Here is a 133,079-nt window from a genome sequence, read left to right on the forward strand (position 1 = left end):
GCCTTTCCAGCCTCGTGCAGGTCTCCTGTCGTACAACAGGAACACAGCGAGGATCCCACTCGCCTGAATCACGCCTGAATCACGCCAGATCGTATCGCATCGGAACGCCCGGACAGGCATTGTTCTCCCTTGGGGCGCGTTGAGATATCGCGAGTGTGCGAGCTTGGAATTTCGACATCGTGTCCAAGTCTGCGATTCGAAGAGGCCATTGTCGTTGAGCGATCAGAAATTCCGGAAGCACAATGTGATGGGCGCTCGGGCGGGGGCTCCTGGAGGAAGTGAGGCCAGCAGGACTGTGTCAGCCCGTGACATGAGGATGCGCTCTCCCATCTCTCACTCGTTCTGCACGCCCGCGATATGTGCTCGGATGCTGGAGGATAACTAGGAAGAAGCGTTATCTCCAAGCGGCGTCTGGACCGGCCAATTGCACGCAGGCCCGTTCCTTCCCTGGCGATCGGCGGCGCCAAGTTCGCGCTAAAATGTCGCGTGGCCAACGAATGGGCAGAAGGGCAACTTGCGGTTGCACGACATATCACAGCAGCACAGCCGACAGCCACTGGAAGAGGGAGTCGCAACAGATGCGCGCTCGCTGAGATCCTTGCGCGCCCCAGGCCTGACTCGCTGCTGGTGGCAGCGGCGCCGAACAGACGACGACCACTGCACTCTCCCCCGTCACCCGTCCATGGACCTCAGCGGCCACTCTTCACGCCAACTCTAATTTGGCGACATCGACCGCCCGCCATTCAACTGCTCGCCGTCTACATATACCTGCGCGCGCTCGTTCTGCCGTGCCTGGTCGCACACACTCTCCGCTACATATCAGAAGCAGCTACTCGACGCTGTGTGCGGTGTTGCGTGCAGGACAACGACATTCGCCGCCAGGGTCCACAGCGGCGTTGTCTCATTCTCCGGTCTGAGCTGCACTTCTTTGTTGGACTTCTCGACACAAACGACGGGACCTCGCTCCGTGGAGCGTCACGCTCTCTTGGATTTCTTGCCACTTCAAGCTAGTCGCGATACAGCTTCACCATGGACCGGCACGAGGAGAAGCAAATGAAGATGGAATACTCGCCCTCGGAGGATTCGCCAGGCCTACCAGAATATGGCGAGCACATGAAACACCGACCCAAATGGACAGAAAGGTTCGTCGAAAGTTTCAAGCGCGATCCGAATGCACATGCCACTCCAAGAGGGACAATCGGCGCCGATGGGCGGGTGTTCGACGTTGAGGGAGCAGCGGCAGGCACAGCGACTTCACCACTGCAGCGAAGTTTGAAGGGTCGTCACTTGCAAATGATCGCAATTGGAGGTTCGATTGGTACTGGTCTCTTCGTGGGTTCGGGCTCTTCCCTGGCAACGGGCGGTCCGGCTTCACTTCTGGTATCATTCTCACTTGTCGGAATCATGATGTACTGCACAGTTCATGCTCTGGGCGAAATGGCCGTGCTTTTCCCGGTGTCTGGTTCCTTCTCTGCGTATTCGACTCGCTTCATCGACCCTGCCTGGGGGTTTGCGATGGGTTGGAAGTGAGTTGAACTTGGTTGGAACACCACAAGCTGCTTGCTAATATCATTTGCAGCTACGCCATGCAATGGCTCGTCGTTTTGCCATTGGAGATTGTGGCTGCTACCATCACCATTGAATACTGGAGCGATGGCAGCATCAGCAACAATGCCTGGGTCTCGATCTTCCTGGTCATGATTGTCGTGATCAATCTTTTCGGCGTAAAAGGCTATGGCGAAGCAGAGTTCGTTTTCGCCATCATCAAAGTCATTGCCATTGTGGGATATATTCTCTTGGGAATCATCTTGAATTGCGGTGGCGGCCCTGGCGGACCAGAAGCGGAAGCCCTGCTCCAATACTCTGATGCATACGCATTCGTGAACGAAGGAGGCTATATTGGCGGCACATTCTGGCACCATCCCGGACCCTTCAAGAATGGCTTCAAGGGGCTTTGCTCTGTCTTCGTCACCGCGGCTTTCGCTTTCGCTGGTACGGAACTTGTCGGTTTGGCGGCTGCTGAAACGGAGAATCCTAGGAAGTCCCTGCCAACGGCCGTCAAACAAGTCTTTTGGAGAATTGCTCTTTTCTACCTGGTATCATTGACGATTGTTGGACTCTTGGTACCCTACGATGACAGACGACTTGTTAATGGCAGTTCGAGTTACGATGCGAAGGCTTCGCCCTTTGTCATCTCCATCGTCAACGCGGGCATCAGCGGCTTGCCCTCTGTGTTCAACGTGGTCATCATGATTGCTGTCCTCTCTGTTGGCAACTCTTCAATATATGGATCTTCGCGCACACTCGCTGCTTTGGCCGATCAAAATCAAGCCCCGAAGATTCTTGGCTATATCGACCGCAAAGGCCGCCCCATCGTGGCCATTGGACTTGCCAGCGTTCTCGGTCTCCTCGCCTTCTTTGCAGGTTCTGACAAGCAGACCGAAGCTTTCAACTGGATGTTGGCATTATCAGGCCTTTCCTCCATCTTCACTTGGGGTAGTATCTGTTTCGCCCACATTCGGTTCCGCGCTGGTTGGAAACGCCAGGGCCACAGCCTCTCGGAGCTCGCTTTTACATCACAGCCAGGTGTTGTCGGGTCATGGATCGGTTTCCTGTTCAATGTACTGGTGCTCGCCACACAGTTCTGGACCGCAGCTTGGCCCGTCAAATTCGGTGGCCAGACTACCAGTCAACGAGTCCAAGGCTTCTTCCTGTCCTACTTGGCTGCTCCTGTTGTCATCATCACCTACCTTGTCTACAAAATATGGATGAGGACACCGATAATTCGGAGTCATAACATGGATTTGCATAGTAAGTTTCCTCATCATCGGCCTAAATTTTGACACCTACTGACTTATTACCTAGCCGGCATCCGCGACCTCAACATTGCCGAACTCATCGACGAGGAAAGAGCCGAACGCGCAACATGGCCGACTTGGAAACGAGTCTACAAGATCTTTTGCTAAAGTTCACCAGCACAGACTTGGGCGTCTTGGAGGCATTGTATCATAATATTTTGCGCATCATGGTTGTCCGGCGCATAGGATTTGTCTCGGTCTTTGCATGAGTCAGAGGCTGGATATGCCTTTTGGGACAAGGTCTGGCACATGAAAGGTTTTCCATACAGGACGGGAATTGAATGAGAAAAGAAGCGAGACAGATGCATGGAGGCAAAGACCAGAGATGGCATGCGCGATGGAGCGATGATAGATTACGAGAGCGATGAGCTGGAATGACGTGTGATACCCATAGCATTAGCTTGCGTGAATTGATTGTTTTTACTTACTTCATCTCACCCTACTCTTCATGTCATGTTGTTTGACTAGCCTGGCATCAAGGTGAAGAGCTGGATTTTTACATGGAATCTCACGATCTTTGCTTACTGGATCGTTTTGGCAGAGGCTCAAGCTGAAAGGTGGAACATTATAAAAACTCGTCACGCCGAAGGCGGATGTAGTCACAATGCAGGAAACTTGGACTTTCGTAGAAGGGGATGAGAGAAGATACGTCGTTCGAGGTAACAGCGTTGAGGTTTTTCTATCTAGTTCGCATGACCAGACTGACTGGCTCAGCTACTTCCTCTTGTGTCAATGCTCTTCGTGTGCCCATCGTGTGGCATCAAAGCATCTCGTGTCTTTCATTCAGCGCCTTATCTCCCAGGTAATCATGGCTCTGGTAAACGTACCATACTCACCAGTCATGCTAAGACAACAAGTTGGGCCAAAATGGTCAGTTCTTCCAGAAGGCACGCCCTATCTTCTCAAAGTAGATCCTTCTTCCATTGGTCGCGGGTCTTCGATGCGTGCTTGCGGACATGAGCACGAACCTCTTCTGCGAAGTCGACTTGATCGTGGTGGTAATCGAGAGCGATGGTAGTGTTGATTGGATCACTGACTTCTGCCTGCATGAGAAGGCCGAAGATGGTGTCGAGCAGCATGGTCATGCTGATGTCGGAGGTCCAGTCGCGCGACAGCAGAGCGTGGCAGATGCGACCATGAGCGTTGACATTCGGGTGCATCATGCGGGTGACGAAACGGGCCTCTGGTGCGAAGGTAGGGTATGTGTCACCAGCGTGCAAGTACAGCAAGAATGTGCCGTGCTCATAGGGGCTGCCTTCTGGACCTGACATGACCACTTTCCAGAAGGACATGTCGCTCTCAGATACGTAGACATCATAAGAGCGTTGCTCGTAGCCAGATGCGATGGCTCTCATCTCATTCATGAGTCGAGTGGTACGGAAGTTGCTGCGGCCGGAGCTCTGGCTCGTCAGCATTGGACGCATAGATGCTGCTGCCAGTTCGATGAAGTCATCTTCGAGGTTGGCGTGGGCCTTTCTGGCTGGGTAATTATCGCCTGTGACAGTCGCCGTGCGCACCCGGTACATACTGTACGCATCAAAGAAGCCTTTGAAAGCGGGAAGGAAAATAGGAGCACCTGTCGGAATGGCATAAGCAGATTCCGGGCGCTCGAGCAATGACAGGAAAGGCTCCATTTCCACCATCGACAGTGCATTCACCAGTGAAGTCGGCTTGAAGCGATATCCGCCGGTGAGTTGCGACAGTGTGCGCAAATCCCCACTGTCTGCATTGCCCAGAGAAACGGAGTCAACGACAACTTTGTCTTCACGCAGGTTGAAGGTCAGCGCAGCTGGATTGTTGAAGACTGACTTGGTATCGTCGCCATCACTTATGACGACAATGCGTTTCTTAGCTTGTGGGTACTTCTCAGCATATTCGTTGAGTTGGTCGTGGCACAGTGCCACTGCCTCCCACAGCGCGGTGTCTCCCTCCGCCTCCATGTTCGAGATTGCGTTCCGGAAGTTCTCGATAACATGGGTCAGCGAGGTCTTTACCGCGGCGGTTGTGTTAAAAGTGACAAGTCCCATGTGCACCTTGTACCCGTATGCGATCGAACGATTGATGTAAGCCTCGAACATCTGCTTGAGAACATCGAGGCGGCTCAGGTCGGCTGCTTCCCTGCTCGATGTCTTGCGAATGGCCTGGACGTCGACTTTTATGACTAGCGGCTTCGTGTTATCACTCGCTTGACCATTCTGCGCCGTAGCTTCTTCGCCACAAAGCGGTTCATCTTCGAGCCTGCCATTGTACAAACCGCGTTTGAGGTACCAGGACATAGGATCAGTATGGTCGCGAGGCATACCAGTCATCAGGCCATCCCCGTTGCTGTATAGACCAGTCCAAATCTGGACCTCTCGAAGGCCAAGCCAACCCACAGTCTCATACTGGTAGCGCCAGTACTTCCAGATGATGGATTGCGTTGTACCAGAAGTCGAGCGTGGCACCCAGAACGAGAAATTGACTTGGTCATTACGATAGACCTTTATTAGAGCGTGGCCCTCTGCCTGACCACTTCCAGAGGCTGAGTGAGAAGATTCTCCGCTCCTGGTTGAGTTCTCGTCTGCGATTCGTATGAAGATCTGGTCGCCATCATGGATGTTGTGCGAGTGTGCTAGGGAAGAAGATGGGTCGAGAGGGGTAGAATCGTGCAGCGCAAGCTGGAATACCATGAAACGGGCTTTCATTCCACGAAACGCCAGCTGGTATAGGTCGGCCACAGTTGTTTCAGGGGTAATCTCCCGGTCGAAGGCGCCATCCTTACTGAGAAAAGTGATTTTAGCATGCTGTTCTGGCAGACTTAGGCGAGCCTTCTTGGCTGGGGGCTGCGAGGCCTCTTGCATATCGGCTCCACGGATCCACGAAACGACAGCGGAAGCCAGCTCATCATTGGCAACCAATGCCTGAGATTGCAGAGGTAGACCCGTCATTGGAGAGGATGTCCGAACGCCAAACCATTGTTCAATTGCTGAGCGCGAATACGTGAATCCATCGACGGCTTGTACAGGATCTTCCAAAAGGGCATAGGAGATGGGGCATCGAAGTTCGTGCGGCACACTCGCCAAATCCTCCGAAAGAGTTGGAAGGCGAGTTGGAGGCGCGCGGGCTGGAACATCGCTTCCTACACTCCAATACCACTCAACGTTGATATCGGCAGAGCTGTTCGCACGATAGATCAAGAAGTCTTGAAGAGCTTCGTGGTGTGTCTGGCAGCCTGCCCATTGAGCCTTCAGTCCGTTCAGTGTCGATTCAGCGTCGATGATGGCTTGACGGGCAAAATAACTTCGCGCATTGTCTCGGTCCTTCATCATGCGTTCGTGCTTTGCGACGATCTCTTGACCGAGAAGCATACGGTACATATCGATGATTTCAGAGGCAAGCCCGCGCTGCTTTTTGCTGTCATTCTCAGAAACAAGAATACCCAACATGTCTTTGAAGGCTTCGTATTTGCTCAGACAGTCTTTCATCGTGTCAAACGTCACGGTGGCATAGACCTCAGCATCGACAATGTCCTGTACACAGAGATCCGGCTCGACATCTGGGTGCTGCTCGTTCACTTCGCGGAAGTCACTGGACGTTCGCATCGAAGCGCTCGTGTCGACGCAAAAGAACAGCAGCTCGTCTGGCGCCTGCAGGAGCCTCAGCACGGCGCCTCCGAAGGAGTCAAACACGGCAGAGCCGTCCGATTCGTACTGCTTAATTATTGGAGCGATGAGCTGCTCTACGACAGTGCTGTTCATGGTGCTCTCGCCCAGCGACGGCCGGAAGACAAGATTCGATTCTCCAGGGGCACCGCATGCCTGTTGTCCAGTGTAGACGGCGAGGTGAGCATTGCGATCGAACGTAAGGCATGGCGCCACCGCCGAAGCCAGTTGCGTGGGTTTGTGAACAGAAAGCTGATTACGAGCAGCCACTTCTGCCAAGTGGCTCAGTTGAGACAGCTCGCCTTCGTCGAAAGCGCCCTGCGGGTGACCCGCATCAGGATAGCGGTAATCTGCTACCAGGCGGCTGACATTGAAGATCAATACTGTAGGACTCGCGCCGCCAGCTAGCAGCGCGTGACGCCCAACAGCAGAAGGAGTCTCAATCTGTGCAAGACGCGGCTGTAGATGACTGTGTGCAAGCACGCCGCCTTCGTCGAAAGCTGAAAATAGAGAGCGTTCCAGAAGCCCGGACTTTGTCTGGACGGGATGAAGCACAGCCTCGCCTGTCTTCAAATCCCTCACATTGAGCGATTCGAGGGATGCGAGATAGGGCAAATCATCTTCAGCAGCTGTGGAAGAGGAGAGCTTCGTCGTTCTAGCCTTCTCGAGAATAAACCCAAAGAGCAAGCGAGAGCCTTCGAAGACCCTGGTAGTGTCTGAACCGATTATTCCAGTGGGTATGAGGGCGCTATGAAGCGCCTCATAGACAGCGTGGGCAATCGCTGCGCTCTCCGGGGGCGAGATGGTCTTTCCATCAATGAGAAGCAGCAAAGCGCGGACGCACGGAGGGAAGTTCGAGATCAGATCCATCAGATGTAGAATAGCGTCTTTGTTTCGCCTATCGGAATCTGCGGCAGAGACCAAAGAGGTGAACACGCGCAATGAAGAGAGGAACATGGCGACCCCTCGCGGACTCTGTGAGATGGACGGTTCCCAGTGCGGTCGAGCGCGGAAGATGGCACTACGTCCAATCGTGGTAGATGCTGTCCCAGCGGTTGTGCGGTTGACAACGAATATGTCTATCACGCCGTCCTTCGCTAGATGCGACAATCCCGTCTCGTGAAGCTCGCAGCTCATAATAGAGGCAGACATTGGCTGCTCTGAAGTGTGTAGATCAACAACGTGGTGCTTGAGATCATCTTCACTAGCGGTATCCTCGTCATCGACGCGAGCATGAAGTGGTATGTGCCGAGACTTGGAGCAGATGGCGACCACTGGCGGGCGCGAATAGCGTCCGAGGTGAAGCTCACCTCCGTGTCGAACAATCTTCCTCTCTGCGGAGCCTACGCCCTTGGTGACCGCTTCGATTGCGATGTCGACTGCAGCTTCGGATGAGTCCTGATGGTCCAAGTGCTCGACTATGCTCTTGCCATGAACGATGAATATTTTGTTTGCCGGGCCTGAAACCTCGGAGATCTGCTTGGCAAGATTACAGTTACACTCGTTGGTGATTTTTCCCTTGGCGAAGACAGTCGATAGACCCAACTGATGGGCAGCAAGCTCATGTAGTTCTTTGACAGTGGCTGACTTGGAAATGGTGACTGTTGGCAACGAAAGTCTACTCTTCTTCGCCAGATTCGGCGTGATGAAGCGAATGACCAGGCCATTGTCACCATTTACTAGTCGGCTAGTTTCGAGTTGGTGACGAACGCCCTCAGTGTCAGAGCCAGAGCGCGGCGCCCCTTGTCTGGTAAAGACGGCAAAAAGCTTGTCATTTCTGCTGTCCGTGACCACGTCGGAGAGGAGGTCTCCGGGATCGATGATGGCGCCTGTGAGCTGTCAGTCATGGATGTGCGTGACTGGCTACGACTGCAAGGGAAATACTGACCAGTCTCGCTATCAAGATGGAGCGCGGCGATGTGAGTGTCTGGGGCCAGCTCCAGGCCCTGCTTTGCGGCGCGTCTGAAAAGCTCTTCAATGAAGGCGGACACCGGCGCACTTGGGTCGAATGGCACAGCAAGTGTTAGAGCCGTGCCAGGTGTCGTGGAGTCGACGATGGCGACGGTGAACCGCTGCATGGCGGCGGTGGGTGATGGAGGTCGTCCAGCAATGGTCGACTTTGGGGAGGTCGAGTTGTGCGCGGGTGGAAGATCCGCTGGCGTGTGAACGCGATGCCTCTCGCGTGTGTGGAGTCAGTGGTAGTCGGAACAGGCAGGCTGAGGCTGTGATGTGAGTGTGTCGCCGTGTTGGTCGACTGAGGCAGCCAGCCAGCCAGCCGTTTGACTTCGCCTTTAGATACGGCAGGCGACGCGTTCAATCAGCGCAGCAAACAACGCCCTGCATTCTCGCTGGAACCGGACCTCGCGAGTGCGATCAGTGATAGCAAAGCATTCTTGTCCGTTCGAATGCCGGAGGCCCCTCTTTCGCATGTGTCGCAGAGAACGGTGCGAGACTAACATCCTCTAGAAACTGCCACAGTGATCACGCTCGGAGTGTTCTCGTCGCATCGAGGCTTCTGGCTCTGCGTGAGGCGCTTCGACATAGTGCATCAAAGGTCTTGCTCCAGCATAAGAAGGACTCGCCCCTAAGCACCAGCAGATTCCATAGTGCCCTACCGAAGGTTCGCGTAGGTGCCATCGGCTGGGGAAAGGTCAGATGCAGGCCTGAAAAATTCGTGACTTACTGTCCACGGCACGACGCATTACAGAATTTAATGCCATGCACAAGTTCACTGCTCGCAGTACGGTTTCCAAGGCTGTGAGATTGGACATATTCGCAAGCTTGCATCGGATCCACGAGCGTCAGCCAGTGCTCGTCAAGAGCATCAGATTCTTGACATTGTGCGAAGTTTGTCTGCCAGATTGCAGCAATGCATCAGTGCTAAGTTCGCTGACGACTGTTGTTTCCGTTCGACATGCAGCAGCGTTGGCAGTTTGCAGTCTGGTGATCCTCCTGCGCTGCAGTTCTGATCGAACCTTCTGCATGCAAGGTCTGCAGGGCGTGACAGTCCCCTGCATATCGCATCGCAGAAAAGCATTGCCCGCCCTTCGTGCTGTTGAGAACAACCTGGCAGATCTACTGTAGGTGCAGTCAGTGCTGCTGCTTGATGCTAACGCCCGAGCTTACGCTATCCGCCCTTTGAGGTTGCACAGCCACAGCCTTCGCACAATACCGCTCACGCCGCTGTCAGATGCGGCTCACTAATCCTATTCCTCCGCTAGAGACAGCCCTAAGCGAGCAGTCTGGCCAGGCCCATCATGCCATCAGCACAGCATAGAGCTTTATCGAAAGAATTGTAGCCACATGTTCCGAGCCAGACCAGAGCTGATTACTGCAATCGTCGTTGGCGGTGAGGTGGGCACAAGTCAGGTCCGCCTCGTCACCGCCCATGATGCGCGTCCGGTCCACATTGCTCGCTCCGACGTCAGACCATTCCTATGGCCGATGGCAACGGGCTAGTGAAACGGACAGCGGCACAAACGAGCAGCTTGTGAACACGAGGCACGAGGACAACAGCGTTGCTGCGGTGGCCAAAACACTGGCGAAAAAATGGCTTGGCAGCAGCGTGACGGCCCACCAATGCTATTAATGGACGCAGGTACCGGGCTAGTGGCAGGTGGCGCGTATCCGCTGGGAACGGCACGAAAGAAAGCTGCTGGTTGCGTAGCCAGCGACTAGACGAGCAGACAGCATGGGAGAAAATAGATGCAGTGTCAAAGAATAGATCGGACGACGTCGTCGCTGATACCCGCAGAATAGGGGCGTCAGCAGTGTTGAGGCTGATGATGAGCTGCGTGGAAGTTTAAGTAAAACCCGCGTTTCGAACTCAAGCTCCGTACATATAACAATACATCATTGGGCAAACAGGGCAGCAGCAGCTCGTCTCGTCCTGTCCCACTCCCAAACACCACTCTTCGCTCTTTCTTTACCGCTCTTCTCCCTCCTACACACCCACACATCGGCCTTGGGGAGCACTTGTCATCACGCCGCACGACTCTGCTTGCATTCTTTGAGCTGCACCCGCAACCATGTGGTGAGTGCGAGATGCTATTGTCCTGCGCCCACCGGATCGCCGAGCTGACCTCCTGACAGCGGAATCTTTGGGTACATCAACTACCTGGTCGAGAAGGACCGCAAGTTCATCCTCGACACACTCGTCAATGGTGAGTGTAGCAGCACCCCCGTCCTCCGTCGCCTTGAAAGCGCTGATCGCTGACCACGTGGTGTTTCAGGTCTCGCTCGTCTCGAATACAGAGGATACGACTCCGCCGGTCTCGCCATCGATGGCGACAAGCGCAATGAGGTGTTCGCATTCAAAGAGGTGGGAAAGGTCGCCAAGCTGAAGCAGTTGATCGAGGCAGAGAAGCCAGACCTGACCAAGGTCTTTGACAACCACGCTGGTATTGCACACACCCGATGGGCCACCCACGGTCCTCCCAGCAGAGTCAACTGCCATCCTCACCGATCAGACCCCAAGTGGGAGTTCGCTATTGTGCACAATGGCATAATCACAAACTACAAGGAGCTCAAAACTCTGCTCGAGGGCAAGGGCTTCAAGTTCGAGACCGAGACAGACACAGAGGCCATTGCGAAATTGGCCAAATACATCTACGACCAGCACCCGACCATTGACTTCACCACTCTTTGCAAGGCGGTGATCAAGGAGCTGCAAGGTGCTTTCGGTCTGCTCATGAAGAGTGTGCGCTACCCTGGCGAGGTCGTTGCTGCCCGCAAGGGTTCGCCGCTCGTGGTTGGTGTCAAGACGCAGAAGAAGATGAAGGTCGACTTTGTCGATGTTGAGTTCGGTGACAGCGGTGATGTTCTCCCAGCAGAGCAAGCGAGCCAGAACGTGGCTGTTAGGAAGAGCCCTGGCATGCTCGGCGCCGGCCTCCTCGCACCGCCAGACAAATCCCTCCTCCACCGCTCCCAATCGCGAGCTTTCCTCTCGGACGATGGCGTTCCTCAGCCAACCGAGTTCTTCCTCTCCTCCGACCCAGCCGCCATTGTCGAGCACACCAAGAAGGTGCTGTACCTCGAAGACGACGATATCGCACACATTCACGAGGGCCAGCTCAACATCCACCGCTTGTCCAAGACCGATGGCACTAGCAATGTCCGCGCTATCCAGACTTTGGAGATTGAGCTCCAAGAGATCATGAAGGGCCGATTCGACCATTTCATGCAGAAAGAGATTTTCGAGCAGCCAGAATCCGTCGTCAACGCCATGCGTGGTCGTTTGAACTTGGAGGACAAGACTGTCACACTTGGTGGCCTGAAGCAATACATCAGCACCATCCGTCGCTGCAGACGTCTCATATTCATCGCGTGTGGTACCTCGTTCCACTCCTGCATGGCGGTGCGTGGAGCTTTCGAGGAGCTGACTGAGATCCCGATCTCAGTCGAGCTTGCCTCTGATTTCTTGGATCGACAAGCACCAGTCTTCCGTGACGACACTTGCGTGTTTGTCTCGCAATCCGGTGAGACTGCAGATTCGCTCATGGCTCTTCGCTACTGCCTTGAGCGTGGTGCTCTCACTGTGGGTATTGTCAACGTCGTTGGATCTAGCATTTCCCTCATGACACACTGCGGTGTACACATCAACGCCGGCCCAGAGATTGGTGTTGCCTCCACCAAGGCCTACACATCTCAATTCGTGTGCATGATCATGTTTGCACTGCTGCTGTCCGAAGACCGCGCGAGCAAGGTCCAGAGGCGTTTGGAGATCATGGAGGGTCTTGGCAAGATCTCTGAGCAGTTCAGAGAGATTTTGAAGATGGACCAGCAGATCAAGGAGCTGTGCATGAAGTTTAAGGACCAGAAGTCTTTGCTTCTGCTTGGTCGTGGTGCTCAGCACGCCACAGCACTCGAGGGCGAGTTCCCCAGTTTTTCAGAACGTCTTCAACAACAATACTGACTGTCAAAACAGGTGCTCTCAAGATCAAGGAAATCTCCTACCTTCACTGCGAAGCCGTCATGTCTGGTGAGCTGAAGCACGGTGTTCTGGCGCTCGTGGACGAGAACCTGCCAATCGTGATGATCCTCACTCGCGACCCAATCTTCGCCAAGTCGCTTAACGCCTACCAGCAAGTCATTGCCCGCAAGGGTCGTCCTATCGTCATTTGCAACACTGGCGACAAGGAGTTCCCAGGCGAGAAGACCGACAAGATCGAGGTTCCACAAACCATCGATGTGTTGCAAGGTCTGCTCAACGTTATCCCACTTCAACTCATGTCCTACTGGCTCGCAGTTGCTGAGGGTCTTAACGTGGACTTCCCTCGCAACTTGGCCAAGTCGGTGACTGTGGAGTAAACGATTTCACGCAGCGTAAAATGGGAGTTGGATGCCGGAATGGCAGGATACAGCGAGCTTTGGAAGAAACGATACCTTGACAGAACCTCAGCTGGAACTGTGCGTCGCGAGGATATGTACGATGAATGAGACAGACCAGCTTATGAAGACCAAGACTCGACAGCAAGTGATGAATAGGTCGATACAGAATAAATTGAAAGCGAGTAAACGGGCTCTTTGGCGTTGTGACAGATTCACGTTTCAGTTTCGTCACCTTCCCTAGTAATTCTGTTAGGTCGAGTAACAGCTTCCTGCCATGCTGCCACGTTCGCGATGTCCTTCCACATTTGTTGTGTGAGCTTGTGTGACGAATCAGGGTCCAGCATGCGACCCCCGATTCGGCGCTCCAGTCATCACAATGCTTGGCCAAAAAGTCCAGGTTGACTCTTTGCCATTGGATTTAATAGCGCCCAAAGTCGCGACTTCACACATTCAACGTCACATCATAACAAGAAATCTCTCACTAAAACATCAAAATGTCTGACACTGTCCTACACGTGCGCGCTGAAACGAAGCCTCTGGAGCATCGTTCGGCGGTCACACCGACTGTGGCTAAGAAGCTCGTCGAAGCTGGCTACACTGTCAATGTCGAGCGCTCACCATTGAGCATTTTCCCTGATAAAGAATACGAGGGAACTGGTGCCACTCTCGTACCCACTGGGTCTTGGACTGAAGCACCCAAGGAGCACATCATTGTTGGTCTCAAGGAATTACCAGAGGAGGATTTTCCATTGAAGCATACAGTAAGCTGGAAACGGGTGCACTCGAATCATGTTCAGTACTGACAAGTGTCACAGCATGTTCAATTTGCGCATTGCTACAAGGGACAAGGCGGTTGGGACAAGGTGCTCGGCAGATTCCCGAGAGGAAAGGGTACCTTACTTGATCTGGAGTTCCTGGAAGATGAGAACGGAAGACGTGTTGCTGCTTTTGGCTACGTGCGTTGTTCCAGCCTCTCATGAATGCTTTTTGCTGACTGTAACATAGCACGCTGGATTCGCAGGAGCTGCTCTCGCCCTCATGACATGGGCACACCAACTCGTACACGGCAAAGATTCCCCTCTGCCTGGCGTTACGCCTTACGAGAATGAAGGCCTGTTGATTGATGATGTCAAGAAGCACATCGAAGCCGGCAAGGCCAAAGCCGGTCGTCTGCCACGCGTGCTCGTGATCGGCGCCCTTGGCCGATGTGGACGTGGAGCAGTGGACCTCGCGGTCAAGGCTGGCGTCGAGGATATCATCAAGTGGGATATCGACGAGACCAAGGCCAAGCCAGGACCATACCAGGAGATCATCGAGTCGGACGTGTTCGTCAACTGCATCTACCTCTCGGCCAAGATCCCACCATTCATCGACCAAGCTTCGCTCGCCTCGCCCAGCCGCAAGCTCAGTGTCGTCTGCGATGTGTCTTGCGACACCACGAACCCAAACAACCCAATTCCGATCTACGACATCAACACCACATTTGATCGTCCAACAGTACCAGTCAAGCTCTCAGCAGAGGCCAATGACCTGCCATTGAGCGTGATCAGCATCGACCATCTGCCTTCGCTCCTTCCGCGAGAAGCCTCCGAAGCTTTCAGCTCGGCTCTCCTGCCCAGTCTTCTCCAGCTGAACGACTGGAAGAACGCCCGGGTCTGGAAGCAAGCTGACAAGCTCTTCAAGGACAAGTGCGCCACTCTGCCGGATGGGGCTGTCGATGGTCAAGCTGAGCTCTTAGCTTCTCAGTCGTAAAACTCGAGCGACAGTCGCGTTGATATGATATAGTTAGATCGCACCTGTTTTAGGTACCGAATACCACGAGATGTCATGATAGCTGCCACCTTGCGCCACATTTCGACTGGCCATCTCTTTCCCGCAAACTGCAGCTCATCAATTGACATCCACTAACCAGCCCCACGAACATAGCTTATTGCCGCTGCATGCAATGAGGCTGGTGTAGTCAGCTCCGTGACTCCTTTAGCGACAGGCTCAGCAGCCATACATGCTCGAAAGTACGCTGTAAGCAGCTCCTTCCAATCGCAAAACGCCCCCTGCTGCGACAACACCGTACTCGGCAACTTCACAAATTGCATCTCACAAGTTCGAGGGTTCCCGTTCCGCAACTGCACCCTCCACTGCGTCTCGGCACCCAATCCTGTATTGGCAATCCGGTTCCATTTTTCCATAGCCCGGTCGTGGAAAGGTTCGGGCTGAACGGTCATGTTGTCGAAGAGAGCATATTGCGGATTATGTTTGTCGATTGCGTTGAAGGATAAGTATACGCTTGTTCGGACGTCGTACCTGATTTGGTCAACCTATTGCACGAAGGAATGGAACGGGGTTGTTGTCTAGCACACCAGTGATGAGTTGTGCCAGATCCAAGGGTATAATTTATCCCTATGACAAATTTCGGAAGCGCATCGATCTTGATATGTGATTCGATGATGCGATTGAAGGATTTTGAGACCAAGCGAGTGGAGAGCCAGAGGTCTTGTGGTTCAACGAATGTGAAGATGTGGAGATATAGTTCTTCTGGTAGAGATGGAAGAGGCATAGTATCGAGCCTGATGCTTCGTGCTATTTTACTCAATTTTTCAAGAATCTAAAAAATCTAAAAATTGGGACAACAGATGAGTCCAGTCTCTCCAATACGGAGAAGGTATATGTCTTTCTCTAGAAAGTAGATACGTGAAGATGTGTTGGTCATTGAGAATGTAGAGCAGCCTCGGCACGGAGGTCCGAGCTCCAAGCTCGACAGCTCCTTCCGTTTCTGCGAGACGTGAATGAGCTTCATGATCAGCAGTCGCCATGCGCTCTCGTCTCAATGCTGCCGCGCAGCAATTGACACCGCTCCAGTCCCTGATAGCCCGAAGATGGCGGCCACAATGGGCTTGTCAGCACCATCTGGCTTCACAACAGCCATGGATCCGCAACCTCGCGACCTCGAGCTCGATCGGCAAGCAGGATGAAAAACCATACTATGTCACCACGCCGATATTCTACGTCAATGCCGCTCCTCATGTCGGACACATGTACACCATGATACTAGCGGACGTTCTAAAGAGATGGCAAGTGTTGAAAGGCAGGAAAGCTATCCTGCTGACGGGGACGGACGAGCATGGCATGAAGCTTCAGCGCGCAGCACAGAAAGCTGGCATGGAGCCTCAAGAGTTCGTGGATAAGGGAGCTGAAGTGTTCAAAACTCTTGCTGGGCAGGTGGGCATCAGCAATGACATTTTCATCAGGACTACGGACAAGGAGCACAAGGAGGGCGTGGAGTATGCTTGGCAGATGCTGGAGGAACGAGGGCATGTGTACGAGAGCAGGCACGAAGGCTGGTATAGTGTGTCTGATGAGACATTCTATCCTGCTAGTCAGGTACATCTCATTGTGGAGCCAGAGACAGGGAGGAAGATTATGGCAAGCATTGAGACTGGGAAAGAGGTCGAATGGACAAGTGAAGCAAACTACCATTTTCGATTGGGTGATTTTCGTGAGAAGCTGTTGCGCTTCTACGAAGAGAACCCGGACTACATTGTGCCGAAGTCTAGGATGGACGACGTTGTGCATCAGGTCAAAGCTGGACTTGAAGATCTCTCTATCTCACGCCCTGCAGAGAGGCTGACGTGGGGTGTGAGAGTGCCTACAGACGAGTCGCAGACGATCTACGTGTGGCTCGATGCTTTACTCAATTACGCGACAGCGGTGGGCTACCCATTCACACCCGGCAAAGAACCTGCTACTGGCTTTCCGCCGGACGTGCAGGTCGTGGGCAAGGACATTGTACGGTTCCACTGCATATATTGGCCTGCCTTCCTCATGGCGCTAGATCTACCAATTCACAAACAAGTCCTTACGCATGCACACTGGACCCTTGGCAAGAAGAAGATGGCCAAGAGCAGCGGTAATGGAGTCAATCCCTTCTTTGCTCTTGAACGCTTCGGCATCGATCCATTGCGCTGGTACCTCATCCACGAAGGCGGCATAGCAGACGATGCGGATTATGACAATGCCTTCATTATCGAAAAGTACAAGAAGGGACTTCAAGGCGGACTTGGAAATCTCCTGGCGCGGATCATGCGAGGTAAAGGATGGGATGTCGAACGCGCAGTCAAGCGCTTTGCACACCCGGAGGCGTCCACCGAGCCTCTCCTGTTGAAAGAGGGTGATACTTCCACAGCCAAATTTTACACCAAGTTACAGGCTGTGCCATCACGAGTCGACGAGTCCATGGTTCGCCTCTTGCCAAACAAGGCCTTACAGGAGATCATGAGACTCGTCTACGACACAAACAATGTGCTGCAGCACCAATCGCCTTGGACCCGCGTCACCCAGCTCCGCTCAGCAATGGCCGACACCACAGGCCAAGAGCTCGATGATCTTCGACAAGCGGGCACATCCATCGAAGAGCTAGAAGCAGACATCGACAGGAGCATCTACTTGGCCGCCGAGGCTCTGCGGCTCGTCGGCATCATGCTTCAACCCTTCATGCCCACAGCCTCAAAACGTCAACTCGACATGCTAGGCGTGGCAGAAGATCGGAGAAGCTGGGAATGGTGTCAAGTCGGAAAAGACGACAACTTCGGTGTCCCATTTCATCAAATCGGCAAAGGCGAGAAGGGACTTTTGTTCCCGCCACTGACCAGCGATTTCTAGCTGTCCGCATCAACGCAAAGACGAAGGCAAGAACCTGTAGCATAGCCCTGCACCAAAGAAATCCTCTCAGGTACAGATAACACAGTAACAGTACTTTGTACACGCGACACCAAATTCTCTACCTTTTGCCATTTCAGTTCGTCTCTGTGTATCAATATCCTGTCTCTCATGTCTGCGCCGCAATCCTTGTCCGAGACCCTACCTGTGTCACCTCATCCTTCGCCAAAGTGTAAGAGCGTCGGAACAATACGCGGTGCGGCGGCCGCGAAAGCGGCCTCACCGGCGAATCTGATGACCCGAACAGCACCTGCAGCTGCAGGCACCAATCCACGGCGGCCTCAAATCCGGGCGACTTCACTTGCTGGAAGCACAACCCCTGTCGTCATCTCTCGACCCGCCGCCCTCTCTCACTGCTCAGTGCAAGTTCAACAGTAGTTTGCAACTTGTGGACTAGTTGGTGCGAGCGCACAGCAGCACTGGTGGCGAACGACAAGAGACTGGAAGTGCGAGTTTCGAAGGATTATGCTTTCGCGGTTGGCGGCCGCATGGTGTGCTTGTGACTGATTTGACCACTGACTGTCCCTGCAGGATTGCAGATCGAGTCATCTCGTACTGCTGCTGCTGCTGCTGCTGTTGGCGGCGCAGCATCGACTTCAGTATGCTAGAATGCTCTTTCTGTGACTCAGTACCAAAGTTGTGAATGTGAAGATCGGAAAATTGCAGTAGAAACGCTCGATTTCGTGTCGTGTGAACGATCATGCAGATAACTAATAATCTATTTCAGAAAGCACAGTCATGAAATCCTTCGGTGAATGGCCGATGAGCCACCTGCCATTGTGTTTCCCCCTCAGCACTTGATGTGAGAATTGGCCTGTCTATTCTCAAAACTCCTTCGTAATGCAGCGGACTAAAAATGGTCCTCACTCAGTAATGATCCCTCTGCAGGTTTGCCATAACGCTTGAAACATTGCAGTCAAGTCCAAAATTTCCCAGCGCTATGCCTTCAAACCAATAATGTCGATGAGTCGTGAGACAATCCTGTGTTCCAACGCCGCCTTGAATGCCGTGTGTTGTGAATGAGTAACGAAGTCCTGCCAGAGGACTTCAGAGTTGCATCTGCGTAGTGAAATGCCGACGCTCGGTAGAATGATGAGTCTTCCCGCCACCGGAGAGGATTTGAGCCACGAGAGCCTTCCTCTCAGCGACCGGTGATGTGTTTAATTGGTGTCGGACGCCTAATTTGGTCATCTGCAACAACCAGGCAGCCGTCTGGTCCACCATATAAGAGGTGTCGAGAGTGCTTTCCAGCGGTCCAGCCGTCACTCTCAGCAGCACTAACTTGCTGCTCAGCGACGGCTATTTGGTGGATCGCGAGGTTGAGGTGCTCCTCGTCCACGTTGCTTAATGATCCCCCGCCGGCTGTTTGGAGGGTCTCGCGGTTGAGGATCTCTTCGTCCGCCAGCGGATCGGTTTGCTCGGCTCTGGGACGCCATTGTGTAGAAGCTGGCGCTGTCTCGACGGAACTGAGTCTCAAATCCGGCGAAGCGGTTGCTGTTCGGAGGGTCTCGAGGGTTCGGGTCTACAACCATAAAGCTGTTCGGTAGGTTGAAGATTGTTCGCTCTGTGTCCAGGTTGTACATGATATTGATGTCAATCTGGATGCTGCTGAAGGTGTGCCAGTCTTGATGGGTTGTCGTGGGTGGCACTCGGAGTTGTTCTTGTCTGTAGACTGAGATATATCGGCGTTGAAGTGAAGTTGGCTTGGTTGTGGTGTGCTATGATAGTAATTTCGAGGTGAGATGGGAAGTCAGCAGGCATTGGAGAGATCAATATACTTTGAGGACTGAGAAGAGAGTGTCCCATTGGCCAATGTGCTCTTCTGCCTTAGCAGGCAGTGCTCTGACTCCGTGCCCCCAGCGGCCTCAGTAGGGCGCCAGTAGCAATGGGCGGAGCACCGAGTCACAGGTCTGAAGAAAGACATGCTGCCTTCCTACTTGTGGAGCCAACGACAGTCACACAGGGCAGGACATCCAAATGTCTCTCATCGTTACGATGACCTTATGCTTCATTTGTTGGTGGCCGTGGTGGCAAAGACCCAGACATGCCAGACCTAGCCGGAAGGGATGTAGTGAAGGATTCCGTAGGCATCGAAGTGGAAGAACGGGCGGCACAGCACAGGCCGCTAGCAAGTGGGTGAATGACCAGTAGCTAGGTTCAGACACCGAGTGTCATCTGGAGCAGGCCAGTCAGCGGCGCGGAAGGGACCAAGCGTCCAAGTGAATATGGGCGGCGAGGATAAGGCAGCAGCCCAGGCAGAAAGGGTGCCTGGGAATGGGTACGGCGAGGATCGGGGAGGTCGTCGTGCAGGCCGATTGTGCAGTCATGCCGCACGCGTGATCGTGCGCTCCGCTGCACGCTGCCGCAATGCCGCTCGAGCGCAATGCGCAGCAGAGAGACGTGTAGACATGTAGCAGCATGAAAGGACGATGACTGTTTCGTGGCCTTCCAGTGCGCATAAGGAAGAAGGATGGCGCTCGGACTTTTGCTGACCTCACCTCGCAGAGCCGATTGCCGAAGCTGAACACCACCTCTCCGCCCGTACCTGCGCCATCTCAGCTCGCATTATTGGATACACGCTGGCCCAGCTGCTGTCGGCAATGCATGAGGCGGAAGATCCAACAGACCAGTTGGCTCGATGTTGCTCGAGCATTGACGGGAATAAAGCGATACGAGAACGCAGCATGAACTCCAACATCCGCTTGTCTGCGATAGTTCACCAAGTGGGGACTCCAGATGAGGCGCAGGGCCATGACTGCCACTAATTTGCATCTCCAAGATGGCAATGTGAGCAATGCTCTAGCATCATACCTCGAATAAGATCCTCAGGAAGTGGCCGTGCCCGGGCCTGATTCTTCCAGGTGAAATCACATTGCCCTGTCTCTTTGTCTGGGCACGCGAAAGCGCCCATGCAGACATTTGTGAACCAATCGATGAGATGGCACTACTGTCGCCATATATCCGCTAAGCCCTGGAGACCAGCACGAGGTAGCCGCAATTCCTCTGGCCAGCACAAGAGGAGCCGAATACGCCTCAACAGGCCACCTCCTTCAGGATCGTGACTTCCGAAGCTGTGGCTCACCATACTGCGACTGTGCGCTCCAAGTCCTGGCGGGACCAAATTGCATTCGAAACCGCACACGAACCGAAATAGACCTCTGTGCCATTGATTGCAATCTGGAGAAACAACCAACACGAGCCCACGTCCCACATCAATCTCGAAATCGGACACCGGCGTCGCTCAATTTAGCGAGACCACAGCATCGGGTCGCGCAGAGAGTGCACCAGGTCACAAGATCCTGCCACGCTTGCCTCACACGTCCTGTCCCCCGTCTTGCGCCGAGCCACGGGCATGCAATGTACTCACAACCTGCTTCCTCTTGTCGTGAGTAGTCAGAAGTACAAAGTCGCGCAAAGTACCAAACACTCTAACAATGCACTCACGTAGCGAACCCACCATTCTGACCACTTTCCCCATTCCATCCAAACTCCGCGTATCACAAACACTATGCAAATCACATGCACGAAATCCAAAGGTTGCGCCACAGTGCACTGGTAGACTGGTACCTGCGACCTGTAACCTGTCAGCCCGTCTAGCTTGGAGACTTGCGCTGTAGGGCTGAAGCGTGCGGGTCGCACGGCAAGCACTGCATCATGCAGGTAGCATCCTTCCCAAATCGGCGCGGCCTACTTTCTGGCCTCACATGTTCGGAGTGACCGCGCAATCCACACTTTTCGATATGAGACAATTTACGACATGTGTTATTGTTGTATTTCTTGTTGGCAATTAAATGGCGAGGTACCCTTTGCTTGATTGCCTTTCTGTCACTGGCATGCGGCAAATTGGCTATGTAACTCGAACGTACGTGGCCGGACGCGCAATCAATAATCCTATGGAGAGTGGACTTGCAGTTGGGACCATATTACACGTGGACCTTGTAGTAGCCTAGTGTTGGACTCACATTGGCGCTACATTGCATGTAGCCACGTGTGTTCATCGTTCGTGCAGCGATGAGCGCTCACCTAGCCGCTAGTAATTGAGTATAGACATGCTCCCCATTTCATACAGGCAGACACGATTTCGTTCTGGACGCGAGTGCCTTATCGTAAGCGCAACCTGTCCGCCCAGCAAGAGAAACACACAGTGCTCATGATCTCTGTTTCTCATCAGTCGTCGCCTTCTTCGCTTTCGTCGTCGTCATCTTCATCATCGTCATCATCCTCGTCCTCGTCGTCGTCGTCATCATCGCCCTCAGGAGCTTCAAGTCCGTAGTCGTCCTCAAAGAATGACAACTCCTTCACCTGAACCTGGAATCCGGCCTTCGAGAAATTTTCCTCCATCTTCTCCTTCATACTTGTCGCGCAAGTAACAACCATATTCGCAGTCTTGGGATCGAAAAGTGGCAGCAACCATTTCCGGATCGACTCTCGCACTTCTTCCACGGACACCGCTTGGATCTTCTTCAGCATGTCTTTCGACCACGTCTTCGACACGCCTCTCAGAACCTGTCCAGAGAAGCTCTCGTCAGCAGCCACGCCCATAGTTGGTGCCTCTTCTGCCATTTCATAGACAATCTCCCCAACCGCGCTTTCGATAGCAAGCTTCTTGAGCTCTTTGGTGCCGTTTGCATAGCCTTCGATTTCATCTTTGCCAGCGACGAAAGCTTTATAGCAATCAGGTGAGCGATCGATCCAGAAATAGAGCTTGCCGAGTTCGATGGTACGGCGGATAGTGGCACCGTATGCAAGACCTGTACCGCGGATGGAGGTCCAAAGAGGGCCTTCGACTGCGCGTAGGAAAGCAATGGCGACCATCAGTGCTGGGAGATCCGGTTCGGAATAGGTTGAAGGGCCTTTGGATGTGAGCACAATGTACGAGCTATCGATTGCTGCAATCGAAACGATATATGCTGCTGATCCAGGATTCTTGCTGACTTCGGAGAGCGTCTTGGACGAATCGTCAAGGGGCTCGAGAGGTTTTGATGTGTCGAGGCCATCTGTGAGCGCTTTCCATGCCGTGACAGGGTTCTCAAGTTTATTCAAGTCCGCAGCCACGTACACGCGGAAGTTCTCTGGTCTGTGAAGTGCCGAGCAGAGCTGTTCGAGCTTGGCAATGACTGCTTTCTCGTCGGTCTTTAGCAGCTTCCTCAAGCGCTTGAGGTACAATGTCTTGGTGAGCGCCGATGTAGCACGTCGATTCGCAGACCGATTGGAGTGGATCATACTGTTCACTGCCCAAGCCATGCTATCGCCAGCACGCTTTTCGCTAGGTAGATCGGCCAAGAGCTTCGTCAAAGTCGCGTGAAGTCGCACTGGGTCGTGGATGGCATCGAAGAAGACAGTCCGTATACGAGAGATGGCCTGCTGATAAGTCGCCGGTTCTGTCATCATCGTGAGGCCAAGCATCTGCTGTCTCCCGCTTGAGCTGGAATCCATCCAGTAAGCTGTGGTGAACTTCTCCAGGTCCGAAACTAGATCCTCAAACTCGATTCGTTTGCCGTCTATTGTGACCGGAGTGGTGAAGAAGTTCGTGATGTAGAGGCTCAGTATGGGTCGGAGCTCGTCTGGCACACTTGCTGTGCCGAAATACACCTTGATTCGAACGAAATTCGAAGGAATGTGCTCAAAATGAATGAATGTTGACGACCCATCATCAGCGCGATCAATGATTGCTTGTGCATCCTTGTCGCCAGACCCCATCTGACGAGCGAGACCGGAACGGGCAGTTCCAGTGCTGATGAAGTTGACAGATTCTGCGCTCGGCTGCGGGAACTGCTCGAGCATAGAATCGGGAATGGATTTGCCATTCTCAGCTTTGGCCTGCTCAAGCTTCTCGGCCAGCTGCTTGAGTCCCTCCTCTCCAAGCTTCTCTTGCTGTGCCTTCACTCGAGCTTTTTCTCCATCCGCTAGCTGCTTTTGAAGCTCGTGAGAAGGTTGTCCGAGCACACAAACATGATGCGCGTCCACGAAGTACTTCTTGAGGAAGTCTCTCCACTGCTTTTCCGACCACTTGGCAATCTCGTCAAGCTCATTCATGTTCTCCAAATCCTTCAGGAATCGCCCATCCCGCGCGCTGAAACAGTGGTCCTCAATGATTGGCTGAGTAAAGAAGTCTTCAGCATTCTCGGCCTGTTCAGTGATGCGCCTTCGCTCCCGCTTCAAGCAGTCTTGTAGATATGTCATGTCTAGCGGCTTCGCTACTGTCTCCTTTATGACCTCGACGAAGCGCTGATATACTTCGCGTAGTCGTCCGGTTTCCACTGAGGTCAAATCGAACCAAATTACAACATCAGGCCTTGTCTCCACTTCGAAGTAGACACCACTGCACAATTGCTCGCGCTCCACGAGAGTATTCTCGAGCACACTGATCGGGGAGTTGGCGAGATATGTCATCAGCACGGAGAGGGCTGCATTCGCAACAGCGTCATCACAGCTCGGTCCCAGGTAACCTATAGTGATTTCACCCATCGACTCGTCTTCCTCAGGAAACTTGATAGTATCCACCTTGGTTTCGGTCAATTTTGGAGTTGGCTTAGAATCAACCCAAGGTCTGCGGAACGGAGCGTCAAGTGTGGGAACATCGTCCACGATCGATGTCTCAAAGTCGTCCAAGATCTGCAGCAACTCATCGTGATCGATGTCGCCTGTTATAATCACCCTCAGGTTCTTGGGCTGGTACATCTCCTTATGGTATGCTCGTATGCGGTCGGCTGTGAGACGTCGTAATTCCGGCGTTGTGCCACCCGTCTCCGAACGGAAGCCATTACCTTCTGGATAGAGGAGCCGTCTTCGCTGAAGCTCCATCAGATCATATGAGGTGTTTTCACGAGCTTGCATTTCAGAGTAGACGACACCGGCGTCGTGGCCTGTGCCGTCGATGTGATGCACTTCGGTGTAGCATCCTGCATCAGTCAACGTAGGCACGATCAAGTGCTCGAGATACACAGGCAGAATCTGTGCAAAACCTCCCCAGCCAGCCGTCTTGAGGGAATAGGATGTGTAGTCTGTAGCGGTGCCCGCGTTCGTGGTGGAAAAGGCTCTTGACGACAATCGGTCAAGCAGGCCCGTATACTTGTACGTCTTGGAGCCCATGAACACCAAGTGTTCAAGGGTATGCGGTGAGCCCGAGTCATCATTGATCTCGGTGGCAAGAGCGAATTCACCTTCGACCTTGGGCCCAGCTCGATCCACAACAGCTATTCGCATGCCCGTTCGGGGGGATTCATACTGTGTGATGCTGACGGGAGCATAGTCAAGACTGAACTTCTGGATCGTCTTGAAGCGCGGCTCCATCTTCTTGGAGGCCGGCATGGCTGTCGAGGGCCTGAAGCGGCCAAGATTGTGCTTGCCGTGGACGAAGCAGCCCCAGAGGAGGTGAATGTTCTGGGGAGGCTTCCGGGAGCAGATTTGCCTCACGCAGCCAGCTCGCAGGAGTGTAGTCACCGGGAGCAGTATGGTTGCACGGCTGGCGAGCTGCGATGATCTGTGACGCGCGAGCGAAGTGATTGGAGTGCAAATTCCCACACTCGCATGCTTGTCTCACAGCTCAGGCCGCCGGCGCCAAGCTCGTCCGCCAATGGTTTGCAGGTGCGTCACTCTGGTCACCTCCACCTCCAACCAGCAGCTCAGTGCATGATCAAGTCAAGTGAAGACAACGCATTGCGGGATCAGTTGGTGCGCCAAGAGTGTCAGCAGACTGCCGACGTATTGGTGTAGCAGCAGAGACCGAGAAATGGGTGGTGATGCGGACAGTATATTGGCTGGCGTTTGTCGCATCGGAACGGGAAGTGTATAGACTTTGTACAGCTGGGCAGCTTTCGGTAGCAGCGGACGAGGCTTGCTCGCTGTGCTTGCTGCTGCGTGCTCGAGCTACGGATCATCGCCCAATTCGCTCGCTCCCTGCCCCCATCACCAATTCATTCTCGCGCGCGCATGCTCACCCTCTCCACCAACACTCCGTCGCCAACATCTGATCGAGCACGATGATACAGCACACTCGAGTGCGGCCGCATGCGATACCGTAGCTGCCGTATCAGCCTTTTGCGCCTGTGTCAGCACCTGAAACCACCGACCACCGCCCGCCATGGATCTGTCCAGCATCATGGCGCCGCAGGAGCCTGATCCAGAGCCAAAGCCTGCTGCTGCCACTGCTCCCTCCGCTCCCACAGCAGCGACAACAGCTCCTCCCATACAACCTCCGCTGCCTCTCCCTCCGCCGACAGAGACAGCGGCCGCGTCAACGCCCATGCCAGCCAAGCGCAAGGCAGACCAGCTCGACGATGACGACCCCGTCGCAACGCCCAAAGACACCGGCGCCCATCATGGCGACAACGATAAGGACGAGCCCATGTACACGTCGACTACCACGTCCGTACGACACAACAAGAGCGGCGCTACGAGTTCTGTGTACAGCGGGAACAAGATACGCCACCTGAAGAAGGAAGATGGAATCCCACTGTGGCGGAAGGACATTCAGTACGACTTTCTCAAGCTGGTCTTCGACGACAAGACGCCATGCTTCACCAAATACAGCGATGGCTCGAAAGGTCACACCTTTGCCGACATCTACATCGATGCCATGGCCAAGAGCAGCAAGTGCAGCAAGATTCTCAAGGAGAAGCTGTTGCAGGATCAAGCAGGCGCGATCAGCATGGCCATGGTGTGTTTGTTGGTCAACGTGGGACGCATGAACACCACATTGAATTGTAGGCCGGGACCAGCATATTACTTGGAATACTTCAGCTAACCCGTGACAGTCTTCCCAGAAATGCGCGCTCAACTCCGTACATATCACTCAATCCCGGCGCTGCAAGCTGACCAGGACCCGAATGCCTACAAGCAGCTCCAAGATGCGCCGCGACTGAAATCGATCCTTAAAGGCGCTACAGAGGACGAGCCACAACCGAGCACAATGGATGAGATCAAGAACGCGTCCATCCCCCGAACGAATCCCGTCAATCTTATCTTCGTGATGAGCCAGTACGCCCCCAAGATCAGCGAAGTCCACTTTCCTCCTCCGCGAGATTTCTTCGACCTCGTCATGCGGCCGACTTTGAGCAGCGAAAGCAGAGCAAAGGCCTTTCTGTGGCTGGTTTGGTGGTACCTCGAGAGCGATTTCAGTATTGAGGCTACCCGCAACAACCCATTTGGCCAAGGTACATACGGCGAGGGCGAGGAAGGAACAGATGCTTTACCTCTGAAGGTGCCTACTTTGGTCGGCTTGACAGATGAGCAAGCGGAACAAGAAAATGTCGATACGGAAAGTGAGAAACACTTTGGTGAGGTCAAGCGGAAAGAGCGCATCGCAATACTGGCCAGCGAGCCTAGTCCGGCCATGACGGCACTTAAGCGTGCTCGCAAGGAGAAGGGTTTGACTACTGGACACAATCCGGCGCCCAGCGATGACGAGGGATCTGATGCTGGCTTCCACCGGATGGCAGGAGGTGAGTCCACCATTGTGCAATACCTAGATGCGGCGAGCTAACGTGTCGATAGCTACATCAGTCGGACGATCTGCTTTGCACCACGAGACGGCTAGCGACTACACTAGGTCTCCTTCGCCGGCTGCTCGTGGGTTCCAAGCAGTCAACAAACCGTTGAGTGGCATGGGTATCGGAAACCTCCTCAATAGTGATGATGTTGGCCCCGATCCATCGCCTTCCCATCCTCCGGCTGCGGCACCCGTCAAGAAGGGACCTGGCAGGGGCAACTGGAGAAGAAATAAAGCTGGCAAAGATGCTAACGCAACAGCTGCTGGCGCCGCTTCTGGCCAACATGTGCCACTACTGCCAAACACAGGAGGCCAAGTGCAGTTCGTCAACAATGGCCCAAATGGTCCCGTACAAGCACACGGCGGATCTTTCGCATACGCGAATTCGAGTAAGGCGGGAATGTCCCCTGGAGGGCAGACACTATCATTTACCAATCCGAACACCCATATTCCAACACCTTCATACCAGGCGCAAAAACGACATAGAGGTATTACGCAACACCAATCCGCTGTCATCAATCACAGGAAGATGCAGATAGACTACACTCTAGACCGGCGAATACGAAAAGCTCACGAGAGAGCGCGGGACAAGCGAGAAGCAGAGAGTCCAATCATACGTGCTTGGAAACGCCTAAAATACTTGCCACCCGACTACGACTCCGAAGAAGAGGCAATCAAGATCCGCAAGGCCAGAGATCGAGCAGAGAAGAACGACGACTGGCATCGTGGGGCGACAATCGATGATCCCTTCGGCGACGTTGATTCCTGGCGACGCCCTAGAGTCTTATACGCCGGATTCGTCAAGATCCCGCACCAAGAGCCTGCTGATGTTGGAGAGGAGACCAAGTCGCTCGCTTCTAGTCTCAGGAAGTGTAGTAGACGACTTGATCGCTGGGAGCAAGCTCTTCCGGGTGCTTCGATGGCAAAGAGGCTTGAGCGCGAGAAGAATGGGACAGCGCAGTATCGACGGCCTGCGGCACCGAGTCGGCAGAATAGTACTTCTGTCAGTAATGGAGTGCATCGTACCAACGAGACTGGATCAAGACCGCCAAGACCTTCGATCAAACGAGAAAAGTCTGAGACCGGGAGGAGGAGATCTGCTGGTGTGAGGAGAGATGGTAGCACGCATGGTCAGAAAATGGACATCGATCCTGAGCCTGATGATGAAGATGGCGGAGCGGAGCTCGATGAAGAGGAGAGGGACCTCTTGGCCGAAGTTGATGCTGATGAAGATGGGAGCGAGGATGAGGACGAGGAGATGGAGGATTGAAGTTGATTGATCCTGCCTCGCTGGTTTTCTTGTCTGCTTTTGCTTTTGAGAGTTCAGTTCCTTCACCATATGCTGCAGGGTATCTTCGATGGATGCGGCATAAAAGTATAGAGAGCTTCTTTCACAGAGCGGGCTTCGCCAGCGACAGTTTGCGCGGAGCTTGCCGGAGGTAGTTTGGATCAAGAGGGATACGTTACCCTTTTTCTTGTTCCGTGATAGAAAAGATATCTGTTGCACTTCTATGTTTTCGTTGCCCAAGAATTATCCCAAGAAGGCATCAGCAATGAGAGTCCGACGAGATTGGAAACAGTGTTCGCAAATCAGGGCATGAAAATCGTAAAACTTTTTGCGCGAGTCTATGTTGTATCTACCACACTGCCCAAACGCAATCAACACGCTTTCAGTCCAGCAGGAAACATGTGACCAGTTCGATGAGTATGTGATCTACAAGTCGAAAAGCTTCTTGAGCTCAGCAGCGGTCTCATCGGGGTTCTTGACGCTGTGTCCCACAGTTCTTGGATCCTCGTAAATTTCGTAGTCGTTGCCGCCCTGGTACGTCTTGTCGCCGAAGAAGTGGATGGTGGAGTACTCAACACCACCGGGCAAGTTCTTCTCATTCTCGACGTGCTGCAGACAGTAGGTCTTGTCCCAGCCCTTGGGGAAGACATCGAAAGAGATTTGGCCGCCGATGGAGTAGCTGGAATTCGTGTCAGTTGTGTGAAGCTCACGCTGAGAGGGATTGTAGGTGAACTCACGTCAATCCAAGATCTGGGAATTCCTTCTTGAGACTCTCGACAAATGTCTTTCTGATTCCATGCTCCAAATCAAACTTCTCATAATCATTTCGCTCTTGCACGCTCGCGTTTCTGCCCACTGGGCTGACGTTGATCATGCCATTACGGAACTCGATGAAAGTACCTCTCTTGACTGGAATGTCCAAGTCTGCGATGTAGTGCAGAATGTATCTGACGAGCTTCTTGTACTGTTCCTCTCCAATCCACTTGATGAAGCTGTGCGAGGCGAGGGGCTGGCCCATGCGGTAGGCAGTCAAGCCGTTCTCAGCGAAGCAAAAGTCGAACAGTGAGGTGACGGGGATCGACGCTGTGCCGAGCTGCTCTTGCTGTTTGGCGAGATCGGAGCCTCCGACGAAGCCAATTGCTACTTTGTGACGGAGTGCGGAGAGGAGCTGGAGCATCTCTGGGGAGACGGTCTGTTTAGCAGAAAATTAGCTTGTGTATCTGGCGTCGCTGAGTACAAGCTGTGCGCTTGACTTGTCCATTCTCGCAGTAGTTATGAGAAGAGATGTTCACGTTCACGTACGCGACGGGCTGGAGTGAGGGTGCCATCGACATCGAACAAACAAATGGTGTTCTTGATGGGCCTCTGGTCCAATGCTGGCACAACTGATGCCGCTGCTGCTGCCATGATGTCTTCTGTGTGTCTTGACTCGCTCTGCCTGTCTGAACTCCTTCAAGTCTCTTTGCGGCCTTCAATGGCTCTTTTCTACGCTGCCCCTCGGCTTAAAGAATTCGTGTCCGAAGTGGTATTCGTGTCCCGATCGCGAACTGTGACTCGCGGGCTCGGATGTGGGTTCGAAGTGGTCTTTTCAGGGCACAATCTTCTCGAATAAATCGGCCAATACTAGGCAATGGTTCGCAGACTTGTCAACTGGTGTGCAGGTGTCAATTCGTGTCATGAAATGCAAAACCGTCGGTGTGGTAGCGCAACTATTTAGCTTTAAGGTTGGAGCTAATCTCGCATCGGAAAGAACACCCCGCGGTCTCGCCTTGCCCCGCCATCTTCACATGCAAGCACGACAGCGACACATTCACTCAAGAATGATCGAGCTAGGGCCGTGCAATTTCATGAACATGTCAAGGCCAGTCTCCGCCCCTCTCTCTCCCCTGAATCTACCGTTCCAACCAGGTAAAGCAACGATAACAAGCTGTGTTTGACTTCGTGTTCATTCTCTATCATCTGTCTCCAGGCGCTCACGCCCAATTCATGTCCCTGCCCCATGCAGTCATTTTGAACACCGATTGAACGCTCCAAAAGCACAGCTTGTCGTATCGCAACAGAAGATGCCCCGGCATTACTCCGCCTCCATTGTCAGAATAGGCTTAAGCACTCTGAGGGTCCAGCGTGTCTCCGTTCAGGATTGTTGCCCAACCGATCAACCGCCAATGCTTTTCAATACGTCTCGACAGCGCCACCTTCTCGTTGATGGCTGTGCAGCATGGTGATGTGAGTTGTAGCTTGGCTACATCGTTCTTCACTGCAACGACCTTAGCGCCAGTAGCGGTAGATCCCACATTCACCATCAGCACTTCATTCTTTGTGAGCTTGGCCACCTTGGCTTGCTTTCCGTCCGCAGTCTTGACACCAAGCAGGCGGCGGAGCAAGAAGTAGTTGACCTCCAACTCTGTGAAGATCTTTGGGAGTTTGCCTTTCAGTCCAAGCACGAAACCGACGAGACGATCGGCACGGCAGAGTGTAGGGTCGATGCGTGTTCCAACACCAATCAGGCCACCTGGAACGGCAAACTTGAGACTGTTCTGCTCGGCTTGCAGCGCCATGACGCGAGAGAAGATTGGCTTGCACTGAATCTTGCCGGCCTCGTCCCTCGACACGATACCTGGCCTAATCTCGATCTCGTCTCCGAGCTTCAAGATACCAGTCAAGATAGAACCACCAGCAACACCTCCTTGCAGCTCGTCAATTTCCGAACCGGGCTTGTTGACGTCGAAGGATCGAATGACAATGAGGTGAGGGTCGTCCTGGAAGTTTCGGATGGGCACAGGAATTCGAGACACCAGCATCTCGTTGATGGCGTCGATGTTGAACTTCAGCTGGGCAGAGATCGGGATGATGGGCGAGTCATCTGCTACTGTGCCGCGGATGAACTTCTTGATCGACTCGTAGTGCTGGGATGCTGCCTCTTCGCGCATCAAATCGACCTTGTTTTGCAAGATGATGATGTGCTGCAATTTCATGATTTCGATCGCAGCAAGATGCTCTGATGTTTGGGGCTGTGGGCAGGTTTCGTTTCCTGCAATCAGCAGAAGTGCAGCGTCCATGACTGCGGCGCCTGACAACATGGTGCTCATCAGAATATCGTGCCCAGGGCAATCGACGAATCTGCAAGAGTCAGTATCCCACTACCTTCATCGAAACGTATGACTTACGAAACGTGTCGTAGTAATCTGTATGTGCCATCACATCCAGACCTCTCGCAAGGCGGATCAACCTCCTTCTCGCTCTTGTAACTTCTGTAGCAGGTGGGTCGCGGGCACTCCTCGTTGTCGCACTTGTAGATTTTGGCATTTGCGTATCCCAACTTGATTGTGATATTTCGCTCCAGCTCATTCTTGAATCGCACAGTCTGCACACCAGATATCGCCTTCACCACCGTACTCTTTCCGTGAGCCACATGCCCAATTGTGCCGATGTTGATAGTCGCCTGTCGTGCGATGATCTCTGGCGACAAAGGTGTGAGTGATGAAACATCAAGGTCTTTCGGATCTGGCTGCTCGGGCAGTGGTGGTCGTGCTGCTGCCGCCGCTGCGGCTTGATTTGTCTTCTTCAGAGCAGATCTAGGAGCCGCTGCAGGACCTTTTGGCCTCACAGCCTCGACATCGCCATTATCACCAGTGTCCTGTGGCTTTTGTGCGGGTGATTGCGGCGGAGACTCGTCGTCTGAGGGGTAATCGCCGTTCGTCGCCATTTTCGCGTTTCCCGAGTCGAATGAGCGTAGTCGCAGATGTTCTTTGTGAAAGAATGGCGTTGCGGAGCTGGAAGTATTGTTCGTGCACCAGCAACTTAGACGCCGCCAAAGAGTCACAGCGACGGCGAGTGTGATGCAAAATGTAGCCGGGACGGCGGACCGCAAAAACTTAACCCCGACAGGCAAGTGCAGATGCCACTGTCACTGTGTCGTGTGCTCCTTAATTATCGGACACATACAACGAAGGACGTGAGGATACTTGCACAATGACACGACTTATCTTTGGATGCCACGAGGATTGGTCGTTAAATAATAAGCAGTTGTTCAAAGTCGGTGCTTGGCAAGTGTTTCCAAACATCGAATTTCAGTGGCCACCATCATTGAAGTAGCGAGGAAATCACCAGGCTGTTGATCACCAATCTCATGTATCTGGAGTTCATCAGACACAGAATCGAGCGATCGCTGCGAGCTGGAGCTTCTTGGTCTGTAATGCCATCATATTCAGAATCTCTCTCCAATGCTCATAACATTCTGCAACCCAGCCACGTGTGCTCACTAAGTTTCGTAGATACTCATTTCTGCATCATGTTTCCATAATTGACCTCCGTCCCCCTCGAAGCAACATTGTACGCAACACCATCCTTGATCGCCGGAGCACCAGGCCTTATACTGATAGCGATGTTCGTCGTGTTCGCTGGTCGACTCTCGCGAACACTCGGTGGTCTCATACCTTTCGTAAAGATGCCATCTCGCACGGCACCGAGCCATTTTAGCAAATTCCAGTGCCCATGCTCCAAGCAGTAGAAAGCCGCTGTACGCAAAGGCAAGAAGATCCCAATTTGTCCAGTCGAAGAACTCGTTGGCTCGCAAAAGAAGGGGAAACATCGCATCATATTCATCACGTATTCCATCAATTCATCTTGTGTGACTGCTTCCTCTGCTGAAGGGAACCAGTCCGGCTTTGCCTGGTATCGAGCATGATGCATTGCCTTGATCGTCGTACGCAGGAAGTGCATCACATCCCAGTAAACCGATGCCAGATACGCGACCATGAAGCTCGAAAATAAGAAGGCCTTGTCCAAAGTTCGATCGCTGATAAGCTTGCAGAAAGGTTGGAATTCCTCAATATGGGTCAGAGTATAGAGAGACCTCCCGGAGCTTTTAGCTTGAAGTCGAAAATCTTCGAACCATAATCGCAGCCCTCGTTCCAGCACACTGGCCTCAGCCAAGAACGCATCGAGCGCCTCAACACTCTTTTCAGCGACCTGGGCGTAGTCGTCCCACCTTTCCAGTAGACCTGGGACTTGCAGTGCATACTCATAGAAAGGAGTACTTGCGTCGCAGATCTCGTCTCTCCAGGCAATTGCTCTCCATTCTGGTTGGCCTAGGAACGTGCCTTTCCTCGCGATCAATGCATGGCTGAGCCCTCCGTGCCGCATGTTACTGTACAGCATCAGACTCATTTTAGTCTTGATACTCATCGCTCCGCGGGCCTTGAGCAGCTGTTGCGCGCCTCGAAGATGTTTGGTCCATCCTTCGCCCATTTGTGAGATCTCGTCGAAAAACTCGCACGAAGCCAACAGTGTCACTGTGGCTAGTACATAGTCATCCGTCACGAACGTAGAAGTATCACTGTTGCCGAGAGTCCGGACAAGGCCTGCCAGTGCTTTGGCGTACATTCGTACCGACTGCTTCAGCAGTGTTTGGTCGTGGTAGATACTGCCTACTTGTACCAAACACAAAGCATCCAGTGCCTGGCTGACCTCGGGCCGTAATCCAGGACTTGTGATGAGATGTTCGAGGAAAGAGAAGTGAGCATCACGCTCGGGTCTGTGCTTTGGCATGTATGTGTCGACAAAAGTGCTGTAGATCATGGCTTTCTCTGCTGCGGCCGAGGGCATATATTGCGGAAGTGCGTAGAGTGACATGGCTGTGGCGATGTCAAGTGACGTCTCCTTTCGAACAAGACCATATTCAAGATCAGCTTCTGGTGTGCACGGTATCGTGGAGGGAGAGAGCGATACGCCGAAACCTGAAGATCTTCCGAGATCATTGAGCTCGACACAACCCCTCTTGGTGGTAGAGTATGGCGATAAGACGGCATCCACGGCTTGCACGAGGAACTCATGTTGAGTCTTGTTGCTCAGGCATAACTCAACGCTGTCATCCGCCAGCCTATTATTGTCCGACTTGAATGGGGGCGTGCTCGAGATCTCGAATGTCGTAGAGCTTGTAGAGCCTTTCTTCGCCTTCGTGGCTCTTCGCACTACATCACCGGTCTCATCAGCAAACGTAATCTGGCCAGGCATAGGCTCTCGGTATCCAGGGCAGGCAACGCCATGAGTCTTGCACCGATCGCAACCGGGTCGCCGTAGATCACATCTGATTTTGCGTTTGCGGCACTGATAGCAGCCTACAGATCTCGCTGGCATGGTCTTCTTGCGAGCCGGATATGTGAAGGTGGCATGGATTGACGCGCCTACAACAGCAGCAATACGCGAAACACGCGATGAAGTTGCCAGGAGCCATCAACGGAAGGATTCTTTGATGACGCACACCGCGTCGCCCAGCACCGAGCAACAGCGTTGACGATTTCAGTATGGGCGACCTTGAGATACTTTTCTTGACATCTTCAATTGAGGCTGAGAAGCGCGCCACAATGTCCGTGTGATCATTTGGTCCTGGAGATGTAAATCGCAAGACTATAGTGTGGCCGGTTCGGGAAGTAGACCAAACGCCTCGGCAAGTGCCAAGCCAGGAGCAGATCACAACTGGATGACAGGAAAGAGAGAGAGTAGAGAGCATGTTGCAATCAATTGTCAACAGTAATGGCTGCCTCTCTCTGATTGACCGCATATTAGCCGTCGTCTGCTACCTCGCCTGGAGGTGCACAGAACTTCGGCATATGAACGAGTGTCGAGGCTGTATGCCAATAGCAAGCCGTCCCGTTCTGTCCCATTTCTGTCGTTAAGCATCACACATTACCATCGGTACATGGGTTCCCTTAGCAATGCTGCATCTTGCCGAAACTGCATCCAAAGGTCATGTCCGAATCCTCCACCACACTGAACGCATGTGCCGCCTTCCCCATTATGCAGCCATTTTTCTGTGAATGTCACCCCTTTTCCGTGAGACCAATGGCAGCACCTCGCCCCAAACTTTGTGAGTGATTGCCGTGGAGGCGCCGTGAAGTGCTGAGAGCAAGAGGATGTCGTGAAAGTTCTGTGATACACTGTCAGCTCTGCTTTTCCCCAGCTCCTGCAAATGCAGCCTCAACTCACAGGATCTTTTTGGAGACTCCACGGCAAGACCATTGGTGAAGGAGCCGAGTCGTGTGTCTTGAGGTTCGAGTCGTGATGAGGAGGGCAATCATGTCTCAGTGCTCACTCGCTGCGGAGAGGGTGCCCTCTTCGTCCTCGACTGCCGGCTTGACGTCTGACAGAAAGAGTGCATTGTTTGGAAGGGCTTCTCCTGTTCGGCGAGCACGACATGATTAGTGTTTGTCCGAGTGGATGTGAGGCAAGGCTGACCAGCTTACCGCCAACACCAAAACCGAGATCGGCGTCACCCACAATACTATCGACTGGATCCGTAACGCTATTGAAGATGTCCCACAAATCACCAGTAGAAGTCTGGAAGAGTGTATTAGTATTGTTGGGCATGGTTGGTCCAGCTCCAAAGTTGTGGGCGAAGGCGCCGGAGGAGTGGCCACTGGCGGCAGAGGCAGAGGCAATGGCACTGACGTTGGCGTTGGCGCTGGAGGCAACTGGTGGCTGGCTGAACATTCCGCCGAAGGTGGAGTATGCCTGTTGGTGAGGATTAGTGAGTCCATTCGAGGATGGACGAAATGGGACGTGAGATTGACCCCACGAAAATTCGCGGTTGTGGGACCGTGGCATCAGAGGGTTTTCAAGCGCATGAGAACGCTGGAACAGACCAGTGGAAGCACTGCCGTGGAGCGGAGCGTAGCCAGCGGTGAGGTAGTTCAGCGAATTTGGCTGGTTGAAAGTGATCTCTGGGCCGGTATTGTCGCGATGAATGCTCAGACCGGTGCGCTGCTTTGGACGGGCTCTGTAGGTCAGCTCATCGTCCTTGTCCAGGCCGTCGAAGTATGTCGCTTTGGTGGTGCGAGTGAACAGCGGAGCGGCTTGCTTGCGTCCCCGAGTGACTCGACCCGTGTTGGGTTCCTTCTTTACCAAAGCCTGGCGTCCGTTGCGGCGGGGACGCTTCTTCTCTTGCTCTTCTGGTTCCGGCTCGGACTCGCCCTCAATCAGGTCATCTTCGGAAGGGGGCAGGCCGGTGATATCGCGCTCACGGCGGAGCTCTCCAGCGGTGTCGTACACGCACTCGGTGGGTTCAACAATCTCGCTCGTGGCTTGCAGTGCTCTGAGAACACGAGCATCCTTCTTCTGATTGCGTCGACGCTTCATGTCAGGCGTGGCGGAATCGAAGATGGACATGCCTGGCCAGATGACGCCCTTGAGCTTGGTGTTGTCGTTGACGATGTCCTCACCGAAGTCAGATATCTCGTCCATCTGAGAGAAGACGGAGATGCTGTTGTTGGCGCGGCGGCGCGAGTTGCGTCCTGCCAGTGGCTCGTAGACGTCGTCTTCCTCGTCATCGAAACTGCTGACGCTCTCTTGCTTGATGGTACTAGGGGAATTGCTCAGGTAGGAGGCTTGACCCCAAGCGGGCTGCATGGCGCCGAACGAGCGATGGAAGTTGACCGGGTCGAACAGCGAGAGTGGTGTTGCCGAACGTGATGATGTCGACGCACCTCTACGGTTGAGCTGCGGGTCGAGCAGAGTCTGCTCACGGAGGCTTCGCGTTGCGCGACGAGCAGCTGATGGAGCGGGGGTGCTGCGTGCGGAGTTTGTGGCCGCTGCGATCTGTGAGCAAAGAACATGTATGTAGTGAAGACGCACGTACTGGTAGATCTACGCGAGGCGGAACCACTGCCGGCTTTCTTCTTGTCTTTCTGGCTCATGCGCTCACGCATCAGCTCCTCCAGTCCGTAGTCAGCGTACCACTCGTCGAAGTCGTCAATGGTGCGCTGAGCTGCAGGGTCGGAGGTGCCCTTGACTTTGAGCTTGTAATAGGCGGAAAGATGGCCCTTGCTCTGGATGTGGGTGAGAAGATGGCTCACGTCCGAAAAATCGGGCCGCCGTGGACAGACATTGCAGCTGAGTGGGATGTTGCTCGTTACATCTCCTTGTAGCAAGTTCATGCGAGGCAACGGTCAACGTTCGTGATCGACAGCTCCGCCGTTTGCGAGTGAATGTGGCGTTATGCAGGCGTGCTGCAGCGTTTTTTTCACGCGAGATGCGGTGCAGCTGTTACTGCTGCCGCCGGTTGCGAGGGAGTGACGCCGGTGAAGTGCCGTGGTCAGTGAGTGGGTGCTGGAAGCAGCTATTGAGGATGCTCGGTGCGCTCAAAAGGAGAGACAATCCAAAAGGAAGGACGAACGAGCAGACACCAAGAAGAAGGCGTTGGTGGTGAAGTTGGACGGTTGATGAAGGAGAGTGGGAGGAGAGGAAGACAGCCAGGCAGAACGCCCGAGCGATTGCTCTGGAGCTGGTGTCGGGCAGGTTACCTCGTGCTGGGTGCTTGCTGCTGCGTCGATACGCGTTGTACTTGCCGGAGTAGTTGTCTGGTGAAGTGACGGTGGAAGTCGTCGGCGTCTGCGGCCTGGAAAGAGCGTTTTATGCACGCCGTCAGGCAGGCGCACAGACCTGCTCACGATGCTTGGCGTCAACCTACGCGAGTGGAACGACAACAGAGCGTTGAGAATTGGCCAAAAGTGAGGTGAAATGCTCATCAGGCCTTTATCAACGCGCGTGGTGGATCGCGGCGGTCGTGTTGCTCTTCGTGACGCTGTAATGGGTTCAGCCAGACGTTTTGTGACTATCTGAAGTCATGCATGTTATGAGCGAAAAGTATCCTCAGCGCTGCTCGTGTAACGCCGAGGTCAATTGTCATGCAGCTCAAATTTCTTCTCCTCTCCCATTGTAGCCCGGCCTCATTGACGAGCTCAACACGGGTTATTAGATTGCGAGAGGGACCAGTGGCGCGAAGCACGCGCATGCATCTTGCATGTGACTACCTACCGTGATGTGCCACACACGTTGCCAGGGAACAAGAAACTTGTTAACCCGCGACCTATTCGAGCTTGCGGACAAAACAGGTCTTCAGCTGGGCAATAGGCGTTCACCAAAAACATCGTTCGTGTCTTCGTGTCTTCGTGAGTACGCAAAGCAGGTACAGTCCTACTTTCGATAGGATGAGGTCGATATAAGCTTCATGGCGTTCTCCCGAGAAGTCTATCAGTAATGTGCTTTGGCATGCAGCTGAGACAAGGAGTCAGTCAAGGATGTTCCTGAGACAAAGGGGGACGAGAATAGCGACAGCCTTAAACTTACTACGCCGGGTCCACCTCCAACAGCCCAGGATGCCCGAGCAGACTGAGACCGGCCGTGCCAAAACAGGTGTGAAATACGTCGACCATGTCGCCAGGTCTGTCTGCAAAACCACCCTGATCTGGGTCCTGGCATTGCAAAATGAAGTGTGTAAGCTTGGATTTATCGATCCAGTGCAGACGGTCGATCATGGCCAGACTCGTGAGCACCCACCAACTGTAGCAGACGTCTACGAGTTTCTCTGGCCTACCGTTGAGGCCGCCGCTGGGCAGTTGGCGTTCTGAAAGCCATGCGCCTAGGCGATCTTTACCTTCTTCGCCAAGGTAAGAATCGACCTCGCCGGCAATCTTGAGAGCGCCTATGCACGTGAAAACCTGCCCGGAATGTGATTCTGCGCCAGGAGCAACGCCAAAGCCACCATCAAAGTTTTGGCATGCTTTGACATATTGTATGGCGGCCTCAAGGTTGATCAGAGGTGGCTCTTCAGGTCGCTGATGAGGCAGCATTTGGAGCAACGAAAGTGCGTTGAGCGCCGCATACAGGAACCGAGAGTCAGTCTCACCCCATTTGTCTCCAGCGAATGTACCATTCGGCTGTTGCAGTCCTGCCATGTACTGTGCGACCTTCATCTTGCCGTTGGGCACCCGCTGCTCCAGCTCGTCAAAGCCATCGATCATGGCGAGTATTTGCACAGCAGACACCGTATAGAGCATGTGCGGGTCGTGTCCTGGTGCTGCGCCGAACCCTCCATTTTCGTGCAAGCAGCTGAATAGGTACGCCAACAAGCCGTCTCGAGGCAGAGCGTCCGGGTGTCCAAGCAGATGAAGTGACACAAGGCCCCAGTAGATGCCGCTGATGCGCAAATGTTCGGTGAGGTGGTATTCGAGCTCGTCTCTGCGCTACTGTTTCGTCAGTGTCAGCCGGCGCAAGACAAGCATCTCGGGCAGAGCCTACCGTATCCAGGCTCTGCACATATGCTACATGCTTGTCGACGACGAGCTGGAGCTCGCCAGGCAGCTGCGCTGCTCCGACGCCGCCGCCTCGACCTGGTCCCGCTGCGAGCGACATATGTGCCGGGGAGCCGTAAATCAGAGGTGTCGAAAGAGCAGAGAGAAGAGAGCACGCGTGGTGAGATGAAATTAAGCGGGTCCGTCCCTCATCAGACGAGCGCCGAACATAGCATCATCACGAGCGGAAGAACAGGCACCCGAGACTACAACCAAGTTAAGCGTGGAGAGCACCTCGTCCCACGGGTTAGTTGGTCGTCACCCCAGCAGCTTGTCGCGGAGGACGACCACACACTCGGAACGCCGTTCGCGCGCGCGCTGGTTGCTCGAGCGTGTCTCGCGCGTGAGCGCCACTAGGCCAGCGGACGACGCTGCGTGCGCAACGTGCGGTCAGCACGAGCAGCAGCAGGAGGGGGGTGTCGTTCATTGCGGTATTATTTATGGGCGCCCAAGCTTTTCTCGGTAATGTCAGTGCTAGGCGCCGTCAGGCACAGTGCGTGTGAAGTGGAGATGCAGGCCGGCTGGCAGACAGGGGTGGCGTACGCACACGCTCCCTCGTCCCGCCGCGAAGCCAATCTGCGAGCAGCGCAGCACCAACGCCGTGCTCTGCTCTGCTCTGCCCTGCCAGCGAGAGCGAGTCTGTGGGCAGCAACAGCAGCGCCGCTCCGCACCACCACCCAGCGGACCCGTCCGAGCAGTCGCTGTGCTGTGCTTCTGCCCGCTGCCTGAGCGTGAGCGTGCAAGCGCGAGCGCTACTCGACTCAGAACGACGCTACCGACATCACGACGTCTCCCCCCAACGACCCAGACCGCACCACCCCGTCACCGTCCCCCTCTGCTGCTCTGCGCACGCCCGCCCGTCCGCTCGCGAGACGCCGCCGCCGCCGCTGAGCCCACGTCACTCGTCCGGGCCCGACGCCAGCGCTGTGCCGTGCGCGGTTGTCTGCACAACGGCGCCCCGTTTCCTGTCCCCGCCCTCCACGAGATAGCATTGGCTGTGCCCCGTTGCGACCACCGACGGCGCTCCCATTCGACACGACGCTGCCGGCGACACCGCGAGCTCTTGTTCACCGTCTGCGCGCACGCCGTGTTGCACCACATCCCTCGCACGACAGCTCCGGCCCAGCACCAGCACTGCGACGCGGCGCATACCCGCAGGACAGCGGCCTTTGTTCTGCGACAGCCGTCAGTCATTGTCTCGCGCGTAGCTGCAATCTCCCGCCTATTGGGGCTTTTTGTGGTCTCGCAATAGCAACGGCGGAAGTGCCACCGCATGTAGCCTGCTTCATCTCCTGCACCTCTGGTACAGCCGTTTCTGCACACCTGCCCGTCCGGGCCCGCAGCCTATTGCCGTCATCGGCAAGCAAGCCAGGCTGAGACGCGAATAAATGATAGACATGCCGCGGCACCCCAAGCCACAAGAGCTCAAGCTCAGCGAGAAAGGAGTACGAGAGAACGGTGTGCAGCCTGGGCCGAACAGCAGTCCTATGAACCTTCAGGGCGTGGATTTGGGTTCCTTTGGAGGCGGTTTCGAGCACGACGTAGCCGCAGGACTGACACCTCTACCCAAGGAACAGGGCAAATATCCACAATCGCCGCCAGGATCTCCACGGGCGCACAACAGGGATTCGTCAAAGAATCTCTTGAGCAGCTTCCGGAACAAGCTGTCCAACGAACAGGAGGAGAGAAAGAACTCGCGGCAGGGAAGAAACGAGAAAGAGGAGTACCGACCAGGAACGAGTTCAGTCTCCAAGATATACCATTTGAGGAACAACCCAGGGAGCACACCGGAATTGAGTCTGGTAGGAAGTCAGGAGGCAATCTCAAAGCAATCATCGGAAAGTGAGTTCTCGCCCTTTGCGCACGTGCAAGTGAAGTCATTGTGAGCTCGTGCGAGTCACGATTCGCTGATGCCTAGCCGACACTGGTGGCTCAATGGCATCTGAATGCCACGAGCCATGTGAATTGCATATGAATGGAACAATCAATGCCAGATTGAATGCGCAATACTGAAAAGAGGAACACGCGCTGACCACAGAAGTGACAGGTGAAAAGCCAGCCCTACCGGCCAGACCGCAACCTACGCCAAAGCATAGCCAGGATAGCACCGCTTCGCGACAGAGGTCGGAGAGTAAGAAAGAGAACAAAGGCCTTCTTGGACGCATGGGCAGAAGAGCATCGGTTCGAAGGGGTTCTAACGCGACAGGATCGAGACCTGCGACATTGAACGGCGACGGGAACCAGTCCGGAGACGGGAACAAGCATGATAAAGATTCGTTCGATCATCAGTCACAACACATGGCTCCTTCAGACAACGACTGGCCAGGATCGGACGCGAGACTGAAGGGCAAACACAAGGAGGACAAACGAGGAAAATCCGAAGAGCGCTCAATGGCGATCGCTAGTCAGGAGAATCTCTCGTCCTCGTTTCCAAAGGCGAAAGACAAGAAGGAGGGTGGCGGTTTCATGAGCGGGCTCAAGAAAGCGACAGGAGGCTTTCTGGGCCGCACCAAGAGCGACTTTAAGTCCCACATACCCGACAGTGAATATGTCATCAAGGTGATCAACCTTCCACTTATCGAACAGACACGGGCCACTCGCATTAGCAAAGATCTGGCTTCCTGTCGCGACAAGACGGAGTATTGGATGCCGGCGTTGCCTTGGAGGTGCATTGAGTGAGTAATGGGTCTGCCGAGCTATCTGTCATTATTGCTAACATGTACAGCTACCTCAACACGAATTGCGAGAACGAGGGTCTGTATCGTGTCCCTGGCAGTGGACCGCAGGTCAAGCACTGGCAACGACGATTCGATCAGGAACTGGATATCGACCTGCTCGACGCAGATATCAAAGACACGAACGAGATTGCGAGCATGCTCAAGGCCTGGTTCCGCGAGCTGCCTACTGAAGTCATGCCAGCCTCGCTGCAAAAGTCCTTGGGTGCGGAACTGGAGAAACAGAATCCAAACTACAGGAACCAAGGCCAAGAGGCACCCCAACTGCTACGCGATGCCCTCTCGGAGCTCCCACCATTCAACTATTATCTCTTGTTCGCCATAACCTGCCACCTGTCTTTGCTGCTTACCAACAAGGACCGCAACAAGATGGATCTCAACAACTTGGCGGTCTGCGTCGGGCCGTGCTTGAACCTGGAGCGATGGCTCTTCAACTATTTGGTCGGTGATTGGCGGCATTGCTGGCAAGGTTGCTTCACCGAGAAAGAGTATCTCAACATCGAGCGACTCGTCGAAGACGGCCACGATCCAGATAAGATTACTTTCAAGAAGAAGCCTATGGGTGACGAGCATTCGCTGTCCAACAGCTTATGGGCGTCGACGATTGGCGACGACGCGCCATCGGAAAACATGTCTACCGATGACCGCGCTATTAGCAGTGGCAGCAGCAACCAACAAGGCAGCAACTACGACCGCCGAGGCTCGCACGTGGACCTGCACAATCGTGGGAACAATAATGCAAATCCAATGACCTATGTACCCGCGGGAGCCAATGCCTATGGAGGCAACCATGGCTTGGGCATTGAGCAGGAGATCCAACGACCCTCCACAGCTCAAGGAGGGCCACCTCCAATGAACACGACCGGCATGCAGCAGCAGCCCCAACAACATCAGAAGACCAGGTCCAACAGCTCTACACCCCGTGTGGGCCATCAGCGGAGCCGTAGCGACCTGCCTCCTGCAACGCCGGTAAAGACGAACGCTGATTACGGTTTCCCAGTTCGCTCATCATCACGACCGCCTTCAAGATCATCCATGCGTCGAGGATGAATGACTTAGCCCTTGGCCAGACAAGATTGGCTTGACACGAGGTCAGCGAAAGGACACCGATTCAGCAAACACTAGCTCGGGTTGCTCCCACCATCGTCGCTTCGGAATGTGCTACTGCTATGCCACGACGCGTTCTGACATCTGCGAACTACGAACCCACTCCTCCGTCCCATCAGCTGTTTACGGATACCCCACTTGTTGCGCTTTGCCGCGAAGGAGCGACGGAGTTCACATTATCTCACTCGGACAACTTGCGTCAGCAAGCTGTCTCTTTTCGATACCATACTGGAGCATAGGCGCTGGGCGCGATTAATGGCTACATGACCGATCTTGATTAGTCTTCTGAGCGAGCTGTGAGTCCAGGCTCAAAAGCTTCTTACTCCAAAGGTCTCTTCGCTTGAAAAGTCCCGATTTTTCGAGGCGGAGCCTGCTGCTTGCATGTTTTAACTACGGGACGTGGGGCAATGAGGCCAGTGTACGATTATAGCTAGCTAGCGAGACGCTATGAAATGTTGTGATGCGCAGCTCCTCTCCGAGCATTCCTTTCTCTACCGATTCGTCATAATCTGTTCGAAACGAGCTGAAAGCAACTACCGATTCTCACAGGATCCTGCCACTGCCAGACCTGGTCAGTACGAGAGCACATGCGCCACATTCACTCGTTTGATCAGCTGCAGGCACCGTTTGCCCATTCCACAGGACCGTTAGGAGAGCAGCAAATGTGAGGGCAAAGTCACAGCTGCCTGGCAAGAATCGGCCAATGAGGATCAAGTATGTTGCTCGATCACATTCATATGAGCTCAGCTCTGCAGGAGCTGCACTGTGAAGTTCACCTGGGATCGATGCGGCCCCTCTTCTTTGCCAGAATGACTTTCTCTTCGACAATAGAACATTGCCTACCCACCAACAATCACTCATCAATCAATAACGACAATCAAGCCCTGTTGCAACAATTGGGTCACGAGGATTATCGTCTCCATGGAACGTCCTATCAGAGACAATATCACGCGGCATGATTCCCTTACCGACGTCCATGAGGAAGATTTGTTCGAAGATGCGAGGTCTAGTTGCAGTGAGGTGGTAGACCAGTTGGAGGCAGTCGAAGACAAGGTGAATTTGTTTGTTTCCGAGCGAACATTTCTTCTCCGGCTGACATTTCTGATCAGACCCTTTCGGCATCTACTCGTGTATTCCAGACTGCAGAGCTACTGGAGCGCATATTGCTGCATGTCGTGACCAAGAGTGACCGTACCAGTGCACGGACACTCTTGCGAGCTAGCGCAGTGAACAAGGCCTGGCGTGAGGCCATTGCCAAGTCTCTAGAGCTCCAGAGACGAATGTGGTTATGCCCTCGCCCGCAGTCGTTCTCAGGCCATGACGACTATGACTACAGCATCAAAACAGTTGTCTACTTCAATCCTATTCTCTGGGCGACGCAGCCCAAACACTGCACAATCGACGTCACGAATGCTCAGCTCAGCACGGGAAGCCGAGGGCCGGGAAGTTGGCGCCAAATGCTGGTCGCTACAGCAAGCCGAGCCAAGTTTCATGTATTAGTTGAAGTGGGAGACCTTCCGGTTGCGGTCGTAGAGTGCAACGCCGACATCACAATGGGAATGCTGCTGGACAGGGCGAGGAAGAATGCGGCCACGAGTTCAGATCTGGAAAGGCCCGTGAAGAAGTACGTCTGCAAGGAGTACATCTGCATCCAAGGTAATTTGCCAGAGTGGGAGACGTGCGAGAAGTGTCTAGGCCTCGAAGTATGAACGTTTCGCAGATCGCACTGAGGGAGAAGGGCGGGGATGATGACATCGATCTGATACTACGGCTTCGACATTAGCGGGTCACAATGGCCACGATGGAGGCGCGATGGAACTGCGATTAGAGTCATCGCCCAAACCAGCGAGAGCCATCTCTTTGGCAAGACCTTCGAATTCGAGGTCTCAACTCTCCAAGCATGGAGGGACAAAGGTACCGGATGCCATCGAACACGAGACCATGGTTGGAAAGAGCTCGAGCACGTTCGGCTGTACTGTGCGCCCCGATAGCCGCTTGCATACGTATACCGCGTTGCCAAAGGGAAGGGTTCTGAGAAATTGAAGACGTCGATGTCATATTGCTGCGCAGATTGGGCCAAAATCTCCTTGTTAAACCTCACGCCAACAACGAATGATCGCAGCAGTCAGCATCTCACAAATCAACGACGCAGCCTTCAATATTACCAAAATTCCATTGCATGCACTACAAATTATACATGTATATCTACGCCTTCACCGGAAACTTCTTCCCCAACCACTCCTTAATAATCTCCGCAATCTCCTCAGGCTTCTCATACAAAACCCAATGTCCAGCATCCACAACCTTCTCCTCCAAATCCCCCACCAACCCCTTCTCCTTCGCATCCCCCATCAAATCCACCCTACACACCCAATCCCCCGTCTGCCCAATATACAACAACGGAACCTCAATCTTCGTCCCATCCTTCTTCTCCACCAACTCCCTCTCATCCTCAATCATCGTATTATTCTTCAAAGAATGGTAATACTGCACCGGCCCCTCAAATCCATCCCGACACAAACGCTCCTTGAATCGTTGAAACAGTACAGGATCTTTCGCATAAGGTTTCAATTCTACTCTCTTCCCTCCAGCCCATTTCCCTTTTCCATCCACATAATCATCCATAGCATGCGGAACGCAAAACATTTCTCGCATCCAAATATCTCGTCCTTCTTCACCTAGCTTGTCAGAAATATAAAGTCCATTATTCACATCCCAAAACCGCTCAACATTATCCCTCATCAAATTCGCCGCATCAGCTCTGGTGAAAAAATTCCAATATTCCCATTGAGGATAACCAAACCTTTTTTCTGTTTCCACATTCGCAGTTTTGAGATCAAATTTCTCCGAACTAGGAATCTGATACGCTAAACTCAAAAGACTTAAACCTACACAACGATCTTTATGATAGAGATAAAACCGTTGAGAGGTTGCGGAACCCCAATCGTGGCCGATAGGGATGACGTTGTTGGGGACTTTTTCGTGGTCCAGGATTTGCGTGATGCTGTTGGCTTGGGCGCGGTAGTTGTAGTATTGGGCGTCAGAGGGTTTGGAGGAGCCGCCGAAACCTAGGAGATCGAGGACGATGAAGGGGTAGGGGAGGGAGAGGAAGGTCGGGATTGCGCCTGCCCACATGTAGGCGTCGTCCGGGTAGCCGTGGAGGAACATGAGAGTTGGGACATTTTTGTCTAGTTTTGAGTTGAAGTTTGGGGAGAGGTAGTAGCTGTAGGTGAGGTTGTTGGGGGTTGTGATTATGGATTTGTGTTGGAGCTTGTCCATGTTTGCGATCTGTTGTGCGGCCATGATTGAATCTTGCTTGAAATCGTTAGGGACATTGGTGTTCTTCGAGGATGCAAAAAGAATGTGATTTGGGGTTCTGATTATACATATTTGCGTTTCTCAAGCAGTGACGTCTATTGCCATACGCTACCCCTCCTCCACCAGTGGTAGTCTAGAACCCAATCTGAATAGGTTCTTCAGTAGCTCTGTGCCGAGAGATCGTCCAGGCAAGTCTGCCGTGCCACGCAGTGGCCAAAGAGGAAAGCATAGGCACTGTTGTGGCTTGATGGGAAGGAAGGGCTTCAAGCTCTCTGCTGCGAAGCACTGAGGCACAATAGTGTGAGCGTTGTCTCCCGCAGTAGGGAACTGACGCGCAGATACCGCCTGTACACGTCTGTCTATAGCTCAACTGTACGGCCATCCTCTTGCGATTTATATTACATCTCATCATCAACAGTACGTCGGTCCACTGGGACTGCAAAAGCTCGGGACTGCATAAACCCTTGGCATGCCAGGAAAAGCAGCCCAACAAATCATTCAATCTTCTTGGATTCTTCACGTCTCTTCTGGAGCGCCGGCCTTCATACTCTCGTCAGGATAGATGCTTTCACCATTAGCAGGGGTGTCAAACAATTGCTGATCGCCTTTGCCGCCCATTTCCATGAATTCTCTTGGGTCACGGGCTGCATCCGGAGCAGGTTCCACCGTGCGCTCGAAATGACCATTAATCTTCTTCGACTTCGGCTGGCTCGCAGGTCGCTGAGTGTGAAAGCGTGATTGCGAATTCTTCTCCCAGACTTTGATCGGCGGCGCATCCGGCTGAGCTTCAATAACGCGTGACACCTTGACATCGTTGATGGCCGCGAGCAAAGTGCGCTCTCGCTGTGGTTTGCGCTGTGAGAAATCGAGGTTACCGATCGCACCTGTCAAGCCATCGGTACTATCGGTGGGGTTGATGGTGCGAGCCGTAATCCAGGGGTGTTCCAGGCATTCGTCGATTGTGATACGATCTTCGACTTTTGTTGTGAGCATGCGGTCAATGAGGTCGAGTGCTGGATCGCCGACTGAGTCCCAATACGGCGAAGGATAGTCGAAGCGACCCATCTTGATCTGCTGGCTCAGCGTGTATGGGTTCTCTGGCGAATAGAGCTCATCTGAAAATGGAGGAAAGCCGCACAGGCAGATATACAGTACCACGCCTAAACTCCAGACATCGACAGCTCGGGTATAGCGACGGCGATTGGTCTGTTCAAGAATCTCGGGTGCGACGTATGACGGCGTGCCACAGAGTGTAGTAGTGAAAGACTCTTCGCCGATGATCTTCGCCAGACCAAAATCAGCAATCTTGACGTTCAGCTGTTTGTCGACAATCAGAATATTCTCGGGCTTGATGTCCCGATGCACAATGTTTCGCTCGTGCTATTCGCAGTTAGTTTGACACTGACAGCGTATGACTTCTGACAACACTTACCAGATACTTGATCCCCTGGAATAGTTGGATGAAGAGCTTACGCGTCTCCACTTCTGAGAGCTTCTGCTTCATGACTATCCAGTTGAACAGTTCTCCCTCCGGCGCCAACTCCAAGACCAGGTACACACCATCGGCCTCGTCGAACGTCTCCTTAAGACAGAGCACATTCGGATGACTGACTCCCATGAGGACCGCAATCTCCTGTTGTAGTCCTTCCACTTTACTCTTTTCACCAGGTCCACTCCGCTTTTCGAACTTCTTTACAGCATAGCGCATACCAGTGCTCTTCTCACAGCAGAGGTACACGGTCGCGAAATGTCCTTTGCCAAGCTGACCTTGAATGGTATATTGTTGGCGGAAACCGCTGCCACTCTCTTTGGTCCGAGGGTACCTGAAGATGAATCGTGCATCGCTCACGATCGAGATCTCGTCTCCGTCTTGGAGCTCGCGTCTCTTGTTGCGTCCAATGAGCTGATCATTGACATATGTGCCATTTCCGCTCAGATCCTCGAGCACCGCAGTGGTGGCGCCAGATTTGTTCTCGGCGAAGATCAAACAATGCCTGTTGCTCACTACTGCGCTTTTCACGATCTTGTCACATTCTGGATGTCGTCCGATCAGATATCCGCCAGCAGGCACACCGTTTGCGTCCTTATCAGCTTCGTACGCTTCCTCTTGCTTTTTCCATTCTCCCTTCTTGACTTTCTGCCGCCCATTGGGCTTGCCTGTGCTGTGGAGCGGCACTGGGCATGCAGCGCGTTTACGCAACGTCAGGGCAGCTGTGTGGCCCTCTGCCGGCACAAGATAGCCCCATACTCCCTCGCCCTCCTCGTCCTCAACTTCGTACGTTACTGGCGCCGGTGTCAAGAACTGAGAGTAGGGCTGGGTGTCGCCGTACGGTGAAGAGAGGCCGGCAAAACGCTGTGATGGAGGTGGACTGCTGGCTGGCGGCGTTCGCTGTTCGCGCTCCTTCTTGGACGGCGGAGGTGATGCTGTCTCGTTCGCCGTCGAGGCAGTGTCTTGGTTCGTGATGGGTGATGGGAATGGGCCTTGCTTCACGTCCTCGGGACCAGACAGCCGATTCGATCTTCGCGGCTTCTTGGGCTCATCGTGAACTTCGCCAGTGGATTGCTGGGGTTAGGTCAGCATCTGCGAATGAGCTACGCGCAACGATACTCACTCTTCCGCGCTTGAGCGAGCTGTTGTCCTGAGGCGACATTATCGCTTCCGATCAGCGCCGGATAATCGCTGGGAAGTGACGGTGAAGTTGGCGATGATGGACTGCTTTCAGTTTCCCGAGAATCTTGCCAAGCGGATCTGAACGGGAAGAGAAATTAGCGAAAGTGCATCATGCTGAGTCTACGATGCTCGTGTGTGTGCGACGTCGACCTCGACGACCAGCGCGGCGTGGATGGCGTTGGGAGCTTTGCTGATGCAGCAACCCGCGATCGGCACCAAAAGCGTGTTTCCGCCCGGATCAAGGCAGCGCGCTGCTTGGAAGCTGCATTGGCAGCAGCCTGGCCCATGATGACTACACCGACCTCCACCCTATAACACAGTACGTCCAAACGTTTCGTCCGCGCGTGCCACGGTCACCCACGATTACAAGGCTGAAGCGTCTGCAGTCTCAATATAGGCCTGTGTCCGCCTTGTGCTAAGCAGCAGCGGGTAGTGTAACAACTCTCTCCTTCTCGCAAAACGTTCTTGCTGCATTTTGCGCTGCGCCATCGACGATGCCTTTCTCCCATCACTCACATTCGGGCCAGTTCTGCGGCCATGCTGCCAATACTTTGGAGGAGGTTGTGCAGACTGCCATTCGTCTCAAAATGTCAACCTTCTGCATGACCGAGCATATTGCTCGGCAGGAGGTTGACTTTTACCCCGAAGAGTCAGAAGTCCATACCATGGCCACCCTCGAGAAGCTTTTCGACGACTACTATCACGAAGCACGGCGTTTGCAGAAAGCGTACGCTGATCAGATCCAATTGCTCGTGGGCTTCGAAGGAGAGTGGATTCGTGATTATTCCTTGGAACTTATCCAGGATCTGCTGAAGAAGTATCCTGTGGATCTGTTTGTGGGGAGTGTTCACCATGCTCACACGATCCCGATTGACTTCGATACCCCAATGTATCATCAAGCACGTGAAGCTGCAGGCGGCAGTGACGAACGCATCTACGAGGACTATTTTGACTCTCAGTACGATATGCTGAAGGCTTTGCAGCCTCCTCTCATTGGACACTTTGACCTCATCAGGCTGAAAGGTGACGAGCCAGATCGAAGCTTCCGAACATGGCCAGGTGTTTGGAGCAAGATCGAGCGAAACCTGAAGTTCATCGCCAGCTACGGCGGCGTGCTTGAGATTAATACCAGTGCGATCAGGAAGGGCATGGCCGAAGCATATCCGCAAAGTGAAATCTGCAAGGTAAGCAAGTTGCGCCACTCCTCAATGCTTCTCACTGACGTCGACCAGGAATTCAAGGATATGGGTGGCCGCTTCACATATTCGGATGATAGTCATGGCGTCGAGCAGGTTGGCTTAAACTACGCCAAAGCACTGGAAAACAACATCGTGCGAGCCGGCATAACGGAGTTATACTGTCTGGCACCCACGACTGACAAGACGAAAGTGCATGATGAGCGCTTTCCCACTGTTTGTTGGGAACCTATTCCTATCGAAACGATCAAGGCCCACGCGTTCTTCCAATGATACACGGCTTCTGTTTCGATAGATTGACATAGACCATAGATAAGATCACGTTCCTCTTCGAGATGGCTTGTGAGGAGCTCCGACAGATTCTTGTCAGCAGAAAAGCGATTCCCCACAGGTCGCCTTCACTTGTTCTCTCCACAAAACCTGTCAAGTGAATTCCATCCCGAAGTGGTAATTGCAGCTTGCTTTCTACATTGAGTGCACCCAATCTGTACAATAGGTATATGTCGACTCTAGAGATAAGGAGCTTACCAGGGGCGTTTGAAGAGTGTTTCGTAGCTGTCGAGGCTGTGTACACTTTACTAGACTCGGGAACATGTTGGCGGTGGAAGAAGATGTGGAGATGTGTGGATGAATGATGGAGTTGGGTATCGGAGCTGTACCTGGTACCTTGCACTGTTGCACCCAGCTGCCACCAATCACCACTGACACGCATCGCCTAAACCGCGCTGCAGCATCAGCTTGAGAAGCTCATTGCTCACCAGCTCAGCAGCCAACAAACAATGGCGTCACAGCGGCGGCTGACGATTGCGCAAACCAACCCGCCAGACGCGGCCAGTCGGTTGACAAACCCTGGAAACTTCCAAGGGTCAAAGCTCCCAATGCGCGCGGCAGCGGCAACCCACGATTCCAGGGTCCTGCCTTGTGCCCAACGTCAGTTTTTAAAACTGTGTCCATTCACTAGCTCCGAGAGCTCTTGCCTTGCAGATGTTTTCATCTACTCTTCGCCGCAGCTTCACCACTAAAACAACAACCAAACCACAAATCTTCAAATCCTCTTTCTCCCACACAGCTTTCAGAATGGGTGTCACCAAGGAGATCATCAGCCCAGGCGATGGCGTCACCAAGGCAAAGGCTGGCGACAACATCAGCATGGAGTACACTGGCAAGCTCACAGATGGCACGCAGTATGTGCTCAATCTATCATACTACCAACCTTGAACTTTTGCTGACATGAAGACGCACAGATTCGACTCCTCCGTCGGCCGCGGCGACTTCGATGTCAGAATCGGCACTGGCCAGGTCATCAAGGGCTGGGACGAGGGCATCCTCGAGACTGATGGAGGCATGACTCTCGGCGAGAAGGCTAAGCTCACCATCACTGGTGACTATGCCTATGGCTCTCGCGGTTTCCCGGGTCTTATCCCACCAAATGCTACTTTGGTCTTGTATGTTCACCTACCTAAACTTCAGAAACTTGAAGTGGACTGAAACTGACTTTTGCGACAGTGACGTGCAGCTCAAGGCTATCAACGGCAAGAAGGCCTAGATGATGTTGAAGCATTCTGCATCTGCAGTTGGGTTCCGGCCAAATGAGTCCGAACTCACGACCTGATGATGTGCATCTCGGTGCTGGATGACCAATCTGGTCCACATCAAGCACACGATGAAATGCTTCAGGTTGCATGATAGATCATGGAAAACAACAAATGAAAATACAAATCAAAGGCTACCACGATCACACGCGAACATTCTCACTTTTCACAAATGCGCTGTGATCTAATTGCTAATGCTTGGAGGACAGACGTGGGCACTTCGTCCGCCTGTGTTTTGTGACACAGTCAAACACTACTGGCAGACGTCTTCACCTCTACTGAACCATCTCTGGCAAAGGTCCCCTTTTGATTTTGAGACCAACGACTCGTCTCTCTGCGCTCATACCCAACGCAGCAACCTTTCATGCCCCTTCACGGCACCATGTCTCGGCTTCGAAATTTGAGCATCTCCCCCTCAAAGCTCCCACGGCCTCTTCCCCCTGCCCGCCACTTCTTCCCGCGACACCTCGCCACCACCAGCCTTCAGCGCACCTTCAGCCCCACGATATCCCATATTCACACCCTGAGCCTCCATCGCAGGTAACTTACGAGTAGGCGTGGTCTTAGGCTCTACTAGCTTCGGCAATCTCTCAGCAGCATAGTCCCCGGAACCATCATGCACACCCTCCTTCCTGACCCATTTCTGCGAATGTCTGTTTCTCCAGTGATTGAAGTCGAGGTCGCGTTGGAGATTGCCCGCCGCGTGAGCATCTGCAAGAGCCTGCTGATACTTTTGATATTCGGTCGAGTAGTATGTGTTGCTGTTGTAGAGTCCTCGAGCCAAATGCAGTGCTCCGAAATTGGTGGGTAGGCTCGCGTAGCGCGTGCTGGCTGTACACGTTGGTGGAGGGAGGATGACGTTTCGGCTGACTGGAGGATACCGTGCGTGTGAAGGAGGTTGCAGGTGTGCATTTCTGGTTGCGAGGTTCATGAGAACGAGGGATTCAGGATTTTGAGGATATCCAAAGGGCCCGATTGGCGCTGGCTCTGGGTATGGCGGAGGAAAGAGATTGTTCTGACCTGCTGTGGTCGCTGGAGCTTCGTTCAGGTGTGAAAAGTCTCGCCAGCGTCCGATTGCCTCGATGTCGCGGTCCGAGACAGGCATCTGCGCAAGCTGCTGCTGACGTTGAATTCCATTGTGTATTTCGATTGGTGGATAGCTCGATGGATAGCTTGATGAACCTGGGTGGGAGTGGGCAGCAGATGGATATACATAGTCGGCAGGCCGGGTGTAGTACGGAGCACTGGGAGCTGCGGCGTGCATGCCAGGTTGAAGCCCAGGTCTCGTGGAGAGTACGAAGTTCGGAGATGCTAGGGGTACCGTGCCTATCGGATATGGCATTGGAGGCATATTGAAATTCGAGCCATTCGGTGTGGCGTGGTTTAGCAAATCAAACGTTCTGGCCCGTTGCTCTGCAGAGCGTCGCTTGTGTTGTGAGAGTGCGTCTTGCTGAGGAGTAACTCGACGAGGATGTAGAGGGCGCAACACAGGTCTTGTCCCAAGGTACTCGAGCTCATCAGAGTCCTTGTTGCGGTTTTTCGACGAGGTTCGGCTGCCCTTGATACCAGGCCCAGAACGCTTACGCTTCGGTGCTTTCCCCTGATTGAGAATCAACAGGCTCTCGGCGGCCGCCCTCTTCTCGGCCTCATGCTCTTTCTTGCTGTTCTTGGTGGTCTCTGATGGAGTATCTGAAGCCAGGGGCAGGCTTGGGGACTCTGTTGTTGTTCTTTGCTCTACCGATGGGCCCACAGACATGCGTTGCTTGTTCTCCTCGCCATTTTGGGCTGCTTCGTCAATCTTGGTTGCCATGCCGGCATCTTGGCCCAGACTTGCTTCGCCTTGATGCTCGATTTGACTGGCTGCGCCCGCTTCCACCTCCATAGAAGACTCGATACGTTCGTGCTTACCTCGAGTGTCTTTCGGCTCCGGCTTAGGCTTCATGTCCATATCGGTGCTAACATTTGACGTGGTCGCCGGCTGGCTACTGGGCGTGAGCGGGTTTGCCAAAGACTGACCTTGGCTTGCAGCCTGTTCGTTCGCCGGAGTGGTGGTGCGACAACCACTGAGAGGGTTCTGCATCTTGAAACCAATCGGCTGATCTTGTTGGAGTGTAAAACTTCGAGGCCCGTCCTCGATGTCTGAGAAGTGCGCAGGAGTGGGTGAATGATCGTCAAAAGCTTGACTGAATTTTCACATTCAATGCAGCTGTTTGTTGGAGGCGCTGAAATGGCTTCACTTTCCCGAAAAATGCAGCTTAGCGTCATGAGCTGCAGGAAAATGTTTGCTCTCAACGTCGACTGCATTCACCTGTATAGGCTTCAGCTGCTGTGGTCCCATTGTGACAGAGTGCCATCTTGCACTATTCACTGCCTTTTCCCATCCGTCACCTGAAGGTGAGCATCCAGGCTTGTGGTTTGCCATCGTTCAAGCACCCAAAAGCCATCTTGCGCATCTGAGTGTGACTCAACGCTCGTGAGTACTGTTGTTCATGTGGTAGAAGCGGTTTGAGTGTTGTGGCCGAATTGGCCGCTTCGTGCTGGACATAGGCAGCAACAGAAAGCGCTGCCGATTCTTTTCAGCGTAATTTGATGTATAAGGTCAAGAGCTGATGTATATAGTGAATGATGGGTTCCTTAGACGCCATAATGTTGGCGGCGAAACCCTAGCTGTGAGGATAATCGTGGCGTGGTACGGCGCTCTGGTTTCCATTGCGGCCCGGTAGCGTTTTGTGTGCAGTATGCGTCAGCCATTTTTATTCCTAGGCATTCGCCTCGCAGAGAGCGTTTGTTCGGTAACGACAATGCTTCTGATAGCTTCGAGTGCAACGTGAAGTGAGGCGCGGCACGTGTGCACGTGACGGAACTTCAACCTTGAACTTTTGTTGCCTCTTCTCTTCTGTTGTCACCCCGCATCAAAACCGTTTCCAATGATGTACTCATGGAGTACAATCATTTCCAATCAGCGATTCTGGATCTATCAGCGCGATGGTCAAAGTTGCAGGAAGGAGGAAATCTGCACAGTCATGCATGGCAAGACGTCCGTCTGGTCAAAAGCCAGGTCCAGGAGGGTCATTTCCTCCGAATCACGAGTTTGATTGCCAGTGGAAACAGGAAAACAGAAGATGCGGCCAGCGAAGACGTTGAGCAAACTGCAGCAGACTGTATACCGCCTGGCTCCGCCGAAGATGAAGACGAAGAAGCCCTTCCCAGGCCGCCTGCCGACCAGACCTCGCAATCTTCAACTAGACTTACTTACGACATTATCTACTCGCCTTCGTATCAGGTTCCGGTACTTTATCTGAGTCCTGAGCCGCTGAGGTCTTCGGAATGGCTTCTGGAATGCTTGTACGAGCCGACCGCCGGAGTTGTGGGCTTGAGAGGAACAGTGTCTCTTACGGATCATCCTGAGACGGATAGACCTGTGTTCTTCGTGCATCCTTGCCGGACACAGGAGGCTATGATGGACGTTCTGGGTGCTCGGGAGGATGTCGACGCAGTGGGATGGCTATTGATCTGGTTCGGTATCATCGGGAGTGCAGTCGGACTGTCTGTACCCACTGAGCTGGCTATCGCGATCCAAAGCTGAAATTTCAAAATCATGCGAAGCATGCAATCCGCTGGAGTCTAGCCAAGGTTCACATGCGATCGCCGGAAAGGCAGTGTCTCTGTAAGCAGAGCGTCCTTGCCATCACTTTACAATCTTCGAAAAGGCTGTCAAGATGCGGAGCCCATTGAGGCCACATGGCCCAGGGGATTCGAAATCCTTTTGAATTTGCGAGAAGCTTGCAACTTGTCAGAATGTTTCTTGTATAGAGTGGTTTGGGTATACCTACGATCCATCGACTCTGCTGAAAGACGGCCAGTCCTACACGACGCAGACCTTGCGCCCGCCTAAGCGACGCAATTGGTGCGGCTTCCATCAACCGTATGGTGTTGGTTCTCATGCTGGTAGTCCCGTTCGCGTCCTTCAAAGGCGATACGATTGTCTTCAGTGGTGGTGTTCCGAAGCCTTCTCCTCCCCTCAATCGCTATCACTCATCTCCATCTCGCCTCCGTCGCTGTCCTCCTCCATTGGCGCGTCTCCGCCCTCGTCGTCGCTCTCGTCTCGCTGCCTCTTTTGCCCAGCAGATACAGCTGGACTTGGCGCATTCTCTGCTCTGCCCTTTGTCGGCTCCAGTCCTGGTGGCTTTGGTAACCCGCCGTTCGGCTTTTGGGGGAGTCCAGGTGGCGGAGGAAGACCAGCAGGAGGTGCGCCGGGTGGAGCTGGCAGTGAAGATGCGCCTGTCGTGGGCCCGGCTTTCGCCGCGTTCGCAGCCTGCTGCTCTTCGTGGAAAGTGCCTGTGAGTTTGGCTAGAGTATGAGATCGGTTCTTCGAGTATGTGATTTTCTAGCGCATCAATTTAGCGATTGTCCACAGCTACCAAACATTCTCTGCTCACCATCTCTTTCCCAAAAAAGTCGTAGCCCTGGCAATGTCGCATTGCCTGTGTTGCGGTATTGGCGTCTCGGAACAGCACATGCGCCTGTCCACGCATCTTCGAGCCCTTCATTGCTGTAACATCGAGGACGGGGCCGTATGTGGTGAAGAGCATATACAAATTCCGCTTCAAATCGTGCTTTTGCAGCTTTTCGGGCAGATTCTGAATGTAGAGAGATTGGCTCGGTGCACTTCGCGTTGCAACATCGGTTGCGCCGGAGGCGGCGACAGTGGAGGCCATGTTGAGAAGCGATGCGGCGAGGACTGGCAAGTATCGCGGAGAAGGCGATCGAGTTGTTGCGCTTTGATGTCGGCCTCGAAAAGATGAAGCTTGTCGGCAGCCCCGTCGGCTCCGCACCGACCCCAGTCTCCAGCGTCGTCACTTCGTCCCAGGCAGCTTCAATCGACATCCGCCCTCCACTCCCATTGACCACACCGTCGACAGTAGAGACTCCACCCCTCCTGTCGTCGTCACAATGGCCTCCCCTCAAGTTCATCACCTTTTCCACGCACCGATCAGCGACCACTCCTTCTCGGCCGACCGCGGCACTCTCGCCGTAACCCGCGATTCCAATGTCGAGCTCTACGGTGCTTCGGGCAACAAATTCGCTCTTCAGGATGAACTTCGTGGGCACGACAAGACCGTCACTGGTGTCGATATTGCTCCACACTCCGGCAAGATCGTCACTTGCTCGCAAGACAGGAACGCATACGTCTGGGAACCTTCCCCGCAAGGCGGCTGGAAGCCGACTTTGGTGCTGCTCAGAATCAACCGAGCAGCGACTTGCGTGAGGTGGAGTCCCAATGAGACCAAGTTTGCTGTGGGAAGCGGCGCTAGAATCATTGCGGTCTGCTACTTTGAGGAGGAGAACGATTGGTGGGTCAGCAAGCATCTCAAGAAGCCATTGCGCTCGACTGTGACCTCTGTGGCATGGCATCCAAACTCTGTTCTTCTGGCTGCCGGATCTACAGATGGACATGCACGTGTTTTGTCGTCCTTCATCAAGGGCACAGACGAAAGGCCAGAGCCTAGTGTTTGGGGTGAAAGGCTGCCTTTCAACACAGTTTGCGGAGAGTACCTGAACTCCACCGCTGGTTGGGTCCACGGCGTGTCATTCTCGCCTTCAGGTAACGCACTGGCTTTCACCGCACATGACAGCAGTGTCACCGTTGTCTACCCGAGCGGACCAGAGCAACCGCCACAAGCTGTCATCTCGATCAGCACCCAGCTGCTCCCCTTCGCCGATCTGCTGTGGATCAATGAGGGCGAGATTGTATGTGCTGGATACGATTGCGAGGTTTACAAGTTCGCAGGATCCGCTTCTGGCTGGCAGCTCACAGGCTCTTTGGAGAAGAGTGGAGCCGGACCGGGTCAGGGGGTGGTGAGGGAGGAAAGTGCTTTGAACATGTTTAGGTCCATGGATCTCAAGGGTCGCGGTAGCAGTGTTGATGACACCAAGTTGCGAACTGTGCATCAAAACACGATCAACAAAGTTCGTGCTTACAATGGTGGGGGAAGTGGGCAGGTCAGCCAGATCAGCACTGCTGGTGTTGACGGCCGCGTGGTGGTTTGGAATCTGTAATGCGACAACGCCTCATGAAACTCATGCAACATCGACTTAGATGAATAGACGAATGCAAAGAAGCGTTCTCCAATACCCGCCGTCCGGCGTCCTCGATAGCCCCTCACTATTACCAGTTGGTGGTTCGCATTACTGTTGGCCAAAGGTGTGTGCCTCACAAGGCAGAAGAAGTTGGCTGCATTCTGCATTCGAACCCCGGACCCTCCGCCGGCAGCGCGCACGTCTCAAGTTGATGTGCGAGGCGCCTCGAGGACGCTCTCAAAGCTCCACCGATGCGTTATTCCACCCATTACTGGGTGTGATGGTAGCATCGTCTTGGTCGATGCACACCGAGACGAAGAAGTTGAGGGGCTACTACGCGGTGGACCACGGCATGCAGAATGGTCAAACCTCGAAGACGCTGCAAAAGTGAACAGCACTACTGCCCAAGCCTTGGCGACAAACAGTCTGCGGCGACAGCAACACTAGCGAAAAGAAAAAGCCAAAAAAAAAAAGAATGAATGTGTAGGTTTCCAAAGAATATTTCGAACCAGATCACGCGGCCTCGATTAAATCCGACTGAACCTCCGATGTCTGAACCTCGTCAGAGGAACTCTTTAGATTGTTGATGCAATCAGGTTGGAACTTGAATCGACCTCAGACATGTTCGGTATCAACGGTGGTGTGTTGAGTGTAAGACGCTCTCTCAACTGCAAGACGCTCTATTGAGCGAAAGACATTCAAGGCGAATGCTCTCAACCACTAAGCCATCACTGGTACGTGAAGTGAACAATTTGAAGACGAATTATATACGTCAATTTGCAAAGGCCGAGATTCGGAGCGAGGTGCCGTGGCGGGGATGGGCGCGCGCCGTTGAGGTTTGCTGCGGAGGTGAAGGCGGGCGGGAGATTGACCGGTGGGATGAGGGGCGGGCGGCACTGGTGAAGCGGAGTGCGGAATGACCATGCGCTGCCCCGAACAAGAGCATGGGGAATGGCGTATTGTTCAGAGTCGAGCATACACGTTCAGGGGAAGGACCTGCTCAACCACGATGTCACAAGGGTGTATTCGCGAGCATGACTGTGTTCACATGCTCTCTTCACTTGGGAAGTTGAACTCACCGAGTTCACATCTCGTTGGGCAAGCGATGGAAGGGAAGGCAATCTCGAATGTGAAGAGCCATGAGTGAGCTGGGGACCAGCGACTGAGGCTGACACAAGGAGGAGAAAAGTCCTGCGGCTATTGCAAGATCATCTTGGAGTTTTACCAAGTCTCTGGAACATCGAACACCCGGGGCACCATCACAAACCACAAATCTGCCTTGACTCTAGGCCAGAGCTTGGAGGATTTCACTTCATCCGCAAGCAGAAAGGTGATGTGACCTAGCCACAGCAGGCAAGAGCAGACGGCGACAAATGCATGTACAGGAGAATGCACAGCTGATGTTCGAATTGGTTGAGCAGGCTAGCCATCCCGACTACTGATACAAGGAATTCCGGCTTTTGCGCCTCCGCTCTGGTTCACGACTGCTTCTCGTTCTCCCGAATCCTAGCCTCGACTTCTCGCAGCGCCTCATATTCCGGCAAGTTCCACTTCTCCTCCGTCTTGACCATGAAAAATTGCAAGATAGTGCCAATCTTCAGCCACATGAATACCTCAGCAATGAGGTGGAAGATCTCGATACCCAACGGACTCGTCGGCAGCAACCAGGATACTATGGATCCTTCAGCACCCTTTTGTATTATATCCATGAACGGTCGAAACGTCAGGTCGTATGCCTTCAAGGCATTTGGAATCTTCTCGCGCACGTGCTCTTGGTCCGAGTCGTTCTCAGACGGAATCGATCGACAGTACTTGCTTATCTCGCCGGCGAGTACATATGCGCCAACCATGGCACATGTCGTTCCCATACCGGATCCTCCAGGAGCGTAGCCTGCATCTCCCAAAAGACCCACATGTCCTTGGGACCACGGATCCATCTTTACCATACCGAGTCGCTCGCAGTAAAAGTCGTCAGATTGCTGCATTGCCTTGAGCAGTTCTGGAGCTTTCCAGCCGGCATCAGCAAAGATTTCAGCAAAGGCAGCCTTCTCAGCATCGACATCTGCTCGTTTCACTCTCTGTAATCGTTCGTCGTCTCTGTTGAGGAGCAGGTAAAGTTGCTTGGTTGTCGGGCTGTGCCTTCGCACCAGTATGGAGCGCTTATCGGGAGCGATATAAAAGTCCGCATCGTACGTCCCGCCTGTTTCGATAGGGTCGTGGATCGTCAAATAAGCCGCTGCCTCATGAATTGAGTGCCAGACCGCAGCAGCACCTTCTTTCCCCAACATCATCTTCCGAGTCGAAGACCAAACACCGTCAGCACCAATCATCAAATCGAAATTCTCGGTCTTGCCATCCTTGAACACCACATCCACACCAACTCCCGTCTCTTCATAACTCAGAACAGAAGTCCCAAACACATACTTCGCCCCACTAGTCGCATCATGTATAAGCCGACAAAGATCCCCTCGCATAATCTCAAATTCAGACGTGAAAGTCTGAGATCCTTTTCCAGTCTTGTTGGCAGCCATATAAACTCTCTTGCAACCTTTGGCGTCGATGAATTGCATGCCTTCTTCGGGAGCGGCGTGTTCTCGGAAAGCTTCTTCGAGTCCCATACGACGTAGGACTTCGATGCCTTGATCTCGTACGTCGATTTGCAAGCCTGTTGTTCGTAGACTTGGGAAGTGTTCTACGACTGTGACATTGTGACCGAGTTTGGTTAACCAGAATGCGAGAGAGGTGCCAGCTACTCCGCCGCCGCTGATGAGGACTTTTAGAGATGTCATTGCGGTTAAGTTCGAGGATTGGATTATAAGGTATACAAAAGATGCGTTAACAGTAGCAAATAGTTCAATCTTGAATGTGATGAGGGGAAAGGTCCAAGAGTGTTAAGCTTCACAACCTGCTTACTTGCCAAAGGCTTGACATATACAAACCAAATTCCCGTCAGGAACAGGTTGTCTATGGCGTAAGAGCGTGCTGCTGCCTTAAGGTTGTCTCGGTCGTTGTCGGGCCCGAGAGATTCGGGCAACCCGAAGGTGCGAAGTCACAGAATCCTTTCACGTCCTACTCCTGCGATCCTGCACTCGTGACGGTGAGTCAACTCGATCTACATCGATCGAAACAAACGCCTCTCACGACTAGTCTTGACTTCAGTGACACTTTTCACGACTTGCGAAATGGTATGCCTAGAACGAGTCAATTTTTACTGTTTTGATTGACTCTTTCACGCACCAAGTTTAGCTGCTGCTAACGTTGGTTGATCTTTCGCAAAAACTTACAGTCAGTGGACTTCTGAGAAAAGTTACAGAGACTGTTGTCGTGAGAGACGTCGTGGGTGGCGAGACAAGATGACATTCAGCTCGTGGCAATGAAGGAAGCCGCTTCTCGCTTGCTGCGATGTGACGGCGTCGGAGAACAAATTATCATGGAAGGCGCAATCAAAATTTGTCAGCTGAAGTTCATGCCAATGCATTTCGATATCCGTGTACATAGATTTACATCTCCTTGCGAATCCAAGAATGACCAAATCCAGCAATTCCATTTCCATCTCCTCTTCAGTCTATCGTACTCGTACTCCGGCTTGCCGAAGGTGCAAGTGCCGCTGCCAGTCCAGCCAACCTCATTCCGCATGCTGTCGAAAAGTGACCAATCTGGTCCGGTAGCAAGCTCCATCAAGAGACCTAATCAGAGAGGAACGCGCGAAGGAACCGCTTAAAAGGTAGCAGGGGCAGCAGTGCTGGTGACGTTGGCGCAGTTCTGTGGCAGGATGATCTGCTGGCCAACAGGGATAGCAGTGGCGTTGACAGTTGGGTTGAGAGCCTTGATCTGACCAATGGTAGTCTTGTAGGTGGCGGCCAAGTCGACGAAGAGATCACCAGAGACGATGGTGTAGGTACCGACAGTGGCGCACTGGCTGTTGGGGCAGACTGGGACGTTGATGACCTGGCCGACGGAGATGGCGTCTGGGTTGGCGATCTGAGTGTTGGCACCAATGAGAGAGTCGAGGGTGATGTTGAAGTCCTTGGCGATTGCGGTGAGGGTGTCGCCGCTGACAATGGTGTAGGTGCTTGGAAGACCAGCAACGCAAGTCTCGGTGGCTGGAATGTCTGGGGTGGCGATGCAAGTGGTGTTGTCGATAGGAAGGGTGCAGCCTTGTGGGATGGTCAAGACCTGGCCAGGAGTGATGAGGTTGACATTGGCGACGTTGCTAGCAGAAGCAATGTCGCAGATACCGGCGCCGGTGGCGGTGGAGATGGTGGTCAGAGTGTCGCCAGCGACCACAGTGTAGGTGGTGGAGCTGGTGGCACCGCAAGGCAGAGTGCCGTTCGATCCTTGGCCTGATGTCTGATTAGTACCGTGGTGGGAAGAGCTGCCGTAGGTCGGCGCCTTTGGTTCATCGCAGTCTTCCTCACGTCGAATCACGGCTCCGTTAGCGACGGCGCTGACGAGCGCGGTGGCTGCGAAAATGTAGGACTTCATTTTGTCTGAGATGGATTTCGTGCGAAACGGTGGTGTTGTTGAGCTGTTGCTGCGTGGATGCGTTCAAATGAGTGTGGTTGTAGCGAGTGACTAGCAAAGGAGTGACTAGAGAGTGCTCAGCGGTTGGTTCTGTCGTTCTATGTTGAAGTGTGCGGCGTACCTGGTTTTATTCTTCTACCCAACGGCTCAAGCGCTCATCTGGCTCCTCTTCACGTTGAAATCGTGCCGATTCTACCTCGAGGTTAGCTCGTCCCAGAGTTGCGTAGCCTGGGTCTAGTGTGACTGCGTACCTTCCGGTCTCGGGTCAATGTCGCTATCGTTGCTTAGCTGCTTAGCTGTTGAGATGTTTTTGCTTTGCGACGCTGTCGTCAACGTTCACGATGGCGTAAGGTGGTGTTGATCCTGGCGGTAACGACTGAAGCTGTGGTAGACTGAACGTACTTTCTAGACACACACTTTGCCGGCGTTGCGTGACGAGTTTTGGTAAATTCAGAGGGAGAGAAAAGCAGACTGCGGACAAGGTATGTTGCTCCTCTCGGCACTCCATGGGTGACAGATCAAGGGATGCTGGCTGGAGACTGGGGTATGGGCGAGATCCTTGTAGTTCTGCGAACTTCAGCGTTTGGTCATCAGCACCATACTGCTTATTGTGCCCAGTCCATCGTTTCGCGACCTGTCGGTCCATGAGAGCCACTGTCCACATTGCGATCTCTCAAGAGCGGATTCCAGCGGCCGACCGCTCATTCATGCTCACGAGGCAATTCAGGAGATACCGATCCATGAGAGAGCCACGTGCGGCTCCTGCATACAATAGCTTGGCAGTATCCTAGGGGCGCAACACCAGGCTCATCCTAGCTCGCCAAAGATTAATCCTCGGACCTGGACGGACACACGTTTCTCTCCTGGCAAGCCATCTTCGAAGCTCGTGTAGAAATGCCGCCCCAGATATTTATGGCTCCTTTTAATGAGCTTCCTGGGGTCGCTCAAGAAAAGTAGGCTTGCCCTTACGAGTCGGCTAGGGCTCAGGCTACCAGGTACACTTTTGCGGTCTGCCCTATCTTGGAAATAGTCTCCAATCGATCGCACATGCCATTTGCTCCATTGAGGCTCTGCGGCGATGTATTACAAGCTTTGCCTCTCTTGAGGTGGACACCGAGGCAGTATACAAATCGGATACCAAGTTATAGTGGACTCAAGAGCTGTTGACTACATCCTCTGCTTGTCAGTATCCGAGAGCATGCGGTTGCAATAACCCGGACTACCATGATATGCGACGGTTCCAAGCAATGGAAGAACCATGTTCGTAAAGCAACGGCAATTTGCGTTGTGCGCGCAGGAGTTGAATCCGAACCGCGCACGATGCTCACTCCGAATCACATCAAGTCACAGAAACAAGTACAAGATCATACGTGCTGTGATGGTCCTGAATTGTCCGGGATCTTGATCTAGACGCCTTCAGGTGAGGTCTTTGAGCTCGTGTCACGGATCATCAGTACTGAGCATACTGTATTGCGCATCTCGGTGCGGCGTTCTCGGAATGCAATACGCCAGTCTGTCGCCAGCCCATCAACCAGGAAGAGGTCCTTCCAATGTCGTTGCCACAATTGGGCTCGAGCCGCCTTCCAGGTCACTTAGCGGGCATGAGCAATCATGTGAGAAGCGCCATGATGGGAGTGTGTAACCGCCGCCGCCGCGCCAACAACGGTGACGGACTGGCCACCTCAGCTGAAGTTGAGATTGTTGTCTGTCGTCGTCGTACGCGTCACGGATCGTATTCTGTCTCAGAGCGAGAATTACAGGTGTGTTGCTCCTGATGGGCATTGCCGCATATGAGAGTAGACCTCATCATCGCTCCAGTGCTGGATCTGCGCGGGCATGTTGGCGACGAAACCACGCGGTATCCGCGGAACGATCGCATGGCTGGTGGCGTTGAATGAAGACGACACGCACTGAGCGCTTCAGTCTCTCCCATCGTTGAACCCAGTACGCGGAATCGCTTCAGATGTGCACGGAAGCCTGCAATTCCAGACCTCATCCCATGCCTATTCGGTTGCCAGAAGTGCACAACAGAAGCTCGCCGAGTACTGGAACAGTTCTCGCCATTGTCACAAAGGGGTTCCCAGACGCCAGTAAATGATAAAGGGGAAGACGCTGCGTTCGACCATGTTCTAGTGCTTATGGTCCTGTAGCAGTGTAGCAGGCGAGACTGCACCCTTGTCTCGGGTATCGGTGGAACGGACAGCTTCTAGCCTGGCCTGACCCACCTGCATCTTGGCCGCCGGTAGGCGGACACAGCAGTATGAACAAACCGAATGTGAGGAATACCAGAAATGACAAGAGCTGTGAAGGCGTTGCGCTGGTTCAACGAACATCGATATACACTCGACGAACGGAATACGAGGTGAGCAGCGTGCGAACCAGGTCAGATTCTAGGTCCAGTACCAGAATCGAGACGGCTCACGAAGCCTACGACTCTGGTGATCAAGTCTTGCACGACTTCCTCAGGATCGCCATTATAGTTGTGGCTCGCGCCTTTCACCACGCCAGTACTTTGGTCGACCGCTCCTCCTCCAACCCGCACAATGTCTGCCCACTTTTGCACCAACTTCTGCTTGTCCACCGTCTTCGGGACGCTCTCATCATTCCCGCTGTATACGATCAGCAGTGGCGTGTGCGGAGACAACTGGCCGAATGTTCCCTTCAGTCGCTCGTCGGAGAGGTCGGATGAGAAGTAGTCGTCGGCTCCATCATGGTTTGGCCCCGGGGAAGAAACGTCGACCCATCTCCGCGCGGTGATGCCCAGCCTGCCATACACATTCTTGCTGAGGCGATAGGGCATCACATCTTTCTCACGGCCTTCCCGGCACATTTGTAACGCAAGCTGGTCGGCTTCGTGCTTGAATGTCTGCGGAAGCTGATCCTCGAGGGCCTCGCGATCTGAGACGGGAGCCTGCAAGATCACGCCGTTCACTTGCGGTCGCTTCTCTGCACCTTTGCCCACGACATACTCCATGCAGTCCTGGCAACCGGTGCTGTGACCCATGATGATCACCTTGCCATTCGGACGCTGCTGCTTCACGTACGTGACGATCTTGGCAACGTCGTCCGCATCACGAGCGATACTGCTCGTTCCCCAAGAGTGGCCGGAGGAGGAGAGGGTAGCGGTGAGGAGGCTCCAATTGGGACCAAGCGCCTGAGCGAGGAGGAATGGATAGGCTACGGAGCCGGCAGTGTCGAACATGCCGCCAATCCATAATAGTGTGTTGATGTTCTGCGCCGACGATGCGAGAGCTTTCGAAGGCTCGAAGGCGGAGACGTTGGGCGGCACATAGTGCAGTCTCCCAGGAGTGCAGCTGGCCGGGGGCGATGTTGCTGCCATGGCGGTGCGGTGGGAGGAGACTTTGGTGATGGCGGAGCGGAATGGAGGGGTGAGTTTGGTGATGTCATGGCGCTGTCCCACCACTTCTGGGCCGAACTCCACTCCGCTCCGCTGTTCATTCCCCATCGCACCTCCTCCGCGGCGCTCGGGACGACAATACCCCTCCAGCATGTTCCACGAGCGATGCTGGAAGACCACGGATAATACGACAGGCATGAAATCAGGCACAAGGATTGGAGGAAACACTTCGAGTGGCATTGGAATACTGTACTTGCTCGACTCTCGTTCGACTTCACTTCCCTCCTCGGCCACGTCCACGATATCGATCTCCAAACGCCATCCGCATTCGTACTTTTGTGTAACCAGGATGTGAGCCTGCCCTTAGCTTCCGCTCTCTGAGTGCGAATAGGGACTGCTTCCACGTGCAGATCGGGCGCCTCCTCATGCAAATCAGCCACAAGTTCGACCACCGCGTCGCGTCGCGCAAACGCTCGTCAGCCGTGTCAAGACGCGATCTTCTGTCGCGACGCGCCTGCAATCCAAAAACCGGCTCGTCCTCACTTCGCTCGCTCCAGAAGGACATCGATTGTTCGAGAGCGCGTCTCAACTGCCGCCCGTGAAGTTGCCGCCGAAGCTCCCCTTCCACAGGATGCCGTTGCGACCAGGCTGTGCAGCCTCGGGTTGCTGGGGAATGTCGAGACCATCTCCTCCACAAGCGTCGCGATGAGCATACTCTCTCGACGAATTTGGCTGGTAGGACTGCTGGACGGTGTCCTTCTTGGGCGTGAGCTCCGTCTCGAACCCATCATCTTCGGACTCGAAGCTGTACACAGCGTTGCGCTGCTCTGCTGCCATCGACCACGAGTGCTGCATGCCGGTGCCTATTCTGGCGCTGGTTGCAGATGGACCCGGCTTCGCCCCTCGAGCTGCATTCACGGGATGCAAATAATCGTGCTTTATAGGATCCTGCGCGGTGGTCAGTGGACATTGAGCATCTGGCTGCATATTCGGACCCACGTAGTACTGTGGCATCGACTGCTTCGATTGGCGAGGCGGTACTGCAGTACGTGCCGGCTCCTCCCACTTCTGCACGGCCGTGACACGAGAGAACGGGTTTCTGCTGATGACTCTCGCAGCATTCTGTGCGTTCGGCTGCTCCAGTGGGCGGAAGGCGTACATTTCGTCGTCTGCATCTTCGAACGAGCGGGCGGCTTCGAACTCGCGTCGCCAGCGAGCGACTTCTTCCTCGGTAGGCTCCTTGTCGAATGGCCAAGGCATGGTATGATGTGGCTCTCTTGCCACAGTGTGTCAAGCGACGAAGGTAATGTGTGTCGAGAGCTGTTCAAAGAAGTGTCAAATGAACGTAGGTCACGAGCACCGGTCACTGATGTTCACTCGCCCGTGGAGCCCTCACTTCACTTGCTCACTTTGCTGACCTACAGATTTTGCGAGAAGCCGTGATCACATGGCAAAAACATCGCCGGATTCCAGCCGTATACCAGACGGTCTCTGTGGCACAGCGCCAACGAATCGAGAGAACTCCATTCGGATCCTCACAAAACGCGGCACCGCCTTTTCGCCACTTTCAGGAGCAGAAGGACAGCTACCATCTTCAAGTGAAGGATAGCGCCCCGCCACTGCTTCCACTCAGGTGCCGGAGTTCCAGACATGTGTTCACGGCTCATCCTCAACCGTCACCAAACTCGTGCGCCACGAAGCCAATGAGAAAGGCCCGGTCCATACGCAGGCACCTGCTGCGAACGACATTAGGCACCACATTGTTTGACCGAGACACAGAACAGAACATGCATTGACTTGATCGTGAACATCGTTACAGCTATTGCGATCATCGCTACTGTCCATGAGCTAACTGGTTCTAACAAGTTGCCCTCGTCTCTTCGCATTTAGGCAACGTGATCTTTTGCACGTTTGCGAACTGTCATCCGTCTTTCGCGGTGCTTTATCTACTCTCCCTTCTCAAGATCTGCCTTTCTCTTCTTCTTCGCGAGCTCTGTGCCGCTTGGAACGATGTGGCTGAGGTCGCCCACTGGCAAGTTGAACGGGAAATCGACGGTGGTGAGCATCAGAGCGAGCAAAAGGTACCAGCCAATGATCATGACCACGAATCCGCACGAAGCGCCGGCAATCTGAAGCTGGTGGCTACGCAAGAAAGTCAGCGTCGACATCGATAACTTAGGTCGGCGCATTTCACATACCCGATCATCTGCTTGCCCGCCTCTGTGACAGTCCAGTAGCTCGCGGAGATCAGGATAAATGTCAGGAAGAGGAAGAAGAACGCCGCGCAGAACAGGATGTTGACACGCAGTGCACAGATCGTGCAGTAAATCGTGAAGATGGCCATCATCAAATTCCAGAATGCTGTAACAATCGTCAACTTCTATCGTCGGATCGCGGAAGTCTCTTGCGCTTACCCAAACCAGAGAGGAATGGCGGCGCTTCAGCACCACTTGCAGGGTTGGTTGGATCTGGCGCATACGCGAGAAAAGCAGCGAAAGATGGAGTGAGCGTTGCCTACAGACTTGTCAGCGAGAAGGTGAGGAACAAGATTCTGCGATCGATACATACTCCAAACGACAAGAAGTAGCCGCCAAACACGCCGAAAAAAGTAGCTGGAAAGGTGTTTCCGAGGATGAGTTCGAAGATGCAGGCGATGATGGCCAGCAGGCCTCCGCTGAAGTAATAGGTACCGACAGTCGCAGCGCCATTGCCCGTGTAGCCTCTCCAGCCCAGGAGGGAGAAGATGATGGGACAGTATGCAACAAGGAAACCACCGAGACCCAAAGGCGTTGGATTGCCTATGATCTGGCGCAGGTCACCAGAAACCTTGTTCTGTGGTGCCAGATACATGCGCTCAAACATCTCCGGAGTAATGGTGATGGAGCCTTCCGTCCTCGCCTGTTGGAGAGTGGGCAATCCAGCGGCATGGTCGTGGCTGTCCGCGAAATCTTCTCTATCCTTGGAGACTGACATGTTGGGCAAATTGGCGACTGGATTACTGACAGGACGAAATAGCTGGCTCACGACAAGATCAAACTTGAGTCGAAGCGATGGAAGCGGGCATTCCGCTCTTTTTATCTGGCCATTGACACGTTTACCGAGCTTCGACTGACGCACATCTCCTCCACAAAGGTCGCGCTTCAAAGATTGAGACTATGAATCTGGTTAGCTATTCCCCAATATTGCCAGGCCGGCAAACTCGACTTGAGGAAGTATGCATGTCGATCACTAGGGCGATCGCATTCGCACAGGATGCAGCTCGAATAGCGGATTCTAGGACAACGTGCAGCGAGATCACGACCAGTATGCTCCTCGCATACGTGAGACGGGCCTGGTGTTCACGATCGATTGTATGCGCCTATCGCGCTGCCAGCGCGCACCTCAGCCAATACGACATCCCACTCTGTGTTATGGACACAGGCAAGAGGCAGGAGTCGACGTTGCAAAAGAAGCCAAAGAAGCTTTCCCCGCAATCCGCCTTCCTCCTTACGGGACGCCGCAAACATGGCTTGGCAGCCTTTGCCGCGGTTATGGCTTCTGCGAGGCGTTTTCAAGCATCCTCGTGCACGCCGCTGGTGTCATGGGGCGCATTCGATCGCAGTGACTTGATCATGTCTTTGGAGAGCTCCATCCTCTATGAACAAGTGTCTCTGCTGACTGCAGCAGATCATTATTGCGAGACTTCCGAGAAATTCGCAGCCGAAGACGTGCCTCCGATCACTACCCCATTGGCTTGATGCCGGATCGACACCAATGTCCTCATTAGTGTGACGACAGGCGGTCCGTGGTTATGCTGGATTTATGCATTTCGGCAGTGGAGCACAGCTGCAGGCGATGTCGCGTGACTGTTCACAGTGTGATGAAAGGCAATGCTGTGCATGTGGCCAGCTATGTATGCACAACGACCGCAGTGGTCGAATCATCTCAAGTTGATGATTGATCATCACGCACAACTGCCACGTCCCTGGCACGACAGAGTTCTAGTTCGCAATCTAGCAATTCCTCAATAGCATGGGCACATCAGCCCGACCGCTGACAAGTATAGTGCCCCTTCGTAGCATCAAACGTAAGAGAAGCCTTCCCAGCAGGATAGTCTCCACCTTTCTCGATCGTATAATCATGCGGGCTGGTCTGTCCTCTCGCACAAAGGCAGACAGCTGTTCCTCCGATGTTATTGCCTTTCTCGTCCACTCCAGGTGAGTCCTCTGTAGTTGATGCGCCGCCGATACCTTTACATGCTTGCTGGATCCAGTCTTTGACTTTTTGGTAATCACAGATTTCGCTGCAGGTGTAATCGAAGTCTGGGAGCTCTTTTGTTAGTTTTGCAAGGTTTCCGTCGGCGAATGGCTGCCTTACACCCTGGTTTATTGTCGCCCCGAGCGTAAGATAGAGGTAGGGAGGCCACAAGGGCTGCAGCTAGGAGTAATCCTGACTATCATCAGTAAGGAGAGCACGATACGGCACCTACAATGCTTACTCATTCTGTCTCTTATGCTGGTACTATTGTAGAAGACTTGTTCAATCGACCACAGCAGATGGTAGCACGAGCGACCCGTCACTTATGCTACACTGGACTCTCTATATATTTGAGCGGTTCATTGGCAACATGAAGGAAAATTCACTCGCCGCAATGGCCTTACTGCAAGCAGGACATTAATGCGATAAGAGCTCCGGCTTAAGGACAACATTAGTGCGTCTCGAGCATCCCGATGATTGCCCGCATCCGCGCGTGTTGGGGGGCAACGAAAGAGCGCGGCAATATATGGTAGCCTCGCCAAGATTTCGGCAATGGTTGTTAGCTATATGTCTATGGTATTGAGCGTTTGATGAATACGAAAGCACGAATGAGCCCTAAAAGGCTAACAGCTATGTTGGTTCACCATTTTCAGGCTATAGTCTTGTTGCGCAATTGAACCATGGGCCTAGCTCCTGTTCTTCTTTAACGAGCAACATATGCAGCAGAAGGACAATCCCACATTGTCGCACCTTAACGATCGCCAGACCAGAGGTACATTACCGTACATCTGATATGTTGATTAGCTGGGATCAGTGCTGGAGTCTACTCGTCCAAATTGAAACATGGTGGGAAAACATGCAGCTCTCGCCATTAATTTTTTCTTAGTCGATGCTTGAGCCTCGGAGAAAGATAGGCGGAAGTCGAAGGTGCTCGTACCGGCATTGAGTCGTCCTCGTCCCAAATGACTGGTTACACAACGCGATCGGGCGACCGTCTTGCTTCGGCGCAGAGCACCAGTCGGTGGCAGCTTGGAATAGTCTAGCATCCTCTCGACATTGGCCCATAAGTGGTTACTCCAACGACGAATCCTTACACTTGCTGGCTTTCTTGTCTCTGCAAGCGAAGTAGCATAATCCACGGGACATAAAAGCCACTTAGAGCATTTACATCTTGCATCGAATGCAACCCCCCGTCTATACCTGCCTTTCGTTGTCTCCAGATCGGCATCTTGATTGAACTCAGGCAGCGTCCTGGCCGTGTTGTAGTGCTGCGAGACAGCACAAAGAGCCATGACCAAATGGCTTCATTTGTACTTCTGTGCGACTTATCCTGACGTCTAGCGTCCATTCAGCTCCAAATATTGGAGTTGTCGTGAAGCCCCAACGTGGGGTCCAAAGTGCAGTCTGGACAGTTTCCCAATGCTCAATGATGTCACCCACATCTTCATGCGTAACACAACATTTGGAGCTCCCCTCCTCGTGGTTGACTTGTGCACGCGGACCTGGAAGTTTTCTACTATTCTCTTGAGCAAAGATCTCCTGCAGACACAAATCATCAAGGTGCAATTTGCCAACCAACACTTACCTCTTCGAGTAAACCCATCGAAAACAGCAACCAATCAGCCCTCAGCAGCAGCCAATATGTCTGAACCAAACATCCCCCAGAAAATGAAAGCGATCCAAGTCGTAGAATACAAAAAACCCTACGAAATCCGAGAAGTCGACGTTCCAAGTAACCTCTCAGACCACGACCTCCTCGTCAAAGTCGCCGTAGCATCAAACTGCCACACAGACTCCATGGTCTCACAAGGAATTTTCGGCGCTCCTCTCCCCCAAACAGCTTCCCACGAAGGAGGTGGCAAAGTCGTGAAAGTCGGCTCTGAAGCCTCCAAGAAAGGCTTCAAAGTCGGAGATCGAGTAATGGTCGGACTTCCTCTTCATCCTTGTGGCTCCTGTGGGGACTGTCTGGGACCGGAGAACCAGCAGCAGTATTGTACGAAGATTGAGGGGCATGTGGGTGTGACGACGAATGGGTGTTTTGCGGATTATGTGAAAGCAGATTCGAGGAATACGACGAAGTTGCCGGATGAGGTGAGCTTTATGAGTGCTGCGCCACTGGCTTGTGCTGGGAGGACGGTGTGGAGGAGTGTGCTTAAGAGCGGACTGAAGTCAGGAGAGTGGATTTGTTTCGTCGGCTCAGGTGGTGGGTTGGGGCACCTCGGCGTGCAATTCGCGAAAGCTTTGGGTTTGAAGGTGATTGGAGTGGACGCCAGAGATGAAGGGTTGGAGTTGACGAAGCACTATGGCGCTGATGTCGTCGTTGATGCGAGAAAAGGCAAAGATTCGGTTGTCAAAGAAGTCCAGGCGGTGTCCAAGGGCCAGGGAGCAGACGCCAGTGTCACGTTGTCCGACCACAAAGACGCCGCAGGTATTGCCTGCGCAGCCACGAAGATGCACGGCACGATGGTACAAATCGCCCAGCCGGACAACATCGAGATCCCATTTCCTGAGATCATCTTCCGAGATATCAGGATCATCGGATCTCTGATTTCAAGTGCGGAGGAGTCGAAGGGCATGCTGGACGTGATTGCAAAGCACGGCGTGACCGTGACGACCGAGAAGTTCTATGGCTTGGAGAGTATTTTCGACCTGGTCAAGCTAGGTAAGTCGAGCTCCGTTCATAACAAACGCTTGCAAAGCACATGCTGACTGCCACATAGTGCACGGTGGTAAGCTGAAGGGCAAAGCAATTATTGTGGTCGACAACGAGCAGATCGAGCACGAGAAGAGCATTGGTGCGAAGTTCTAAACGCGATATCAGCAGAGATAGACGTGTGAAATTTTGAGATGTGCAGACCAATCCGGTCGTTTCAATCGGGTTCTTCGTAACGTAACGGCATGCCTATGCGAGGAACTCTCCATCCACCAGAGTCTCCCAAGGTTTGTTCTCGTCCCAGACAGTCTGCATCAGGCGGCGTGCGTGCCCGACATGTGACATGCCCCAACCCTCCACGGCTTCCAGGCGAGCCATGAAAGCTTGCCGCTGATCCTCTCGTTGCGCTTCACAGCCTGCACTGAACATTGGGAACAGCAGACATGATTCGGCAGAGCTTCCCCTTCTGATCCTTTGCAGCAACTCAAGAACATTCTCAACACATTCTTGCACCTCCGGATCAGAAGAGGGCAACGCGAGCACGCGACGAGCGAGATGAATTCTACCAGCCCAGTGGTACGCCTCATTTGTTGCATATATCTCGGCCACATCTTGATCATTATGTGAGTCGCCGGCATCGGGGCTCCCAGGCTTGCTGTGCATGCAGCCTCGGAACACCATGCGCGCACTCGCATTCAATCGTTGCTTGAGCTCCTCAGCGGACTGTCTCAGTTCCGAGGTGGGACTCCAGCCAGCCTTGACTTGATTTGTAACAGGATCGATCCTCTGGCTGTCGCATTGTGCTGAAAGTTCCGCGACTTGAGCTAGCAGTGCTATGCATCGCCCAGAGAAACCAAAGAAGCAGTCGATCTGGTAGATTTCCTCGTTATCGCGGTTGACTAGCCACAGTCCCCCTCCGTCTTCGAGGTACGCTCCAAAGAGAGGTTGCTGATGTCTGTTCGACAAGCTGCCGAACACGTCTAGGTACGCAAACCAACGGGACAGAAAGAATATAGCCTTGTCACGAGCGCCGTCTGCTTTTTGCGCAAGATGGTGTAGACCACCCTTAGCGATGATCAGACGCCGCGCCATTTGCAGATGATGTTGCCATGGAATTCGAATAGATGAGGTGTTCGGTGTGATAATCTCCAAACTCGCCAGCGTAATCGCAGCTGCGAGCGGGGCTAGCGAAGAGGGATCAGTCGGGTCATTCATGCCTGGTGATGAAGGTTCATCGAGAGCTTGCCGGAGTGCAGGCAGCACATCTGACATCCAACCAGCTATACGGTTCGCGGGCTCAGCGTGGCCGAGCAATCTTGCTCTGTGAGAAGCAGAAAATGCGAGGAGTAGATGCAGGAGTTGAGCGTTTCGTACCGCCATCTGCGGGAGGACTACGCGGAAAGGATTTTCGGGACAATCGTGAGGTACCATGACACGGCCTGTGTGATTGATGAAGTGATGAAAATATAGCAAGTTCATCTGGTTGTTCGTGAGTTCGTCGGGCAGTGGATCAAAGCGGCGCGGGATTTTGACGGGCACCGGATTCTGGTAATATCCTCCTGGTTCGAATGCGATCTGACTCGCCTCGACATCGTTGCTCGAATTGCTGGCTTCCGAGACTGCGGTGCTGGTTCGTCGCAAATCAGGCGACCGCGGGAATATGACATTCTGATCGTCGTTGTGAGGCACGTCATGGTCAGGCAAGCCGTGATCATATCCAAAGATGCGATACCCATGGCTTTCATTGCGTTTGGCCTTTGGACGATCGACATCCTCGGTAGGGTCTGATAACAACGATTTCACTGACAGACGGCGAAGATCAGGTGGATCCTGCACCTGGAGGGCTGCGGGATGCGGCGGATAGGGCGAGCCCGAATTCAGACTGGAGCTCGGTGTGGCTGGCGTGTTGACGATGCTGCCAATACTGTGGGGAGTATGTGGCATTTGATACGATGCCGGCGACAAGTCCGGCTGCATAGGCGTGTACGGTGCGAACCTGGGCGCGGTGCTTGGTCGTGATGCGGAAGTGCCGTTCAGCTTCAGTCGCTTGGCGCCGTGCTGCGGCGACCAGTGGAAGTCCTCTGGGCTCGCACCCGCGCCCACTGGAGCAGAGGTTGGCGACTGTTGCTCGTTAGGTGCATGCTGCTGCGAAGGACTGCCATGTTGCGGCACGAAGGGCTGTGAAGCTGATGAGCCCGGCCGAATAGCAGACCCATAGGGCTGCTGCTGACTATACTCCAGGCGTGGATCAATGGCGGAAGGCTGTGCTTGCGACGCAGAATCTGATGCCGAGAAGAGGGTGTAAGGAACCAATGGGACTGGTCTGGGAGCGGTCGCAATATGTTGGGCAGAGAAGACATGTTCTTGCCCGACGCCACCGAGGCCGGGGGCCTGTTGTGAAGACGAATGTGGTGTTGTCACGAAGGTGAAGCTGCCACTCTCTGATGAAGCGCCGTCCCTGCCGCCTTTCGACCTGCCTCCCCAGTTGAGGCGGATGCTATAGTCACATGTCTCGCCTGACGACGGCCGTCAGTCTCTAGAATGCAAGATGACAGCCCGCACTACCCACCGTGCTTTTGGCAGTTCGCACACTGCGGGCGGACTTCATCACACTTCACCTACCGCCGCGATGTGAGCTCAGGTGCCTGAGAATGGTGTCCCACTACTACAAGCTGATATGGACATCTAGCGCGCAGCATCGCGATATGCACTCACTTTTCTCGCCTTGCACGGCCAGCAGCCGGTGCGCGAACGCTTCTTAGGCTCTGCATCCGAGGCTGACTTTTTCGGTCGTGGCATGTCTGCGAACTACGCCGATGCGCTTCGCATTCGCCCGCTGCGGCGGAGGCGGTCGTGGTCCAGTCGCGCGCCGCGGATCGCATGCATTGTCGGTGCTGTGCTGCCGCTGGTGAGCCACTCCTCGAGTCCGGAACGCGTGTCTGCGCTCGTCGACGGTCGTGGTCGTGGGCAGAATCGATCAGCGTGGACGCTCAAGCGACACAGGGCTGCAGGTGCAGCATGTGCAGTCAGCTTTCCGGCCCCGCTGCTGTTCCATCTCTTGGTCCTCCCGGCTCCGCAGCACCACTTGATCCGCGCACACATGCATTCGCGTCTGCGCCTTCGTGCTCGGTGGCCTCCGGGCTCTGCAGCGACGAGGTACGCGGAGAATGTCAGGACGGAGGTGCCCGCTCCGCACGATGACACACCGTCAATGCAGCGGCCACGTTCGAAACACGTGCGGAGCGTGCGCCCACTATGGCTAGAGGCAAAGTGCCGATGATGTAAGAGTATGCTGACACCAGCCTGTAAAACTCTCGATTCCTGCAACTTCACTCTTGACCATTGCCGTCGTCGACATTGAGAGATAGGAGACCGCCATGGCACAGCCGACTCAGCTCGCCGATGAGCTTCTCCGCCGCCATCCGCTGCAGCGTATGCAGGCTCCAGGTAGAGGAGCATCCGCTATCCTCCACGTGTTGGGCTTGAGCTCGTTTGCATTCTCGTTCAATCACCTCGTGGTAAATCCCAATCCTGTGTATGATTCGAGGTGGTAATACGACGAGGAGAGCCAGTGCTAATGTGAAGGCAGAAATGACTCGTATGGGTGGCATATGCAATTTCTCACCATCATTGGTCTGTCACTGGCCACAGCAACTTTCGCGTGCGGCCTGCTTGCCGACGTAACTCTCTCGCGCCGCCTATTCCAAGTGAAGAATACTCTCAGCGTAGCCAGCGCACCAATGGAGTGCTTGATCAGCTTATTGTACTGGGGACTTCGAGCAGTGGGTAGCAACAGGTTGATGATATGTGTAGATTGGATGTCTGACAGGTCTTCTAGATCGACCCCAAGCTTGTACTACCAGATTGGGCTCCTCCACTCAGCTTCGGGGCAGACCTCTCCTTCCATGCCGTGCCCGCAATCGCCCTCGCTGTGGACCTCCTCTTCTTCTCGCCCCCTTGGACAATAGCCTTTCTCCCAGCTCTAGGCCTTAGTGGTGCCATCGCATTTGGATACTGGTTTTGGATCGAGCGATGCTACCAGTTCAATAATTTCTATCCCTACCCTATTTTTGATCTGCTCAGCACGCCGCAACGTATTGGGTATGATCATCGCGCACCAGTCAGTCATGGGCCTCAGTCACTGATATGATTCTAGTCTCTTCGCTGCTTCTGCGTTCCTCATGACACTGTCGACTTCGGTCTTGATCTGGCTCTACGCTGTCATCAACGGCAGAGACGTGTCAGGTCTGTCCAGCAACAACGTCCAACGCTCACGAAGCGGCAACGTCAAAGGGAAGTGAAAAGTCCCCAACGTGGCGCACAGAATCCAGTGTCGACCTCGCATGAGGATCAAACCTGAATCGAAGCGGTCAACATCTGCCGGCACCGTCAACACTGGCCATGGTTTGGTGACTGGCGAGTCGTATGACCATCTTTGACTCAAATCAGACTTGGAGCAACGATCCCAGGCGATCTTTATCCGGCTTCGACAGCTGTATGTAGGTCGAGAAGCGCTCCTACCACGGTGCGGCTTCAATCTCATCACACGTGGTGTAATAGTGAAACGTCCCTCAGCGCCAATATCCCTCACAACACCTGTCTTCATTCACGCTCTCCCATATATGCGCCGTCACGCAGAACGGTATCACATTGTGCTTCTACCTTCTAGTTCCACTCTGCTTCACTCTCAGCTCCACCAGACGCACGGATGTGGTACGCTGCACGATGACGCGCGAGGCTGTGCTCTGTGGCGGTGCGATGCATTGGCACGCGACGCGTCGAACAACACAGGACAGCGTCGCGAAGTTGCCCTTACCTCGCCTTCGTGTGACTGCCGGCGAGCATCCGAGCGAAGATGCTCGAGATGACTCTGCCGTCGTCGCCTCCATTGTTACCTCAAACCAGCTTCAATGAGCCACCATCATCGCCTCCACTGCCGCCGACCAGATCCTCCTCTTCCAGACTCCCCGTGCTTGGAAAGCGGCAGCTCTACGAATGTGACAGCAACATCTCGAGCGATCCGTTGTTTTCCGACGACACATCGGGAAATGAAGATGCAACGAGTTACCAACGACCGAAACGAAAACGCATGATCAAAGGAAAATGGTGGGAATTGGCTGAGCGACGAAAGCCGGATAACGATGCGACGCCCAAACAGAAACATTACACTAGGAACGTTGACAGTGGAGTATGGATGGGCAGCGATGGCAGTGAAGAGCACGTCGAGCACGATCTCAGTTCCCTTGGCACATCAAGCGTAATGGGTGTGCAAAATCGGCCACGCGCCATACAACTAGTGCCAGCGACGACGCAAAGGTGTGCTTCCAAGATGTCATGATGCGTTCGATTACTAACGTCCGCAGCAGACAGACTCCACGAACGCTCGCTGAGGATATCGTCACGAGATGTGTGGAGGATGGGAAAGACAGGGTGGACCTATCGCAACTGGGTCTCACTGAGCTGGCTCCATCGACCCTCAAACCGCTTCATGAGCTCATCCGGCAACCAACATTCGACGTGTCCATGCCTCCTTCTGACGATGAGCTGGGGCCGTTGACACCTGATCTTCAACTGTTTCTCGCCGCTAATGACCTTACGTCCCTGCCCGATGAGCTATTCAATCTGCAGAACCTTACTGTGCTCAGCGTCCGCAACAATGCGTTGACTGAGCTGCCTTCAGCCATTAGCCGACTGAAAAGGTTACAGGAACTAAACATCGGAAACAATGCTCTTCACTGGCTGCCCTGGGAGCTGCTCGATGTTTTACAGTCGCGGCATGTTCGAGCCATCCTGCATCCGAACCCTTTTATGGAGCTTTCGCCTGATGATCTGGACGAGGAAGCTACTTTCCAGTCGATGCAGCGATCTTCGGTTCATGCGCAGCTGCAGCAGAGCGCAAACCTCCCACCTGCTGCTCCCACTATCCGAGAACCATCAACCAGTGAGGGAGGCGTCTCTGATCTGCAAACACAACTCAGTCTGCGATTACAGCTGGGCCATGCTCTTCGTAAGCAAAGTGCCGAGCCAAACGAGCCGAATGGTCTGAAAAGCAATGCATATGAGGAACTGATCTTCCTGGCGTCCTCTACCATTCACTATACCGACATCGATGGACACCTCCCAGTGGCTCAATCTCCCCCACTGGATTTGACTACACGAGTGCCTTCATTGCTAGAGGTATCTTTGCGGAGCGTGCGTCAGAACTACAGCCTTGCACAAATTCCGGAAACTCTGCCGGACCGGGTCCGATCAATACTCAAAGTCGCATCGGAAGCACCAGAGGACCAAATCTGCAGCACTTGTGCGAATGGCTACATCCTACCCCGAGCTGAATGGGTAGAGTATTGGTATCGAGGTCTGGATGCGAAGGTGGAACTCACACCAGACTCTGTACTGCCATTCCGCCGGCGAGCATGCAGTTGGAAGTGTGCGACTCCTACAGAAATAGGATCTTTCAGAGCATGAGTAAGTGTCCAATGCTAGCACGGACTTCTCAGGGTGTCAATAGTGTGCGTTCCCAAATCGTCGCCATCTCCAGTCCCGTCGCAACGCGTCTGAACTATAACCATCCCAGCGAACTCTGACATGATAAACAAAGCTCCTTGCCACAGGACACAACGATGCGGTGATCATGCGAGCCAGGCTACGGCACCATTCATGCGCGCGAATTTGGAGTTTGCTTCAGAACAGGAGAACAGCACACGCCTGATTGCGACAGCAAGTGTCGGCGTCGGCAGAGCGCGTGCAGCGTAGCGCGTGCAGACGCGCCAAAGAATAAGCTCTTTTTAAGCTCTTTTTAGCGCGCCCGACTCGCGTAAAGCACCTTTTCGACTTCGACTTGAACCTCGACCTCACCAACTTAGTCGACTTCGCCGCATCCTGTACAGCGTCATTCTTCGCATCCCGCTGGATGTTGGACCGGACGAGTGTTTGGTGAAGGCGGCGTCAACATGCGGTTCACAGTTCACATAATGCCGCCGCCGCGGAGGCAGTGGCCGCCAGACGCCATTGACGATACCCCACCAGCACTGAAAACCTCGACTTCGCCGGCGACTGCTTCAGTAACTCCGCTGGTCGCACTCGAGAAGCTCGCTGTTCCGGTCGAACCGACTTCTACCTTTGCGTCGCTATGGAAAGAGAGTGAACAACGCTTTCGAAGTATGAGGAAAGACGGCATGGCCGGCATGTATTTCAGCCACCTGCAAAACCTCGAAGGGGGAAAGATCACCATGACGGACACGATTGAGAGCATGTACGAGGAAGGCACACCAGCTTCGGAACGACAGCTTTTTATCTACACGGACTATATCGATCGGCCCAGCGCAGTCTCTGGGAGCACCGGAATACCGTTCCAGGGACACAAGAAGCGACCCCACGCAGATGCGAGCAATGCACAGCAAGCAACTTTTAAACGTCGTCGCATGGAGAGCACTCATCGCGGTGCGCCGCTGAAGCAAGGCGACGCAGAGACTGCAGGTTCGTCACGTGGAGCAGGGGACGAGGATGTGCTTGAAGCGGGGGCGAAGTCTACAGCTCATGTCCCTGACCGGCCTCGAACCGAAATTGCCAACAACACAGGATCGAGCGGAACCGTTGACCAGGAACGTGAGGACGCGACACAGCGACGCAGCCTTGATTCCACACAGAAGTCTCCCCTCTCACCACAAAGTCCTGTTACCAAAACTGGTTCGAAGCAGACTCCGCCGCAAAATGCCTTTCGTAGACTCGAACGGCGGCAGCATGCGTCGGGGAAAGGGCGTCCCAAGAGTACCTGGTCGCCCGCTGAGGACAAGATCCTCAAACAGGGCATGCGAGGTAATTGGAATTCAATGCGCATCTCCCAAGCACTTGCCAGCTTTGGTCGAAGTGATAATGCAGTACGAGGAAGGATCAGATTGCTTTTGGCAAAGGACCCGTCGCTCCGTGGCAGCACGCAAAGTCGAGACGTTACGCCACGTTGGAATTCCAGCCCCCCTCTAGCCACGGGAAGCACTGTCATCCCCTCAAGCCCATGCGAAGTCAATGCCATTCCAGCACCGACATCGACTCCTAACATCATCGCCTATGTGCAGCTGCCAGATCCGCCTGTACCGGCAGAAGATGGCCCGCAAATCGCTGCGCAGATTGTGCCCGAAAGCCAACTCGTCTCCGGTCAGACTGCTACTCCGCCCACCTCCAATTCGTCAGAGAAGAGTGGGAAGCTGCGAGCACCAGCCCACCGGATGTCCAATGCTTCGCGCCTTCGCAAATCTCGGAACCATGCGCAATCTGCACGAACGTCAAAGGTATCCGGCTCAGGATCGGTCGATGCCGATAAACCCTCCGTAATCAAATGTACACCTGAGCAAGCATTCAAGCCCGTTGACAACAGTAGCCGATCTCTCGAGAACTCCGAATGTGCAGAGCGAAGCTCAGCGATCGCGGGATTGCCCAGTCACTCGGACGGTGGAGGCCTTGAGACACGAGATGACAGCAGGCGTGAAGTCTCAGTCACGCACGCTGAGACGCTCGCGAACCACGTGTCAGCATCCCAACCCAAAGCTGATGTCACCATTCCGCCACGCAAGCAGGGTGGTGCGACTCAGCGTCGCAAGGACAAGGCGCGATGGCGAGAAGCTCTGGCGCTCGCGAAAGGCCAGAGAGCTGAAGCCGAACACATCTTCATGATGAATCTCAACAAGGAAGCGATGCTTGAAGCAGTCTCTGTTGAGGACGAAGCAGAGATCCAGCGCCTCAAAGCGCAGCGCCGGCGTTTGGAGCGTGAACTCGCACTTCAAAAGGGCGTTGCACCACCCAAGAGACGTGTGCCACCGTCCTTTTCCTGTGCCCAGGATTCTCGGCCGCATCTTGAAGAAGAAGCAGACGAGGTGGTGATCAGAGAAGACGGCTGGTCTACGGATGAGGAAGAGAATGGACCGGAAATGCCGGATGATTTCGAGGACAGTGATGTGTACGATGAAACCGCGTCGGTTTCTGCCCTGGACGACGAATTCGAAGTAGTCGACGTAGACGTGAAGGGTGTGGAAGGACCGCGAATCGTGGAGCTGACTCCCACGCCTCCTCCGTCAATTGCTGTAGCCGAAGAACACGCCAAACCCAAGTCGAAGAAGAACAGGACGAAGACGGCGAAAAGCTCCGCCAGGAAAGCGACGCAGGCTCAAGCTCAGAACACTTCGCGGCCTTCGATCACGCCTGCAGATGCAAGACTTGCTGCATCCAAGCCAACAATGAGCCGCAAAGCCACCGCTTCTCGAAAGGCAAGCATTCCCGCGTCTGACGTCGCCGCGAGGAGCAGGGCGTCTAGTGAGCTGTCAAGGAACCCGCCGAACACACCTCATTGGAAGCTCACGCATGACCAGGTGGTAGCCGCGCATCTGGCAGAGTGTAAACGGAAGGAAGCACTTTGGTTAAATGATGATGATGACGGTGACAGTGATGATGATTCTGAAGCAAGCAGCTCTTGATGAACACTGTGCTATCTTCCATTCAGGCGTATTACTGCGTAGATGTAGCCCTGTAGAACTAGCTCTGACGATACTCGATGAACATCACGTTCCTTCATCGATATCTTGCACCTCTTCCTCGCGATGTTCCTGCCGTATATGGATTCTGCTTGCGGAGTGCTTGCCGGACGCGAAGCTGGAACGCGCCGCGTCTCATTCGACCGGGGGGACGCGTCGATTTGACTTCAACGTCATCAAACATTAAGTCGGTGCGGACACGCGAATCAGTCGAACATCGTAACGACAACGACAATGGGCACTGCACGGTCACCGCCGAGTCTCACGCAGAGGTCATCACAGGTCAAGCAATCGTCGATATCCAGTTTCTTCACCCCACAAGCTCCGTCTCAAAAACCCAAAGTCAAGGACATTCCCGCGCCGCAGCCAACCGCCACTCCGGCTAGGAAGAATGCAGATAGGGAGGATGACTTGTTTGTGACTGACGATGAATCGCATGGACCTCGAAGAGCATCCACGTCGTCGAAACGAGCCTTGGAAGACGGCGATGATGACGAGCCTGCCACGAAGCGACGCAGGGCACGATCCAATGGCGAAGCGGAGGGCGAGGACCTCGCTGCTGGTCCAATGCGGAAGGATAGTACAGCAAAATTGAAGACAGCTGAACGGACATCCAAGTATACCTTCTCCAGCTCGAACGAACCTGCTCACGTTCCCGATCCGGACGAAGCAGACGATGAGGAGACCCGTCGGATGAAAGCCCGCCTGCATCAGAAATTCGTGAAGAAGCTCGGGCGGCCGGACAGCCTAGCAAACATCAGACGGCGGAGTGGCGTCATTGATGAGGAGGCAGTAGCGGCAGAGGACGATCCACCCGATGATGAAGAGGAGGAAACAGCAGCGTCAAAGAAAGGCGGGAAAGGTGGTGGAAGAAAGATTCCGGCATCAAGAAAGGGCAAGCTCACACCTCTGGACCAAAAGGTCGTGGACTTGAAGCGGAAATATCCAGATGTGCTTCTGGTAGTCGAAGTGGGCTATAAGTACAGGCTTTATGGCGAAGATGCTCGAGTAGCAGCTAAAGTCCTGTCGGTGGTGTGCATTCCGGGCAAGATGCGCTTCGATGAACACCCATCCGAGGCACATATGACAAGATTTGCTGGCGCGAGCTTTCCTACGCACCGGCTGCACGTACATGTCAAGCGACTGATCAACGCTGGGCACAAGGTAGGCATAGTACGACAGCTAGAGACGGCCGCTTTGAAAGCTGCAGGAGCCAACAAAAGCAAGCTATTCGAACGTGATCTGACGAATTTGTATACGAAAGCGACATACGTCGATGATGAGGAGGGACTAGACACAAGTCTTGCGGGCGCTGAAGGTGGCGCTCCTGCATCTGGTCATTTACTGTGTCTGACAGAAAGCTATCCAAAAGGTAACGGCTCGGATGAGAAGGTTCACCTTGGTCTCATCGCCGTCCAGCCTGCGACTGGCGAGATTGTGTACGATGACTTCGAAGATGGCTGGATGCGAAGTGAACTCGAGACCCGCCTCTTACACATCTCTCCAGCTGAATTCGTTATTGTCGGAGAGGTCTCTAAAGCGACCAAGAAACTGGTGCAGCATCTATCAGGCGGTGATGATGCTCGACTGGAATGGAAGGACAAGCCGAAGACCGTGGCTGCTCAAGCTTACAGTCACATCACAAAATTCTACGCTGACAAAATGAAGGAAGGAGAGGCAAGCTCGTCACAAGTGCAATCATCGCAAGACACTGGAACTCTTCTGGATAAGGTGCACAAGCTATCAGAAAATGCGACGATCTGCCTGTCGGCTATGATCACGCATCTTACAGACTACGGTCTTCAGCATGTATTTGATCTCACAAAAAGCTTTCAGTCCTTCAGCGCCAGATCACACATGTTGCTGAACGGTAATACATTGACGAGTCTGGAGATCTATCGCAACCAAACCGATCAGGCGGAGAAGGGTTCTCTGTTCTGGACGCTGAACCACACCTCGACTCGATTCGGGCAGCGCTTGCTTCGCAAATGGGTCGGCAGGCCGCTGTTGGATCGTGCGAGACTTGACGAACGAGTCGCAGCTGTCGAAGAGCTGAAGGAGGGCGCGGGCCAAGCAGGGATCGAACGCATCAAGCAATTGCTCAGTAAAACGAGAGCCGACCTCGAGCGCACGTTGATTCGCATCTACTACAAAAAGTGCTCTCGCTCGGAACTGTTGCAATTCTTGCAGACACTCCAAGGCGTGGCGCAGGAATATCACTTTGTCAAATCGGCTGCGGATGCAGGGTTCCAGTCAAGCATGATCAACGAAGCCATTGCTGCTTTGCCCTTGATCTCCGACGATGTGCTCGACTATCTTGGACGTATGAATTTGCAGGCAGCCAAGGAAAACGACAAGTACAACTTCTTTCGTGACGAACACGAGACGGAGGACATCACAGACCACAAATGCGGTATCGTGGCGGTAGAACACGATCTCAACGAGTTCAAAGCAACCGCAACAAGTTTGCTCAAACGAAGAGTACCAGTAACCTATGTGACGGTCGCGGAGATCGACTACCTCATCGAGCTTGACAACACGCAGCTCAAGAATGTGCCCGCCACCTGGACCAAGATATCAAGCACGAAAAAAGTTAGTCGCTTTCATCCTCCTGAAGTCGTGAAGCTGCTTCGAGAGCGAGACCAACACAAAGAGAGCCTATCCAACGCTTGCGACGCTGCCTTTGCATCCCTTCTAGCGGAGATTGGGCGCAAGTATGAAGCATTTCGCGAATGCATTCAATCATTGGCATTGCTTGACTGTCTCCTCTCATTGGCCTCGGTGGCACAACAGCCAGGCTACTGCAAGCCTGCCTTTACGGACAAGCCTGGCATTTCCATATCAGCGGGCCGACATCCCATGGTGGAGCAGTTGCTGCTGGACAATTTCGTGCCAAATTCCGTTGATCTCGCTGGCGACGCGACACGTGCACTGCTCATCACGGGGCCGAACATGGGCGGCAAGTCTTCGTATGTTCGATCTGTGGCGTTAATTGCAATCATGGCCCAGATTGGTTCATATGTGCCAGCAGATGCTTGTGAGCTCGGTCTGCTCGATGCTGTTTTCACCCGCATGGGAGCTGGCGACAATATGATGAAAGGCGAATCAACTTTCATGGTCGAGGTTGGAGAGACAAGTGACATACTCAAGCAAGCCACACCGAGAAGTCTGGTTATACTGGATGAGCTGGGGCGAGGCACTAGCACTCACGATGGTGTTGCAATCGCACAGAGTGTCCTGCATCACATGGTCACTGTGCAGAAGAGCTTGACTCTGTTCATCACGCATTACCAGTCCCTGGCACGAGTTGCAGACACTGTCGCCGAGAGCGAAACGAATGTGAAACCGCTTCGAAACGTTCACATGCAATTTCGCGAGAACGACAGCGAGTCCGCGGCTGGGGAGAAGGACATCACGTTCTTATACGAGGTCGGAGAAGGGGTTGCACACCGCAGCTATGGTCTGAACGTCGCTCGACTTGCTGGGCTACCCAAAAGCTTGCTGGAAGTGGCAGCGAGACGAAGTCGGGCAATGGAAGAAGAGGAAGGTCGTCGTCGCATGACATATCTTGCGAAAGCAATGTCTATGGTCATGCAGGATGGCTCTGGAACCGCGCTCGACAGGTTGGTGACCGGCGTCGAGCAGTTGTAGACAAGTGTTTGCCGGCATGATGGAGTGTGAAAATGTCGCCTGATCTGGTCCGCCCTAGGTGGCGCCTGTAGGCCACTGTACATCAATGTGTATGATTATCTGCTTCTCAAACTTTGGAAGCCGCCCTTTCAAATATGAGTGCGAGCTCATCAAATTGGTGCCAAAGATGATGTGCTTGCGATATCGGAAGCAAAGCTCGACACACCTTGCGGGCCAATTGCATGTTCGCTTTTTCGCAAGCAAATACTCACAGTCCTTGCCACACACCCACTTTGAGCGCATACGCAGTTGAAGTGGACAGCTGAATATGGGATCAATACCTTCGGAACGCCGCTTCAAGGCTGACAGTATTTGCATCATAGGCGCTGGTCCCAGTGGACTAGCAGCAGCGAAGTAGGCTTCACGAGATTTCTGACTCCCACGCCTTTGTAGTATGGTTGACGATGAGGTAGGTATCTGATCGCAGAGAAAGCATTCTCGAGGGTTGTCATCTACGAGCAGCGTTCGAAGACAGGCGGGCTATGGAATTATTTGCCCTGTAATGAGGGCTCTGCAAAAGTTCCTGTACCACAAACAAATCCTCATGCTGGGCATGCTGAGCCGGTCTGGGGACAAGTCGGGCAAGATGGCAGTGTGAGCGAAGAGCCGGACTTCATCTCACCAGTCTACGAACGGCTCGAGACGAACATTCCACGAGGGCTGATGGGCTTTTCCGATCTGGACTGGGATGAAGATCGCCAACTCTTCCCAAAGCACGAAGACGTCCTAAACTACATTCAAACTTACGGCAAAGACGTCTCACACCTCATAAAATTACGCACCCAAGTCCTCGACGTCCGCCTCCGCCCCGACGAAAAATGGACAGTCACCACAACTCCCATCTCACAACCCAACAGTCCCCAAGAACCCACTGAAGAGACCTTCGACGCCGTCATCTGCGCCAACGGCCACTACGAAGTCCCCTACATCCCTCAAGTCCCCGGCATCTCCACCTTTCACTCAACCTACCCAAACACAATCTCCCACTCAAAATTCTACCGCAAACCAGAAGCCTACACCAACAAAAAAGTCATCATCGTCGGAAACTCCGCTTCAGGAATCGACATCGGCTCCCAAATCGAACACGTCTGCAAACTTCCCCTCATAATTTCTCAGAAGTCGGAATCCTACCTCAACGTCGAAGGCTCCAAACCGACGAACATCAAAATCGAAAAACCAGAAATCATCGAATACATCCCCCAAAACCGAACCGTAAAATTCTCCGACTCCACAACAGAATCCCACATCGATGCAATCCTCTACTGTACAGGCTACTTCTACTACTACCCCTTCCTCTCCTCCCTGCACCCTCCAATAATAACAACCGGCGAAAGAGTCCAAAACACCTACCAACACATTTTCTACGCACCAAACCCAACCCTCTCTTTCCTAGTCCTAAACCAAAAAGTCATTCCGTTTCCGATGGCGGAAGTTCAATCTGCCGTTATCGCTCGGGTTCTTTCCGGCCGTCTCTCTTTACCTTCGTTGCACGAGATGAAGAGCTGGGAAGAGGATGTGGAGAAAGAAATGGGAAAGGGACGGAATTTTCATGTTTTGAAGTTTCCGAGGGATGCGGAGATGATTAATTTTTTGGGGGAGTGGGCTAGAAGCGCGGATGGGGAGGAGGTTGGGATTGTTGGGGTTGGGATTGTGGGGAAGAAGCCGCCAAGGTGGGGAGCGAAAGAGTTTTATACGAGGGAGAGGTTTCCGAATATTAAGAGTGCGTTTAATGCGTTGGGGGAGGAGAGGTATCAGGTGAGGAGGTTGGAGGAGGTGGGGTTTGATTTTGAGAAGTGGAAAGCAGGGACAGAGGAGGGAGGGAAGGGGAAGTAGGAGCGTGGACTGTGTTGCATAGAGATCTCGATACAAGATAGAGCGGAATCAATCGTGCGATGGATCCGAGAGCTTGGTCAGTGAAAGGCGAACGGTGGGCTGTTCGACAACCTGGGTACCAGGCATGAATGAGAGTCGCAGAGAAGACCTGGCAATGACTCAACAATGTATTGCGTGTTATGTTTCGTCTATACAACTGTACATGTCATGAATCGAGCTAGTCATATCGAGACAAAATGGTCTCATCTCACAACACTGTTCTTTCTTGATGCTGTCGGCGTACCGCGTGGCGTGACACGAGTCTCGCCAAAGAATCTGGAGTATGGTAATTAGTAGGTTCGCAGGGAAGAGAATGTTTCTGGCGAGAACTTACCGTTGTGATTGTGAGTAGGAGCGCTCGTTGAGTCCGGGACGGCCAGCCGCTGCACCTGTCGTGTGTTAGCACGTCAATCTTCCAAAGCGAGGTCACAGCAGAGCGACTTACTGGCTCTTCGGGAGTTGGCAATGTAACTCAATCGTCTGCCTCCTGTGCCTCCGTGGTCCACGCTTTCGTTCCTAACGGCAGCCAACTGTTGTGCGAATGGAGATCTCTTCCGGAGTGTAGGACCCTTCCAGTAGATTACGTAAACAGCTGCCACAAGCAGGAAGGAAATGCAGAACAAGATGGTACTCGCGTATTCCAGATTATTCGGAGGACTGATATTCGTGAAGAATGGCGTGGCAGGGACTGTCAGCACACCAGCCAGGAAGTCTCGTGCCCAACCGTTGCCACCAGTGGCAGATGCGGAGTATGGGCCGTACGCGCAAATCATGTAGTCGATGGTCGCCATATAGATGGCATAGTTCGCGATGCCCACGATTGCGGCGAAGATCATGGAGCCGATCCAATGAATTGGTGGTCCTTGAATAGTCCAGGCAAAGCCAATGAGACCGATGGGCAGGCAGGGTGCCAGATACAACAATAGCCACAGCCTCGACTCATACTGCGCTCGCTCGTCATCCGGCTTGGCCTGGCGTTCTTTGATGTTACGCCTGATGGCAGGGATGAAGAAGATCCAGGCGAGAACATAGCCCACACCAATGGGGATGAAGGCCAATCCGATCTGCACAGTGGAGAAACCCCATTGATCGTAGACCAATGCAAAGGATTGGATGAACATGAAGATCAGAGCGTCAGAGAAGCCGGAGAGCAAGGAGAGTACCAATACGATGGGCTCTGTCAAGAACATCTTGAACGGGCGAATCCAGGTCACCAAAATTTCTTTGGCGGAGAACCTCTCCTTGAATGGCACCAGCTCATCAGGTCCCCACACATTCGCGTCTGGGTTTTGCTTTCTTCGCTTCTTTGCGATGCGGTTCATCATGATGGTCGTTCGTGTTTCCGGCACTGTGGCTGCGTGGAGAAGTTGGACGGCACCTCCAAAGATGAGCTGGATCCAGATGGACCATCTCCAGTCCAGGTAGGCTTCACTGAATCCGCCAACGATAGGACCCAGAATAGAACCGCCGACTGAAGAGAAGACGACGAAGGCCACTGCATATTGTTGATTATCCGACTCCCACATGTCTGCAATCATACCCAAAGTGACGGAGCCTCCAGCAGAAGACAGACCACCGAGAGCACGACCGACCATGATGGTGGCGAAGTTGGGAGCGAGGGCGACGGGAAGTTGCCAAATGTTGACTAGGAACAACGACAGCTGGAGGATAGGCCAGCGTCCAAACTCTTCTGACCAAGGTGCCCACAGTTCACAGCCGAACGCGTATAGGACGAGGAAGATCATGGCACCGCATCGAGCAGCTTGCGCGCTGACGCCAAACTCTTCGCTGATGCCGGGAATGGCATTGGAGTAGAGCGAGGTGTTGAAGTTCATGGAGACCTGGACAATGAAGATCACACTGAGAATGTACCACTTCTTCCAAGACGGGAAGCAGAAGCCCAGCTCCTGGTAGCAGTCCTCCTCTGTGAGCTCGTACTTGTCGTAGGTGCCGAGCTGTTCGAGCTTCTCGCCATTGCGGTTCGCGCTGTGGTCCTGGTGGTTGTCGACATGGTCGCGATCGGAAGTGGTCTTGTCGGAATGCTGATCATCGTCGTTCTCGCGGTGTAGCTTCTCGTTGGCATGATCCAGGTCAGCCTGGTTGATGACGGCGGGCGCGTCGTCGGTGAAATGCGTGTTCTTGGGCATGCTGGGCGACACGCTGTGGCGAGATATGAGATGCTGTGCTATGCTGTGCCCTCGACAGCTGCTCCACGATCACATCGCAGCACGGTGGGCGGGGGCACGCGAGCAGTATATAAAGGGCGGTCATGTCTGGCAACGCGACGCCGCTGATCGGCAGTGACGCCGACGTGCGTGTGGAAGGAATGATGGAGCCACACACTCCATATGGAGAGTGGAGGAGGGCAATGACGCTCCACAGCAGCGCCAACGGGGATCGCTCGCTCCTGCTGCCACGGCTGCCGTTGCAAAGCCTGCCAAGCCCGTGCTTAGTTGCGTTCTTGGTGCGCTTGACTGCGCGAAGTTCGACTTGTTCGTGTGCTCTCCGTGTCTCCACCGCCTCCCGACGACGTGACTGATAAAGTGCTGCGGGTGGGTCGGCAGAGAGTTTGCACCATGCCCGATCGCAACTGTGATCTCATCCGCTCGCCATCGTCGATTTTGCTGGTTCATGTGCCACCTGCGCTGCAACGCTCGCGAAGGATTGTGCAGTCGCAACTCCTTGCTTGGACGGCAAATTGGATCACTTGTTGCAGCATCGAGGAATGCGGATCACCATGCGTGCACGATAGCGCGGTGGTGCTGTCGTGGACAGCGCTCTGCATCTGGCACCGCTTGGACATGTCGCTGAACGAGAGATGCGGCCTCACCTCAAGACCTTCGTGATCGCAAGCCTGGCCATTTTGTTCTTCGCGCTGCTGGCATCACAATCATGGATCGCCATCTCGCAATATCTGGAACGCCAACGACAGGACGTGCTGCTGCGCGAGAGCCTTGCGAAGCAAAATAATCAACTCCAAGCATCTCTACAGCAAGCACAAGATGAAGCTGATTCCATGGCCAAGGCTGCCGCTGCTGTGACAGAATCAGAGAGGAGCAAATTTGCCTACACCTTCTACGCCACTACCGACAAATATGCATGCGGAGTGCTTGTCAACTTACGCCGCCTCGAAGAATTGAAGGCTCGCTATCCCCTACACGTTCTCATTTCACCCAACATCACAGAACCGTACGTGACCGCACTAGAAGCCGCAGGTGCTCGTACACACGTCGAGACTCCTCCACCTCTTCCTGGCGAAGGGGTCGGCTACTACGCGGATTGTCTGTTGAAGCTCCTGGCCTTCAAGCTTCATCGTATCAACCCGGGCTTGGAGCGTGTGCTTGCATTCGACTCTGACCAGCTCATCATGCAGAACCTAGACCAACTCTTCACCGGCCTTCCGATTGGCAGTATTAGCGCCCCACGAGCTTACTGGATTGCCAAGGACTTCCTCGCGAGCACCTTCATGATGATCGACCTGTCCGATCGATTGTGGAATGCAGTCAGCACAGCCGTCGCTGAAGCTGGCATGGACGAATTCGACATGGACATCATCAACAAATTGCTAGGTAATTCAGACTCTTCATGAGTAGGACAAACCTCGATCTGACTTATTGTAGGCGGTGAAGTAACCATGTTGAGTGAGTCTGGTCGCCGCAAACTCTCTATAACTTGACTGAACGTTCGGTAGGCGGCTCGTATATCACGCTCAACAGTCATTGGTACCATTTCCCGACTCATGAAATCCTGTGCTTAAGCTGATAAAAGTTTCATCGCGAAGGGAAGACTGGAACTTGCCATCGTGGTATCACTCGGACTCTGCGCAGCGGCTCAACTGGACGATGATCAACAAGGTGAATGAATTGTCCAAAGCCATTGCAGTTGCAGAAGACATGCGTCGAGACGCACCACACTCGATCGTCATACCACGCCCCCGCCTCGAACAGGCATCGCCAGAGCCTCAACCACAGATCGAACCCAACGTGGCTCACTCCTCCGACACGACCACTGACGGCAGCTTCGTCGATCAGCACATTCCGTCTGGACCACGCTTCCCCGAACATCATCCTCTCTGGCAAGAGCTGTATTTGCTACAGTCAGCGGCGGCCGTTATCCACTTCTCAGCTGTTGGAAAGCCATGGGACGTCACTGGAGAATCCTTGCGCTCGCGAAAGCCTGATGCACACCCTCTACTAGGCGAGCAATTCCTGACGTGGAGACGGACTGCAGGCAGCGTCTGTCCAGGCTATGGCAGTCTTGATCCCTTTGAGTACTGATGTGCTGATAGATCCAGATGATTCGAAATAGTTCCTTCCTGACCATGACATCTCACATCTGAGCTCGCATTCAGAGCCTTGCTTTGGCTGCGTCAATTGCTGCGACGATGCCAGCTCTTACGTCCTCCACAATTTCTGCAGCAGGTTGTTCCACCTTGACAAGCCCGACCCCTGTGCCTGCCCAAGTCGCCGCTCTGCCAGCTTTAAGCTCGCTAGAGTAGCCTGCGGTGTCGCTGCGCATCGCCTCCGTATGGCGTTTGCGTATCTCCTCGATCCCAACCCCTTCATTATGCTCAATAAAGCTCGCATTCCTGATACTCCTCCCATCATACAACACAGGCCACTTATTCGGCCCTCGCAACTCATCAAACACTTTACTCCGCACAGTACTCTGCCCTCCATCCATAGCAGCCAGAACAGCAGCACGATACTCCGGATGCATATGCGTCTCCGGCGCAGAAAGAAATCTCGTACCCAACACCACACCCTGCGCACCAAGCGTAAACGCCGCCGCAGCACCTCTTCCATCTGCAATCCCGCCGGCCGCAACTACAGGTATATCGTAACCGTTTTTTGTCAAGTTGTCGATTACTTCTGGAAGCAACGAAACAATACTCGCCCCTCTCTCCCAACCATGTCCACCGGCATCAATGCCCTGAATACACAACACATCCGGCCTCCCCTCCTCCTCTCTCACAACCTCTAAACTCGCCGCTACAGAACTCACTTGCACAAAAATCTTCGATTTCGGCAACACTTCCCTTATTGCCCTAATCCACTCCGCATAATCTGATAACTCATGACTAGCGAAGAGCCACACGACAGCTGGTCTATATTTCCTCAATACAGACAAAGCAGTTTCTTTCTTTGTGACGAAGGTGAGGAGTCCTACGCCAATTGGTAAGAGATCATCGTTGGAGGTCCGGATTAGTGCTTTTTCGACTTTGGAGAGTTCGAGTGAGAGGTCGCGCATGTCGTCTGTTGCGCCGATTTGGCCGAGGCCGCCGGCTTTTGTTACGGCGATTGCGAGGGAGGATTTTGCGTAGCTGCCCATCTGGGATCTATTAGATGTTTGTGGATTATGTGTAAAGTGAAGAAGAGAAGCCGAGGTTAGATGATGTTGTTGGGTTGAAGGTGACTTACTGGGGCGTTGATGATGAGGGGACTTTTGGTCCATGGGAACCATTTTTGGAGAGACATTGTTTGGTTTTGAGGTTTGGGGTTGTAGTTTGGGATGGGGAATGGATGAGGTTGTTCAGCTGAACTTGAAGGTCAAGCAGAAGATCGTCGAGAGGCTTGGCGTTGACAAGTTCGACTGACGTTTGGTCCTGCCGATCTTCAGTCCTCTTCTTGCCAATCATCCTACGGCATTATCACGATTTAAGTCCCTGGTTATGCTGTCTCGTGCAGAATCTATTGTCGGCTGAGATGGATGGCAACTGATCATTGTGACTCGGTCGTGGATAGACAGCCTGTGGCGACACGGTGTTGCGAACAGTGGAGAAGGAACGACTGACGCGGCCGGAAAGGGGGCAAGCGTATCACAGCAAGCTCCATCCCACAAGCTTTACACCTTTGCAATGCACAATGGGCTTTTTTCGCGACAAACATCAATACCATGTTCTCACTCATGACGATGGCTCCTCTGAGGCGCTGGCGGGTGGAGAGCAAGCTCCACGTGCATCAACGAGGTGGACTTCACGATGGATCTGGATCGTCCTTGGGTTAGCTGCTGTTTCGCTCTGCAGCATACTTGCCTGGTTTGTGTTTTCTTCATTTCCGGAAGGACGACAATACCGGCCAGGGCCTCTAAAATTCACCAAAGAGGGCACATTCCAGATAGCTGTCTTTGCGGACTTGCATTTCGGGGAGAGTAAGTGGCTACTTAGGAAGCCCATGTTGATGAAGCTCACATTTTGATAGATGCATGGGATCAATGGGGACCACAGGTAAGCCTTGAACAGGATTATAGGAGTCCATGCTGATGATCTGTAGCAAGACATCAACACTCAAAGAATCATGGGCGGTATTCTGGATGCTGAATCACAACGATTGTGAGTAGCAGGACAATCGGCACCAAGGTCATACTACGTTCTGATCTTCTCGCACCAGATGCGTACTCAATGGCGATCTTATTACAGGCGACAACAGCTATTTTCACAATAGTTCTGAGTATATCGACCGAATTGTAAAGCCGATTGTTAGTAGAGGACTGCCCTTCGCTTCAACGTATGGAAACCACGACTCGGCTTTCAATCTGTCACGGGAGCAGATCTTCGACCGAGAGCATCGATATAAGGAGTCTCTCACTGCGAACATGGTGTCAGGAAGAAATGCCGGCGTCTCAAACTATTACCTCGAAGTCTTCCCGCACGATGGAGGCGACATTCCCTCGTTGCTACTTTGGTTCTTCGACAGTCGCGGTGGCTTCTACTACCAAGAAAGGAACGATGAAGGTGAACAAGTCGGGCAGCCGAATTGGGTCGATCAATCCGTCGTGGACTGGTTCCTTAAGACCAATGATGAGCTGGTGTCCAAGCACAACAAAACGATTCCATCGTTGGCCTTTGTTCACATTCCCACCAACGCGAGTGCAGCTCTGCAGACAGAAGTTGGCGTTGATCGACATCACGAACCAGGAATCAACGATGACTACATTCTCTCCCCTCAAGCCCAAGGCTGGTGTCCCGATGGCAAGCAATCTTGCCCCTATGGCGGTCAAGACGTGCCTTTCATGCAAGCTATCGCGTCGACTCCTGGCTTGATGGCCCTATTCAGTGGTCACGATCACGGAGATACATGGTGCTATAAATGGGAAGGTCTAGTTCCCGGTATGAGCGTCAAAAGTAATGGCGTCAATCTCTGCTTCAGCCAGCATTCTGGATACGGTGGCTATGGGAGCTGGGAGCGAGGAGCGAGGCAGATACTTGTGAGAGAAGAAGATTTAGAATCGCAAATTGTGGAAACTTGGATCCGTTTGGAGAGTGGGAAGATTGTGGGAGCTGTGACGCTGAATTCGACGTATGGCGAGGATACTTATCCTGCGACGCCGAACACCAAGTCGCATTGTCCGACTTGCGATTATGCGATCATTTCGGCTATGCCAGGGATTGAGGATGTGCCGTCTTGAGATGAGGGACGACTTTCGACGCAAGCAGGAGCAAAACGGACCGCAAGACACCGTCCGGCTCCACACCTCTCGCAAGGGGCCACCAGGAATATGCCACATTCGTGAGCCGCGAAACTTGCATTCTTTGGGAGGACCGCCCTTGTCACCTGGCCTTTCTCTGCCTTCACGGTGCTGGAAACTCGCCATATTGGTGATTGAGACTAGCACTGCGAGTAACGTTGAGGGCTGGGCTTCATGCCGTGCTATGAAGAGCATAGATTGTTTGAATCGTCCAAGCTCAAGGTGAGCCAGTCGTATCTGGCGCAGCAGAGACTGGCTCACTCTTCTCTGTACCAGCAACGGACGCCTTATTGCTATCCGCCTCCGCCTGCAACTGCGCCTGAAGCTCAATAAACTCCTTCGCCTTCTTCCTCCGCTCCTCCTCAGCACGCTGTCTCTCCGCTTCAGCAGCATCCACTTTCGACTTCCACTTCGCTCTCGCCTCAGTCAAAGCATCCGATGCCACCAAAATATCATGCCGATTCCACTGCTCTTGAGGAACCATCACCAAATCCTTCAAAATCTTCACCTTACTCGATATTGACTGCAAATCTTGATCTTCCCCACCCCCTTTCCCGAATCCTCCCTCAAGTAAATCCTTCTCACCCCCAAAAATCGCCTCATGCGCAGAATTCAACATAACCTTCTGCGCATCCGCAATAGCAGAAACAAGCGGCTGCGTAGCCTCTTCAAGCTTACTCGCCAACTCCGTGATAGCGTCTAAATCATTCGACCTCTCACCATCATTGACCAAATTCTTCAAGTCCTCTTTCTGCTTCTCAATCGCCTCTCGATGATCCGGTCCCAATCTTTCCCCATAATCTTCCAACCTTTGCTCAACTTTGACAATCAATTCCTGAACTTTCAATCTCTTACTCGCTGCTTCCTCCTTCTTCGCCTTTCGTAGAGAACTCTGCTCTGCCCAGAAATCTCGCGCTTCTTGAGGATATGAAGTGGATTTTAATGGGACTTCCCAGTCGTCGAGATGTTGTTCCGCGCGATTCAGCCAGTGGATCATGCGTTCTTCTCGATTCGGAATTCCAGCGAAGTGAACGAGGAAATCACCTCTTCGGAGCTGGAAAGGTGCAAGAGTCTCGTTATGTTCGCCTTGATATGCATTAAACCAACGTTGAGGCGCTTGCACGATATGCGGAGAGAATGTCGGATGATGGAGGAGATTGTCCATTGCGGATTGATCGCGGAAAACGAGCTCGTCGGTTGGTCTGTAGTGTCTGTAAGACACGATTGCTGAGAAAAGGTTTACGGCCCATTGATTGACTCGCACGGGGAAGACGCCGTTGTTTAAACCATTCCAGTCGTTGGAGTAGACGAGATGGATGTCTTCGAATTCGGAGTCTGGAGGTGGGAGGAAGACGTCGATTGGGATGTGGGGGTTGAGGAGGACTGTATCTGCGTCGACCCAGAGGAGCCATTCTAAGCGTTCGCTTTCGGGTTTTGCGAGTTCGCGGAGGAGGAGGCTGAGGATGTAGGCAGGTTTTGACCAGACGTCGTCTAGGAGTTGCTGACGCAAGATGTGTAGTCGGTAGCCGTGCTCTCGGTCATGGCGTTCGTGAGTTCGGATCGCACGCTCCCAGGCACTGTTGCCGTAGAATAGGATTGTGCATTTTCCAATGCGAGTTCTCGCGCCCAAGCGCTCTTCTTCTGACAAGCCATCGAGGACATGCTCTCCTGGTAATATCGCTGCAGTGTTGGTCGGCTGAGTCTGCTGCGTAGCTGTCGCATTTGCTGCTTTTCCAATCGCCTGAGCAAGTTGCGGCCTGTGGTATGGGTTCAAGGAGTGCAGTTTATCCTTGACCGCGCTGTGCAATTCCGCCAATGCACCACTAATGGTAGGCGACTTCTCCAGATCAAAGCTAAGGTCTTCAGGCTGGTCTTCTGGCAGACTATCACCAATGACTCCTGCAGGCAACTCGGGCTTATTCAGACCAGTGCCGAACCCGCTTGGGTCATTCAAGACATTTCCAGGAGAAGGATGGTATGTGTGATCAATGTCTGCGAAGTTGTCATTGTTCGATGAGTCCAGGCTCGATGTCACCATCCACCCCATCATTACACATCCCACACCGACCATCAGGAATTTGAGCCTGCTCTTCGATAAAATGACGCCACGCGTGCGGCTTGGTCGGAGCCATTGTGGGATGTTGCTCGGTAGAAGAGGCGAAAGAGGTGACGAAGGTGTCGAGTCGTGGTAGGATCTCTCTCTTGATGGACTACGTGATGGCATCCTGTCAACGAAGTTTCGGGATCTTCATCTGTTGTCCCTTGACCCCCTCGAACCAGTCAGAAATGGTTCTCGATTCAGCAGAATTTTGGTGAAGCAGATGCTGTTCGAACAAAACTTCCACGTACCCTGTGAGTGACGCTCGAGCTCGAGCTACGTGTTTACATACCAGTAGACCGACATAGCTGACGCAAGGGCTTGCAGCCCTGGCACGGGCCCTTCGCGTCCCTTTTTCAGCGCAAAAGTCTAGGCTCAGCCCTACCAGGGCGCGTGAACGATCATCTCTTAAAAATTCTCAAAACATCATACTGATCAAAGCTACGATATAGCGATTGACCACTTCTGCATGATTTGATAGCAGCAGTAAAGCAAGGGCCCTGTCGGCTATTCGATAGAAAATTCCCTGTTATGAAAGACATCAATGGCGCCGTCGGCGACCCAGGCAGAAAATGTGATGCTGCGAAGATGTCAGGCGCTAGCAGATAACGCAGGTACGAGAAAGATAGAGAGCACGCACGCCGGCCGATCTGTGTGAGACATTGCACGCTCCTTGCTTCGCGAGCCCTTTCAAAGAGGGTCTTGCCCATGGCCGGTACTGCAAGTCAAAGTCGTGAAAACTACTCCGCCAAATCGAATTCCACAAATATCTCATCCTGACGACGAAGCTTCTTTGCGCGTCGCAGAGTGTCGAACTTGAGGACCGGCTGCCATGTGTCCCAATTGGGGTACCACTGTTCTTTGTAGAGCGCTGAATCTTGAAGCAGCCAGGCGCGACCAGTTTCATATTCTTTGGGCGGTTGCGTCAGCAGCATGCGCCTCCACGACGCTTCCGGATAGCAATGAAGCTGCTTGGTCTGGTCGGCATCGCTTGAGAGTAGGTAAAGCCATGGATTCTCCAAGATAGGCACACCAGACGCCCACGGCTCGAAGAATTCTATCTCGTGACCATGTCCACCTGTGTGTTCCAGCTCGCTCGTGGAGATGAGAGCTCGCTGCTCAACGAGCTCGCACGATTGTGGTATGGGCCGAAAGAAAAGATATTGCTGAATCAACTCGCTCGACTCGACTGTGCGTCGCCACTGGCGGCACACGCGCTGCACCTGGCATAATAGGTTCTGAGGTGGGAGGTGAAGCAGAATCTCCTCAGCCAATTCGGGAACGTTGAAGGTCCTCTGGCAGGCGGTGGGCGGCGGTGGTCCAGGGACGGGTTGACGAGTTACCGCCTGGCTGTCGTGCTTTGGGTTCGGCGTCGATCCCACGCAGGCGAGCTGTCGCTTTGGAGCGGGTTCCGTGTCGGGAAACATCAAATCGTAGTGCGCTTCTGTGAAGCCATCCTCGAGATGGTAACGCTTGAAAGTCATTTTGCGGTGCTTGAATGAAGAACAGAGTGTGGGGAGTGTTTTTGAGCCCAGATGAGTTCTGGGTTGCGATGTCGAGGCGGAGAGCGGCGCCTGCTGCCAGAGCGGAGTCAAATGGACGAAGATGTCGCCGCTGGCCTTGACCTCACCTCACCTCGCTGCGCCCTCACCTCAACTTGTCCCCAGTCAGTCAGTCGCTGAAAAGCATCTCTTACTCTGTGATGACAGCCCTCCCACTACGAATTAGTTTGCCCGCGGACGCTATCTGAGATACGACTACCTTCTGCCGTCTACGTGGTCTGAGCACCTACGCCTGGTATGCGACGCGCCGCGATGGCCGACATTGATAAGCGATTGCGCTGACGTATAAAGTCATGGCCACATCCACAGTTCACATGTCGTGCCTCCGAAGGCCCGCTCGTCGTGCAAGACTGGAGGAGGTGCGGTGGTGAGAGCAGAAGCGAGTGGGGACTTCTCGAAGCTTTCATCCATCCCGGCGCGCGCCAACATGACCGCGCGCGGCGGAGAGCTCTCACCTCCGCACTCCTCTCACCCGCCGTCAAACACACACTCTCCTCCATCTCGCCCACCATGGCAACTCTCCTGGTACCTCGCATCACATGTCTACGAACCCTCACCGCAACCCGAAGATCCACTCCCGGCCTCCTCTCCGCCGCCTTCACCACCTCCGCGGCCCAGAACCCCAAACACACCCGACCCCAACAACCATGGACACAACGCACAACAACACGCTTCACATCTCCCCTCTCACATAACTCAAAACTGTCCCGCCGAGCCAACTCAACCTCCTCACAACCGCAACAACAACAAGAAGTCCCAGACCACATCCTAACCTGGAACCGCTTCTTCGACCTCCGCCGAAAGCGACGATGGATCAATCTAGGCTGCAGCGTCCTAACCGCCTTCGGCACCGTAGGCCTCGTCGCACCAATGCTAGCAGAGCAAGACTTTGATACCTGGGGAGCACAAATTTCCGGCTTGGATCCTATTATCGTGCTAGGAATCAGCACATTTGCCATTGCGGCGGGAGGATGGCTGATGGGACCGACGGTGGGAAATTTGGGATTTGGGATGTGGGCGAGTAGACGTGGGTGGAAAGCGGGGATTGCAGAGGTGAGTTGATAGACAGAATCGAAAGGGTGGTGGGCGAGTCTGTGACTGACTGAGATGTGTGTCAACAGAAAGAAAAGAGCTTCTACGCTCGTATCAAGCGCTATCGCGCCGATGCCTCCGCGAGCAGTCCTCAGAATCCTATTCCAGATTATTACGGCGAGAAGATTGGTAGTGTGCAGGCATACAGGAGGTGGTTGAAGGATCAGAAAGCGTTCAATCTGAAGAAGAACAAGAATATGCTGTGAAGGAGGAACACGATCATGCTTCTGAACAATAATATAGTTAGAAAAGCACGAACGGAGGGCACGAAAAGGGCTGCATATGATTACAGACGCGGTGTTCAGCGTATGGCGTTAGGGGCGCAGGAACAGTCCACAGTTGCTATCAAGAGTCTGCCTGAGTGTATAGACGTTCCGCGCAGAATGTGGGAAGCTGGCAGCTCATACACTCCGCAAGATGAGCCGGACTCAAAATGTACTTTTTCTCATGTATAACATCCCGCATTCCACTCATGTTCGAGGGAGGCAGACGAAGCGTCCGGTCATGGCAGTCTCAAAGCACGAGAAGCATTTGTTCAATGCCGGTCTTAACACTCTGTCTTTTGGCGATCACCTGGCTGACCGAAAGCACGGAAGAAGCTTCAATATGGTTTCATCCGATGCCCTCATATATCGCACGGCACGGTATCACTCCGTAGGTGTTACCATCTCTTCACCTGGAATAAGTGGCCAATGACCCTTGGTTTATCGGCGATCGATCTTTCTTTCTTTCTTCTTTTTGTCGAAGAGCACTGGAGCTTCCTAACACATACAGTATTAGTCTGTCGTGTCTGGCGCAACCGATGAACGCTCGAAATTTTGCACCTCTCCACTTCAATCAACGTCATCTAATGGAATGCCGAGAGTAAGCGCTACTTGTGGCGTTTCGTGGTTCAGATACGCCATTTTTTCCTTCCATATGTATGACACGACCCATCGCGAATGCTGGAGCTAGCAGATCGACGGCCGGCTCAAGGTTCAGCCAGATGTCTCTCGAATGGTCTCCTCTACAATGCACCACCGCTGCGTCAGCATATGCCTGTTCAAAATCCAGTAAACCCCCCCCCTCGCCGATCGCTTGTGTATCGCTGTATGTGCATATCCCATGTGTCCTGTGACCCACAGAACGTGATCGAGATTTACCTGGTGGTAGCAAACCTCGGACCATCAACCACTATCGGTGGTACCTTGCATCTGCTGGTCGAACGAAGAGCGCTGCGACTGCATCGCCTTCACCGAATATCAATCTATCAGATTAGAAGTGCCGTAGTGCTTGCTACCCACTTGCGCCACCCATATGTTGTCACAAGGCGCCAAGCGCTTCTTAGACAAGCAGGGTGCAAGGATAAAGATGGAGAGATCGACATGCGGCATACTGATGATAATGCCTGCTGCATGATGCGTCCAACCGAAGCAAAGCTAACTAGCAGCTTCCTGAAGGTCCTCGAGGCGGTCTGATCTCCGACTGGAAGACTGGGAAATTTGAGCCGGATGCAGCGATGAAGGATGGAAGGTACAGTGGCACAAAAATGACTTGCTTGTGTAGATCTGCTGTATGCGAGCCGCCTACGAGCGAAGCGTGGTGTCTACCCGTCTGTGGCGACTGCCATGGACGAGATTATTGGGAGAATGTTGTGGGATCTGTGACGAGGCCCCTGTAGCGCCATGTTGAAAATTGCTAGTGGGATGGACTGAGCTCTTTCTGGATCATCTTGCCGTACTTGCGTGTTGAATGAGCTTGACCAGTATTGACGCAAGTGCTGGCGCGTGATGAGGAAGAGCAGCTGCCGCACAAGAACAGTGCCTGGATGTAAGTTCACTGCCATTCAGGCTAGTTCATCCGCCAGCCTTCCCACGTGTGTACTTCCGCTGCTCGGTGGCACGCATCTGCAAACACTGCCTGCTCTTTCACTTCTGACGATTACACGCAGCATTTGAGTTGGTGGAGTCGACCAGGAGTTCGTTCCACAGGAAGGAGCTGAGTATGCGCAAACTCGTCGCTCATGTCCGTGCCGATACCTAATGCCGCTTCACTCGTCCGACCCGATGTTAGTTAGCTTGAATGAAAGACGTCGACAATGAATGGTACGACAATCTAGCGTGCACCAAAATGTCAACATCGGCACGGCGAAGAACTGATCTTGGAGAGGTTTGGTTGTTGCCGAAGAGATGAGAGTCGTCGTATGCAATGTCTGCAATCCAACACGATCACATGCGGTTGTGAGCTGCCCGGTCCGGGAATAATAGTAACTTTGTAGCCGAAGTCTGAGCGGCCAAGGCGAAGCAAGACGTCAACACGGTCTTGATTTGAGATTGGTTCAAGATTGAGTTCGCAGATCCTCTGTAACTCGACAGCGCTCGCTCGACTTCTCTATACACGGAATAGAACGGCGAACAGGTGGTCAATTTCGCAGCAGGAACGGTTTGAGCGGAGGGCTAAGAGCACAGCTTTGTTGTTCGGTGCCGGTTTCCATTGACCAGGGTGAGAGGCTGAGGAAAGCGCCTCATACTCTGACAGACCATAGTCTCCCCCGGAGCAGTATTCGGGCCGTCTTTGTCCGAGACGTCGAGCGTTCCGACTCCTCCAGCTCGTACGTCGAGATGCAACACTGTATCGCCAGATTCTGATGAGTGCTGCCTGTGCAGGAGGGGCGGTGGCTCCCGCAATGCCGCTCATGTCAGTGGTGGAGGACGTATGATGGGCGTAGTTGGCGTGTGCGAGGTACTGTAGTAGGGTTCCCGGAAGCTAGCCGCCGCCAGTCCTGCAGCCTTCCCCCACCATCGCAAGCAGAGACCACCTGCGTTGCTGCATTGACAGTAGTGATGGCAGACCGCAACAGCGACAGATGACGGACGTGCGAGGCATTCCTGTGTCACCACACGCAGCCGTGGGCGCGCAACTACCGTGTGGCGTAGGGCGGCCAGGCCAGGCAGTTCCTCGATCCCGGCACATTGGAAGCTATGGCGGCCGCGACAGCGGAGAAGGGCAGAAGCGCGCCGCCACGTTGTCTGCAGACGCACGCAATCGAGCCTTTTCTCGTGGACTCCGAACGGGCCATTGGCGAGTCGCGCTGGGATCGGGAGCTCCTCCGCCGCTGCGCGCCACAGCACATGCCGGAGATTCCCTTCGCGCGGCAATCCTGTGATCCCTCGTCCACGCTCGCCAAATCATCCTCCCCCTCCGCCGCCGTCAACCAGCGTCATCGACCGCCAGCGCGAGGAGGGCCACGCACCGACGACGCCTCGAGGACACCCATCTGCCATCTGCCAGACGCCAGCGCGCGCCTCGCGTGAGGCCCAGCGCTCGGCTGTGGCCCTACATGGCATGCCGCCCTGGTCAATGCTAGCGCCAGTGGCAATTCTTCCTCCTTGAAGTGGGCGCTGGTGTAACCCACGCAGCTTGGGTGGCGAACGCTGGCCTGGCACGAGAGCCTTCCTGCCGTGCCCGAAGCTCGTCGAGCAGCCCGACAACGATGCCAGCCTGCGCCGCCAGCGGCCACGCCTGCGCCAGCGACGTCCACATGCGAAGGTTTGCCCCTGCGCCGCTTTCTGGCCGAGCGTGCCAACTTCTCGCGGACAAGCATCGTCTCGGTGGTGCATCGCCTGCAGAAGCCTCTGCTTTGGTGGCGCATGGCGAGCCGGCCGCTGGGCTGGGCTGCGTTCCGTCGACCAAAGGGCACGACCGTCAAATCCCTCTTTAAGGTTCTAGATCGCAGGTCAGCCTAAACCGCAATGCAGCCTCCTGCTCGCACTTGCACCCTCTACTTCTTCTTCCTCGACTCGTCATTGGTCCGTCACACCACAGCTTGCCCCGTCGAGCCTTCTTTACTAAACGTTGGTGACTTCCTTCCTGTTTGGCGGTCTCTTCTTCGTGACCCGTCTTTCTTGACGGCCGGACCACAACCATGGGAGACATGCATCCTCACAACACATCGCAGGAAGGAGACCGGCTACCGAACCAACAGAGTACATCGCACCCGTCGATGCATCAGCAGAGCAGGTTAGCCGTGGCCCGCTACCCTCGGGCTCAAGTACATGAAGTTGACTCGTAATGGCAGCGCACCTTTCCATTCTCAATTCGAATATCTCTCTCAAAATCAAACCCAGTCATCCATGGCTTCCGGATCTCCCAGCATGACTCCGTATGGTCAGCAATCGTTTGACATGGGCGCATTGGCTGCATCACTGCCGCAGAACTTGCAGCCCGGCGTGATGCAGCGTCCATATGGCGGCCCCGATGCTTCCCACAACGTATCTACCTCGAGTCCTTATGCTTCCCAGCAAGCCATGTTCACACAGCCGCGCGGTCACACCTTCGACCCAGCCCTGTTGGCCAGAGCGCAGCAACAGCAGCAGTACCTCAATGCCCACTATGGTGCTCCAGGTCCCATGCAGCGGCCTCAGCAGCTCGCCATGCAAGGACAGTTGGCGTACTCTCCGATTGATCCCTACGGATATGGCATGGCTCCATCGCAATACTCGCCGATCGATCCGCGCTTCGTGACCCAGAACTCTTTTCCAATGGGAGCCATGCATGCGGATATGAGTATATGAAAATCCTGGCATTCGCGTGTGATCGCTACTGACCACGACACAGCACAATTCAACCCTCGACCAATCGATACTGCGCCAGTTCCAAATTATCCTCGAGGACCACCCCGAAAGCCGAAGCAATCTGGCCATGCACTATGGGTGGGCAATCTGCCCCCTGCCGCCGCCGTTGTCGATTTGAAGGACCATTTCTCGCGTGATGCAACGGACGACATTGAGAGCGTATTTTTGATAGCGAAGAGCAACTGTGCGTTCGTCAACTATCGCACCGAAGCAGCGTGCGTTGCTGCGATGAACCGCTTTCACGATTCCCGTTTCCACGGCGTGCGGTTGGTTTGCCGGCTGCGTCGAGGCACTGCATCCACTGCGGCGACCCCGACCGACACACAGTCCGAATCGCAGTCCGCGGCTCAGACACCGCCTGTTGCTGGTGCAGCAGTGGATGGTGATTCTGCAGGACCGACAATAGCTCGTAGCCATTCCGAGCAGAGTTCACCATCTCCAGACGTAACGAACGAGGCGGAGGGCCCGCCTCAGTCAGATGAGAAAGTGCCGGAGAAGTACTACATCGTGAAGAGTCTGACGTCTCAAGATCTGGAGGCTAGTGTTAGGAATGGGGTCTGGGCAACTCAATCTCACAATGAAAAAACACTGAATCGAGCTTTTGGACAGGCGGACAACGTCTACTTGATATTCTCTGCCAACAAATCTGGAGAGTACTTCGGCTACGCTCGCATGGAGTCCGCGATCGAGGGCGAGCCAGTAAATCTCTCCTCGTCTTCTACGCAAGAGGACGCTACTCATACCAGCGACTCTGACGGGTCCCCGCAATCCATTCATACTCCCGCGACAGCAACAGCACCCAAAGGCCGGATCATCGACGACTCTGCTCGGGGAACCATCTTCTGGGAGGCAGACCACGGCGAGATCGAGAACGGCGCCGATACCAAAGATGCGAGTGCGTCGGACCACTGGGGAAAGCAGTTCAAAATCGAATGGCTATCGACCAGCAAATTGCCATTTTACCGGACGCGGGGTCTGCGAAATCCATGGAACGCCAACAGAGAAGTCAAAATTGCACGAGATGGCACCGAACTGGAGCCCAGCGTGGGCAAGAGGTTGGTGCAAATGTTTCACCGGCCTCAGCAGCCTCCACAGCCTGGAACGATTATGCCAGGAGGTATGCAATTTCCTCGATAGCATCAAGAGCGGCGCGGTCAATTCTTTTTCAAGCGACATTCTTGGCGGACGACGACGAATGACTAGCAGAATACATGCTCAAACCGGTAGGACAGTCATCACATGGAGTTACGACATGACGGCAGACTTTGTGCTGTAATTTCTGGAACTTGCTCAGCAAAGCATCTGCATTTCGATCTTTCACCATCTCGGCGTCTCGTCCTTTGAAGCGGCTTGTAGAGCGTAGGATCGCGATCTGTTCTCCATGTACATTATACCAAACTTCAGAGATCTATTTGATGAAGCAAACGAAGCGGAGGAATCCATCAGTAATGCAGCATCATCAACCCTGGAAATTTTTCCCGTGCCGTGATGGGTTTCTCGGCCTACGCGACTGGCCGGCTGGAACGATTTTACGCCATATGCAAAAGTGGGAATCGCAGTGCGACGACTTGGCCCGGCGCTAACTGCGATGAGAACGGAGCTATTCTTGATTGTTAAACAAAATTAGCGTGCCAATTCCTAGGCAATGCAGGGCGTCAAACTGGGTTCCGGAATAACGCCGCTACTATAGATCGTTAGCATTTCGTATCTTTATTCCTATAATTAACTCTAAGCTATAATCTAGGCCTTTTAATCGTTATAGAGTTATATTATATTACTAATTAAGAGATAGTATATTAATAATAAGGTATTACTACCTCCGGAATAACTAACTATTATAGTTATAGTATTTATTTATAGACTTAATTATTCTAGATATCTAGCGATTCTAGATAATACTATTATAGTATATTAATTATTATTTAATCTATTACTAAAAAATAAAATAATCTTTACTAATACCGAGATATTTAAACAATTATAGTTAATAGTTACTAATATATATAAAGAAGTATCTAAGAACTATATATAGGACGGCCTTATATAGAAGTTATTCTATTACTATTATTACTAGTATAATACTAAATAGAAATAAGAGATATCTAAGAGTATATAGAAAATCGAATTTAATAACTAAAAGTATAAGGCCTTAGTACGAATTAACTAGAAGTTCTATAAGAATAGATCTATTCTATACTAGATAGAAGTAGAAGTAACTAGAGTAGATCGAAATACTAATACTAGTAAGGCTTACTATTATAACTTTAAGTTTATAGATACTCGTTCGATAAATACTATATTAAAGAAGATTATTATAATATTAATAGATACTAATTCGAAGAACGTTACTATTATTCTTAAATAGGTATAAACTAGTCTAAAGTTAGATATTTATAGTACTATTAGTAGCTATTATATTAGTTTAAGTACTATTATATAGTTAAAGCTAGTTAGAGATATTCGTAAAGTAACTACTACTAAGTATTAGAATACTAATATCTAGCTCTAAAACCTTAATAAGAACCTATATAGAATAGTAGATAATATAAACTAAGAGTCTATATAATTCTAGTATATTAGAACTAGAGTAGAAAGTATTTAGTAGTAAGAGATAGTTATTTAATATTCGTAGTAAATAGATAGATAGATAATTCTTATACGCTAGTCTACCTCTTTTAAATAGAGTAAGCAGTACGCTCTATATATTTCGTAGATAGAAAAGCCCTCGTACTAGTACTCTAGTAGAAAAACCTCCTTATATTCTTATATTTTATAGTAAGCTCTATATAGCCTGCCGCTTCCGTAGTTCCTAGTTCTCCTTAGGACAATTCATATTATCTTAATAGTTTAGTTCCTTTGTAATATAGTTCTCCTTAGTTGTTTCTTATATTATTAGTACTTAGGAGCCTAATCCTCTTGCCTACTAGCTTAGGGACTTAAGCCTATATATATAGTCTTAGTCCCTATACTAGTATTTATATTAATCTTATATCTAACTCTTTCTTACTAGTCTATAGTAGGAGCCCTCTCTAATATTAAGATCCTACTCTAAACTTTCTGCCTTACTTAGTACCTAAGTTATATAACCTATATTTATAGAAATTGTATTAAGTAGTAGTACTCTAAACTAGCCCTTCCGTTATAGGTAGCCTTAAGTATAGAATAAGAGTTGCTTTTATTAGATACTCTACCTTTAGAGTTAGTTATAAAGTATCTAGAAGGGCTAGACTTTAGATAAATATCTCTGTTCCTATAGTTCTACTAGTTATTACCTAATTCTGCTATAGGACCTGCAAATAGGCCCTATAGACGGGGTACCTAATCCCTTAGAATAAGTAGTTAACCTAGTAGTACTAGAGGTATATACTAGTATATAGAGGTATGTCCTCCTTTCTTCCTAGAGTGCTTCCTAAGAGGTTTCTAGGCCTCTTATTTAGCTTATTATCCTGCCTTCTACCTAGACTAGGACGTTTTCCTTATAGTTTTAGCTGCTTTATTTTATGCTCCTCTCTACTCTTTCTGCTTTACTTTAAAGCTTTAATTATAGTATACTCCTTCCTCCTCTTTAGCTTATTTTAGTACTAGGTTACTACTCCGGCTCCTAAGCCTAGGATAGAATTTACTATCTAGAGATTCTAGTCTAGTCTCTTAGTACTAGGTCTTATATTAGTTCTAGCCGCGCTAGCTCTAGTTTGTAGTATTCGTTAGAGTTCGCCCGGTATACGCTTCTATAGATTTCTAGACTTTCTTTTTTTTATCGCTTTCTTCCTACCTCTATAGGTGTCTAGCCGCCCTATACTTTGCTAGTATAGCCGAAGCTATCTGTTTCTACCTACGACTACGTAGAGGTATATAATAGGACTTCGTAGGCATTCGTAGTAAATAGTATTATTAAAGAATAAAGCTATTAGTAAAGTAAGTATATATAACTAGAATTAATAGTTATAGCTATTTAGAGCTACTATTTTACTTCTCTATATTTTAGAGCTTTAGTATTATATAACCTAGAAAAAATATAAACGTACTCTAGTAGGCGACGACGACGATAGTAGAAGGCCTCGAGGCCTTCTAATACGCGATAATACCTCTCGACTAATACTATAATACTATAAATAGAGAAGAGAGTCTAGAAGAAGAAAGTTATAACTCTAACTCCTAGGTAGCCTAAATCTGTCTATAACTACCTCCCTCTAGCTAATAAGGCTAGAAAATAACTACTAATACTAATACTCTAAAACTAATAATATAAAAGAACCTAAAAATACGTATAGAATAGATCTAGAGTTACCTCGATATCTAGATAACTCTTTCTTTCTTTCTAACTCTCCTCCTTCTCTAATAGGCCTAATAGGCTCTCCTCTACTTTACTCTCTACTAGAAAGAGTCCTAGACTCTTTAAGCTATTTAGAAAACTCTCTAGAGCTACCTAATACCTACTACTACTACCTCTAAAATATAGGCCTAAATAGCTTAAATTAGATATATAATACTAAAGCTCTAGCTTTAGATATCTATAACTATCTTAGTAAGGATAGGAAACTAAGAAGAAAGAGAAATAGTAAAGAAAATAAGCTATAAAGAGCTTAGAAGGAAACTAGGAGTATAGTAGTTTAAGGCTATATAAAAGCTTCTAAGTAGAGATCTTAAAGTTATTCTCTATAGAGAAGGAGAGAAAAGTAGGCTAGAGAAAGACTAATCTTAGCTTAAGGCTATATATCTAGAGGCCTAGGTAGAGATACTAAGTACTTAGGTAACTATATATAGTATTAGGATATTCTAGAAGCTAGAAGATATAAATAGCTAGGTCTAGCTTAACTAAAATAACTTTACCTAGTTTCTAGATAAGCTTAAAATTAGGAAGGCCTTTTAGCTTAAGAACTAAAAAGTAAAAGAAGAGACTAACTTCTTATTAGTAGTAATAGTAGTATAGGATAGATAGACTATAAGAGAAATATATAGAAGAGATATTACTATTAGGTTAATATAGTATATAGTAGAACTATACTATCTATAGTAGAGGATTATATAATACTTAAAGTATAATAGCTTTAGGTATATTACTACCTACTATAAGGCTATAGAAGATATATATAGATACTATATAGGAAAGTATAGAATAAATAGCTATAAGAAGAAGAAAATTAAATATAGTAACTATAAGGGAGACTATAAAATATACTCTCTCTAATATAGCTATAAAGCTACTATAAAGGCTAAAGTAAGAGTATTCTTAGAGTAGTTTAAAAAGTAATAGAAGGTAGCCTTAGGCCTAATATAAGGAGATAGTACTATAGAACCTATAATCCTTAAAAGGAAAGCTCTACTAGCTAAGTCTCTATAGAGAGATATTAGATATAAAGGTAGGCCTCTAAGTACTATAGTAATAGTAATAGCTAGTAGGAGGCAAGCAAGTAAGCTCTACTTCTCTCCTATATAGAAGAATAAGAATACCTAAGAGGTAATAAGTACTCTCTAGGAAGATATAGATATTAACCTAATTAAGCTCCTCTTCTAAGAATTCTATAAGTAGCTAAACTCTAATAATCTACTAATATAATATTAATAGGTTAAATACTACCTAAACTCTACTACTAGATAGCTAAGCTATAGAAAAGGCTATAGTAATAGTACTATAAGAACTATAGCTTAATACTATAAATAGTAGAACTAAAGCTAAGAAAGAATACTTTATAGTCCTCCTACTCTATTAGAACCTAAGAGTAGTAATACTTATATTAGATAAAATTAGAACTAATAGCTAGAAACTACTTTTCTATAATATAGGTAACTTAGTAACTATCTAAGTCTAGATACCTATAGAAACTATCTCTATCTATAACTACTATAACTCCTTAGAGCTAATAAGCTATAGATAATAAGGGACTATCTCTATACTCTAAGAAGTACTATTATAAACCTTAGGTAATATAAAAGTAAGCTATATAGTAGTAAGAGACTTTAACTTCTACTATTTAAAATAGAAGAGAAATATAATCTAAACCTAATATACTATAGTAAATAAGCTTATTAAAACAATTATAGAGGCCTAACTATAGCTAGCTCTAGAGCTAGGGACAATTATATAGGAAAGATATATAGCTAGCTACTAAATATTAGACCTAGTCTTTATTAGCCTCTCTTTCTAAAACTTAATCTAAGAATATAAAGCTCTCCTAGAAGAGATATATAGCTCTAACTATATCCTTCTTAGGATAACTCTCTATATTAACTTCTAAGAGCTAAAAGGAAGAACCTAGAGAAAGTAGTAGAAAGCTATAAACTAGGATAGAATCTAGAACCTTATAGCCTAAGATACTAACTAACTTAACTAACTCCTACTTAATATAAAGGAATACCTAGATATACTAGCCTATAGAATATAATTCTCTATCTAGAGGATTATAGAGAAGATAGTTCTAATAGCTAGACTATTAAGCTATATAAAGATAGTATAGACCTAGGAATATAAGAAGGCTATAAAGCTAGTAAGAAGAAAGAGAAGAGAATAGAAGAACTATAGGATAGAATAGAGCTATAAGCTATACCTAGAAGCATTATATATAAGAAGTAAAGCTATAAAAAGAAAGTAAAATCTAGCTTAGAGAAGACTAATAAAAGAAGTTATAGAGGACTCTAAGAAGATCTAGAAAATAGCTAAATAGGCTAGAAAGAGAGCTAACTAAGAGTACTAGCTACTATACTTCCTAAGCCTAGCTAATATAGAGTATAATAGAAATACTAATAGAAGGAAAGCTATAATCCTAGTAAAATACTTCTTTCTAGACCTAAGAGAAGCAGACCTAAGTAATATCTAATATACTTAACTACTACTCTAATTCTAAATAGAAGTTAAAGTTTAACTAAAGGAAGTAGAAGGAGTCCTTAGGAAACTGCTTAGTAATAAGGCCCTAGGACCTAACTAAATACTAAACCTCTTACTTAAAGAGTATAGAGAATAACTCTCTCTAATTCTAGCTAAACTCTTTACTATATATCTAAAGATAGTATACTACTCTAAAGCTTTTAAGTACTCTATAATAGTAGTACTTAGAAAACTATAGAAACTAGACTACTTAAAGCTAGGAGTATATAGACCTATTACCTTACTTAATATAATAGTAAAGGTTCTAGAAGCTATAGTTACTAAAAGAATATCTAAGAAGACTAAAGAAAGGAAGCTCCTTCTAGAAGAATAAATAGATACTAGGCCTAGTAGGTCTACTACTTTAGTATTAGACCTTATTACTAAATAAGTAAAAACTATCTAGAAAACTAAGCTAGGAGCTATAGTATCTATACTCTACTTTAATATCTTAGAAGTATTTAATAAGGTCTTCTACTAGAGGCTACTTTATAATATTAGATTAAAAGGCTTCCTAGACTATACTATTAGCTTTATCTAATTATTCCTCTAAGATAGGACTACTTACCTAAGACTTAGAGAATTTATAGACTAACTAAAGCTCTAAAATATAGGAATTCTCTAAAGCTCTACTCTATCTCTAATTCTCTTTCTTTTCTTTACTTCTACTCTACTTCTAATACTATATAAAGGGACTACTTTAGTAATAGAGTTTATAGATAACTCTAATATCCTTATATATAGTATATTAATAGAGAATAACTATAGGTAACTTAAGAAAGTCTACTAGAAATATAAAGAATAGGTAAGAAGATATAGAGTAGAATTTATACTATAGAAATATTAGCTAATCTACTTTACTAGAAGTAGGAAATATAACCTTAAAGCTATAGTCTAAATCTAGAGATTTAATAGAGAACTACTACTATTACTTAGACTCCTTAGAGTATAGATAGATACTAAACTTAAATAGAGCCTATATATTAAATAAGTAGTAGAAAAGGGAGCCTACTAAATATAATTACTTTAGAGACTATATAAGTCTATATAGAGAGTATCCTTCTAAAAAGTAAAGTACTTCTATATAGTAGTAGTAAGACTAGCTATTACTTTTAGCTACTAAGTCTAGTCTAACCTAGAGAGTATATAAAGCTACTATAGGAATCTTACTAAACCTATTAAGAAGATCTAGAGAGAGGCTCTAAGGAATATTATAGGAGTATATAAGTTAGTTATAATAGCTATTCTAGAGAGAGAAGCAAATATTACTCCTCTCTACTTATATACTTAGAACCTAGCTAGATAAGTATTTAAAAAGCAAGCTACCTAACCTATATACTAGTATATTAAAGATAGGTATAGAGAGATTAAAAGGTAAGTATAAGTAGGAAAGAGAGCTAGGTAATCTATACTACTAACTTAAACTAGATAGGAGGAAATCCTCTAGATAGCATAAAGCTAAGAAATAACGATATAGGTATATCTAGGCTATAAGGTATAGTAGACTAAATATTAGTAGAATAGAAAGTAGGAAAGAAATAAGAAAGAGAGAAAAGTAAAAGTAGAAGAGGAATAACTACTAGTATAGAAAACTACTACCTCCTCTACTATTAGACTAACTCTATATAAAGGACTAACTAGACTAGAGAGTATAATAGTTATACTTCTAAGAATAGAGTATATTAGGATAAGGTAATATCTTACTAAAAGGAGAGTCCTAGGATTTATACTAGACTATAAATATAAGTAGAGGCATAAAATACTAAAATATATTTATATATTCTACCTAAAATAGAATAAGAGAAGATACCTACTATTCTATATAGAGAGATCTATAAACTAGAAGGATCTAGCTAATATAAAGAGAGAGCTATATATAGTAGTAAAGTAGCTAATCTAAAAAGAGGTCCTAGACTAATTCTTACTTATAAGAGAAGAGATATAGAAGAATAAAAGAAGAGAGAAAAGGAAGAATAGAGTCTAGTAAGAGAAGGACTTACTAGATACCTAGTATTATCCGAAGGAAAATAGAAGCGAAGGAAGCGGCTACGTAGGCTATAAATAAAGAGATATACGAGAGTTTTTCGAAGGCTTTTCTCTCGACCGAAATCTATAGAGCGTACTACTTACTCTAGTTAAAAAGAGGTAGACTAGTATATAAGAATTATCTATCTATCTATTTTACTTCTCTATATCTAAAGTACTCTAATATAATTCGTATTCGATATATTTCTAATAATAATACTTCTAATAATAATATAGTTATTTCTTATAAATATAATATATAATACTACCGAACTTAACTAGTACCTCTTTATAATTCTTATATAGAATCTAGATATATAGATAGATAGATAATTCTTATACGCTAGTCTACTTCTTTTTAATTAGAGTAAGTAGTATACTCTATAGATTTTAGTTAAGAGAAAAGCCTTCGAAAAACCTAAGTATATCTCTTTATTTATAGTCTATATAGCCGCTTCCTTCGCTTCTATTTTCCTTTAAATAATACTAGATATCTAGTAAGTCCTTCTACTATATCTAGAACGAATAAGCTATAAGTAGCGAAGTATATATTAATTATATCTATCTACTAACTACTATCTAAAGGAGATACTAGCTACTAAGTATAGCTAGTATAGTAGTAGCGGCTATATAGTTATACTATAATAATTACCTCTCTCTCTATCTTAAAAAAGTATTATCCTCGATATAGCGTATACTTTAGTACTAAATACGTAAGAGTATACTCGGTCTTAAAGCGCGAGCTCTCTTTACGTCTCTTAGCTATCTTAATATCTCTAGGCTAACCGGCGCTTCTTCTTAGCGGCGGTCTACTTTAAGGCTTCGGAAGCCTTACGTTTTATAGATCGAGTAGAAGTAGCTATAGTAGTCTCTTCCTAAGTCTCTACTAAGCGGCTCGAGTAGTACTTAGTCTTCTCGATAGACGTTCCTATAGAACTATCCGTTAGGCTAGTCTTTATTATAGACTTAGCTAAAGTTAGACTAGTCTTTATTATAGACTTAGCTAAAGAGGATTTAGCAGCTAAGGAGTTAAGCTTAGATAAGAAAGCTAAGAGTACCGACTTTCTAGTAGTTCTCTAGCTCTAGCTCTTTAGTATCTCGGTCGTAGTAAGCTTACTCTTCTTTAGCTAGGCCTTAGAAGTAGCCTATTAAAGATTATCGGACTTCTTCTTATAGCGAAGAAGCTTAGCTAGAGCTACTATAGAGAGTTAGAGCTCGTCCTCTAAATCTTCTCTAATCTCCGAGGCTAGTAGAGAGTTAATAGTACTATTAGAGTTATTATTAGTAGTATTATCTATTAGGTATAAGAATAGGTATAAGTAGAGTATAGAGTTATCCTTCTATATTTAAGTAAAGGCCTAGTAGTAGCCGTAGATAGAATATAAGAAAAGAAAGAAGTAGTCTAGATATAAGAATATAGTATACTTAAATTTTAACTTATCGACTATATAGAGTAGCTTCTAACTCTTCTTCGGAGAGTTATAAGAGCAGAACGTAGCTTATAGTAGAGCGACTATCTTAAGAAAGTATACTAGAGCCGGCGTCTACTCTTCCTTATAGAGTACTTCTAGTATCGAGGTTAGGATAGATATAATATTAATCTCTACTAGCTAGTAGATATTATCCTCGTTTATAATATAGTTAGAAGGATCGATCTAATTACTCGTATAGTTAGCTTTATACTACGTATAGTTCGTACTATCGAGAAAGTAGTATTTATCGCTCTTTATATAGTACGTCTTCTTATAAGCTATCTCGCTATAGAGGATATAGCGTCCGTATTCTAGACTATAGCGCTTACTATTACTTTCCTAGATAATATATAGACGGCTATAAAGCTTATATATATCTAGGATACTACTCTTTAAATCGAAGACTACCGAGTAGAGCTTATAGAGAGTCTCGAATAAAATATAGCCGGCGTTCTTTAGCTCGTATAATCGTCCGAGATAGACGTCTTCTAGTCGGAAACTAGCTAGTAGTAGTATATCTATATATACGAAACTCTAAGCATCGAATAGTAAGATCTTAAGAATATTAACTAGCGCGTTCGAGTACTTCTAGTCGAAGGCCTTCTAGTAGTTAAGGTCGGAGTACTCTATAGTATTATACTAATACGTATCGAAGACTACGTCGTCGCTAGTAAGTACTATAGTAGCCGGCTATAGAGCTAGATATAGTATATAAGTAGAGACGCTAGTACTACTCTTTTCGTCGAACTCGTTCTAACTACTAACGTTACTATATATAATACTATCCTTATTATACTCGACTTTAGGTAGAACGTTCTAGTATTCTACGTCTAGCCTATATATATCTCTCCTAAATATAAATAGGCCTATAGAATTAGAGGGAACTATATACGCGAGTTAGTCGTCTAAGTCCTTAACGATAGTATAGTCGGTAGAGTTAGAGCTATAGCTTACGAATTCGATATAATAGTAGTAGCTATTATCGACGAGATAGACCTTATCGCTACTATTATAGAAGTAGTTACGTAAAAGTAAAGGCCGTAGGCCTTTCGGTTCGTCTCTATTATAGACTAGTAGGAGCTATATAGTAATAGATCGAATAATACCGTTTATAACGAGCTAGACGTTAGTAGGCGCGCTATAGTCGCTAAAACCTATTCTATAAAATTTTCCTATATTCTAGCTATATTACTATATATAGTAGTTAAGTCTCGTTAGCTTATAGATACCGCCTACGTATAAGAGCTAGGAGTATATAGCTCGAGAGGCGTAGCTTATTAGGCGTTAAGGTATAACGGCTAGTGCCGCTTATACTTAGCGTAGGACAAAAGCACGTAGAACGTATATAAACTAAGAAGGCAAGAATTGTTCTTAATATCTCTAGACGAGGAGTCTAGAGGCGCTTAATATATTGCTATATTCTACTCTTATAATTATAATTCTTCTACCTTATCGAGAGTAGCGATCTATTAAGGCATATTATACTTACGCGAAACGTATCCGCCTAGCAGACTAATCGCGACGACGATACGCCGAACGATAGATAGCTATTAGGCTATATCGAAGAGATATTAGAATCTAGAATAGTATAAGCTAAAGAGGAATAGAACGAGGATATAAATAATACCGACGACGCTAGTAATACGTATATAATACGTAGGCGCCTCTAAGCTAAAAATAATATATTATACGAATAGCTAGAGATCTATACTCTTAAAGCTAAGAACGAACGCTTACTAAGAGAAGTATAGATAATTAAATTACTAGTACGGCTAAGCGCGATAGCGCTAGGCCTCGGACAGCTAATACCTTAGCAAGGTAGCGCGTCCGTAAGTTATATAAGCGGCGTACGTTCCGAAAGCGACGAGTATAGCTTATACGAGTCTATTAAGCTACGTACGCCTAAGCTCTTTAAGAGTAAGACTATAAAGGAGGCACGCGAATTTATCTATACTCTTAAGGTAAACTTTATAGCTATACTAAAGAGGTTCCCGACAGATTACTAGAAGATAATTACGAGTATTATATACCTCGTAGGCGAAGCGTAAGAGGTATAGTATAATAAATACCTAGGCGTTCTACCTATAGAATATACCTAGTCTCGGTTCTATTAATTCCTATACGATATCGGCGGAGATTAAGCGAACCGCATACTTCTTATAACTATAGAATACGAGAACATACGCTAGAGTAAGAGCTAGAGCGTACGATAGTTCGTAATAGACCTTAGTAACCTAGAGTCTTAGTTAGGTAACTATACTAAGGCGTAGCTAGTATACTAGTTCCTTGTAAAACTAAAGCTATCGCTACGTAAGGATATTATTAAGAACTATACTATCCCTAATAAGCGTACCGACCTTATCGCTCTAGCGAGGCGCCTCGAGTAAGCTAAGAAAGCTATACCTCGTAAGCCGTATCGTAGTAATACCGAGAACAAGTAGGCTAAGCGCAAGCGTACTAATAGCGATACTTCTTATAAAAGAGCCTCCGGTTCGACTAGTAGCTAACGCGATATCTATAGTAGTAAGCCGAAGAGTAAACGTAGAGATAAAGGCAAGAGCAAGAGCTAGTAACCTACGTACTTTATATATAACGAGGTTAGCTATATTAGTCCTAACTACTCGAACCTTAAGAAAGATAGTAATAAGCCGGCTATTTATAGAGTAACCGTAGCAAAGGAGTAGAGAGCAAAAAAAGCTAAAGCGCCGGAGATAATACGCGAGTTACTAGCGCTAAACTAGATAGCGATAACCCTCTGCCGGTTTAGAGCGTACTAGCGATATACGTAGAAGGAGAAGTCGAAACGTAGTTAGGTAGTAAGCCGGCCGCTTTCCTTCTCGACGATACTATAGATATTAATATAATATTAAGAGCCTTTATACTATAGTATAACCTACTAATAAGGCCGAATATAGCTCTGCCGCCGGTTACTATCTTTACGAGTAAATTAGGGCACTATTATAGTACGCACTATATACGTATACGGATCGTAGACTCTAGTAGTAAGGAGCGATCTATAGATAGTATCTTCTATATATATAATATACTAACTCCTAACGTAATCTTAGGCCGTCTATAGCGACGTACTTAGCGCGTACTAGCTAGTAGCGCTATAGATAAATAGCTATATAGTAACGATCGTTTTAGTAAGTTCGAAGTCCGAGAAGCCTATAAGTTCTTTAAGGATCTTTAGAAGGCACTAGTAGTGTTTACGGTAAGCCTAAGTAAGATAGGCGATAAGGTTAAGCCTATCTCTAAGGAGTTCTATCGTTTTAATAATATTCTTAATCCGATAGAGGAAATAAGAAGTAAGCTAGTTAATAGCGCAGAGTATACGATTAACCTACGGCCTAGAACTATACTACTATTCCGTCTACTATATTACTAGTTAGAGCGAGAATTAGACGAGCTTAAGGAGTACCTAAAGATAGAACTCGAGTATAATTAGATCGAGCGTTCCGATAGCGAGGTAGGTACGCCTATCCTATTCGTACTAAAGAAGAATAGTAAGCTATAGTTATATATCGACTACTATAGGCTAAACGAGATTACTATTAAGAACCGGTATCTACTACCTCTAATTAGTAAGACGCTAGATAGGCTTATAGGAGCCGTATAGTTTACGTCCTTAGACTTAGCCGATACGTACTATCGTATTCGGATTAAGCTAAGTAACCGCTAGAAGACTACGTTTCGTACGCGCTACGGCTATTTCTAGTATAAAGTAATGCCCTTCGGCTTAACGAATATACTAGCGACGTTCTAAGTATATATTAACCGTACGCTAGTAGGGCTAGTCGATATAAGCTATATAGTATACCTAGACGATATCCTAATCTATAGTAGGATACGCAAGGAATACGTACGAGACATATACGCTATACTTAAGAGGCTCTATAAGTTTAAACTCTACGTATAGCGTTCTAAGTATAAGTTCTTCTAGAAAAAGGTCGACTTCCTTAGATTCGTAGTAACTACCGATAGCGTAGCGATAGACCTAAGTAGAGTAGCCGCAATCGCCTTATAGCTAACTCTAACTACGCTAATAGAGGTTTAATCCTTCCTTAGATTCGCGAACTTCTACTATCGATTTATCTTCGGATATTCGAGAGTTATAGTACCTTTAATAGCGCTATTAAAGAGTATAAAGGATAGAAAGAAGCTAGAGCTAATTAAGTAGGAAGTAGCTAAGGAGTAGGCGTTCTATAAGCTAAAGAATCGATTTTAGACTATACTACTACTAAGGCACTTTAACTCTACGCTACGCCTACGAGTCGAAACCGACGCTTCCGACTTCGTAGTAGCTAATATCCTAAGCTAACTATTCGAAGCGGAATAGTATCTAATTACCTTCTTCTTATAGAAGATAATTAACGCTAAATATAACTACGAGGTTTACGATAAGGAACTACTCGCAATAGTTAAGGTATTTAAAGCATAGCGACTATACCTCGAAGGCGCTACGTATAAGGTTAAGGTACTTATTAATTACGCTAACCTTAAGGAGTTTATAGGCGTTAAGTAGTTAATAGATAGATAAGTAAGGTAGGCGACATTCCTCGCTCCCTTTAATTTTACTATTAGCTATCGAGCTAGTAAGCTTAACCTAGCCGATATACTATCTAGATGTAGCGACTATATATAAGAGACGAAGGAGATAAGCAACCTCCTACTATTACTATAGTAGAAACTCTAGGTATAGAGTACTATACCTATAAGCGGCCTAGTTATTGCCTATATAAAAGCTACTTACTAGGCTTAGTTAGATACTCTAAAGGTAGTTATAGCGGTAGTTAAGAGCAGGGAGGTAGCGCTGCCCGATAGTAGGTATATTACGGTAGCGGCTAACCTTTCGGTTCGTCCGTTTAGCTTTACTCTACTCTTATAAGTCGCTAGCGCTATTACTACGCAAGAGCAGCCGTACGCTAACGTCTCGGATATAATTATTAGGTATACCGCTATATTAGTATAGCTCGATCCGAAAGCAAAAGCACTATATAAGTAGGCCGAACGCGAAGGTATAGCGAGCGAGAAATATACTATTAAGGATAGCTATATATACCGGGAAGAGGCTCTATACCTACCGAACGACCTAGTATTACGGACGTAGGTAATCCGTATATACTACGACGATATCCTAGTAGGCTATTTTAGTAAGGATAAGACGGTAGAGTTAGTTAAGCGGAAGTACTAGTAGCCGGAGGTTAGTAACGATATAAGGTAGTACGTCGAGTAGTATAGTAGCTATTAGAAGGCAAAAGCGAGGCGCTATCGCCTCTATAGCAAGATAGCTACGCTCCTACTACCTAACTATCCTTAGAAGGATTTATCTATAGACTTTATTACGGATCTTCTACCTAGTAAGTAGAACGGCTATATCTTCGACGCGATCCTTATAATCGTAGACTATTACTTAAAGATAGTAACTTTCGTCCGAATAATAAAGCGCTATACTAGCGTAGAGCTTACGGATATCCTAATTAATAAAGTAATACGACTATATAGCGTACTAGCTAGTATTATAAGCGATAGAGGCTTAGTCTTTACTAGCTAGTTCTAGTTAGACTTCTGCTACGAGACGTATATTAAACGTAGGCTAAGTACTATATTCTACCTATAGACTAATAGTTAAACCGAGCGCGCAAACTAGACGCTTAAGTAGTACCTACGTATCTATTATAGCGAGCGATAGGACGACTAGGCGTCTATCCTATCGTTAGTAGAATTCGCGTATAATAATAGCGCGAATACTACGCTTAAGATATCGCTATTTCGAGTAGTATATAGGTTTGATCTAGACCTTTCTATAGAAACGCGTAAGAGGGATATAGGCGAAGCTCGAGACGCGCTTCTTCGAGAAGAGGTACTAGTAGCGAAGGATACTATAGAGAGGTTAAAGCAGAACTACGAAGAGCTAACTAAGCGCTAGTAATAAGCAAGTAAATCTTAGGCTAAGTACTTTAATTAGAAGTACTAGCCGATAGAATTTAAGATTAGCGACTTAGTCCTATTATCTATAAAGAACCTCCGGTTAAAGGTACTATCGAAGAAGCTAGCGGACAAATTCGCTAGACTATTTAAAGTTATTAACGTAGTCGGAAAGCAGGCGTACCGCCTAGCTCTACTAACCGGCTCGTAGATTTATAATATCTTCTATATATTCCTCTTAGAACTCTAGCAAAGTAGCGATGTATAGGATACTAGTCTACTACTTATAGATAAGTAAGGCGAATAGGAAGTCGAGAGGATACTAGAAAGCCGCGTAGAGAAAGGTATAAAGAAGTACCTAGTTCGATAGTATAGGTAGCCGGAGGAATACGATACCTAGGAGCCGGTAGAATATATCGGAGATTACGAAGCACTTAACGTATTCGAGGCGTAACGCGAAACTAAGCAGCCTATATATAAAGCGAAACTACGGAAGAAATAGTAATACTAGTAGTTAGTAGAATAGCGGAAAATTCTAAGAATTCTAAACGCTAAGTATCGCTAAGATATAAGTACTACTAAGATACGAGAATTTAGAAAACTAAGACGTTATAAGAGGAGAGAAGGTATTTATTTATAGTACCCGTAGGTATAGCGTATACTACGCGTAATAGAAGTATATAGCCTAGAGCCGGCGAGACGTAAGAGTACTACGAGAGCCTAGTAGAAGAAAAGCGCGAGGCCCGTAGGCTACTCGCTAGCTACGCCTACGTCTATAGCCTTATTATTCTCCTCCTTACTCTTCTCCTTACTCTCCTCCTTATTATCCGCCTCGAGCTTAGAGAGCTCTCTCTCGTCCTAAGTAGACTAGCCGGAGTAGGTAGAGGCGATAGCGAGGTCTAAGGCCTCGCTAGAGGCACTAAGTAGGCGAAGCTTCTATTATACGAATTAGTACTATATAGAATAAGCAAGCGACTAGTAGAATATAAGATATACCTCGTACTCTAGCTCGAATATACCGCGCTATATAGCGAGGCCTATACTCGTCGCCGCGAGCTCGTTAGCGGAGAGTATACTAGTAGCTAGCGCCTCGCTAGCCTTCTTCGGTATAGAGAAGATACTAGCGGACTTACCCGAGTTGCTCTATAGGCGCTTAAGAGTAGCGGCGATAGCCTTACTTATATTATCGAAGCGGCGGAGCTACTAGAAGCGTACGGCGCGCCTACTTACGCGTAGTAGGCGGCAGTAGTAGCGCGCGCGCTACGCCTACTTTATAAGGTCGGGATTAGTAATACGGATATACTTATAGTTAGACTTGCTATAGCGAATATAGTTTAGCTACTAGCCGAGCTTTATATCGCTATTATAGCGCGGCTCGACGGCTAGGTATAAGGAGTTAGCAGACTCGAAGTATATAATACGTATACGAACCGCGCAACTTATAGTCTACGAGATATAGGAGGTAGCGCTAGTAGTCGTCGTCCTCTGCCTTCGGTAGATCGTCTACTATACGAGGGAGACGGTTAGCGGCCGGAGTAGCGGGAGCGGCGGCAGCTCTTCTTAGAGGTATATTACTTATAGGTCGCGTACGAGAGTAGTACTAGATAGTTAAGTATACGGTATAAGTCGGATACGAAGAGCTTGCTAAATATAGATAGTTAATAGAGAAAATACGCGAAGGGTATACGACGAATTTATAGTATACCGGCGCCTTATAGCGCGAGCGCCGATAGTATATACCGTTAATAAGCCTATTACTATAGAGAGTTGCTATATAGCAACTAGCTACGAACTAAGGCTCGACTTAATATTTATATACGTAAGAAGTAGTACGAACGTACTAGATACTATACTAAGACGACGGAAATATATAGCCTCCTCTACGAGCTAAGGTAGCTCTATTAGAGAGAGGAGATAGTTATAAGAGCTAGGAGTATATAGCCCGAGAGGCGTAGCTTATTAGGCGTTAAGGCATAACGGCTAGTACCGCTTATACTTAGCGTAGGACAAAAGTACGTAGAACGTATATAAACTAAGAAGGCAAGAATTATTCTTAATATCTCTAGATAGGGAGTCTAGAGGCACTTAATATATTACTATATTCTACTCTTATACTACGTTAGTATTTATCGTAGTCTAAGTTAGGCGTAGCGTATAAAAGACTATACTATTTACCTCTATCTAGTAGTTAGAAGATCTATAGATAAAATTCTCGTACTAGAGTCGAACGAGGTCGATAAACGCGTCCTTCTCTATAGCTAAGTAAGTAGTTAGTATATTCTAGTTAGGCTTCTTAGCTACCTTAGCCTACTAGAAGTAGCGCTTCTAGGCGGCCTAATTCTATATAAGAAACTAGTTCTTATTAGTAGTATCGTAATAAACGGTATCTCGTTCTATAAATTAGAGGAAGCGTCCTAGTATTAAGAGATATAGATAGTCGTAGTCTCTCTCGAGTAAAGCTAGAATAAAAGTATAAGCTATATTACTTAAAGCTTCTCTATAGAGAGCGTTAAGAATATCGGCTATATAGATAGCTATCTAGTCGTAGTTAATATCGCCGGTAGAGTAGCTAGCCTACCTAGCTCTTATAAGATCTATAAGTATATAGGCCGTATACTATAATAGGTCTCGATTAGTACGCGTATCCTTATCTATATCGAATAAGCTAGAGAAGATATAGGCGTCGAACTAGACTAAGGTATTTAGTTAAGCTTAGAGCTTAAAGGAGAATATATAGAGTATAGATACTCCTTCTCGAGTATCTCGTCTGCTCTTAGTAGATAGTATTCTAAGCTAACTACTACTACTAACTAGTAGAGATTCTTATCTAGGTTCTATAGCTATCTATTCGGTTTATATCTTCCCGAGCTTATCGTCGCTCTATTCGCTAGTAATACCGACGTCCTAGTCGAGTAGTCCGTTATAACTATATTTCCTACCTATTTCGAACGTTAGAGAAATTACTATCTACGTAGAGTAGAAGTAGTAGTATAAGTTAAATAGGAGTAGTATAAGTATAGATAGAATAGCTAGCTTAATAATATTATATTAGCCGACGATATTCTATCTTATTCTTTCTACGATATAGGTCTTATAGTAGGTAGTCTTAGTAGCGACCTAAAAGGCTCTTATATCGGTAGACTTAATATAGACCTTATAGTAGCCTAGTAGATAGCCGCGTTTTAACTAGAGTAGCTTATCCGCGAGAGTATCGTCCGCCTCGTTTAGAGCGACTACTATAATCTATTTATATACTACTAGTAGAGAAATACGATTATAGCTCTAGCTAGGATAATATAGGATAATAGCTAGTAGGCGATAGATAGTTTCGGGTATAAAATTAAAGCTACGGATTAGTATATTATATAGAAGGTAAGGCGTCTATTATACTTCTAGTTTTATCTAGAATAAGAACTATAGTATAAGCTACGGATCGTAGTAGAAGATAGTAGTATAGGTATAGTAGGTCTCGACTAGTAGTTAAATCTTCTATATAGTAGAGAGGCTAATTAGTAGGTAGTAGTTATATAAATAGGCGTATACTCTCGTTATAAATATAGCGTTAGCTCTATAGTCGAGGAAATCTATAACTATAGACTAGATAGAGAGTAATAGCTAGACGTCGGTAGTTATATCGATTAGTAGCGTCTAAGTCGCGCCGATTATTAGAGGATAGCCGTTCTTAAGAGTAAACTAAAGATCTATATTAGTTAGAGGAGAGGCCTAGATAGATATAATTACTATAATTAGGCTATATATTATTATATCGCGCTTCTACTACGTAGTAACTAGGACGATATAGTACCTACCTTATAGTAGTACTATCGGGACCGGAGTATTCGCTATATCTAGTAGTAGGAAGCCGTCGAACTTAGTAAGGAATTTAATAAGGTTTCGCTAGAAGAATAGGAGAGTAAAATCCTTAGCGACTATTATAGCTATAATAGTAGAAGCGCCTTCTATCTCTATTATATAGTCGCTCTTCTCGTAGCCTATTTATTTAATATATTCGCTATAGAAGTCGTTCGAAGTCGGAATAGTATAAAGAAATAAGTTTAGTACTAGCGTCGAGAGAGTAAATAGATAGTAAACGTCTTCCTTCTTCTACTCTATAGTCGGCTTAGCCGTATTAGAGAGTATTATATTCTTTAGTAACGTTATAGATATAGAGGTAATTCTATTCTCGAAGACTAGTATCTATATTTCGAGTAGCTTAGTAACTAGAGCCGTTCGCTTAAGGTCGCGAATATTAACTAGAATAGTCTAGCTCTTATTAAACTTCTTATATATCTTTTCGTATAGTAGGCCGAGCTAGTCGAGCTAGTCGCTATTCGTTACCGAAGAAGCTATATTACTAGCTATATAGCAGACGAGATAGTTATAGTATTTATTACGTAGTAGAGGCGGTCGTATAGTAGTAGCTACGTCGAGTCGTACTCTATAGAGCTAGCGAATACGTATAGTATAGACTTCCGGAGGTAGAGTTAGAGCAAAAATAGTATTACTTAATATATAAGTAGACGCGAGTACGCTATCCGAGTTAAGAATATAGCCTTACTAATAAGTATTAGACGTATCTAGCGGAAAATATAGCAGAGATACTAGCGGCTAAGTTTGCTACTATTATATAATAGAAATTTCTAGTAGCTAGTTACTATTAACTATAAAATACGCTAGTATAAATATAGACGTAAATGCGAAAGTAAAGCGCGACGTTACTAGCGTAGTCTATACTCGGTATATATCTAGCGTATAGTATCTCTATCCGCTCTCGAGTAGGGACGTAGAGGTCGTAGTAATAGTAAATATAAAGGTAATATAGTATAGTAGCCTAAAAAAGGCTAGCTCTCCTACTAGTACTAATAGTTACTACGTTATAGTTCCTACTAGCGAAGCAAAGGATAGTCTCGGTCGTAATTCGCTATTAAATCTATAGTATCGCGGAGGTCGTCGATATTATACTAAATATTATAGCTATAGTTATAGTCTTTCTATTTTACTAAGTACTATAGCCGGCTATAGGACGTCCTACGATCGAGAAGCCTCTCGATCTTAAAGGAGAACGCGTTATCGTCGTCGTAGTTAGCTATCTATACTAGGCCTAGTTCTAGCGGATCGTAGTCGTAAGAGTTATTACCTTATAGGTACGGCTCTAACTAGGCTACCGAAACGACTAGATAGATCTTTATTACTAGAGGGAGGACGAGTCTATATACGAGTCGTCCTATAGTACGATCTACTAGGAAAGAGCTAGCTTACTAGTAATAGTACTTATAGTTATACTATCCTAGAATCTTATACTCTCTATATAAGCGAAGAAGGACTTACTATTCTAGTACGAATCGGATAGAGCAGTATACCGCGTCGTACCGGTCTTTTATCGCTACTACTATCTATACTAGAGAGTCGGCGGCTTAGTCGCGTACCTCCTAGTAGATAGCGATATAGTCGGCCGTAGGCAATTTAGCTAAAGGTAGGAGCGCGTCTAAGTTATTCTTAAAACCCTAAATAATTATATTCGAGATTTCGCCGGAAGAGGTATTATAGGAATTATTAAGCTCGGCTTAAATATATAGGAGAGCCTCGGTCTAATTAGCTACTAGGAAGGACGTAATAAAATATCGTAATACGATTTCTATAGTCTAGTTCGTCCTCTTACTTTAACTATCTATCTAAGAGTAATAGGTAGTCGTAGCTAGGAACCTAGTACCTAGTTTTTAAAAGGCAGACTTTATAAAGTTAGATAGCTATCTCCGATTATAGTCGCTAATTATTACTACTAGTAGGGATCTCTCGTAGACGATATAGCTATATAGCTAGGCGGCACCGTATTCGGCTATAGACTAGTCTTCTTTTACCTTTATAAGGATAACTCTTTTCGAGAATTTATAGGTCTTAGTAAGGAAGCTATTAAAACCGTCTACTAGTAGAAGGCCGAAGACCTAGTTAGCCGTAACTATATAGTCTAGTATTACGACGGTATAGATAGGATTTAGCTCTCCGTATAGCTAGTAGCGGTAAGTCTAGTTTAAGATATAGTCCGAGTAGTACTTAATATAAAGATAGAGTTCCTTAGCTAGCCTATAGATATAGAAGGAAGCAAAGACGTAGGCGTACGTATAGTAAAATTCGGAATAGTAGTAGTCGTTATAGGCTATTCTAAATACCTTCTTTATTAAGGAACTAGGAATATAAAGGCGTTCGCGGCCGTTAGTATCGTCCTTAAAATATATTAGGCCGTCGCGTAAGAAGAACTATAACTCTAAGAGTACTACTTCTTATTCGCTATCGTTTTCGTCCTCGCCTTTAAGGTCCTAGATACGCTACTACTCTATAGCTTATAGTTGCTCTAGCCGCTATACCTAAGCTAGGTCGTTCTAGTATCTATAGATTAAGTCGCGCTTAAACTCCTCTAATAACTCGACTAAGATAGAGCAAAACGCTATCGTCTCTATAAACGTATATATATAACTAGTATTCTTATCGATTATTATAGTATAGAAATACTATACGTCCTTATACCTATATAGGTAAAGGTACGTAGAGTTATCGACTATATCGTAGGCTTAGTCGGGATCGTTATATATAAGAGGATCGAGAGTATCTATATTCGTATATCTCTAGTCGTCGATTAAGCGACTAAGTACGTCTAGAACGCTATATAGACGGCTAGGCTAGTAGATCGCAACTATACTATAGAACTATAATAAGTACTAGCTAGCTTATACGAGGCGAAAGTTTATATAGTCTAGAGACGTAGTACTAGTTATCGACTCGGATACTATAATTCCTAAAGCAGTAGTATAATCTATAAATATAAAGATAGGTTTCTACGAGGCCTATAAGACGTAGCGTAGTTTCCTTACGTTCTAGATAAAGCCGGCGACTTCTAGTTCTATTACTAGATATCGCGATTCTACGTCTAATAGAGCCTTGCTTAAGTATATAACTAGCTAGACTTTAGTAGCTAGGAAACGAACTACCTTACTACTATTAGTAGAAATAGAGTCGCCTTCTACTATATACGTAACTATAGTAAAGCTATCGCGGCTAGAATTAAGATCGATATAGAGAGGATAATAGAGGTCGGTATAGTAAAGGAAGGACGCCGTTCGGTAGATCTTAGCTAGAATATCGAAATAGCGACGCTACTAGTTAAGGTTTTTAGTATCGTCCTATACTCTAGTTCGCGCTACGAATCGCTTATAGAGATTACTACGATTAGGTCTCTATTATAGTAAGTACTTCTTCCTTTCTTCGAATAGAGCTATAATTTATAAAAAGTATAGGATATAGTGCCGTTACTAGCCCGTAATACTAATATAAAATTCTAACTCCTTAAGTATTTATAGAAATAAAAGGTCGAGGATAGTATAAACCTTTTCTTTATAGATAGTATAACTAAGGCCGCTAACTCTCTAATCTAGAAGAGCCGTAGATAGGTACCTAAGAAAAGTTTTCTAGAGCGTAATACTAATATCGAAGGAATTAAGGAGGCCGAATAGGTAGTTAAAGTATATAAGATAGTCGTTAAACGTCTACGAGAAGATAATAATATTATCGATATATATATAGTAGAAGTCTCGAAACGGCTTAAGGATATAGTTAAGTTGCCGCTAGACGTATTAGACGCTACCGGCGTACTCTATAATTGCGACATTTATCTATTCTTATCCGCGGTAGCTATTAACTATAAATTTATAGCGGTCGCCTTTAGCTACGGCCTATTAGTAGAAGAACGATACCGTATCGATTATAGTAATATATTCTATACTATAGAAAGCGTCTACGATCTCGTCTTATCGTAGTAAGAGATAAGAGTCCTTAACTACTATCTTATTTAAACTATAGATATCGACTACGGCTCTACCTTTCTATACTAGTTTACTATCGAGTAGAACTATCTTCTAAATAATAAAGATAGGAAAACCGAAGGGAGTCGGCCTAGTTATAAACTCTATTTTGCTATATTCGTATAAAGCGTTAAAGGCTTTATTAACTACTTCGTAGTCGAGTCTAGAAAAAGGATAAATAGTCGTAGGTAAGCGGTAGGCCTTACTACTAGTAAGGAGTAGAATAGATAGGTAATCGGCCTTAGAGACTTTAACTATAGTACCTTTATTAACCTAGAGGCGTTTCTACTTCTTAACTAACGTCGCGTACGCCTTTTAGCGAGTCTCGTCTCCGTACGCTATATACCTATTCTCTAATTTATGCTCTATAGAGTTTAGCGGTATATCTAGAGAGACCGCTACCTTCGGTAGAGTAGACTTACGAGTTAAACGCGACTCGGCCTTAGAAAATCCGGAAGCTTAGCTAAATCTTCGATGCGGCTAGCTAGGATAGTTAGGAAAGCGCCCTCTAGTACTATTTTATAAACTACTCCGAGATACGTTTATAGTAGGAGAATTACCTCTATAGTACTATAATTAGCGACTAAGACGTACTCCGTATAGCTATCTAAGACTACGTTTAAGATACGTAGGGAACGCTAGAGTCTAGTAAGATAGTTCGGCTTAGGAACGAAGTTAAAATTATAGTCGTTCGGTAGTAGGTCGCGTATAGTAATCGGGACCTAGGACTTAGAATACGGCGGTAATATAAAAGACTCTACTATCTCTAATACGGTATAGAATAGCGTCTTAGCCTTCCTCGTAACTAATAATAGGACCTTAGCGTTTTTATACTACTCTAAAGTAGTAACCTTATAGCTAATATCTATTACTATATCCTCCGTAGCGATAACGTCTATTCCTATAAGTATCTTAACTAGTAAGTTATAGACGACGTAGGTAGTATAGTAAACGCGAGCGAGAATATAGTCTCTCTTAACTAAGGCTAGAATCTATATATTAATAGTAGCGAATCGGTCGTATTCCTACGTACCTACGATATCTCTAATCCGATATAGCCGAGGTAGCGGATAGAGTTATACGTCCGAGTAGTAGTTATATAAGAAGTCCTCGTCTACGAGAGTACTACCTACGCCGGTATTAAGGACTACCTAGTAATTAGAGCCGTCCTAGCGTACTCTTAAAGCGAGCCGGAAGTACTAAAAGGATCGTATTAGGACGTTACCTATACTATACTATATAATAGTAGTCGATTCGATAATACGCTCTAGTAGACCGACCTTATTCTCCGAGGAAAACTAGGTCGCTATTAAATATACTAAGGTTTAGTACGTCCTTAAGGCGGACGCTAATAGAAAGTATTACCTATATATCTAATAGTAGTATTCGCGAGAGAGGAAGACTAGTACGAAGGAACCTATCGCGGCTATAATATCCGTAGCGAAGAAATAGGAATCTACGTTCCTTAGTACTATACTATAGTCGTCCTTAAAGTTAATTATGCTTATAAATATACCTAGAACGTCTAGAGATACCGAATAGCTATAGGATCGGTCTTCGGTATAGTAACTATTAACGGACGAAGAATAGCTATCTAGGTTCGCTATATATATACGGCCTCTACGGCTCTTACGACTACGAGAGCGGCTACGAGAACGCGCTAGCTCGCGTCTAAGTTTAGTATACTCCCGGGAGAAATAGCCTAGCTTACTATAGTTATAGTAAGGATAGCTAGAACGTTCGTCGATAGGTTTTTATTTAATACGTAGTTCTTATTTAATACGGACGTTATTAGATCTGCCGCTATTTCTATAGAGGCGCAGAAGGCGATCTTATATATAGTCGTTTTACTATAGAGTTAGGTTAGGATATAGTTAGTCTCTAGGAAGCTAAGTATCTATAGAGCGACGGCTATCGGATTAGTTCTATATAGAGTATCGTCTATAGGTACGATCGTACTCTCGCGCTAGTCCCTAATACTAACCGCGTCTATCTATATTAGCTCTATCGGTATTATACTTACCTAGGTAGCGGCTAGGGCAGCCGCGTTCTATTTGTTTCTAAGAAAATATTTAGTTCTTAATTTAGGTAACGAATACGTTAACTATAGTCTCCGATATCGGAGAGAGTATAAAGATATAAAGATCGGAGTATAGGCGTATCTAGGCTATACTTAATTATGCTATATAGTCGGTTATACGGGCCTCTCTCGATAGGTAGACGACGTTTAGGACGAACTCTATAGGTAAGCGGTCTATACGAACGTCTTTCTACGTAAAGGCTTCTAAATCTAGGCGGGCTAAGGCCTTAGAGGCCGGTAATTAAAACTTATTCCGAAGGGCCGTCTCCTACCTATCGATTCTATAGCTACCTCGGATATTTCGATAGTCGTTCTCGTTTAGTTCTAAGTAGAACTAGGATATCGCTATACCTTATAGGTACTTAACTAGCTACTAATAGGTACTAGAGGAGCTATTAACGTACGTATAGTCCTTCGCGGCGTCTAGGAATAAGTAAACTAACCTATAAAAGGTCTTACTACTTCGGTTTATAATATCTCCTTTAGGTAGCTCTATAGTCGTAGCGTCTAGATAGAAGTACCTAATCTCGTCGAGCTTAAATCGTCTATCTCGCGAACGGCTATAGCGGACTAGGGAACGGCTAGAGCGCTAGTTACTATTATAGTAAGGATCGTAGTTTCGAGAGCTATAAGAGATATAGGATCTATTATCGCTAGGAGAGGAGAATAGGTTATAGTAGCTATAGTAGTAGCGACTACGTCCGTCGTTATTCCTACTACGATCGTTACGTCTATAGCGGCGATTATATAATCCCCTATTATCGTTACTATTATTAGAGAGAGAAGGATTACCGCGTCTATATCTTAGCTATATACTATCGTAGTAGCGCTTATAGTTATTATCGTTATAGCGAAGTAAGAGTAAACCGGCGCGTTCTAGACGTTAATTACGCGCTTCCTATTAACGTTCGTTATTAGTTAAGTCTACTACTATATAGGCGTCTTATCCTAAAACTTACTATAGCGGCTATACTAGTCGCGGCTACGGCACCTACTATAGCTAGAGCTAGCGTTCTAGGTATATAAAGCGAGCCTCGAACTAGTTAAGCTAAGTCTAAGTCTAGGTCGCGTAGATCGCTATAGTATTCCTTATTTTAGCTAGGAAGTCGTTAAGGTTCGGGACTTATAGAATAGCTTAGGCAGAGTCGGTAGCTAGAGAATTAGCTCGTCTAGTAGCTAGCGGCTCTAGTATACGACTACTAGCTAGCTACTATTATTCCGCAACTTCCGGTAGAGGAGCACGTCCTAGATATAGAGAGACCGGGTCTCTATCTACTACCTACTTAGCTACTATTATAGTACGGGCGGCTAGAATAAGCAGTAGTATAGAATTGCGGCGTTAGTAACTATAACCTATAGCTCTCGTAAGTAGTAGATAGTCGTTCCTACGTCTACGACGCTATACGTTTCTATACGGTCCTACGTGCTCGCTATAGAGTCCGTTTCTACTAAAACTACTAAGTAGTCCCTACTAGTATTATTAGTATAGGTTATTACGAACTAGTTTACGAACTAGTTTACGAACTAGTTCTTACTAGTTCTCTATTTCCGCCGTTACTAGTATCGGACTCGGTAAAGGCGTTATATAGACGTAAACGACTAGTAATTTAATAGCCGCGAGGATAGAAATCTCGATAGATAGCTATAGTAGAGAGATCGGGAAGTACTCTAGAGTTCGTAGTTCTAAGCTAGAGAGCTCGGATTATAGCTACTACTCGAGCGAGTTAGCGGAAGGAGAGCGCTTAATAGACGTATTAGATAGAGTTTCTTATAGCTATTCTTATAAAGTCTTAGGCTACTAAAATAGCGAGCTATATATATCTAGCTATAGAGGCTATAAACGCGAACGCGAACGTAAACGTAGTAAGGATTTAGTATATATAGCGTAGTTAGCTCGGTTTACGCGTCTACGATTACGTACTATACTATAAGAGCTAGGAGTATATAGCTCGAGAGGCGTAGCTTATTAGGTATTAAGATATAACGGCTAGTACTACTTATACTTAGCGTAGGATAAAAGTACG

At 50.0% G+C, this 133,079-nt stretch overlaps 43 protein-coding genes across 43 annotated transcripts; 21 read left to right on the forward strand and 22 right to left on the reverse strand.

The window, feature by feature from the left end:
- Nucleotides 1-1,029: 1,029 nt before the first annotated feature.
- On the forward strand, nucleotides 1,030-2,966 carry RHO25_012730 (uncharacterized protein; the record flags this gene model as incomplete). Its single annotated transcript, XM_023604029.2, has 3 exons — nucleotides 1,030-1,526; nucleotides 1,580-2,811; nucleotides 2,866-2,966. 3 exons carry the CDS (start codon nucleotides 1,030-1,032, stop codon nucleotides 2,964-2,966), a joined length of 1,830 nt encoding a protein of 609 aa, XP_023450004.1.
- Nucleotides 2,967-3,760: 794 nt separating this feature from the next.
- Nucleotides 3,761-8,577, reverse strand: RHO25_012731 (uncharacterized protein; the record flags this gene model as incomplete). Its single annotated transcript, XM_023604030.2, has 2 exons — nucleotides 3,761-8,328; nucleotides 8,388-8,577. 2 exons carry the CDS (start codon nucleotides 8,575-8,577, stop codon nucleotides 3,761-3,763), a joined length of 4,758 nt encoding a protein of 1,585 aa, XP_023450005.1.
- A 1,950-nt stretch (nucleotides 8,578-10,527) lies between these two features.
- On the forward strand, nucleotides 10,528-12,808 carry GFA1 (glutamine--fructose-6-phosphate transaminase (isomerizing); the record flags this gene model as incomplete). Its single annotated transcript, XM_023604031.2, has 4 exons — nucleotides 10,528-10,532; nucleotides 10,592-10,662; nucleotides 10,732-12,369; nucleotides 12,426-12,808. 4 exons carry the CDS (start codon nucleotides 10,528-10,530, stop codon nucleotides 12,806-12,808), a joined length of 2,097 nt encoding a protein of 698 aa, XP_023450006.1.
- Nucleotides 12,809-13,323: 515 nt separating this feature from the next.
- On the forward strand, nucleotides 13,324-14,581 carry LYS4_2 (mitochondrial Homoaconitase; the record flags this gene model as incomplete). Its single annotated transcript, XM_023604032.2, has 3 exons — nucleotides 13,324-13,590; nucleotides 13,645-13,785; nucleotides 13,835-14,581. 3 exons carry the CDS (start codon nucleotides 13,324-13,326, stop codon nucleotides 14,579-14,581), a joined length of 1,155 nt encoding a protein of 384 aa, XP_023450007.1.
- A 1,056-nt stretch (nucleotides 14,582-15,637) lies between these two features.
- RHO25_012734 (uncharacterized protein) lies at nucleotides 15,638-17,485 on the forward strand (the record flags this gene model as incomplete). The annotated part of the gene is made up of 1 exon (XM_023604033.2): nucleotides 15,638-17,485. One exon carries the CDS (start codon nucleotides 15,638-15,640, stop codon nucleotides 17,483-17,485), a length of 1,848 nt encoding a protein of 615 aa, XP_023450012.1.
- A 4,224-nt stretch (nucleotides 17,486-21,709) lies between these two features.
- Nucleotides 21,710-24,853, reverse strand: RHO25_012735 (uncharacterized protein; the record flags this gene model as incomplete). Its single annotated transcript, XM_023604034.2, has 1 exon — nucleotides 21,710-24,853. One exon carries the CDS (start codon nucleotides 24,851-24,853, stop codon nucleotides 21,710-21,712), a length of 3,144 nt encoding a protein of 1,047 aa, XP_023450013.1.
- A 772-nt stretch (nucleotides 24,854-25,625) lies between these two features.
- Nucleotides 25,626-28,302, forward strand: RHO25_012736 (uncharacterized protein; the record flags this gene model as incomplete). Its single annotated transcript, XM_023604035.2, has 3 exons — nucleotides 25,626-26,247; nucleotides 26,299-26,985; nucleotides 27,038-28,302. The coding sequence occupies 3 exons, from the start codon at nucleotides 25,626-25,628 to the stop codon at nucleotides 28,300-28,302; spliced, it is 2,574 nt and encodes an 857-aa protein (XP_023450342.1).
- A 444-nt stretch (nucleotides 28,303-28,746) lies between these two features.
- PMM1 (Phosphomannomutase 1) lies at nucleotides 28,747-29,727 on the reverse strand (the record flags this gene model as incomplete). Its single annotated transcript, XM_023604036.2, has 3 exons — nucleotides 28,747-28,999; nucleotides 29,058-29,512; nucleotides 29,623-29,727. 3 exons carry the CDS (start codon nucleotides 29,725-29,727, stop codon nucleotides 28,747-28,749), a joined length of 813 nt encoding a protein of 270 aa, XP_023450341.1.
- A 695-nt stretch (nucleotides 29,728-30,422) lies between these two features.
- On the reverse strand, nucleotides 30,423-32,026 carry GCD11 (eukaryotic translation initiation factor 2 subunit gamma; the record flags this gene model as incomplete). The annotated part of the gene is made up of 2 exons (XM_023604037.2): nucleotides 30,423-31,440; nucleotides 31,488-32,026. 2 exons carry the CDS (start codon nucleotides 32,024-32,026, stop codon nucleotides 30,423-30,425), a joined length of 1,557 nt encoding a protein of 518 aa, XP_023450344.1.
- Nucleotides 32,027-32,598: 572 nt separating this feature from the next.
- Nucleotides 32,599-34,335, reverse strand: RHO25_012739 (uncharacterized protein; the record flags this gene model as incomplete). Its single annotated transcript, XM_023604038.2, has 1 exon — nucleotides 32,599-34,335. The coding sequence occupies one exon, from the start codon at nucleotides 34,333-34,335 to the stop codon at nucleotides 32,599-32,601; it is 1,737 nt and encodes a 578-aa protein (XP_023450343.1).
- An 806-nt stretch (nucleotides 34,336-35,141) lies between these two features.
- RHO25_012740 (uncharacterized protein) lies at nucleotides 35,142-37,253 on the reverse strand (the record flags this gene model as incomplete). Its single annotated transcript, XM_065603583.1, has 4 exons — nucleotides 35,142-35,248; nucleotides 35,414-35,497; nucleotides 35,565-36,908; nucleotides 36,956-37,253. 4 exons carry the CDS (start codon nucleotides 37,251-37,253, stop codon nucleotides 35,142-35,144), a joined length of 1,833 nt encoding a protein of 610 aa, XP_065459655.1.
- A 1,071-nt stretch (nucleotides 37,254-38,324) lies between these two features.
- On the reverse strand, nucleotides 38,325-39,510 carry RHO25_012741 (uncharacterized protein; the record flags this gene model as incomplete). Its single annotated transcript, XM_023604040.2, has 3 exons — nucleotides 38,325-38,373; nucleotides 38,446-39,341; nucleotides 39,397-39,510. 3 exons carry the CDS (start codon nucleotides 39,508-39,510, stop codon nucleotides 38,325-38,327), a joined length of 1,059 nt encoding a protein of 352 aa, XP_023450337.1.
- Nucleotides 39,511-40,846: 1,336 nt separating this feature from the next.
- RHO25_012742 (uncharacterized protein) lies at nucleotides 40,847-43,234 on the forward strand (the record flags this gene model as incomplete). Its single annotated transcript, XM_023604041.2, has 3 exons — nucleotides 40,847-41,291; nucleotides 41,497-42,124; nucleotides 42,175-43,234. 3 exons carry the CDS (start codon nucleotides 40,847-40,849, stop codon nucleotides 43,232-43,234), a joined length of 2,133 nt encoding a protein of 710 aa, XP_023450340.2.
- A 978-nt stretch (nucleotides 43,235-44,212) lies between these two features.
- On the forward strand, nucleotides 44,213-45,000 carry RHO25_012743 (uncharacterized protein; the record flags this gene model as incomplete). Its single annotated transcript, XM_023604042.1, has 2 exons — nucleotides 44,213-44,344; nucleotides 44,401-45,000. 2 exons carry the CDS (start codon nucleotides 44,213-44,215, stop codon nucleotides 44,998-45,000), a joined length of 732 nt encoding a protein of 243 aa, XP_023450339.1.
- A 496-nt stretch (nucleotides 45,001-45,496) lies between these two features.
- Nucleotides 45,497-46,594, reverse strand: RHO25_012744 (uncharacterized protein; the record flags this gene model as incomplete). The annotated part of the gene is made up of 1 exon (XM_023604043.2): nucleotides 45,497-46,594. The coding sequence occupies one exon, from the start codon at nucleotides 46,592-46,594 to the stop codon at nucleotides 45,497-45,499; it is 1,098 nt and encodes a 365-aa protein (XP_023450336.1).
- A 531-nt stretch (nucleotides 46,595-47,125) lies between these two features.
- On the reverse strand, nucleotides 47,126-49,260 carry RHO25_012745 (uncharacterized protein; the record flags this gene model as incomplete). The annotated part of the gene is made up of 3 exons (XM_023604044.2): nucleotides 47,126-47,989; nucleotides 48,042-49,172; nucleotides 49,222-49,260. The coding sequence occupies 3 exons, from the start codon at nucleotides 49,258-49,260 to the stop codon at nucleotides 47,126-47,128; spliced, it is 2,034 nt and encodes a 677-aa protein (XP_023450556.1).
- Nucleotides 49,261-49,774: 514 nt separating this feature from the next.
- On the forward strand, nucleotides 49,775-50,749 carry RHO25_012746 (uncharacterized protein; the record flags this gene model as incomplete). The annotated part of the gene is made up of 2 exons (XM_023604045.2): nucleotides 49,775-50,464; nucleotides 50,513-50,749. The coding sequence occupies 2 exons, from the start codon at nucleotides 49,775-49,777 to the stop codon at nucleotides 50,747-50,749; spliced, it is 927 nt and encodes a 308-aa protein (XP_023449979.1).
- An 804-nt stretch (nucleotides 50,750-51,553) lies between these two features.
- On the forward strand, nucleotides 51,554-52,022 carry FKH1 (Fork head 1; the record flags this gene model as incomplete). Its single annotated transcript, XM_023604046.2, has 3 exons — nucleotides 51,554-51,660; nucleotides 51,721-51,921; nucleotides 51,983-52,022. The coding sequence occupies 3 exons, from the start codon at nucleotides 51,554-51,556 to the stop codon at nucleotides 52,020-52,022; spliced, it is 348 nt and encodes a 115-aa protein (XP_023449980.2).
- A 461-nt stretch (nucleotides 52,023-52,483) lies between these two features.
- RHO25_012748 (uncharacterized protein) lies at nucleotides 52,484-54,148 on the reverse strand (the record flags this gene model as incomplete). The annotated part of the gene is made up of 1 exon (XM_023604047.1): nucleotides 52,484-54,148. The coding sequence occupies one exon, from the start codon at nucleotides 54,146-54,148 to the stop codon at nucleotides 52,484-52,486; it is 1,665 nt and encodes a 554-aa protein (XP_023449977.1).
- An 858-nt stretch (nucleotides 54,149-55,006) lies between these two features.
- On the forward strand, nucleotides 55,007-55,654 carry RHO25_012749 (uncharacterized protein; the record flags this gene model as incomplete). The annotated part of the gene is made up of 1 exon (XM_023604048.2): nucleotides 55,007-55,654. The coding sequence occupies one exon, from the start codon at nucleotides 55,007-55,009 to the stop codon at nucleotides 55,652-55,654; it is 648 nt and encodes a 215-aa protein (XP_023449978.1).
- Nucleotides 55,655-56,089: 435 nt separating this feature from the next.
- On the reverse strand, nucleotides 56,090-56,786 carry RHO25_012750 (uncharacterized protein; the record flags this gene model as incomplete). Its single annotated transcript, XM_023604049.2, has 2 exons — nucleotides 56,090-56,455; nucleotides 56,508-56,786. The coding sequence occupies 2 exons, from the start codon at nucleotides 56,784-56,786 to the stop codon at nucleotides 56,090-56,092; spliced, it is 645 nt and encodes a 214-aa protein (XP_023449983.1).
- Nucleotides 56,787-57,021: 235 nt separating this feature from the next.
- On the forward strand, nucleotides 57,022-58,128 carry RHO25_012751 (uncharacterized protein; the record flags this gene model as incomplete). The annotated part of the gene is made up of 1 exon (XM_023604050.2): nucleotides 57,022-58,128. One exon carries the CDS (start codon nucleotides 57,022-57,024, stop codon nucleotides 58,126-58,128), a length of 1,107 nt encoding a protein of 368 aa, XP_023449984.1.
- A 1,499-nt stretch (nucleotides 58,129-59,627) lies between these two features.
- On the reverse strand, nucleotides 59,628-60,938 carry RHO25_012752 (uncharacterized protein; the record flags this gene model as incomplete). Its single annotated transcript, XM_023604051.1, has 1 exon — nucleotides 59,628-60,938. The coding sequence occupies one exon, from the start codon at nucleotides 60,936-60,938 to the stop codon at nucleotides 59,628-59,630; it is 1,311 nt and encodes a 436-aa protein (XP_023449981.1).
- Nucleotides 60,939-61,866: 928 nt separating this feature from the next.
- On the reverse strand, nucleotides 61,867-62,634 carry RHO25_012753 (uncharacterized protein; the record flags this gene model as incomplete). Its single annotated transcript, XM_023604052.2, has 1 exon — nucleotides 61,867-62,634. One exon carries the CDS (start codon nucleotides 62,632-62,634, stop codon nucleotides 61,867-61,869), a length of 768 nt encoding a protein of 255 aa, XP_023449982.1.
- A 2,422-nt stretch (nucleotides 62,635-65,056) lies between these two features.
- On the reverse strand, nucleotides 65,057-66,013 carry RHO25_012754 (uncharacterized protein; the record flags this gene model as incomplete). The annotated part of the gene is made up of 1 exon (XM_023604053.2): nucleotides 65,057-66,013. One exon carries the CDS (start codon nucleotides 66,011-66,013, stop codon nucleotides 65,057-65,059), a length of 957 nt encoding a protein of 318 aa, XP_023449985.1.
- Nucleotides 66,014-66,616: 603 nt separating this feature from the next.
- On the reverse strand, nucleotides 66,617-67,291 carry RHO25_012755 (uncharacterized protein; the record flags this gene model as incomplete). The annotated part of the gene is made up of 1 exon (XM_023604054.1): nucleotides 66,617-67,291. The coding sequence occupies one exon, from the start codon at nucleotides 67,289-67,291 to the stop codon at nucleotides 66,617-66,619; it is 675 nt and encodes a 224-aa protein (XP_023449986.1).
- A 686-nt stretch (nucleotides 67,292-67,977) lies between these two features.
- RHO25_012756 (uncharacterized protein) lies at nucleotides 67,978-69,004 on the reverse strand (the record flags this gene model as incomplete). Its single annotated transcript, XM_023604055.1, has 4 exons — nucleotides 67,978-68,173; nucleotides 68,230-68,392; nucleotides 68,446-68,545; nucleotides 68,600-69,004. 4 exons carry the CDS (start codon nucleotides 69,002-69,004, stop codon nucleotides 67,978-67,980), a joined length of 864 nt encoding a protein of 287 aa, XP_023450299.1.
- A 1,047-nt stretch (nucleotides 69,005-70,051) lies between these two features.
- RHO25_012757 (uncharacterized protein) lies at nucleotides 70,052-70,512 on the reverse strand (the record flags this gene model as incomplete). Its single annotated transcript, XM_065603584.1, has 3 exons — nucleotides 70,052-70,332; nucleotides 70,388-70,459; nucleotides 70,509-70,512. The coding sequence occupies 3 exons, from the start codon at nucleotides 70,510-70,512 to the stop codon at nucleotides 70,052-70,054; spliced, it is 357 nt and encodes a 118-aa protein (XP_065459656.1).
- A 1,396-nt stretch (nucleotides 70,513-71,908) lies between these two features.
- Nucleotides 71,909-73,076, forward strand: RHO25_012758 (uncharacterized protein; the record flags this gene model as incomplete). The annotated part of the gene is made up of 2 exons (XM_023604056.2): nucleotides 71,909-72,929; nucleotides 72,988-73,076. 2 exons carry the CDS (start codon nucleotides 71,909-71,911, stop codon nucleotides 73,074-73,076), a joined length of 1,110 nt encoding a protein of 369 aa, XP_023450298.2.
- A 93-nt stretch (nucleotides 73,077-73,169) lies between these two features.
- Nucleotides 73,170-75,719, reverse strand: RHO25_012759 (uncharacterized protein; the record flags this gene model as incomplete). Its single annotated transcript, XM_023604057.2, has 3 exons — nucleotides 73,170-75,436; nucleotides 75,490-75,538; nucleotides 75,636-75,719. 3 exons carry the CDS (start codon nucleotides 75,717-75,719, stop codon nucleotides 73,170-73,172), a joined length of 2,400 nt encoding a protein of 799 aa, XP_023450297.1.
- A 578-nt stretch (nucleotides 75,720-76,297) lies between these two features.
- Nucleotides 76,298-77,221, forward strand: RHO25_012760 (uncharacterized protein; the record flags this gene model as incomplete). The annotated part of the gene is made up of 4 exons (XM_023604058.2): nucleotides 76,298-76,455; nucleotides 76,510-76,702; nucleotides 76,759-77,021; nucleotides 77,077-77,221. The coding sequence occupies 4 exons, from the start codon at nucleotides 76,298-76,300 to the stop codon at nucleotides 77,219-77,221; spliced, it is 759 nt and encodes a 252-aa protein (XP_023450296.1).
- Nucleotides 77,222-77,775: 554 nt separating this feature from the next.
- RHO25_012761 (uncharacterized protein) lies at nucleotides 77,776-79,385 on the forward strand (the record flags this gene model as incomplete). The annotated part of the gene is made up of 2 exons (XM_023604059.2): nucleotides 77,776-78,236; nucleotides 78,287-79,385. 2 exons carry the CDS (start codon nucleotides 77,776-77,778, stop codon nucleotides 79,383-79,385), a joined length of 1,560 nt encoding a protein of 519 aa, XP_023450303.1.
- Nucleotides 79,386-79,891: 506 nt separating this feature from the next.
- Nucleotides 79,892-82,384, forward strand: RHO25_012762 (uncharacterized protein; the record flags this gene model as incomplete). Its single annotated transcript, XM_023604060.2, has 1 exon — nucleotides 79,892-82,384. One exon carries the CDS (start codon nucleotides 79,892-79,894, stop codon nucleotides 82,382-82,384), a length of 2,493 nt encoding a protein of 830 aa, XP_023450302.2.
- Nucleotides 82,385-82,675: 291 nt separating this feature from the next.
- Nucleotides 82,676-86,092, forward strand: RHO25_012763 (uncharacterized protein; the record flags this gene model as incomplete). The annotated part of the gene is made up of 1 exon (XM_023604061.2): nucleotides 82,676-86,092. The coding sequence occupies one exon, from the start codon at nucleotides 82,676-82,678 to the stop codon at nucleotides 86,090-86,092; it is 3,417 nt and encodes a 1,138-aa protein (XP_023450301.1).
- Nucleotides 86,093-86,399: 307 nt separating this feature from the next.
- RHO25_012764 (uncharacterized protein) lies at nucleotides 86,400-87,964 on the forward strand (the record flags this gene model as incomplete). The annotated part of the gene is made up of 2 exons (XM_023604062.2): nucleotides 86,400-86,485; nucleotides 86,545-87,964. The coding sequence occupies 2 exons, from the start codon at nucleotides 86,400-86,402 to the stop codon at nucleotides 87,962-87,964; spliced, it is 1,506 nt and encodes a 501-aa protein (XP_023450300.1).
- A 242-nt stretch (nucleotides 87,965-88,206) lies between these two features.
- On the reverse strand, nucleotides 88,207-90,150 carry RHO25_012765 (uncharacterized protein; the record flags this gene model as incomplete). The annotated part of the gene is made up of 3 exons (XM_023604063.2): nucleotides 88,207-88,279; nucleotides 88,338-88,392; nucleotides 88,449-90,150. The coding sequence occupies 3 exons, from the start codon at nucleotides 90,148-90,150 to the stop codon at nucleotides 88,207-88,209; spliced, it is 1,830 nt and encodes a 609-aa protein (XP_023450295.1).
- Nucleotides 90,151-90,821: 671 nt separating this feature from the next.
- On the forward strand, nucleotides 90,822-92,280 carry RHO25_012766 (uncharacterized protein; the record flags this gene model as incomplete). Its single annotated transcript, XM_023604064.1, has 4 exons — nucleotides 90,822-91,572; nucleotides 91,624-91,644; nucleotides 91,695-91,725; nucleotides 91,785-92,280. The coding sequence occupies 4 exons, from the start codon at nucleotides 90,822-90,824 to the stop codon at nucleotides 92,278-92,280; spliced, it is 1,299 nt and encodes a 432-aa protein (XP_023450294.1).
- A 70-nt stretch (nucleotides 92,281-92,350) lies between these two features.
- Nucleotides 92,351-93,480, reverse strand: RHO25_012767 (uncharacterized protein; the record flags this gene model as incomplete). Its single annotated transcript, XM_023604065.1, has 2 exons — nucleotides 92,351-93,334; nucleotides 93,424-93,480. 2 exons carry the CDS (start codon nucleotides 93,478-93,480, stop codon nucleotides 92,351-92,353), a joined length of 1,041 nt encoding a protein of 346 aa, XP_023449949.1.
- A 387-nt stretch (nucleotides 93,481-93,867) lies between these two features.
- On the forward strand, nucleotides 93,868-95,410 carry RHO25_012768 (uncharacterized protein; the record flags this gene model as incomplete). The annotated part of the gene is made up of 4 exons (XM_023604066.2): nucleotides 93,868-94,153; nucleotides 94,204-94,229; nucleotides 94,276-94,334; nucleotides 94,393-95,410. 4 exons carry the CDS (start codon nucleotides 93,868-93,870, stop codon nucleotides 95,408-95,410), a joined length of 1,389 nt encoding a protein of 462 aa, XP_023449950.1.
- A 277-nt stretch (nucleotides 95,411-95,687) lies between these two features.
- Nucleotides 95,688-97,874, reverse strand: RHO25_012769 (uncharacterized protein; the record flags this gene model as incomplete). The annotated part of the gene is made up of 2 exons (XM_023604067.2): nucleotides 95,688-97,680; nucleotides 97,861-97,874. 2 exons carry the CDS (start codon nucleotides 97,872-97,874, stop codon nucleotides 95,688-95,690), a joined length of 2,007 nt encoding a protein of 668 aa, XP_023449951.1.
- Nucleotides 97,875-98,075: 201 nt separating this feature from the next.
- Nucleotides 98,076-99,052, reverse strand: RHO25_012770 (uncharacterized protein; the record flags this gene model as incomplete). Its single annotated transcript, XM_023604068.2, has 2 exons — nucleotides 98,076-98,148; nucleotides 98,310-99,052. 2 exons carry the CDS (start codon nucleotides 99,050-99,052, stop codon nucleotides 98,076-98,078), a joined length of 816 nt encoding a protein of 271 aa, XP_023450483.1.
- A 588-nt stretch (nucleotides 99,053-99,640) lies between these two features.
- Nucleotides 99,641-100,428, forward strand: RHO25_012771 (uncharacterized protein; the record flags this gene model as incomplete). The annotated part of the gene is made up of 2 exons (XM_023604069.2): nucleotides 99,641-100,183; nucleotides 100,252-100,428. 2 exons carry the CDS (start codon nucleotides 99,641-99,643, stop codon nucleotides 100,426-100,428), a joined length of 720 nt encoding a protein of 239 aa, XP_023449952.1.
- Nucleotides 100,429-104,126: 3,698 nt separating this feature from the next.
- On the forward strand, nucleotides 104,127-105,972 carry RHO25_012772 (uncharacterized protein; the record flags this gene model as incomplete). The annotated part of the gene is made up of 3 exons (XM_023604070.2): nucleotides 104,127-104,221; nucleotides 104,280-104,767; nucleotides 104,819-105,972. The coding sequence occupies 3 exons, from the start codon at nucleotides 104,127-104,129 to the stop codon at nucleotides 105,970-105,972; spliced, it is 1,737 nt and encodes a 578-aa protein (XP_023449953.1).
- Between the last annotated feature and the right edge of the window lie 27,107 nt (nucleotides 105,973-133,079).

Source organism: Cercospora beticola, chromosome 9, assembly GCF_033473495.1.
Source record: "Cercospora beticola chromosome 9, complete sequence".
Lineage (NCBI taxonomy): Eukaryota > Fungi > Ascomycota > Dothideomycetes > Mycosphaerellales > Mycosphaerellaceae > Cercospora > Cercospora beticola.